Source organism: Lissotriton helveticus, chromosome 4_2, assembly GCF_964261635.1.
Source record: "Lissotriton helveticus chromosome 4_2, aLisHel1.1, whole genome shotgun sequence".
Lineage (NCBI taxonomy): Eukaryota > Metazoa > Chordata > Amphibia > Caudata > Salamandridae > Lissotriton > Lissotriton helveticus.
Genome location: NC_136064.1, coordinates 31,970,216 through 32,114,394, shown reverse-complemented (window position 1 = coordinate 32,114,394; position 144,179 = coordinate 31,970,216).

Sequence of the window (144,179 nt, the reverse complement as noted above, 5' to 3'; positions counted from 1 at the left end):
TGCACCGGTGCAGCCTGGAGCTCGCATTAGGACCCTGCTTTTTGTTCCCCCGAAGGCCTGGCCTTCAGAATGGGGCTATTGATGGTAACCAGAGAACTATACTAAGTGTGCTATTTGGTGATATACACCCCACCCCAATTGCCTCAGCTAAAGAAGCCCCAGTTAATGATGATGTCACTTCCGAAGCGGGACAACTGTCTCTTTTTGGTTTGATGTAAGGTATCCCGGAATACTACTGCCAAACTACAGGCAAGAATATAATTTTAGCAATACAGTCCCCAGCACACACTGAAATTACAGTCCACATATATGTAAATGCCGAAGTAGACAAACAATTTATCCTGTTTTATTTTTATTTTCTTTATTTCTTTATTTTGTCGTATTGATTTCTTAGCCAACAGGTTTTTTGTCCCATGGTGGGCACACTATCCCATGACTTCTTCAAGGCTCGATCTTCCATTCTGAACACTTCTCTGTGATAATTTCGTCCTGAGCGATAATTAAAGTGTAAAATTCTTCCATGTGTTGTCAGTGCATCATCAGAGTGGTTATCATTTTAGATGATAGACTATTGCTGTCCAACGTCTTTCAAAATTCAGCAAGCAAATGATGTAGTCTGTGTTTCGTCTCTAATGTTTTGAGTCAAAACTGCTGCCAAACTGTACTGACTCACATTCACAGTCAATTATGCAGGCAGGTGCAGCTCCTCCACTAAGGCGGAGAAGTGTCACCCCACTACTTAAAAGCAGTGCAAAGGAAAAATAAAATGATAATAACTTAATATTATTATCATTTTATTTTGTGTGCCGCAGTGCACTGCAGCCAGGTTGTTAGGGCAGGGCGGGGCGGGACCGAGCTCCTATGACGTCAAGAGAGGAGGAGTGGTGGTTGCACCTTAAGTGCACATGATGGTTTGGCCTGTTGTCTCCGGCCTGCCAAACCATCATGTGCACTTTGCATGTCCTCCACAGGTTTTATTGTAGAGGCGGGTTGGACAACATGCACACCTTCCAATTCCATCTCCGAGCACCGAACCACTCCGCTCAGACCAATCACAACGTGGGAAAGGAGTGCGAAAGGAAACAGATCAAACCCCTGGAAAAACAAGAAGTCCCAAGACGAGATTGCACCACACATTGCCCTTGCTATGCCACCAAACAACACAACTACTAACTATCACACACCTTTAGGTGTGACAGCTCGGACTATTTCAGGCCTCCAAAACCTATAACAATGGCTTGGGCGGCATGTAATAGTAGTTTTAATGTATATTGAATTGATATTTAACTGTTGTTGTGGGCATCTTTAAATTGGCCAGACAGCGTGAATAAGTGCTGGTTTCGAACACTGGAAACCACTGCCTCAAATTAAGCACTGATTCCTGTTCATTGCCACTGAAGTGAACAGAAATATATTTTCAGCCGAATGAGATATAAAAAGCTGCAGTCTTTTGCGTGGTCTGCTTTCTTTCTTCTTTTAGTATTAAGGTTTTCCATTTTATTTTCCGTTTTTACTGTTCTCCTCTGAGGTAAATGGCATTGTTATATAATGGGGTATTTGTAAAGCGCACAGCTACTACAGGGAGTGTCCCGGCGCTGTCTTGACCCCTTGACAGAGCAGTAAAAACATAACAGCAAGCACCTCCTCTACTGTTGGAAGAACCAGGTTTTTAAGATTCGCCCAAAACTAAGGAGATCCTGTAGCTGTCTCAGGGACGGTGGAAGACGGTTCCATAGATTGGCCGTTGCCACCTGAAAGGAGCGTCCCCGCTTACGTGACCAAGAGAACTTAGGCACCATCGTCAGGTGCTGGGTCAAAGACCGCAGGGTTCTGGATGGTGTATAGGGCTGAATTTTATTCCTGATGTAAGGGGCCTCAATGTTGTGAAAGGCCTTGAAGGCCAACACCAGGGCTTTAAAATGTACCCTTTGTTTCACCAAGAGCCAGTGCCGGGACTTCAAGTAAGGGGTCATGTGTGCCCTGGGTCCAACCATAAGTATGGGCCTGCCACCATGTTTTGAACCACCTGTAGGCGACCTAGTAAGTAGTGAGGGAGGCCCAAGTACAGCACGTTGACATAGTCTAGCCGTGAGGTAATCAGGGCTTTAGACCACTGTTTTCCTATGTGAGATAGGAAGCAAGGGGAGGAAGTTCCTCATCATTTTTAATAGCCCAAAACAAGTGCTGGCTATAGATTGAACCTGGGATTTCATAGACATATACGCGTCCAGTTTAACCCCAAGGTTTTTTACGGTGATGACTGGGCTTGCTGGCGGGGACAAATTCTGGGGCCACCATTGGCGCCATTCGTCCCCTGGGGTCTGTCCATAGAAAATGATTTCAGACTTATCTGAGATACAAAGCAATTGATATTACCTGAGGCAAACACCTTAACCAAGCAAGTGTTATTTTTGTTTCCTCTTAGCGCCTTTTCCTTCTCGCAGGTAAACAACAACTGAGTGTTGTCGGCGTAAGATATAACTGGTGCCCCATTTTGTTCTGCTAGGGGTAAAAGAGGAGCCATAAATATGTTGAACATCGTTGGGCTTAGAACAGAGCCCAGTGGCACTCCTACATTCAGCAGAGGAATGAGTGCAGAATAGGGGGGGCCCAAACTGTTTGCTGGAGACTTTCCAAGAAGCATGAGAACAACTTAAGAACCGCGCCCCAATGCCGCAGTCCTGAAGTCTGCGCAGAAGTAGATCGTGTGGCACTTTATCGAAAGCCGCCGAAGGGTCCAACAGTATCAGCTTTGCTTTTCCTCCTCTATCAAGCATAGTCTTAATCGTCTCTGAGACTTCCAGTAAGCCCGTCTGCGTACTAAATTTGGCCCTGAACCCTGACTGGCTCGAATGTAAAAGATAGGTTGGCTCAACAAAGTCAGTGAAGGCAACATTCACATACTACTCCAAAGCTTTTTCAGAAGTAAGGCAGCAACAATATTGGTCTGTAATTGCTGGCTAACGATGGATCAGCTGAGGGTCTTTTTCGGAGCGGGAGGATTTTTCCTTGCTTCCAACTGTCCGGCATCAATCCCTCAGACAGGGACAAGTTCAAAACCTAGTTGATGGCTGGGTTCAATACTTCGGCGATGGATGCCAGAGTTTTAGCAGGACAAGGGTCCGAGGGCGAGCCGGATTTCAAAACCTTCATAATTTTGAGTGATGTGGCCATAGGAATAGGGGGAAATTCCAGAAGGTTTTCATTCAAAATTGGACAGGCAGGTGAGGACAGGCCAGTATTGCCCTTGCTATCTAGGGGCAGATCCCCAAACAATTCCTGGATAAATTTTATTTTATTATAAAAGTATTGCCCAATATGATTCGCCACTTCATAGGTAGGGGTGAAGGAACTTTTTATTGCATTGGGGAAGAATAGTCCTTTACAATCTTGAACAATTTCCTACTGCTGTTCCCAGCTTGTTTAATTTTTGAGGCCACGGACTTTGCCATAGTGGGCTTTCAGTGCCAATTTATAGGTGATTGATGGGTGAAGAATGAATGAGTGGTGAAGATGTAAATGCATGGTTGGATGGATAAATGGATGCAATGGTTTCAGTTTTGAGCACATACATTTTACTCAGCATGTACATCTAATTTTCTGTACAGCCAAAATAGTATATCGGGATACTTCACATCAAACCAAAAAGTGACAGCTGCCCTGTCCCAGAAGTGACATTGTCATTGACCGGGACTTTCTCCCCTCCCATTGGGTCCCCCATCCCCTCCCCCTGAGCCGATGTCAGTGTAGGTGTGTCTTGTGGCTGTGTTGGGTCATGTGTGGTGTGACAACATCTGGGTCACTTGCTTGGGTCCTTGCCCCTGTGTCATGTGAAATTGTAACACTAGCGATGTGCACAGTGTGTGAGTCTAACAAAGTAAGCCTGGGTATGGTCAGACAGTCACAGTCCTGAAGGCTTGACTCTGACAGATTTCGGACTCCTCAGCGAGAGAAGCAGGGAAATACATAGCCAGTCCCTAGCCCTCTTGATGCCTAACCCAAAGAGACTGGTCAAATGTGGCTTTTAAAAAAAATGGATGCCTTTCATTAGAACCAACTAGTCAATTTTGAAATGAAACCCAAACAAAGATGTTTGCTCTAAACTTCCCACGACAGGGCTTAGACATGATTGGCAGATGTGAAAGTACAAAGTGAACTCATAGTGGTCTACACATGGTCTACACATACAATGGGTGAAACACGACAGCTCTACATTGAAACCCCCAAAACACAAACACATATTATAGAGCCTACACCTCCCCAAAGTAAGGTCTTTGCATAATTAGCATGCTGTTACAAGTATAAAAACCCATCTCAGGGATCATACACACAACCACATTCACAAGCAGCTTTGATTTACTTATTTCAAGTTTTGTGGAAAACAGGGCTACCCCCGCACACCAAGGAGAAAAGCATGGCTCACAATGGCAAGGCGCAAAGTGCTGGTCCAAACTATCTTCTACTTCAGGTAAATAACTTGGTTTGCTTTATATATAAATTCTATTTTTTAAGGTTTTTAGCAATAGGTATGGCTTTGTATTTATTGGACCTAACCCATGCAGCATATCGTGGGATGTTATGGTGTTACTGTGAGCCTTTTTTGATAACTAGGCGCAGATCCAGCTGTGAATGCCTACAAGACTGTTACTGAAGTGCATTTTCCATCAAACCTGAGCTGTGACACTTGTGGAACACTAAGTCGAATGCCATGCCAACAATAAGGGGCTCATGGTAGTTCAGGAAAGGGTATGGTGTGCTTGGAAGATACAGGTTCAGACATGGTGTTTTATCATTCTGCTTTAGATAAAATATCTAGCTTTGAGCTCAGTAAATATAAATACATGAGTTCAATTTGTGGAGTTTGCAGTGTAAATAGATGTTATTGTTATTAGTAGTAAATGCAGCAGTCGTAGCATTAGTGCTATCCTTTACTTTTTATGAAATGATTCCGAAAAAAAAGTGTCACTCGAGCTTACATTGAGATCAGAATTAAAAAGTTCCATCTCCCGGCCAATACTGCCACTTAGTGGCGTTCCGTTCTGCGTCAATCTTAACCGAGGTAGATACAGCTTAAGAAATGTACTTGATATTTTGAAACTGAGACACAGGAAACTGGTCCAAATCTTTTGTCATAAAAACTGAAATTGGGTTTGATTAATGTAATCACTTGACACTTTTTGATGACACAGATTTATTATTTTCCACTGGTATTGGAAAGGAGTTACCAGCGGGGGTGTTAAGTGTGTGTTTTTTGAAGGAGCGTAACACTGGACCCTGCACTGCAGGGCTGTAGGGACTATTCTCCACTCTTCCAGCCAGGATTCATTACCATGGCTGTCTGGTTACAGACACAGACCTTAGCAGTGCATTAAATATGAGTGGTGTCATGAAGTATGCTAGTGCATTTCCCACCGATTAACTTAACTTGGATTTAATTTTACATATACGATGGGTATTGCTTTATATGTACTTGGCTGGAGATGAAAGATGGAAAAAAGAAGTTACAGAGTAGTTTTTAGCCATGCCTATGACACCGACTCCATGCCTACTTGCCCCACCTCTATTGTGCACAGCATCACAGTTCCCTTACTTTAGTTTTTAGGTCTCGTGTTTGGCAGCACATGTTTCAGCGAGACATAAAGTAATTTGTATGTTGGGTGAAATTTCATCTTATTTATTTGCCTGTTTGCTATTGGCTTAGTAGTCTTAACCTTCTTTTTGGTTGGCTGTTGGTGATTTTCTTACTTCCGTGTATTCCTTATACAGCGGTCCCTAACTACAGTCTTCTTTCACTTTGCTTGCACTTTTTTTGCTGTCTCGTTAGCAGGCTGTCTTTGTAATTGGAGATAATCTGGAAACAATAATCCCAGTCCTCTTGACCTCAATGTGCATGTGTTAAAAATCTATTGCACCCCCTCCCACTCCCATTGCCTAATCTCTCCGTGCTGCCAGCCCCCCAAAAGCACCTCCCCTTGCTTTTTCTGTGACATACAGTCACCACCAAAGAATGCTGCTGCAGTAGTCAATGTCTCGGAACCTGCGCTTTAGCTTAAGATGTTCAAAGTCTAAGGATATATGCGCTCGTTCAGGAGCCTGAATGCATTTCATCAAGCACTCGTTCAGTGCAATCTAACATCCGACAACTATTATATGCAGCAAAGAGGGCAATCAGCCATCGGTTGCATGCAAGTACATTAATCAGGTACCACAAAGTCCACAAAGTCCAGCGTATACCGAGAGGCCTGCGCATTCCACTTAAATCCACCCTGCGCAAAAATAAACCTCGATTCACTGAAAAATGGTACGGTATTTTAAATAAGTGCTCACTTGACTTGATCCTTCTCATAGTTGAAGAACTTTCAAAACTACTCGAAGAATTTGATGGAGAAGTTACTCAACCTAAACAAGAATTAAGTAGCAAACTTACAACGGATGAATTGGCCAAGACATTAGAGGACATTAATAACCAACTAGATAAATATACAAAGGAAATCAATGAAAGAAAATTGCGAAAATTTAAGAGAGACACTGTGGATTACAAGCTCGGTGAGGTCTATAATTTGGCCGAAATCTATGCAGCCAGCAGACATCAAAGTCCTTACGGAAATTGATCAACAGTGGTGAGACCTCTTCATCAGATGATTCATCACGAAGACCTGGCCCTAGAGGTCGGCAACAACAACCACAGGCACAGCAGGATCAAACTGCCTCTACCTCTCAACAACCAATTACTGCCCCAACTATGTCATCGGCTCCTTTTTTAGTATCAGACCCAGACGCAATCGGCGACCCAGGAGGTCCCACCACACAAAATATTCCTCAACCAGTGGCAAAAGGCACCAGGAGCCATCGATCCTAGTCACAAACATCTCAAACACCGAGATTACAACTGTTCAAAGCCAAGCCTTGGTAAAAGGAATTTCATTCGTCCCCACTTACCACTCAAATGAATTAGATACTCTTGTTTGCTTTTACAGATTCATGAGAACCTTACATCTCAAACACTTCTTTCAAAATGTTTGCGAAAACACCTCCATCAGAGAACATCAGCACATTGTTGGACCTCCATCCCAAGAGTAAGTTTCAAGCTCCCGTGAGCCATTAGATATTAGACACTTTTGAACTGTTAGTACAACAGGACCTCCATTCTATTTACCAAGGTTCTATTAAACACCAGTCTAATTTATCACGCCATGAACGTCTCGCCATTACTCAACTGGCGAATAACCCAAATATCACCATCTGCAAGGCGGATAAGGGCGGAGCCCTAGTTATCCTGGATACCAGTTTTACCTTGAGAACGTCACTCAACAGCTCAGTGACATCAACATATACACGGAGATTCAATTTGATCCCACCCCAGAATTCCACCGGGTGCTGGTAAACATTATTATTAACGCCGTGTCGACAGGAACAATTACAGAAAGAGACACACGTTTTTTTGATGAAGGATCATCCCCAAGTGCCATACCTATACATGGTTCCCAAGGTACATAAACACGCTACAAGACCCGCGTTCCGGCCCATAGTCAGCACACGCAACTCGATACTCAAACCCATTGGAGTGTACATAGACAGACATTTACAATCAAGTGTACGAAAGATGCCTGGCTATATTCAAGATACAACCGACTTTCTCAACAAACTTCACATTGTCCTTGACCCTGATGAACCCATCCTTTTATGCACCATTGATGTGTGTTCTCTTTACACTTCCATTCCACACAATCTCGGATAACAAGCTATGGAAGCAGCTTTACTTGCCACAGACAAGCCTTTAGATCTCCAAATGTTTCTGATGGAACGTTTACAGTTTACTTTACATCATAGCTACTTCACTTGTCTTGAGAAATATTACATGCAACTAACCGGTGTAGCTATGGGCAACTCTGCCGCACCTTCATATGCTAATTTGTTTATGCACCAATTCGAATCAGACCACATCACTCACAACCAAGACTGGACTAATCATCTCACTTGCTATTATCGTTATATTGACGATATCTTTCTGATGTGGAAAGGTTCTGAATCCCAATTGACAACACCTATCAATCAACTCAACCAAAGATATCCCCACATCCAGTTCACCTACACCATCAATTGCAGACAAATTTCATTCTTGGATGTCAAAATTCAGATTGAGAATAACCAGTTGCTCACATCCATTTACACCAAGCCTACAGATCGTAACAATTATTTACATTTTACCAGTTTTCACCAGATGAGCTTAAAAAGACACTTACCCTACTTGCAACTCCTCAGAGCCAAGCGCATTGCATCCACCACGGACGCATTCCAATCTGACAGTTCGAACATAGTCAACAAGTTCTACCAAAGAGGATACCCAGAAGACATCATTAAAACAGCTGAATCACGTGCATCTAAGAAAACCAGAACAGAACTTTTGACCATGAAACAACATACAGAAAACAAAGAGAGTTGGCCATGCTTTGTGTCCAAGTTCTCCACCACAAGTAACCAAATCAAGGCGTCCATCATAAAACATTGGCAGTTACTCCAACTAGAGCCCGATTTAAAAAATATCTTCCGATCACAACCCATCTTTGCGTATCAATGCAGTAAAAATCTTCATCAGTTGCTGAAAGTGAAGAATCAGATCTCAGTCATTGACTACAAAGGTACTACCCCTTGCCATAACTGTGGAAATTGTACCAGCATAATAAAAGGTTCGGTTTTACATCATCCCACCCAGGGCACTCCCATACATCTCAAAGTAAATGCCACATGTGATACCACCAACGTGGTATATCTACTTAAATGCCTGTGTGGCTTACCCTACGTAGGGAAAACCGAAAGGAAAATCAAGACCAGACTCACTGAACACTGGAGTAACATTCGGACTAAGAATATTAAGTCTTGCGTATCAGCACACTTCATCAATCATTCTCATAACGTCAGCCAGTTACGTTTCCTGATTTTGGAGGTCGTGAACAAAGTTGCAGGCACAGACAACAAGAAACTTCTTTTACAAAGAGAACTTTTTTGGATGCATAAACTCAACTCTATACACCCGAAGGGCCTCAATGAAAGACTGGAATACAGTTGTTATCTATGATATGTTTTTCTGTACTTGCAGAGACCTCTGTGCGTTGACCCTCTGTCAACCATAGCTCAATTCTTGCATGCTTTTCTCACCTGTTTATCATATTTCATTTATTCATTCTTTCTTGAGTCATGTTTTCTTCTACCTACCATTTATTGCTACGTTATCACCTCTGGCTTTCCATTTTTTCCATGCACCGGTGTATTTCCCCCTGGTTTATCTACTTCACCTCCCATTCTCTCTGATCCATTCAAGACTACTTTTGGTACACATTTTTCCAGATCCTTCCACCTTTCTAGACTCTTCCATGTTTTCTCCCTGCGACAGTCTTTACTATTCTCTGCTATTTAATTGTGTCTTACACACTTTTTACACAGGTTATTTATTTCTTTTTTTATCTCACGCATTCAATTTCATTGCATCACAGCGTTAGTTCTTTCGTTTTTCATATTTTTATTATTCTCACTTACATTGCCTTGCTCTTTTTACTACACATTTGCAGCTTAACTTCCATTTCAATTTGTCGTGTTCTTTTTTTCATTTATACTACACTTTTAAACCTTGTTCTTTATTACAGCTCCGATACGCACAGTCCGCTTTCTATGCATATAGCCCTCAACTCTCATTTCACTTCCTGGTTTGCACACGCGTTTACAGAGTACGGCACACTCTGCTGTCTTACACCGCAACTATTTTATTTTGTTTGTCTATCCAAATGCTCGCTTCACTGTTTTAGCATATTCGGGTGAAATGCAACTCGTTTCTCTGCATGTCTGAGGCACCCACGTCCTTTTTGCTCACCACATTATTAGTTTTTTCTTCACAGTTACCTTTATTAGTTTGTTCTTCACAGTTACCATTCAGCAGGAGATTCACCCCCACTCTTTTTTGGTTCGTGTTATCAGCACACAGCAACATGCATCGTATACTAACAAGAATTGGCATTTTCAGCTCCATACTTGTGCTTCATCCCTCCGCATTATTTTTACTTTTCCCACAGATATTCCCCCTTACGAAGAGCTTCAGCTCGAAATGCATAGGGGATGAATTTACGAATGATATGTACATATTGAATTGTTCAATATAATGCTATGAAGCAGCTACTTTACTTTTGAAATTTTCAACGTTAATTCAAGCTGTCTTTCAAGCCTTGAAGAGAAAATTGAAAATAAACCATTGACTTTGGAGAAACATAACAAATCACTTCTTTTGAACAGCTTTTTTTTAATAATATTTTAACACGCCACTGCGTGTTGGGAGGATTCGAGATTCATCTCACACTGTGTGAGGTTTTTTGAGTTTATATTCCCTGCGCCTTTGTGTCAGGGGGCAAACATCTCGTAATACCCATAACTGTTCACTTTGACTACTCTGAGTACATTGAGATTACTAGGAGTGCTGTGGTCCCTCCTTTGATTCAAAGTCTAAGGGGGTCATTAGGATAGCGTGCGGAAAACCACCCCGACTGCCATGGAGGCGGAAACCAACCACCCGCCTGCACCGTGGATACACCGGCGGCCACATTAGGATCAACCACCAGTAAAGACCGACCGCGGCGGTAGCGGGCCAAGCAAAGCTGTCCGACGCGGGCGGTGATGTCCAAAAACCGACCGCGGCAGTCGGAAAAGCTGCGGAAAAGCAACAACCCGCCGCAAGGACAGCAGACACACCGCACGGGAAATTAAGATAACCCCGAGGGTGTCGCGGTCGGGACCGCTGTTACCGACGGCCGCGATCGCACACTGGAGTGAATGGGAAAAATAGCGGAAGAGCTGCAGCATAGACACCGCAGCGGACGGGACATTAAAAACATGGCGGACGATGCCAAAACACTGCAGTGATGCCAAACAGTGCACAAATAAAATGAGCCATGTCCCCCAAATACATAACACACATACAAATATAACAAATAAAGATAAAATAAAAAAATACCCAGGACAACTCCCACAACACACCTGACACCCAAAATCCACTTGGACACACCCACACAGCTGAGTATAAAGCCACCCCTTCACTAACCACAATCCTTTGCAACACTCCAGATTAGAAGGCCATACCCCACATCAAACAGGAGAGGCAAAAGAGCACAGCACACACACACATCCACCACCACCATCACCACCACCTTTACACCAGCACAAATAATCACCCAGCACACAACACATCTCACACCTCAACAACATACCCCTGCACCCACACCCCTGCACCCACAAACACCTCAACCACCACACACCATGACAACACAAAAAATGCCCAAATTCACTGAGAGTTGACAGTCATGGTCAATGAGACTGTGAGAGTAGAGCCACAAGTGTTTGGTAGCCTGGTCCAACAGACACCATTAGCCACGAGGACACAGATGTGGGAAAGGAAAGTCCAAAGGGTGAATGCAGTAGGGACCACCCAAAGATCCAAGAAGGAGATCATGAAGCGGTGGCATGATCTCAAGAGGATTGTCAAGGAGAAGAGGAGTAAGAACTGGATGCTGACAAACGTGACTGGCAGTGGCCCTCCCGTCCCACAGAAAACATTCACACCAATGGCGGAGAAGGTGCTTGCCATACTGCATACTCACAGGAGTAGCCGGGAGAGCGGAGGCTGGTAAGTACAAACAAATGCCAAACAACACACTGAGAAGTACTTCCTTACAATACCTAAACACCATTACACTGTCCACCCTCACCTAACAGGTAGGTAGCCATCTTGCATTGGAGCACTGTTTGGGGGTGGGAGGCCTGTATCACTACTCCCAGCATGCCCCCTGGCCCACACTCCAGCAGCATGGATGCCTCCCCACCCCGGTGCATGTGTCAGCCATTGTACTGTTCAACAAACCGAGTTACAGGTAGGTAGCCATCTTGTATTGGAGCACTGTTTGGGGGTGGGAGGCCTGTATCACTACTCCCAGCATGCCCCTGGCCCACACTCCAGCAGCATGGATGCCTCCCCACCCAGGAGCATGTGTCAGCCACTGCATTGTTCAACAAACCGAGTTACAGGTAGGTAGCCATCTTGTATTGGAGCACTGTTTGGGGGTGGGAGGCCTGTATTACTACTCCCAGCATGCCCCCTGGCCCACACTCCAGCAGCATGGATGCCTCCCCACCCAGGAGCATGTGTCAGCCATTGCACTGTCCACCCTCACCTAACAGGTAGTTAGCCATCTTGTATTGGAGCACTGTTTGTGGTTGGGAGGCCTGTATCACTACTCCCAGCATGCCCTCTGGCCCACACTCCAGCAGCATGAATGCCTCCCCACCCAGGAGCATGTGTCAGCCATTGCACTGTTCAACAAACCGAGTTACAGGTAGGTAGCCATCTTGTATTGGAGCACTGTTTGGGGGTGGGAGGCCTGTATCACTACTCCTAGCATGCCCCCTGGCCCACACTCCAGCAGCATGGATGCCTCCCCACCCAGGAACATGTGTCAGCCATTGCACTGTCCACCCTCACCTAACAGGTAGTTAGCCATCTTGTATTGGAGCACTGTTTGTGGTTGGGAGGCCTATATCACTACTCCCAGCATGCCCCCTGGCCCACACTCCAGCAGCATGGATGCCTCCCCACCCAGGAGCATGTGTCAGCCATTGCACTGTTCAACAAACTGAGTTACAGGTAGGTAGCCATATTTTATTGGAGCACTGTTTGGGGGTGGGAGGCCTGTATCACTACTCCCAGCATGCCCCCTGGCCCACACTCCAGCAGCATGGATGCCTCCCCACCCAGGAGCATGAGTCAGCCATTGCACTGCTCAACAAACCGAGTTACAGGTAGGTAGCCATCTTGTATTGGAGCACTGTTTAGGGGTGGGAGGCCTGTATCACTCCTCCCAGCATGCCCCCTGGCCGACACTCCAGCAACATGGATGCCTCCCCACCCAGGAGCATGTGTCATCCGTTGCACTGTCCACCCTCACCTAACAGGTAGGTAGCTATCTTAACTCTTCCTGATGTGTGTGTGGGAGACCTGCATTCCAACATGCAGCAACAATTGCATCCAATTCATTGACATCCAACTTGTATGAGTGAATGATGTTCCTCTGCACTATGGAATTACACACAGTGTTGCCATGAATTGTACTACTGCTGACTTCATATTTGTGTAGTGTACAGACAGTCCATTACACGCAGCTGAGACAATACTTGCACAGTGCCCAACACTGACCATTCCCCCTCTACTCCACAGGTGCTGAAGAACTCACTGCTGAGGATCACACCAACGACCAGCAGAGCCAGTCTCCACCCCCGGCACATGTACTCTCAGATGTGGACTCCCAGGACAGTTTGGATGATGAGCTCCAGCTCGTCCCATCTGGTGTGCCACAGACCCAGAGGTCTCAGGCCCCCATCCTTCCCACCACCGCGTCTGCTGCAACAACAGCGCAACAGACCCCTACTGTCACGGCCTCTGCCTCCACCGCAGCCACCACCGTCACCACCGCCACTGCCACTACCACTAGTTCCACCAGTACCACCTACAGCACCCTCCCTGTCCCAGGGTATGACCAGCCCACAGCAACGACTGTGGAGGGCAGGGAGAGAGTGCGTGGACCCACATTGGCGAGGCAAGAGGTCCGTGGCAGCAGAGCAGGTGAGAGGGCCAGTGTCACCACCGGATCTCGGGAGGAGTGGACACCATCCCTGGACCACTTCACCAGAGTAGTGGAGGCATACCAAGAGGTTCAGGGACAAAGTGGCTGGTTGGATGAACTTTTAAGGGAGCTTATCCTGCTGATGAGGTCAATCGACAACCGCCTTGGACAGATGGTGGACCTCATGGGCCAGCAAGTGGCATTGCAGAGGTACAGGCCTGTGTCCCAACCACCACTTCCATCCCCTCCTGTTGTGCCGCAGGATGACAGTACACCATCCTCCCCTGCGCCAACAAAGAGGGATGAGTCCCCTCACGCCGCTGGCCATTCAGCAGGACCCCCACCACCAAAGTCCACATTTGTAAAGTAAAGTCCACATTTGTAAAGCGCACAATCACCCGTAAGGGTCTCTAGGCGCTGGGGGCCGTTGGGAAGATTAAGCGAGCTATTGCCCAGAGTCACATGGTGCTGGGCTAACCTGCCGCCGGAGCCGGGGATCGAACCGTGGTCCCCAGATTCCAGCGTCAAAAAGATCTAGGGGGCGTCCAATCAAGAGCCTGGGAGTCTCCGGAGGCACGGCACCTGCCACACTTCAGTCACGGAGACAGCCGTGATGACAACCCTCTTCCCTACTGCATTGACTGTTAGGACTGTCTTTACCCACATTTCCTTGGCAATGGCACCTGTCTGTTGGACTGGGTCACCACATCCATGTGGACTCTACTCTTCCATCTCATTGAACAGGACTTTCAACTCACTGCTCATTCCCCACTGTCATGTAAATATTCCCGCACAAATCACATGTCCACTGTCAAAATAAAATACCTGATGCACCACTTTTTGTGCTGTATCGTTTTTAGTGCAATATTTACAATGTTTACATTGTCCATGATGTGTCCAAATGATGTACAGTATGTAGTGCAGGATTCGTCTGTAGCACCTAGGGAGACACAACAGAACAACAGTCACTGGTCCCATTGTGGCATCACAGGCAGAACACTACACAAAACATACACAAGACACTACAGGCATACTTGACAATGGGCTTCAGGTTTGAACAAATAGGGTCCAGCATACGTTCACATATGGAACGTCAATGTCACTTTTACCACACACAGGTGACTGAACGTGTGCCTGTCTGTTACATCCGAGCATAGCCCTTCACAACAACAGCAACCACACCAGACAATGCACACGTTGTACCTCGTCACCCACCTTCAAGTGAAGTAGCGGTCGATGAGCTGCTGGCGCAGGTCTACTCCTTCATCCTCTCCACTGTCCTCATCACTGGACTCCGGTCCTTGAGCAGGTGGTGGCCTTGGTTCCTCACCATCATCCAGGAGCATGGGTACCTCCTTGTGGATGGCCAGGTTGTGCAGCATACAGCATGCCACAACGATCTTGCACACCTTCCCAGGTGAGTATGTCAGTGCAGCTCCGGTCCTGTCAAGGCATTGAATCTTGACTTCAGCAGGCCAAAAGTCTGTTTCATTACCCGTCGGGTCCTGCCATGGGCGTCATTGTAAAAAACACAAAAAACACAGTTGATGGACAGAATGTAGAACAATGTCATACATTCACCCCAGTACAAGGATCTGGGCCTAAATCCATCGTTTTTTTGCACTCCACACCACCCTGGGTTAGACACTGGCTATATGCAAATCAGCTCTGACCCTGTGCCTCATGGGAACAGTCCAGTCCGAACTACCAAGCCATGTCTTTCCCAGACCGGAATCAAGCATCCAAGGACCGGTTTCTGGCTATCAGCCTTCATCAGCCTGGATAGCTTGACTCCAGTGGTGTGGAGAGCCTGGGACTCACGTCTGAGCATCCCCAGCACACTCGGGGTGAAATTGCAAAAAACACAGTTGATGGACAGAATGTAGAACAATGTCATACATTCACCCCAGTACAAGGATCTGGGCCTAAATCCATCGTTTTTTTGCACTCCACACCACCCTGGGTTAGACACTGGCTATATGCAAATCAGCTCTGACCCTATGCCTCATGGGAACAGTCCAGTCCGAACTACCAAGCCATGTCTTTCCCAGACCGGGCGTCATTGTAGCAGATGTCAGCCGGGGTCCTGGGATTCCTGAGGGGGCTCAACAGCCATGGCCTACTGGGATATGCTGAGTCACCTGTGAATGACTAACACCCATTGCAATGTTGCACAGCCAGAGTGCAGCAGGTAACACACAGCACGCCATATCAGTAGGCATACTCACCCACAATCCAAGCACGGTCTGGATGCAGATTTTCCATCATCCGGGGCACCATGCTGTTCCTCATGATGTACGAATCATGCGCCGAGCCAGGATACTTCGCACACACATGAGAAATGGTCATGCCCGCAAGGCACTCCACCTGCACATTGATGGAATGATAATGTTTGCGGTTCCTATATATGTGCTCCGTCGCCTGTGGTGCCACCAGACCTACATGGGTGCAATCGATGGCACCAACAACATGTGGGATGCGCTCAAGGGGATAGAAGTCACCCTTCACGGCAGCCAATTCTCCTCCCCTAGGGAAATGGATGTAGCGATTACGATACTGCATTACGGCTGCAAGAACATCCCTCAGGACCATGCTGAACATGGGCTGTGATATCCCTCCAGCGTTAGCCACCGTCTCCTGGAAGGAACCTGATGCAAAAAAGTGGAGTGCTGCCATCACCTTGTATGTGGGTGTGAATGCCGTTGGATAGTGATGGCGAGGCTGCAGGTGGGGCTCCAATAGATCACACAGGATCTTCAGTGTTGGTCTATCCAGGCGGAATTTCCATATTATTGCCTCATTCTCCATATTCTCCAGCACTGTCAGGTGACGTAGGAGATTTGGCCTCCTCCTAGTTGATAAGTATACTTGAAAATGTCAGTGACAGCCATCATGAGATGGCCACAGTACATACCATCAATGATGTAATGGAAAAAAATCGACTGCCTGAGAGATGCAGGGCACACCAGGTGACATGGCTGGCCTTTTGATACACACAGAGGGCACACCTCTCCACTGTCAATACACAAGTGCCACAAACACATCGGAGAATGTGAATGCGCACATACTGGAGAACACAATTCACATGTGCAGGCAAGGTGCAGCAACATCCGCCAATGTTTTGGAAATTACCATGTCTGTATCATACCCATCTGCTGTCCCTGTCATACCTCAATGCATCATGTAAACTATGGACACATCCATCAACACAATGATCACATTAAAAGGAAAACATTCAGTTGTGTGCATGAGCTGCTGTGAATGCACCAGTCTGATACGATACAATGCAGTGACACAAGCCTTGTGAAGCTCATCACTGACCCACAACAAATGGATTTGTACCACATCATGAACACAAGCTCAAGAGTGTCAAGCATCATCAGCCTTGAAATGCTAAAGTTACATGGCAGGGAGCACAGACCAAAGTGTGTCACACTGAACGTGCGTCCACCTGTGGATGACATGGAAGTATGGCATTGTGTGTACAATGATGTGCCCTTCACCATGTTGCTGCTGTGTACTGATACAGTGTTCAGGATTGATATATCCATTAATGGTCATGAAAATAGCAGGACCAACCGCCTGTCCCCGGCGGAGTGACACCAGCACCACCCCCTTCACAAGTGCGGAAAACATTGGCATATGGACAGGTGTACATGGTGGTGGGCATGCTCTGCCGCATGATTCGCGGTACCTACTGCCTGTCCCCAGCGGATGACACCAGCACCACCCCCTTCACAAGGGCAGAAGCCATTGGCATATGGACAGGTGTACATGACGGTGGGCATTCTCTGCCGCATGAATCGTGGTACCTACTGCCTGTCCCTGGTGGAGTGACACCAGCACCACCCCCTTCACAAGTGCAGAAGCCATGGCATATGGACAGGTGTACATGGCGGTGGGCATGCTCCGCCGCATGAATGGCGGTACCTACCGCCTGTCCCCGGCGGAGTGACATCAGCACCACCCCCTTTACTAGTGTGGTAGCCATTGGCATATGGACAGATGTACATAGCGGTGGGCATGTTCCGCCAGCGCGCAGGCGGTCATTGGGTGATTTTGAATGATGCATCATCGCGCTAGCGCACCCCGGGCACCCACGGTGCATCACCGCCATGGAGCATTGCCTACAGTCAATGGGAGCGATGATCGCGGTAGCATGATGCACATTTGAACAACGTGGAAGGTGTACTCCGCCAGCGCGTAGGCGGTCATTGGATGATTTTGAAAGAGGCAGACCTGGACAACCAATTGGTGCTGCATTGCAGCTTACAGACGACCCCAGGGGGCTATAAGTTTGTGGGAGTGAGCCTCAAATTTCCACTGCTCACAGAGCCTGCTGCCTGGGACCCTCTCCTGCTGCTGCCTCCTTCCGCCACAGGTGTTCCATGTCTACAGGGATGGCAAGGATAGAGAAGATCCGTGCCAGTCCATTCACCAGCGAGGAGCTAGAGGTCCTTGTGGATGAGGTGCTGGCACAGTACCCAAGGCTGTTTGGTGGTCCCAATGTCATGGTAAGTCACCATGAAGGGCGCTGTCTGGCAGGGGGGTGGCAGACGTGTAGTCGTGCAGCTGCAGTATATGCCTGAGGGTGTGGGGTTGTGTCAAACACTGACAGACAAGCTGTCTCCAGGGCGAGGGAGTGTGTGTGTGTGACAAGGTCACTCTTTCCCATGCCTGCACCTGTATGTGTGAGTGGGGAGTGTTACATTGTCAGCCATACAGAGCCACCGAATGTTTGCCATGTAGGTGCCAGGACAGTAATTGCTTGTTTGAGTATTTCTGTGTGCCCCTGTTGTCTGACTCAGTGTGACCCAGAGAGTTGGAGCAGTGGCTGCACACACAAACGATAAACACCACCAGACTCACATGTTCCTTGCACCAGTGTCTTCACACTGAATAATAGATATGCCACATCTGTGTCCTGTGTAATTGCAGACTTACACACTTCTGTCGATGCATAATATGTTGATGCATCTTGCATTTGTGAGATTACCCTGGACCCTCTACACCCCAATGCGTGCATGCAATCACATCTGTGTGGGCCATGCAAACTGCCCTTGTGAGGGGTCCCCTAGTATTGGAGGGAGGGAGGTTACAATAGGTCCTGAGTCTGGGTCTTGCTACTGTACTGATAGATGTTGGTACCTGACATTGTGGAACTGGTCATTAACCCTTCTTTCTCTCATACATGCAGCTCAAGGTGAACCAGGGTAAGGTTGTGTGGAGGGCCATTGCAGAAAAGGTGCGAGCCCTGGGGGTATCCAACCGCCGATACACACACTGCCACAAGAGATGGGACGACATCAGTCTGCTTGCAAAAACCGTGGCTGAGATGACATTGGAGATGCTACCACGCACAGGGCATTTGGCACGGCGCAGCATGACTCCAGTGATGGCCCGCATCTTGGCAGTGACTCATCCAGACCTGGATGCACGTCTGAAGGAACATGGCAAGCAAGGCAGGGCTGGTGAGTATCTGGGGAGCGTGACTTTTGCTTGAAGTGGATGCATGTGTACAGGGCCTGTGGCAGCGGTGAGCCATGTGATGTGCGTGTGTTGCTGTGCTGTGCTGTGTCATGTGAGTGGCTGCTGTGATGTGTGCTTGTATCAGGTATTGTGCCACCCTGGCCTTACTGAGCAGATACTCGCTGCTGTACTTTCCCATTGCCAAATGTGTTGGCCTCCACATGGTCATTCAGCATTGGGATGGTGTGGGTGATCTATTATGGGGTGAACAGCAGTGTCCACTTGCTGAGTGTGAATTCATGTATGCCGACTTTGTCTGCACCATGATCGTTGATGCCCCAACATCTGCAAATAATGTGCCCCAGATTACCACATGGTGCTTGCTATGGCCTACGTGGCATTGAGGACTGTGATGTCCTAATAGGTGTGTGTGTTGTCTCCTCCTGTTCCCTGAAGGTCAGTTAGTGGTAACAAGTGTTTTACCCTCATCATGTACCAAGGTGTGGGCAGGCCAAGTTGTGTGTGTGGTACACTTCATGTACGGGCAGGGTGTAATGCTGTGTGGCATCAACATGGCTCACTCATCGCAGATATTCAGCGTTGCAGGCACTGTTGTGGTCTATGTTGTGTGTAGCTGCACAGTGATTGCAGGGTGTGGTGGTTACCATGTACATTTGGACCATTGCTATGAATTCGTGTTACCAGATGATGACACTTACACAACCCTGTATCTCTCTCTCATGCAGATTCACAAGAGACCACAGAGGAACATGAGCCAGAAACCAGTGGTGGCAAGAGTAGCACTACAGCTGCAGTGGAGGCCAGTGATACAGAGCCCACCAGCGCATCTGAGGGGGACAGAAGTATGCAGGAGGAATCCGTGGCTGAGACACAGAGTAGCACATCATCTGATGCCAGCGGGGATGCATCTATGTTGGCAGGCACAGGGGATGGGGAGTCTGCATCATCATCTACAACCCAGCGGCATCCGTGTCACTAAGAGGGGACGAGTCAAATTCACACCAGGCACCGCTGCCCCAGCACCTGTCCCCCCTGCTGCCCTCAGTGCAGAATGTGTAGAGCTCCTGCGCCAGCTCTGTGTGGGCCAGACCGCCCTGCTCAATGCCTTCAGTGAGCATGACAAGAAATTAGGCCAGGTGGTTTCATACATGGAGGGCATACACTCTGACGTGGGTGGGCTACACCGTACAGTCCAGGCGTTGTCATCCACAGTGACATCAGCCCTTCAATAGGCACATGCTCCCATTGCACCTCAGGTGCCTTTGTCCACCTCTCAGTAAGTGGCCACATAAGGTGACAGTGACCACGGTTCGCCTGCGTCACCAAAAAGATACAGCACAAGGAGCACACAACACACACAACCCAGGCACTGCCGCCCACAGACAGCATCCCCACTGAAGAGCAGGGCCACCCCAGAATGCACAGACAAGAGCCAGTCAGGGAAGACCAAGGCCAGGCGATCAATGAGATACAAAAGGGGATGATGGACGGAGCGTTTGAACAAATCAAACACTCACCCCCAGTCAACTAATCTGGGTTTAATCCATCACTATTCTTTAGTTCACTCAGCCACCCCAGTTCAGACATGGCTATATGCAAATCAGTCTGACCCTGTGCCTTATGGGAACAGTCCAGCCCGAACTACCAAGGCTTGGCACAGGGTCAGACTGTTTTGCATATAGCCATGTCTGAACTGGGGTGGCAGAGTGGGCTAAAGAACGGTGATGGATTAAACCCAGATCTTTTGACTGGGTGTGAGTGTTTGATTGATTCAGATGCTCCGTCCATCACCACCCCTCTTTTGTACCGCTTTTGGCCGCCATAAGTGTGGCAGGGTATGCTCAGACGTGAGTCCCTTGCTCACTTTGCCACTGGATTCAAGCAAGCTGGGCTGAAGACGGCTGGAATGCCAGAAACCGGTCCTCGGAAGCTTATTTCCGGTCCAGGGAAGACATGGCTTGGCAGTTCGGGCTGGACTGTTCCCATGAGGCACAGGGTCAGACTGATTTGCATATAGCCATGTCTGAACTGGGGTGGCAGAGTGGGCTAAAGAACGGTGATGGATTAAACCCAGATCTTTTGACTGGGTGTGAGTGTTTGATTGATTCAGATGCTCCGTCCATCACCACCCCTCTTTTGTAGGAGATCAATGAGGCAGACATCAGGCACACATGCCTCAAAGGTGTCACCAGCAAAATACTCTCCTGTCACCGAAACTTCACACAGACCTACCCATGCAGTGTCTGTGTCCACTGAGGAGGTGTTACATATCAGTGGTACACCTAGGAAGAGCACAGGGACACATCCACCCACCACATCTACCCCAATTCCGAGTCCATTGAAGCAGGTGGAGAAGGGCACTGTACACACCACCCCTGGCACAAAGGCAAAGCAGGGCACTGTACACACCACCCCTGGCAAAAAGGCAAAGCAGGACACTGTAGACACCACTCCTGGCACAAAGGCAAAGCAGGACACTGTAGACACCACCCCTGGCACAAAGGCAAAGCAGGGCACTGTGGAGACCACCCCTGGCACAAAGGCAATGCAGGACACTGTAGGGGGTACACCAGGCAAAGAGGGGAAGGAGGTCCTGAGGCGTAGCCAGACCAAGAGTTCCGCCGGATCCAGCACATCACTAGAGGTAGTGCCAGTGTCTGGACCTGATGTGGGACAGTTGGTGTGTGTGCCTGTTGGGTTATCAACACTTCCCATCAACCCCAAGACAGGGAAGCCAATTCATATTCCCAAAAAGTGGAAGGGCACCCCTCAAACCTCTCCCACCCACACTGTGTCAGACGTCTGCATGACTCCACCTCCACGTGCCACTATGCCACCTGGTCCACACAGCCCTCCAGCTTGCCAAGCCACTGTTAGCCACACAGCACCTGGGGCTCTGTCACCCCAGTTAAGTTGGCCTGCTCTCACCGACACACAGCCAGGTCCAAGTCTGCATGCCTTCCAGGAGTGAGTTAACATCCCCTTCATGCGCCTGTGCCTCATACAGGTGTGCTAGTCCTGATCATTGTTCACAAGCATGGACACTGGGCCTGTTGCTCTGCTGTGTTGGCTTCTCCCCGGCCTTGGACACTGGGCCTGTTGCTCTGCTGTGTTGGCCTCTCCCCTGCCTTGGACACTGGGCCTGTTGCTCTGCTGTGTTGGCCTCTCTCCTGCCTTGGACACTGGGCCTGTTGCTCTGCTGTGTCGTGCTCTCACCTGTGCCTTGGACACTGGGCCTGTTACTCTGCTGTGTTGGCCTCTCACCTGTGCCTTGGACACTGGGCCTGTTGCTCTGCTGTGTTGGCCTCTCCCCTGGCTTGGACACTGGGCCTGTTGCTCTGCTGTGTTGGCCTCTCCCCTGCCGTGGACACTGAGCCTCATGCTCTGCTGTGTTGGCCTCTCCCCTGCCTTGGACACTTGGCCTGCCGCTCTGCTGTTTCGTGCTCTCACCTGTGCCTTGGAAACTGGGCCTGGTGCTCTGCTGTGTTGGCCTCTCCCCTGCCTTGGACACTGGCCTTCCTGTTTGTGTTTCACCTGTGCATGGTATATGGCATTTTTTCATCATTTTGAGCCTTGCTGTTGTCTACTATTGTTGTACCGCTGCATCTGTGCAATATATGAATAAATACAGTTACTTCTGGTCTGTGTTTTGTCGGTGTCCTTGCTGATTAAAGTTCTGTTTCTGTTCCCATTTGATTGGCTGTGCACCATGCTCTATATATCACTTCAACATTGCAAGGTTCTTTGCAGACATCATAATTTTGGGCAGGGGTGACAGGGTCGTAAGTCAATTCTGAGCCTGCAAATTGTGTGATCTGTGATGGCTATTTTACCTGGCATGCAGTCATATTATTAATGATTTGCAGTTGTTGCCTACACTGTTCACATGTCTGGTTGGGGGACACTGCCAGCACAGGGTGCGATGCTGTGAACATGTTTTGAAGCTGGCTGGGATATGTAATGAAGTATGTGTGTGGATTGATTTCTGTGTGCCCAGCCTTGTATGTGTATGGTCATCTTGTGTTGGGCCTTGGTCCTGGTGCCATGACCTACATGAGATGGGTGGTGTTGGGTGTAACAGAGGTGTGCAGTGTGAAGGGTGTCAGTTTGTAGTGGATGTGTGTGTGCCCCTGTATTGTGTGAGACACACATGTGTCACCCAGGAGTTGTATGCCTGTTGTTTTTTTTGTCTTGCCCTGGGTAGAGGATTGTATGCACTTGTGTGAGCTGGTTGTAGTGCACTGTGCTGTGTGTTGGTGTGTCCATGGTGTTGTGTGTGACTACTCCTTGTTGTGTTTGTCAGTTTGGGGTGTCCAAAGTGTGTGAGTTGCACATCAGTGTTGTGTTTGATTGATCCTCAATGTGTATTGGGTGTTTTTGTGTGCAGTGTGTGGCTCTGCTGCTCCACACTGGCATTGTGTTTGTGTTTCTCATGCATTGCAGGCACATGGTCGCTTTTGCACTCCTGTATGGCATGGTGTGTGTGGTTTTAGGCCATCCCCTATGTGTGCCACTTGTGCCTGGCCATTGTGGGTGGTCCGTCCCTCTCTTGGTGTGTGGTACACCCCTTACATGTCTGCTACTGACATGCAGGCTGTTTAACTTTGATGTCAGCTTTCCCCTTGGTTTCCATGTGTGTGTGCCTACCCATCACAACCCCCAAGTCTCCAGAGGAAGTTGTCACCTTGATGCTTGGCCTCCCATTAATTTGGACAATTTGAAGGAACTATTAAAATCTATTAAATTGGGTTCCCCACGTGACCCCATTCCTATCAGTATCATCGGTCAACTAGAGGACTCGGCCTTGACTTCCATAGCAGAGATACTTAACGCCTCTATAGAACAAGCCACAGTTCCTGCTTTATGGAAACATGCCATGGTCAGTCCTCTGCTCAAAAAGCCGGTCGCAGATCCTACGATATTGGCCAATTATCGACCAATATCGTTACTGCCTGCTTTTTCTAAAATCATGGAGAGGCACATCCATAAGGCTCTTTCAACCTATGTGGAAAATAATGACCTACCTCATCCGTCCCAATCTGGCTTTAGGAGTGGTTACTCCACCGAGACTGCCTTGCTCGGGGTTACAGAAAAGATCAGGGAGCTCATGGATGATGGCCAAACGGTAGCACTGGTCTTGTTGGACTTAAGTGCAGCCTTTGACACCATTTCTCACTCCAGACTACTTGTCAGGCTGGAGGAGAGTGGTGTCGAGGGCAGGGCACTGGAGTGGATTAGATCATACTTATCCCTCCGCACTTTTCAGATCTCCTCGTCTGTGGCATGCTCTGATGTATTCTACTCTCCCCATGGTGTACCACAGGGATCTATCCTGAGTCCTTTATTTTTTAATTTGTACCTACAACCGCTGGCCAACCTTGCAGAAAATTTCGGTCTTATTTTAATGACCTATGCAGACGATTCTCAAATTTTGTTTTCACTTTCTAAATCTGACTCGTCTGCTCCATCTGCACTAAAAATTGGCCTTCACGAAATATTTAATTGGATGTCGGCCAACCAACTTAAATTAAATGGGGAGAAAACCGAGATCCTCCTCTTAGGGAATAGTAAAGATCTTTGGAGTGATCCCCATTGGCCGTCGTCGTTAGGTAAGCTCCCGCCACCAGCTTCTCAGGTCAGAAACCTAGGGGTCATCATAGATGACAGCTTATCTATGACACAACAAGCCAACGAAGTGGCAGGCATATGCTTTACCATTCTTAGATGGCTACGCAAAATTGTCTGGATGTTACCATCTACTACCCAGAAGACCGTAGTCAATGCCTTAGTGACATCTCGGCTTGATTACGGTAACATCTTGTACCTGGGCTCAAACAAAGCAGTAATAAGACGCTTGCAACTCGTGCAAAACGCTGCTGCCAGACTGCTTTGCAGAATCCCCAGATACGCCAGGATCACCAAACATCTTAGGGATCTGCACTGGCTCAGGGTTTAAAACCGGATTCGTTTCAAAACCCTGAACTATCTGTTTAAAATCAAAGCTGGTACTGCCCCCAAGTACCTACAAGACCTTGCCAAGCCCTACCTCCCCAATCGCAATCTCCGTTCATGTACAGCAGCGAATTTTGCGGTGCCAAGGTACAAACGGGCTAGAATGGGCGGGAGATCCTTTGCTTATTTGGGTCCAACTCTTTGGAACACATTGCCCATTTATATACGCAAGGAAGAAAATTATATGAGATTCAGGAAAAGCGTGAAAACCTGGTTGTTCGATAAATAAGTGCCTTTTGATTGTTCTCTCTTGAGTTGTGTTTTGTGCTTGGCTAGTTCGGCGCCGGGAAACCCTTTGTGGGTAGCTGCGCGCCTTATAAGTGCTATAAAATAAATAAATAAATAAAATATGTGGGCTTGCGCTTTGTGGTGCAGATATTGGGCCATATGTGTTGTTCCACTCTGGACATTGCCCCAATGGTGTATGTGTACTGACCTTGTGCTATTGGTCATTCTGTAGTGGTCATGTGCACTTCAGCTGTGTGTGCTGGCCAGTGCTGTGGTGGAGGTGGCTTTGCTCTTGTATTCCCAGAGTGGTGCATGTGTAGTTGTTGTGTTGGATGTGTGGATGTAGGGTGTGGTATTGCTTCAGTTCCTGGGTGTGGTGTTGTATTTGTGCAGTGCTGATTTGTAGTGTGTGATGCGGTTGTGTCAATCATGCCTGTTCGGCAGACAATGCTTGTCGTGCAGGCGGTGCTGTATGTATGTGGCCTTGGCATTGCCTGATGTACATCCCCTGATGTCTTGTGGTGTGTGTTGATTGAGGTTTCATGTGCATCTGTGATGGGTTTGATGTGGCTGTGTGTGTTGGTCCAGATGCACTTCTTGTGTGTTTAGTGTTATGGTGTGTGTGTTTTGTTCCTGAGTGATGTAGTTGTGTACTACTGTTGTGTCTGTGCTCCCATTGATTTTCCCCAGTTTAGCTGACAGAGTATGTGTGTTTGTGTTGGAGTTCAGTATGTGTTCCTGTATTGTTTGTGTGTTGTTCTTGTGCAGGCATCGGTTGAGGCATCCCTGTGTGTGTGTTGTGTTTGTGGCTACACCTAGGGTGTGTGTGTGTGTGCTGGCAAGGATTGTGAGCCTTGAGTGTGTGGCAGTGGTGTTGTGTGTTCCTTGTCAGCCACTCCTGCAGTGACTGCGTCCCTGGTTGTGTGTTGTGTGGTGCAGAGAGTGTGTATTGTGCTTGTTATTACAGTGCTTGTTGGTGTGCATGGGGGTGCACAGGATAGGCACCTGGCCTGTGGGTTGCTGTGTGTTTGGGGGCTGTGTGTCCCTGTGGTGTTTGTGCCCTGCCCATGCCTTGGAGTGGCCCTGCCTTCTTCATAGTGCGCATGTGTTGACCGCAGCGGTGACGTGACCGGGACCGGGACATTGCTGCTGGTTGGCGGTCGATGTGTGTTCCGGATGCTGAGGGTGCCTTGTTGTGAGGTGGGTGATGTGTGGGTGACCGTGTGGATGTGGTGTGTCCCCCAGCAGGGTGTCTGTGTGGTGATTGGACCCTGTGTCGCCTGTGTGTTGTGTGTTGCATATGTGTATTTGCGTACCTGTGGCGACATCCGCGGCGGCCCATCTGATGATAGTGTTGTAGGAGGAACATCACCGGATACATATGGAGGGCTGGATTCATGGCGGTCAGGACCGGGTCTCGGCTATCTTGCTCCGCTGTCGAGTTTCCGCCTGCTCCGGCTGGGCGGTGTCTCCGCTGCGGTGCGTCAGCTTGTTTGGCCCATCCTAATTTGTCGAGCGGGGTGGCAGGTGCACTTTGATGGCGGTGCACGTGGCTCCGCGGCGGACGGGAAATGACCTATGTTTACCTATCCTAATGTGGCGGACGTGAGTTCCGCTGCTCGCGGGTGGAAAAAGCTGTTTTTCCGCCCCGCCACCACCGCGGTGGTGCCACCGCTCGACATCCTAATGGACCCCTAAGTGTGGGTGCCGTCATTATAAAAGAAAAGTAAAAAAAATGCATGCGTGCTTGTAAGCTGGCCCCAACCTTTTTTTATCTTTATTTATTTACTTTTCTTTTATAATGACGGCACCCGTGCTTAGACTTTGAACATCGTAAGTTAAAGTGCAGGTGCCGCAAGAACTTTAATAGTACAGAACTAAACAAATCTTTACTTTTAAAGCAATCGCGGCACCCGCGCTTTAGCTTAAGATGTTCAAAGTCTAAGCGCTGGTGCCGCTATTATAAAAGAAAAGTAAATAAATAAAGATAAAAAAAGGTTAACGCCAGCTTACATGCACGCATGCTTTTTTGTTTACTTTTCTTTTATAATGACTGCACCCAAGCTTAGACTTTGAACATCTTAAGCTAAAGCGAGGGTGCCCCGATTGCTGTAAAAGTAAAGATTTTTGTAGTTCCTTACTATTAAAGCTATTGCGGCACCCGTGCTTTAACTTAAGATGTTCAAAGTCTCACCTTGTTGCGATTCCTGCCTGTGCTCTAGCGGCATTTCTGATCGAGTCAAGGCACATTCTTTCATAGAGCAGCCATTCCTTGTCTTCATATACTCTGCATAGTTTCAGCAGTCTCTGGAAGCTGATTACCTATTTCCGTGTGTTTGAAGTTGCAGTACTTACTTTTTGGCTGCCATTCTCTATTCTCTCAGGTACTATACATAGTCATTTATTTTTTGAATAGTTTAATCACAGACCTGTTCTTATTTGCTACGAAGAACTTGTTATACGTTTTGTTAAAGGTTTAGAGAGATTGCCAATCTTGCACACAGGGTCGCCGCTGTCGGTAGCATGGGTGGTACTGATAAGGGGAGAGGGGTATGGAGGACTTAAACACAGGAACACACAGGCAGGTTATATGCATTGTACTAGCAAGGAGAAAGAGTACATAGAGGATTCAGTTTTGATGTGTCCAAGGGTAAGGGGGGTATATTTCACCCGATATTGGGGTTTATATTGGATGATCATCTTCAGCCCCATTCTACCCAGATTACTGTTTAGTAGCAGCCATCTTGGTGCACATCATGCTGCGATCCGGTATTCAGATGCCTCTCCAGTACCCGGCACAGTTGAAAGGTGGCATATAGCGGTTTTCTTAATACAGCTTTAATTCCAATTAGCTGGCGGCTGCCATCTGGTCTCGGTCACCCTCTGTGGACACATGTTAATGGCGGTCGCCGGTACTGACAGTAGTTTGGGTTCTATGAAGAAAAAGTGGATTTCGATAATATTCGCACAATTTCTTCCATCTTTATGAGGCACCAGCGTGGTATTCGTGCTATTACCGTGGATCGCCTAGGCCACCCTCAGAGTTGCACTGAGCAGGGCGTGCTTTGCTTTTCCTCGTCCTGCGCCGACCTTTGCGCTCTTGCTACACAGAATTTCACAGATCTGATGCCCAAGCCTGCGCTGGCCCTGAGTGTCTATTTGTTCTTCTAGCCAACTGTGTTACTTGCTCGTTATAGTTTGATATCTTCGTCAGGAGTGTAATTTATTGACACTGTAGAAGCTAGTCTGAAATACAAGGAATAATTAATGATAGGAAAGACAGACACAACCACAGAATTTTGTCAGCTCAGAACATGGTATATTTATTAGCCACAACAAATGACAATTTAACGTGCAACACGGAGACAGTCAGCATAGAAGCTAGAATGTCCAAAGATTTATTGAGTTGGTACACTTTATAGACTCAAACCACAAGACCACCCATATGACACGTAACAAGAAGGGTTATACGTAGTTTACAGTGCACCATGAATCCCACAGCCAATGGACAAGATCTGTAACAAGACATCTCCTTGTAAGGTGTGATATACTTGATGCACACATACTGTAGCTAACCATGTGATCAGAATGGGCAGTTTTGGGGACAGTCAATCAAAATGCGAGTTGCCATGGCCTAGTATATTTCCATGCAAATTGCGACAGAAGCAAGGCGATGAGTAATATTGCGAAATATGTTATTGTCTAATGAAATGTATTGTGCAAGCAGTGTGTCACACACCTCGTCTGGGCTTAGAAAAATGCAAGCACTGCACTTCTCAGACGGTGAAAGGGCAAAACCTCCCAAGATGGAGGTTTTTTAGATGTAGGCTAAGTTAATAGGGCCTGAAGCTTTTACATTTGGTATCAAACAAAAAGATGGCTTCAACATCTCCCAAATCTGATACCAAATCAATATACCCTCCGTGACAACCTATTCATACCCATGGCTGGCACTTCTGCTACTGCCTGCAGCTCCCGTTGCTCCGGCTCATGGCCGTGCTTATTGCCACAGCGCATAGAGCGTGAGCAGTAGGAGACAAGGGATGCACAGCAGACTGGGCAGACCTGTATCATAATGCAGAGTGTTAACAACACAGCTGCTATTATGATAACAGCCTTTATGATCCATGAGCCCCAACCTGACAGCCACTGCATTAGTTTATCCCAGAACTCACCAGTGTGTATGCCCTCTGCCTCATCCCTAATATCCTTTATGTTATGGATTGCCCTATCTATGTTTTGGCTGTTGTCAGGTATGTAGGAACAGCACTTCTGATGGATGACCCGACAAAGCCCACCCTCTTTGGCTAGGATGATGTCTAAAGCAACCCTATTTTGAATTACTACCGCCCGCATGGCGGACAGCTCTGCTGTTATGTTTCCCAGTCCTGCTGCAGTGGAGTCAGCCAGATCCTCAATCATTCTAGCTAACTCATGTATCCTCTGGGAGGTGTACACTACTCCAGCACCTGGGACCATTATTCCAACAGCTGTCATAATATGATCAGCCCATCCAGCTGACCTTCTCATCCTTGTGGGTCTCACACCTGACCTTCTAGCTTGTGCTATGTCTGAGAAGTGGACCATACGTGGTATTATTGATGCAAGGTAGCAACGGCCATACCAACCTGGAGGCAGGTAAAAGTATACCCATGGTCCGCAGACAAAAAATAGTCCCTTGTAACCCACCAGCCCAGGTGAGGACCCAGTATTTCTGTCTCTGATACGTGACAGTCTCGTGATGTGTGTGCAGTTACTTTTTCCCACAAAAATCTGGTTCACCTTCCTAGGTTCCATTATCCTCCTCATCTTGTTAATCCTGTCCTTACATGCCAACAATCCTTGTTGTCCCTGCAGTAGATCCTGCAACACACAAGGGTATGGTATGCATGACTGCTGTGTTGTGCAGTTATGTGCTATAGTTATGTCTGAAGGTAATTTAGGTGCTCTGTCCCGCTGCATCCCTTCATCATATAGGATGCAGGATGGTGCTAGGGGCAGCTCTTCTACCCTAAACCTTGGTATATTAACCTCCTTGTTTCCACTCTGGTCATTGTCACTCTCCTCAGCCCTGTTCCTGGATCTCCTGTCAAATGTGCTAAGCATCTCAGTGTCTGACCTTGTAGGGTGCATATTCCTGCATGGTGCCCATTTCTTTTTAGGCTCCCTGGCACCCTGTCTGACACCCTCTATATTGGAAACATTCAGTGTTGGGGCTGTCGCGAGGCCAGAGTTTGGTGGTGCAACTAATACTGACATATTGTGTTCAGTGGAGAGTAACTCATGCATCAGAATACAGCCCATATACTTGGAAACTGGTAGTACAATGTAGCTCATGCTGTGCTGTGTATCTGTTGGTAGGTGGGTGCAAACATAGCATCCTGAAATGTTCATGATCTGTACATATAATTTCAGCATTTCAACATATTTATTGTTATCATATTCTTCCCACAATTCTCTATCATTCCCTTCTGTAACCTCCTTCTTCCCCAACACAATGGGGTCTGGCAAAACTATGTCTCGCTCCTCATGTTGTATAACTGTATTATTCTCATCACCCACTTTGCCATGAAGAAATGGGACGTCAAACTCCTCTGCAAACATAATAAACACGGTTGTCAGAATTATCCCAGGTACTGGTGATAATACAGCTGCCAGTATATATGGCCATCTACGCTCATTTGTCCTTGGCCTAGGCATTATGAAACGTTTATGGCATTAAAATTAAACCGTTATTGTCGCCCCAATTGACATCTGTGACAATATGTAACCCACTGTTTTCTATGGCAATTATAATACTTTGTAAAACCTCAGTACGTGCTGTTGCTAGCTCCTGGGCTGATGGCAGGAAGCCAACTATTGGGAATGAAAGGTCATTCAGTATAAGTGTCTGCAGCCCGCTCAATATAGGGGGATTTGGCACTGCTACTCTCTGAACAGTTGTTACCTCTACTCCTGGTGATAACGTGGCCACTGCTGACCTTATTGTTATATATAACACCCTTTCATCCACCACCCGTATTGTAATCCACCTGTGTACAGCAGGTGATGCAACCTGCATATCTCAATTTTATTAGCAATCAGTAAAATGTCGTTACAACATCCATTATTGCCCCCCAGCCAATGTGATGTATGCCAGATATTACACTGTCCAAGATGTCAAGGCGTGTGTTTGCCAGTTCCTGTGTTGGTGCTTGGCTGCCAAATGTCGGGAAAGTAAGCTGTTGCAATATCAAGTCCGTCAACTTGCTCATCAGTGGTGGTGTTGGTACAATCAGCTGGACTTGTCCCTTCTTCTCCACTCCTGGCCACAATAATCGTATAACTATCACCAATTCCGACTCTTGTACTTCTATTGTCATTTGCATCAATCTACCACTCCTTGTTGTGATCAAAGGTGGTCCAGATGCGATGGTAGTCATGTAGCTGAATATAGTTCAATGTTCCTCTGGTGCTTCACTATTCCGTGTTTTGCTCACAGTTCTTAATGTCTAACTAGCAGGGTCTTGTATCCCTATGTTTGATACAGACACCTGCACCATTTGGAATCAAACACGTTGGCGCCTTTACTGGGTCTGACAGAGGTTACCAGTACATAACAGACGATAGGCACTTGATGGAGACAGGTGTCTCTATGATGTCATCTGGAGGATGTGTCTGCCAGGCACAGCAGATAGTTGCGTTGGTCGGTCTGTTGGAGGGTTGGCCCGCAGCCAGCAGGAGATCTCTTCTTCCTTATCCCCTGTCGTGCTGGTCAGGCTGGTCCTTCCTGGTGGATTGGAGGTTGTACCTATGGTCCGCCTCAGGTGCTGCTGGTGATGCTGCCGGAGCTTGCCGTCCGTCGTCCTGGTCCGCCGTCCGCTTGGTGTGGGAGCTGTGGATCCACGAAGTCAATCCCTCGCACTTCACGGCGGTCGCTGTCGTCAGTAAGACGGTGTAGGGACCCTTCCACCTAGGCTGAAGGCAGTGCCGTCAGGTGTGGGCCTTGATCCAAATCCGGTCCCCAGGCTGCAGGTCGTGTGGTGATGGAGTTGCTGCTTCTGGAAGAGCCTGCAGGACCTGGCGGTGAAGATAACGCAAAGTCTCTGTTAGTTTTTTACAGTAACACAAAAGCAGATCGTCTACTATTGGCAGAGGTGCAGTGGACATGTGACCCGCAATATTCATGGGTCGTTCAAACAATATCTCATGCGCGCTCAACTTAGTTATCCTGTCAGGTGTACTTCTCATTGCTAGCAGGGCTATTGGCAGTGCATCCACCCATGACAGTTCTGTGGAAGCGCAGATTTTCCCTATCTTATTCTTCAAAACCCCATTTTTTCTTTCCACTGCACCTGCTGCTGGTGGGTGATAGGCACAATGTAACTTTTGCGTCACCCCAAGTCCTTTGCATAGACCCCTTATCACCTGAGAAATGAACGCAGGCCCATTGTCTGAGGCCAGAAGGATTGGGATCCCAAATCTGGGGACCAGGTCTTTCAGGAGGCATTTAGCAACTGTTAATGCATCACAGTTCTTTGTACGGTATGCCTCTGTCCACTTACAAAACATACAGACGATGACCAAAACATGCCTGTACTTCTGGGTGGGGGGCATGTCAATGAAATCCATCTGTAGGCTTTCAAACGGTCCATGAGGTGGAGGGAAGTGACCAGGTGCAGTATGGGTACTCTTACCAGTGTTATACTGTGCACAGATAGTGCACTGTCTGCAAAGTCTCTCAGCTGCCAGACGAAATTTGCTATGATACCAGCATTGTGAAAACAGCCTAATCATTCTATCTCTCCCAACATGTGAGGGGCCATGGAAGAGACGTGCCATTGAAGGGAGCATTGATGAAGGCAGGCATATCTTCCCATTGGGCCCAGTCCATAATCCCTCCTCTGTTTTCACACACCCTCCTTTCGCCCACTCTGCCATCTCCTCAATGTCAACTTGTTTCTGAATGTGGATTGGGTCAAAATGCAATGAGTCTTGTTTGGCATCCACCTTTTTGTTGCCGCTCTCTATCTGTACCATTGCTAACTGGCAGCCTGTCAGTGCTATCCTCTTTGCTTCTCCATCAATGAATGCATTGCCCTTTGACACATAGTCTCTAGATGATGTGTGTGCAGCACACTTTATGATGGCTACCTTGGATGGGAGCAGCATCGCCTGGAGGAGGTCGCAGATCAACTGCGCATGCTGTATCTGTTGCCCTGCTGATGTGAGGAACCCCCTCATGGACCACAATTGGCCGAAGTCGTGCACCACACCGAATGCATACTGGCTGTCGGTATATATGTTTACCTTTCTACCCTCAGCCAGGATGCATGCCCTTGTCAATGCCACGAGTTCAGCCGCTTGTGCACTCCTGGCAGCTGGCAGCCTCCCTCCCTCCAGTAGTTTGTTGGCGGTGCCCACCGCATAAGATGTCTGTAAATCTCCTCTTTCATCTCTCAGGCATGACCCATCTACAAACAAGTCCCCTTGAGCATCTGACAATGGGGTGTCTAGTAGGTCTGGGCGTACCTTAGTGTGTCTGTCTACAGCCAGGGTGCAGTCATGAAAGGCATCATCTGAGCAGAAATCCTCCAAAGCATGCTCCGTTGGTAAGAGGCATGCAGGGTTCAAGGTGGTGCATCTCTTGATAGCAATGTGTGGTGCCAACAACACTAGCTCATATCTGGTGAGGCGTGCATTTGTTAAGTGCTGAGTCCTGGTGGAGGTAAGCAGAATATCCACAGCATGGGGAACGTGTAGAACAAGGGTATGGGCCAATACAATGTTTTCTGACTGTTCCACCGCTAGTGCTGCAGCGGCCACTGCTCTGAGGCACGGTGGTAACCCAGAAGCTACTGGGTCTAGTGTGGCTGAGTAGTAGGCCACGGGACGGTAGTAGGAACCATGTTTTTGGCTTAGTACCCCTAATGAGCATCCCCCTTTCTCATGGCAGAACAAATGAAATTCCTTCCTGTAATCTGGTAAGCCAAGTGCTGGAGCCCCACTCAATTCACTTTTCAGTGTTGTGAATGCTAATTCACAGTCCGGGGACCATGGCACCCTTTCAGGAACCTCTTTGTGTGTCAATGCCTGCAGTGGCTTGGCAATCAGGGAAAAGTTTGGTATCCAGTGCCTACAGTATCCCGCCACCCCCAGAAATGCCCTGACCTCTTTCTGTGTATGTGGACGGGGAAAACCAGTGATGGTGGAAATTCTATCAGGCAACAGTTTTCTCGCCCCCTCTGACAATTCATGCCCAAGATACTTCACTGCAGTGAGGCAGAACTGTAATTTCTTTGGGGACACCTTGTATCCTTTCAGTGCCAGATGACAGAGGACTGCAATAGTGTCCTCCTCGCAGGCCTCCTGTGATGGAGAGGCCAAAAGCAAATCATCGATGTATTGGATGAGAGTGGAGCCTCCCTTAAGTACCAGGGAGTCCAAGTCCCTTTTCAGTGCATTTGTGAAGATGGAGGGAGACTCTGTATACCCTTGTACTAACCTGCACCACGTGTATCTCCTGGAACGGAATACAAAACTGAACAGGTACTGGCTGTCTTGATGCAGTGGTATTGTGAAGAAGGCGGAGCTAAGATCCATCACTGTAAAGTGTGTAGCTGATACAGGGATATTAGATAATATTGTTGCAGGATTTGGAACCACTGGGAATGAGGGCTCCACTATTTTGTTCAATTCTCTCAGGTCCTGAGTAAAACGGTACACAGGGGCCCCATCTGGGCCCTTGGATGCCTTTTTCACAGGGAGTATAGGGCTGTTGCATGGACTGGACCGTATTTCCCTGATTATACCCTGCTTTACAAGATCTTGAATGACAGGTGCTATCCCTTCCTCTCCTTCTTTGGAAATCTTGTATTGTGGTACTCTTGGGAGACGGGCTCCGGGTTTTAATTTTATTCGTACGGGTGGGTAATCTAACACTTGTCCTACATCATTAGCGCTTGTGGCCCACACTTTAGGTGGCACAGTGTCACGTAACCTAGAGGGTACAGCAACATTGGGGCATGTCATGTAAGCCTGTAACATCAAACCATTTGGGCGACTCTCCAGAAAACCCCCTGTTGGTGAACAGTGTATTGTGCATTGGAGTTTGCAGAGCAGGTCCCTACCTAGTAAATTAACCGGACAGAATCTGCTGAAGATGAATTGATGGGTAACAGTTATGCTGCCCACCATTAATTTTAGTGGTTGAGTCAAATACTCATCTATTGGTTGTCCTGTCATTCCGACTGCAGTGATTAATGTCCCAGAAAGTGGTGCCATAGACATCTCAGATGCCTTAAGCATTGATCTTTGTGCTCCTGTATCAATCAAAAATGGTATAATTTGTCCCATTATTGATCCCTCTACATATGGGCCTGATTGGTCCACTGCAATTGCTGGAGCTATTAGGCAGTCTTCCACTTTCAGGCACCCCTAGTATGAACTCCTTGGTCGTGGCGGTGGTGGGAAATCAGCGTCTCTCTGCACCCACCCATCTGCCCCTGTCCAGTCCTGGTTACCTTCGGGATCTGATTGCACTCGTCTGTACTGGTCATTGTCCCTCATCTGTCTATACTGGTCATTGTCCCTATGCTCTTGGCGCTGGGGGATTTGCTGAAAACCTTTTTGACCCTGCCCCCTGTTCTGTGAGGCTGTGTCATCCCCGTATTTCTTCTTAAGCAGTGGGCAATCAGACCTCCAATGACTAGGGTCTTTGCAGTTGAAACACGCTGTGCCTGGTGGGGGTAGGGATTTTGAACCTTTGTTAAAGTTACGTCCACCCCCTCTCCCTCTCATTCGATCTCTTCCCCTCCCTTGTTGTCCTGAGTAAAATCTTTCCTGCGCCACCATCAATCTAACCTTCTCCTTTTTCAGTTTTTCAGCTTCTATTATCTGTGCATTTGCCTGATAATCAGAACAGTACCTAGCAGCAGACAGAATTTTTTCAAGTGGCTCTTGTTGCCAGCAAACAAATGATTGCTGTAAATGATTTTTTATTGGTGGGCTCAACCCCTGAACAAATGTTGTTACAAACGCTGGCATTGCATCTCCCATTGGGTTCTTTAACCCACTATTCTGCTGATATACCTGTAACAGACGGTCAAAGAATGTATTTACACTCTCATCCTTCTCTTGTTTGGTATTGGTAATTTTATTCCAATCCACTTTATTCTCCGGCACTTTTTCCTTTAAGTAATTAATTACTTTATCATATTTGTCTTGCACTTCATCACCTGGGGCTCCGCCTTTTTCTCTCTGTGGCTCTGCTTTTGGCCAGTCCACCTTTCCCTTGCACTCCTCCCACAAATATTTCGGTATTATGATGTTAAATAGGGTATCAAAGTCACGCCACAAAAGACCCCCTAATTTAGACATCTTATCTATTTCTGTGTACCACCTCCTTGGCTCCTCCCTTAGCTTCGGGAATTCACGTGTGAAAATCATGAGATCTTGCCTGGACCATGGCACAAATACATATCCATTATCCCTGCTACCTGGAAGTGGGGGTATCTCCCTTAAAGGCATAATTAATGTTGGCGGTGCCTGTGGGTGTAATGTTTTAACCACTTCCAATACCGCAAATGTGTGCACTAGCTGCTTCCACTGTCGCAGTTTATCAATTGCATACTGTAGCCTGTCCTTCAGTTCTGCTTCCGGCCACGTTTGCAGGTCTGTATCTACAAAACTAAACTTAGTGACGTCCCATTCGTATTGTGGTGGCAGAGCTGTGGGCGCTTCTGTGGCACCCGACCCACCTGTTTTCGCCTGTTGTATGAATGTGCTATGTGCTTCTGCACCGTCTTCTAAGAGCTTTGCTCGTGCTATGGATAATGTTTTTTCTAGGTACGCTCTCCCCTTTCCTGTCGCAAATCTGTCTATCGTTAATTTCTCATCTATCATTTGGCGCAGCCCTTCCTCACATTTATCGGTATCAGTTCTAAGCAGCATTGTTTTTTTCGCGGCTGGGGAACTCTGCCGAGACCCAGCAGAGTCAGGGCGGGGCTGAGTGGAGTCTAGAGGCAAGCTCGTCCGCCTCTGAACATTTATCGGCTTGTCAGCCTCACTAACTGTTTTTGCCAGAATAGCAATATCGTGGTTAGTGTTTAATACATATGTGCATATTGTCCATATCAAGTTGTGCCATTTAGAAGCGCTGAGGGTGTCATCGATGGACCTATCAAAAAAACATTGCATCCAGGGACAATTGAGGAGGTTCGGAGGTAAAATATGATGTTGGGAGCAACAGGCTAATAGTAGGTCCTTCCTCTTAGATTGTTTATCAGCGATTGCAGCTGCTTCCTGTCTTACTTGTTGAAGTACTGCCAGGTCTTGGACCTCTTCCAAATCTACACGCTTAGAGGTTTCATTAAGAAGGCGACGCGTTAAAAAAACAGCCTCTTTCTTCTGCTCTTCGCTAAATAGCGCAGTGGGTTGAGCTGTGGCAGCGGAGACACCTAATCTACCCATCAAAATGTCTTCTAAAAGTTGGTCTTCCAATCCCGCATTTTGCTCTAACTCTACTGCAAGGCTTGGGTACACTCCCACTACCTCTAATTGAGTCTGCCTCCAATCCTCATTAATCTGTTTGGTTGCAATATCATGCAACACCTTATTTCTAACCTGTATCAGTTCTCTATGCACCTTGGATTTTACATCATTAGTAGTACGTAAATCTCTTACAAACTCCTGCCAAATATAATACGTCTCCCATTCAGCAGGTCGAATTTTCTTACCCTTTAACCTCAATATCCGCTTCAAATAAGCCAGTTTATTCATGTCATATGTGCCTCGACATGGAAACTGTAAGTCTGGCTTATCAGCAGTCAAGTCATGCCATTTTTTAATAAACAAAATGGAACTCAGTCCTAAGCGTAAAGCCACCACATGTGCAGGTGAATCTTTCGGTGGGGCTGGCTGGCAACTATCCAAACTATATTTAGTTAAAGGGTTTCCCATGATAAATAATGAGCAGGAAGTGTGTATGGAGTGCTTGGTATGTATTGTGGACGCAGCGCGAGGTCTGGCCCGTGAACAATTTTATAACCACAATGAAAACAATGCAATCATACCAGACAGATGATGGGGAAAGGTTACGCGCTGTACAATTGACACACACAAAATGTCCACAAACAGTTGCACGTTATTTCAGCCAGTTTAGTCAGCTATACAATTCTTCACAGAGGAAGCCAAAGGAAGCCATTCGCCATGTACACAGACAAGTCAGCCAATGCCAGTCCACCACAACCTTCACTGGGTATTGAAAAAAGCATAACAAGTCTTGGGTGCTATGATATCTGGCGTCCCATTGACTGAAGAGGAGAAGAGACAGAAAGGATGATGAAAAAAGAATAGCTACTCTCTACCCCCTTGCAATCCTCCTGGAGCCCAATGAACTGGGAGGAGGGGGCGGCTAGACAGAGAGTATTTGAGAGCACTCAGAACATATGCGAATTTTCATGCATATGTCAACCAATCAAAGAAGATAGAGTTGGTGGACCCCCTTCCGTTGTACTAATATTCACAAGGAACAGATAAACAAATGAACAGGAAAACAGATAAACGACCTAGGAACCTCCCTCACCGCAGCGCAGCAAAATGTGCATGTGTGTTGAGTGGGTGGAACACCATTAGAGCCCTGAAGGTGGGTGGGTACCGGATAGTTAATTTTTATGCCACCTGATAATATCTGAGCAGGCAAGCGGTTAATACATTGCCATGCAATTTATTTTTACACTGAGGCAGCCAGCCAGCACATGTGGTTAAGTCTGAGTGTCAGAAACTAGCCACAGTCATGTCAGTCACTAAGCATAGTGCATCAGAACCCTAAATAAGGCACATATCAATACATACGAAAAAACGCAATGAGTCCCAAAGGCATAGAGCAATGATAATCAAGGATATCACTATAATCAAACCTCGACAAACAAGGATATCCCCCGTATGTGCCGAAGGGACAACCCCAAGGCACAGACACAACTCCAGTGCACCCGGTCCCAGCCCACAAGGCCGTGGAACAACGCCAGGCCACACCACAAACACCGGGGAGCAAACGGCTACAACCCACCAAGGGAGAAATCACAGGAAACCCACGAGAAGAAGGGCCAACCCCAGCTCAACCAATATCAGAGGACAAAAAACCTCAAAGAAACACTCACCTCCAACACATGAAGTCCGTCAAACCCACTGACCTCTGCTCCAAGCAATCAACGGCAGCTGTCCACCCCCAAACTCGACTCTCACTGGTAAGACAGGAATCTGCAGTAGTTCGCCTTCCCTCGGACCGCGACGAGCCAACACGTGCGGGATGACCAGGGAGTCACTGCGTGCAAGGAACTCTGTGAGGTACACTGTCGCACTGGGGGTGGAGAGCGACCGGAGCCAAATACTAGGATGCAAGGGAAAAAAAAAACAAATCACAAAGGAGCCCAGAGACACGAAGGAACCCCAGGTCCAGAACCGGCTGAGAGGGGAATCAGAGAAAGAGCCACAACCTAAACCAGAGCATCAGGGACACAGTCATCAACAGAATGGTGACAACACAGAAAATAAACAATAAGAGCCACCAGAAACAGGCAGAGAAAGCCACAAACCAACATCGTCCCAATCCAAGACATAACACAGGAACGAGCCAGACAAAGAGGGCAGACGCAAGAGAAAACACCACAGAAACTGAGCTGAGAAAAAAAGAATCAGAGGACCAGAGCAGGAACCAGAAATCTTGAGAAACAAGGCAGCTCACGAGCAGGCCGGCCACCGGCATCCAATGGAGCGAAGCAGGGAGACGGACAGAAAAAAATCAAAGTCATCGAACCTCAAAACTCCAGGCTCCAAAGGAAACCCGCGGCCCAGCCGCCGAGACCAGCGATGTCACCACGAAGTCCGGGGCTGCATTCTCCACCAAAATGTAGAAGCTAGTCTGAAATACAAGGAATAATTAATAATAGGAAAGACAGACACAACCACAGAATTTTGTCAGCTCAGAACATGGTATATTTATTAGCCACAACAAATGACAATTTAACGTGCAACACGGAGACAGTCAGCATAGAAGCTAGAATGTCCAAAGATTTATTGAGTTGGTACACTTTATAGACTCAAACCACAAGACCACCCATATGACACGTAACAAGAACGGTTATACGTAGTTTACAGTGCACCATGAATCCCACAGCCAATGGACAAGATCTGTAACAAGACATCTCCTTGTAAGGTGTGATATATTTGATGCACACATACTGTAGCTAACCATGTGATCAGAATGGGCAGTTTTGGGGACAGTCAATCAAAATGCGAGTTGCCATGGCCTAGTATATTTCCATGCAAATTGCGACAGAAGCAAGGCGATGAGTAATATTGCGAAATATGTTATTGTCTAATGAAATGTATTGTGCAAGCAGTGTGTCACACACCTCGTCTGGGCTTAGAAAAATGCAAGCACTGCACTTCTCAGACGGTGAAAGGGCAAAACCTCCCAAGATGGAGGTTTTTTAGATGTAGGCTAAGTTAATAGGGCCTGAAGCTTTTACATTTGGTATCAAACAAAAAGATGGCTTCAACAACACTAACCAGCATCTGCAATAATTTTGTCATTTTTTCACAGGAAATATTCCTAATAAACATTTCTGTACGGCCACACCCTGGGCATCTGTTATGTTATGTTATGTTATTATTATTTGTTCAGCGCAACAGCTGCCCCAGCAAAGGGGCGTCCTGGCGCTATGAGAAGGCAAACACAACACAACATCAGTCTGGTGCAGAGAAGAACCTAAATTTAGACAAGCAATAAGGTTTTGATAGCGCGTCTAAACTGGAGAAGGTCATCAATTGCCCGAGTCTCAGAAGGGAGGAGGTTCCACCACTTCGCTGCCAGTACTCGTAAGGAGCGGCTGCCAGTTCTACTCAGCCTGAAGCGTGGAACCAGTGCCAAGTTCTGGCCCAAAGATCTCAGAGTCCGCAAAGGGACATAAGGAATTAGAAGATTCGCCAGAATTTGGGGAGACATACCTTTGAGGATTTTAAATGCCAGGCAGAGAACCTTGAATTTAATCCTCTGAGTTACAGGGAGCCAATGAAGCGAGTGCATCGTTTTGGAGACCGAGCACCGTCTAGGCAAACCTACCACTATTCTGGCAGCAGCGTTTTGCACTCGCTGCAGCCGAATGAGTTCAGCCTGATTTATCCCGGCCAAGAGCGAGCTGGCGTAGTCCAGTCGAGACAGTACTGATGCCTGAACCACCAGCTCTCTGGTGGGGGCATCAAAGAATCTCATTATAGGCCTTAGTCCTCTAATAACGCCATAGCAAGAGGCCGCCACCCTCTTGGTGTGGCAGATAAAACTAAGTGTTGGATCAAGCCAAACCCCAAGATTTTTTATCTCCGATACCGGAGAGGGGGGTCACACCCAGTTCAGAAGGCCACCAGTCATCGCCCCACAACCGCACTTGCTTGCCTACCACCAAGACCTCTGTCTTCTTGGTGTTCAACTGGAGACAGTTAGAGTTCATCCAATTGGCCACTGCCCGTAAGCCGTCCCGGAACCTGAGGGCCTCCACATCAGAGTCCCCACTCAACGTGACCGCCAGCTGCGTGTCATCAGCATATGAGACCATCGTCAGGCCCCATTGCCTGACGACCGCAGCCAGCGGTCTCACGTAAAGATTAAAAAGAGTGGGGCTCAACGAAGACCCCAGTGGGACCCCCAGAGACAGCGGGTACGGTTTAGACTTGCCAGGTGGAATCGCAACCTGGAACGACCTGTCCGTAAGAAAGGATCGAAACCAGCATAGGGCAGAGCCCTTGACTCCTACTTCCTCCAATCGCTGAAGTAAGATCCTGTGCGATACAGTGTCAAACGCGGCACTCAGATCTAATATTAATAGTGCCGCTGTCCGACCCGCATCAAGCACAGATCGCAGATGTTCGACCATGGAAAGTAGGGCCGTCTCCGTGCTGTGGCCCGCACGGAACCCATTCTGAGTTGGGTCTAAGATGTTAGCTCTGGTAAGATGGTCTGCCAGGATACCGTTCACATGGGCCTCAGCAACTTTTGTGGCCCAGGGAAGCAAGGAGATCGGGCGGTAGTTCTCAGATTTGAGAGGATCGAGGGTAGCCTTCTTCAATATGGGTGTGACTATGGCCTGCTTCCACCTAGTAGGCACTACACCTGAGGATAATGACAGGTTGATTAAAGACAACACCGGAGTGCTGCATAGCGGCAGCATAGTCCTAAGCAGAGCCGGTTTAAGCGGATCTGCAGGAGAGCCCGACTTAATTTTTAAACTCAAGTGGTCAAAAGCATCACTTGTTATGGAAGGCAGGGTGTCGAGACACTCACTATCTCTCACGATACACCTGTCTCGCACTAAATTGGACGAGACCATAGGGAAGGTTCGATATATGGCTTGCACCTTCTCGAGAAAAAAAGAGGCCAGACCCTCACAATGGGAATCTGAACATATTTCTACAGCCGTTGTCCTCTTAGCCACTAAGTCCTTTAAAACCTTGAATATAAGTTTCAAGGGGTTAGGGCTATTCAGAAACTCCTGAGCGTAATAAGCTGCACGGGCTCTGCATACCGCTCTGTGGTAGATCTTAGTTTTAGCAAAGTAGCGGGCCTTAAGCTCAAGGTCAAACGATTTTCTCCAAAGCCGTTCAGCCTGCCTACAGGCTCTTTTAAGGGACGCTAAGGTATCGTCATACCAAGGGCTATGCTCTTTAGAGCCCTGTTTAGACCATACCAAAGGGATCAAAAAGTCCAGAGCGCGAGAAATCCACACACAGAAAGCGTCGTACCCATCATCGACATTAATGACCGGGCCCAGGGGCGCTTTCTCCAAAAAACGATAAAAGTCTTCCAGTTTTAATTTATTCCAACGGCGTTTAAGGATTTTTTTATCCTTAGATATAAAAGGAGGATCGAACATAGGGACAACCATCTTCACCAGCATATTATCGGTCCAAATCATCTGAATGGGGCAAGTACTCTAATACCCTCTAAGTTGGTAAAAAATGGGTCAAGTATGTGGCCATCTCGATGAGTAGGAGAGGTCACCAGCTGGGAAAACTGCAAGGCCTCTAGATCGGCAGAAAAACTCCGAATAGCGGGCGAAGATAAACAGTCCACATGGAGATTGAGCACACCAAGGACATTAAAATTCGCACATCCTAGTGCCTCCGTACTAATTAGATCCGGGAGAGCAGCCCTAAAGGCAGCATCGCAGCCCGGAGGGTGGTAAATTAAAAGGCCCGAAAAGGTGAAGTGATGATTAAACGAAATTTTAAACAGAGCACATTCACATCCGGGAAGTTTAAGGGCTTTCCATTCACATGGGTAAGACAACTTAACAGCCATCGCAATTACCCCTCCTCTCGTACCCCGATTAAGCGTAAAGATAGCATAGTCAGGGGGAAAAGCGAGGTTCAGTATGGAGGAGTCCGAGTCCTGCAGCCACGTTTCGGTCATAAAAAGCGCGTCAGGTGCCTCTGTTTTAAGGAGATCATATATCTCCTGATAATGTTTTACCAGTGACCTGACATTCAAATTCCAGATGTCAAGATCCCGCTTCCGTGGCATGTGTTTCTGCCCAGATGGTAAATTCAAGGAACAAATGCGCAACGGAGTGTCCAATGCCCAAACGCCACAGGTGCAACGATAGGGGCCACAAGTCGGGGCCACTGGGGGGAGATCACAGACAGTGCACAATCCCCAAATGGCCAACAGCTCTTCCCTTTGATACCTAATTATAGGTGATGGCATAATGGTAGGAAGGGGCATAGAGTCCTGCCACGACCCGCGATGCCTTAGCGCTGACGGGCGCAGACGGGCAGGACTCTGGCGCGACTCAGTCGTAGCGAAGGCGCGCCCGCTGCGCGATACCGCTGCGCGTTGAAGGGAGCTTTAAATAGGCGTCCCTCCACTCAGCTGGAGCGCTAGAACGCTCATCAGTGACAGCCCCGGAGAGTGAACACCACTCCAAGATGGCGCCCAAAGAGTGAACACCACTCCAAGATGGCGCCCAAAGAGTGCACACCACTCCAAGATGGCGCCCAAAGAGTGAACACCACTCCAAGATGGCGCCCAAAGAGTGAACATCACTCCAAGATGGCGCCCAAAGAGTGAACACCATTCCAAGATGGCGCCCAAAGAGAATCCCACCCCAGGAACCGGACCCGCCTAAACAGCGGTGAGGAGCCGATTAAAGTGCAGGTAAGGGGGGGTAGAATGAGTCCCGTTAAAACCAGGGGAAAATGCAACAAAAATGAACTCAAATAGATACCAGGTTAATTAAAATAGTAGCGAGGCACAGTGAGGCGCAAAGCGCAATGCAGCATCTGTGATAAGCTGCTTCTCCACTTAAAAATGTAACCTTCAAAACTCCTTCACCTGCAAGCAGTTTTACGTCCTAGAGAAAAAGTTTGCCTGATCATGCCGATTCAAACGCATGCGGCTAATTTATCTGGGTAAATTCACACCAGCTTCTAGGGAACCTCCACCCCTAATTTCAAAAGTTAGTTCGTAATGTTATGTTCTGGCGGGCTTCTGGGAACATACTCCAGATACTTCTGACTTTATGTGCAACTTTTGGTATATTGTACAAATTGTCCTACTCTTACCCAGAATAATGTTTGGGCTTGCATAAATGCATTCCCTACTATGAAGCACTCTACCTACCGCCTGCCATCTCAAGAAGGAAATATCTTTCCTCAGTTTTTGGAACAGATGAATGGCCCAGAACGTTACTTTGCAAACTGATCTCTTACACAATTGAATACAAGCCTGTCCCACCCTCACCATCTGCTGGGTAAATATGGAATGTTTGCTTGGCACTATCTATCTCCAAGGTAAATGTCAGACTTGGTGTGTAGTTTATACATGTTACAGACAGCAGGAGCTTCCTTCATCAACCTACCTGAACTGTGTGCTGCAGCTGAGATGTTGCATAATATAACAAGCATTTGCAATGCAATAGGTCTCACATGTACACAAATTTAAGCTTTTGTGATTGTAAATGATGATGCCTTTTATTTATTTTTTAAAAACGAAAACAAAAATAAAAGGCAGTGTTATTTGCAATGTCAATAGCTCAAACTTGTGTAAATACGAGACCTATGGCAATGCAAATGCTTGTTCTTTTAATACACTTCCACCACAAGGTGTCTTCAAGATGTAGCTGGTGAGCTACCAGTAGCTCTCCATATACCTGCAAGTAGCTGTACAGGGTGCAGCCCGGCCTCCTGATCTACAAGTTTTTCCATTGTGAACATTATATGTATACCAGCATTAAAAAGTTTTTATTCATGATGAAAACGTGTGCATTTTCAGAGCTTATGTGCTGATGGTTGGAGAAACAATGGCTGAATACAAAAAAATACATTCAATGCAGTTTCTTTTGGAGAGATGTATTACTCATATTACCTTGATGCCAGGGTGATTGCAACAATGTCTCTTAAGTATTACACTTGTACAATCATTTACATACTGTTTAAGTGTTTGCAGACATTGTGCTATGTGAAACGTATTATCATTTTCTGAGGGAAATATAGCAATGGGCCTTGTGTTGTTTGTTAGAGTTAATTATAAAGCAAAGAGGTCTGCTCTGTCTACCCCCGCCCCCAGAATTTCCCAGAAATAACATGGACCCACGAGGAAATCGTAGCCTTTCAGCAAGGTACAGATATTTAGAGGTCTAGAGTTCTGAGACCCATGCTAACCTTCCTGTGTGAAAAACGACACCTTATTTGTTAATTTTTTATTTTCTAAAAAGGTTTTCTAAGACGTGTGATTCTTTTATACAGGTTATGATGCTGAAGTACAGCTGGCAGTCGACGCGCTACAGCAAATCCTAGAGACTCAAGATGCAGCGGCCAGCATACAGCACAATTCAGCTCTTGCAAGTAAATAAAATGGGTCCTGGTGTAAACGCTGTGTAAGTATCAACGCTGACAGTCCAAAACCCCATTGAGGTCCTACAGAAGCGGTCCTTAGAGAGTGGGTCAAGTCCTTGTAATATACTGTGAAATGTGACTGATATTTCCTTTTTTTATTTACAGTCCCCTAGAGGTTATGATGCTGAAGTACAGCTGGCAGTCAACGCGCTACCGCAAATCCTAGAGACTCAAGATGCAGCGGCCAGCATACAGCACAATTCGGCTCTTGCAAGTAAATAAAATGGGTCCTGGTGTAAACGCTATGTAAGAATGAACGCTGACAGTCCAAGACCCCATAGTGGTCCTACAGAAACAGTCATCAGAGAGTGGGTCAAGTCCTTGTAATATACTGTGAAATTTGTCTGCTTTTTCCTTTTTTTATGTACAGTTCCCCTAGAGGCGTACAAGGACAGCACACCACCACAACAGTTAGAACCAAGAGCAAAAGAGGTATCCAAAAAATGGTGGAAGTCTACAATGTCTTAGGACAGTCCTTCTACAAAGAAAAGGGCACCGCAAAGGAACATGTTAGGTGTGTTTTTGCAAAATGCAGCGTGAAAAGAAAACAAATGTCTATTTCAGAGGTGGCTCCAGCAATAAGGCGGAGAAGTGTCACCCCACTTCTTTAAAGCAGTGCAAACGAAAAATCAAATGATAATTGAACGTTTTTTTGTTTTGACTACTGCAGTTGTATGGCGGCCAGGTTGTTTGTTAGATATGGCCAGGCTCCCCATATGTCGAGGGAGGAGGAGCAGTGGTTGCACATTAAGTGCGCATCTCATGCCAGAAAACCATCATGTGCACTTTGCATGTTCTCCACAGGCTGTATTGTACAACCTCAGTAGAGAACATGTAAAGCCTCCCAGTGCCTCTCTGAGCGCCGAACCACGCCGCTCAGACAAATCACAAGGTTGCGATAAGGTAGCGTTGTGATTAACAGGGGATTCAGAGAGGCTATGTTCATCCTGGTTCCTGCTGGAGGAGAGACAGTGACTGGCGACGGCGACCACTGGGTAATTTTCTTTTTTTTCTTCTAATCCCCCCACCTTATAATGCCCCCACTCCCACCACCATTCCCTACCAGCCGACACTGGTCTTTTTCTCTCAAACAGCTTGTTCCTCCAGCATATAGTAGGGGTTATAAAAATTGATGTAGAAGTTAGGCAGAAGGGGGGCAAGCTCGGGACTGTGAACAGTTGCAGAGGTTCTTTTTTTCCCTAATATATATTTGTTATCTTTACATTGTACAGCCATCACATAAGACCTCTTGAGAAGTCCCCCGTAAGGCTAAGTGGATATCAATGCCTCAAAAAAACATCACCCTGACCTGTCAAAACACCCAGTCATCCACAACTGGTGAGAGCTGCACTGTGAATCAAGACAAACCAGGCTTTGGCTCTGCAAATAACTTTTATAGATCGGGTTCCCTTAACTAATTTGTCACTGTACAAGTAAAACCCACAACCATTAAATTGAACACTTCTACAGGAATTCCATTGCTACCTAGGGCTGGAGACCACGAATGGTGCCCACTATCAGTCACAGACATACAACAGCGGGGTTTGTGTAAAACCATTGAAGGGGATCTCAAGCTATGCAAAAAAACAAAAGCGAATTGCCTTTTCTCAAGGAACCTTTAAAAGAAGCAGGCGGCGCCAGAGCTACAAACAGTTCCTTTAGAGCTATTCTTAAAAAATATTGTTACACCTCAGGCAGGTCCTCAAAATCCACACGTCTCTAAATGTTAACATTTGAGGTGTCTTTGGTAGATGTGCTCCCCAGAGGACCATACCCTAAACCGGCTATAATTAATGACCAGAGGCCTTGTGGCGCCAATCTAGAAAGAGATCAGGATGCTCAGGACCCTTATTCTTCCTGTTTAGTACTTGTCAGTGGGTTAATCAGGGTGGTGGGAGTTCTGAAACAACTGCAGCATCCACGCACAGTGTACCTTCTAGTGTAGACACTGACCGGCAGCAATCACCAGTATCCAGTCCCTGCACATCATACACCTTTGCAAACCTGAGCTATTACAACCAGCATTTAAGTTCTGCATATCTGAGTTACACCTCCAGGACTGTATGATCCACCAGCCCCCCATCAAGTGTAAATATACCATCACCCACCCCAACAGTAGTATAGATTGGGGAGGATAACAAAATCAGAGCTTTGCAGCAGAGTTTAGCGAGGAACAATGCACCGGTGCACCCTGGCGCTCGCATTGGGACCCTGCTTTTTGTTCCCCCAAAGGCCTGGCCTTCAGAATGGGGCTATTGATGGTAACCAGAGAACTATACTAAGTGTGCTATTTGGTGATATACACCCCACCCCAATGTCCTCTGCTAAAGAAGCCCCAATTAATGATGATGTCACTTCCGAAGCGGGACAACTGTCTCTTTTTGGTTTGATGTAAGGTATCCCGGTATACTACTGCCAAACTACAGGCAAGAATATAATTTTAGCAATACAGTCCCCAGCACACGCTAAAATTACAGTCCACATATACGTGAATGCCAAAGTAGATAAACAATTTATCCTCTTTTATTTTTATTTTCTTTATTTCTTTATTTTGTTGTATTGATTTCTTAGCCAACACGTTTTTTGTGCCCTGGTGGGCACACTGTCCCGTGACTTCTTCAAGGCTCGATCTTCCATTCTGAACACTTCTCTCTCAGAGATAATTTCGTCCTGAGCGATAATTAAAGTGTAAAATTCTTCCATGTGTTGTCAGTGCATCATCAGAGTGGTTATCATTTTAGATGATAGACTATTGCTGTCCCACTTCTTTCAAAACTCAGCAAGCAAATGATGTAGTCTGTGTTTCGTCTCTAATGTTTTGAGTCAAAATTGCTGCCAAACCGTACGGACTCACATTCATAGTCAATTATGCAGGCAGGTGCAGCTCCTCCACTACAGCGGAGAAGTGTCACCCCACTACTTAAAAGCAGTGCAAAGGAAAAATAAAATGATAATAACTTAATATTATTATCATTTTATTTTGTGTGCCGCAGTGCACTGCAGCCAGGTTGTTAGGGCAGGGCGGGCGAGACTGAGCTCCAATGATGTCAAGGGAGGAGGAGTGGTGGTTGCACCTTAAGTGCACATGACGGTTTGGCCTGTTGCCGCCGGCCTGCCAAACCATCATGTGCACTTTGCATGTTCTCAACAGGTTGTATTGTACAGGCTGGTTGGACAACATGCACACCTTCCAACTCCATCTCTGAGCACCGAACCACTCCGCTCAGACCAATCACAACCTGGGAAAGGACTGCGAAAGGAAACAGAGCAAACCCCTGGAAAAACAAGAAGTCCCAAGACGAGATTGCACCACACATTGCCCCTGCTATGCCACCAAACAACACAACTACTATCACACACCCTCAAGTGTAACAGCTCGGACTATTTCAGGCCTTCAAAACCTATAACAATGGCTTGGGCGGCATGTAATAGTAGTTTTAATGTATATTGAATTGATATTTAACTGTTGTTGTGGGCATCTTTAAATTGGCCAGACAGCTTGATTAAGTGCTGGTCTTGAACACTGGAAACCACTGCCTTAAATTAAGCACTGATTCCTGTTCATTGCCACTGAAGTGAACAGAAATATATTTTCAGCCGAATGAGATATAAAAAGCTGCATTCTTTTGCGTGGTCTGCTTTCTTACTTCTTTTAGTATTAAGGTTTTCCATTTTATTTTCCTTTTTTACTGTTCTCCTCTGAGGTAAATGGCATTGTTATATAATGGGGTATTTGTAAAGTGCACAGCTACTACAGGGAGTGTCCTGGCGCTGTCTTGACCCCTTGACAGAGCAGTAAAAACATAACAGCAAGCACCTCCTCTACTGTTGGAAGAACCAGGTTTTTAAGATTCGCCCAAAACTAAGGAGATTCTGTACCTGTCTCAGGGAAGGTGGCAGGCTGTTCCATAGATTGGCCGCTGCCACCTGAAAGGAGCGTCCCCCCTTACGTGACCAAGAGAACTTAGGCACCATCGTCAGGTGCTGGGTCAAAGAAGGCAGGGTTCTGGATGGTGTATAGGGCTGAATTTTATTCCTGATGTAAGGGGCCCCAATGTTGTGAAAGGCCTTGAAGGCCAACACCAGGGCTTTAAAATGTACCCTTTTTTTCACTAAGAGCCAGTGCCGGGACTTCATTTAAGGGGTCATGTGTGTCCTGGGTCCGACCATAAGTATGGCCCTTGCCGCCATGTTTTAAACCACCTGGAGGCGACCTAGTAAGTAGTGAGGGAGGCCCAAGTACAGCACGTTGACATAGTCTAGCCATGAGGTAATCAGGGCTTAGACCACTGTTTTCCTTTGTGAGATAGGAAGCAAGGGGAGGAAGTTCCTCATCATTTTTAATAGCCCAAAACAAGTGCTGGCTATAGATTGAACCTGGGATTTCATGGACATATCCGCGTCCAATTTCACCCCAAGGTTTTTTACGGTGGTGACTGGGCTTGCTGGGGGTGACAAATTCTGGGACCTCCATTGGCGCCAATCGTCGCCTGGTGTCTGTCCATAGAAAATTATTTCAGACTTATCTGAGTTACATAGCAGTTGAAATTGCCTGAGGCAAACACCTTAGCCAAGCAAGTTTTAATTTCATTTCCTCTTAGCGCCTCATCCTTCTCGCAGGTAAACAACAACTGAGTGTTGTCGGTGTAAGATATAACTGGTGCCCCATTTTGTTCTGCTAAGGGTAAAAGGGGAGCCATAAATATGTTGAACAGGGTTGGGCTTAGAACAGAGCCCAGAGGCACTTCTACATTCAGCGGAGGAATGAGGGCAGAATAGAGGGGCCCAAACTATTTGCTGGAGACTTTCCAAGAAGGAGGAGAACAACCTAATAACCGTGCCCCAATGCCGCAGTCCTGAAGTCTGCGCAGAAGTAGATCGTGGGGCACTGTATCGAAAGCCGCCGAAGGGTCCAACAGTATCAGCTTTGCTTTTCCTCCTCTATCAAGCATAGTCTTAATCATCTCTGAGACTTCCAGTAAGCCCGTCTGCGTACTAATGTTGTCCCTGAACCCTGACTGGCTCGAATGTAAAAGATGGGTTGCCTCAACAAAGTCAGTGATGGCAACATTCACATACTTCTCCAAAGCTTTGGAGAAGTAAGGCAGCAACAATATCAGTCTGTAATTGCTGACTACCGATGGATCAGCTGAGGGTTTTTTTTAGGAGCGGGAGAATTTTTCCTTGCTTCCAACTGTCTGGCATCAATCCCTCAGACAGGGACAAGTTCAAAACCTGGTTGATGGCTGGGTTCAATACTTCGGCGATGGATGCCAGAGTTTTAGCAGGACAAGGGTCCGAGGGCGAGCCGGATTTCAAAGCCTTCATAATTTTGAGTGATGTGACCATAGGAATAGGGGGAAACTCCAGAAGTGTTTCATTCAAAATTGGACAGGCAGGTGAGGACAGGCCAGTATTGCCCTTGCTATCTAGGGGCAGATCCCCAAACAATTCCTAGATAGATTTTATTTTATTATAAAAGTATTGCCCAATATGATTCGTCACTTCATAGGTAGGGGTGAAGGAACTTTTTATTGCATTGGGGAAGAATAGTCCTTTACAATCTTGAACAATTCCCTACTGCTGTTCCCAGCTTTCTTTAATTTTTGAGGCCACGGACTTTGTCATAGTGGGCTTTCAGTGCCAATTTATAGGTGATTGATGGATGAAGAATGAATGAGTGGTGAAGATGTAAATGCAAGGTTGGATGGATAAATGGATGCAATGGTTTCAGTTTCGAGCAAATACATTTTACTCAGCATGTACATCTAATTTTCTGTACAGCCAAAATAGTATATCGGGATACTTCACATCAAACCAAAAAGTGACAGCTGCCCTGTCCCAAAAGTGACATCGTCATTGACCGGGACTATCTCCCATCCCCTTGCGTCCGCCATCCCCTCCCCCTGAGCCGACGTCAGTGTAGTTGTGTCTTATGGCTGTGCGGGGTCATGTGTGGTGTGACAACATCTGGGCCACGTGCTTGGGTCCTTGCCCCTGTGTCTAGGGTTTTGGTACATGTGAAATAGTAACACTAGCCATGTGCACAGTGTGTGAGTCTAACAAAGTAAGCCTGGGCATGTTCAGACAGTCACAGTCCTGAAGGCTTGACTCTGACAGATTTCGATCTCCTCAGCGAGAGAAGCAGGGAAATACATAGCCAGTCCCCAGCCCTTTGAATGCCTAACCCAAAGAGGCTGGTCAAATGTGGCTTTTAAAAAAAATAAATGCCTTTCATTAGATCCAAATAGCCAATTTTGAAATGAAACCCAAACAAAGATGTTTGATCCAAACTTCCCACGACAAGGCTTAGACATTATTGGCAGATGTGAAAGTACAAAGTGACCTCATAGTGGTCTACACATGGTCTACACATACAATGGTTGAAACACGACAGCTGTACATTGAAACCCCCAAAACACAAACACATATTATAGAGCCTACACCTCCACAAAGTGAGGTCTTTGCATAATTAGCATGCTGTAACAAGTATATAAACCAACCTCAGGGATCATACACACAACCACATTCACAAGCAGCTTTCATCCACTTATTTGAAGATTTGTGGAGAGCAGGGCTACCCCCGGACACCAAGGAGAAAAGCATGGCTCACAATGGCAGGGCGCAAAGTGCTGGTGCAAACTATCTTCTACTTCAGGTAAATAACTTGGGTTGCTTTATATATAAATTCTATTTTTTAGGTTTTTAAAAATAAGTTTCGTTTTGGTTTATTGGACCTAACCCATGCAGCATATTGTGGGATGTTATGGTGTTACTGTGAGCCTTTTTTGATAACCAGGCGCAGATCCAGCTGTGAATGCCTACAACACTATTACTGAAGTGCATTTTCCATCCAACCTGAGCTTTGACACTCGTTGAGAAACAATAAATCTAATGCCATGCCAACAATAAGGGGCGAATGTAAGTTCAGGAAAGGAATGGCGTGCTTGGAAAATATAGGTTCAGGCATGGTGTTTTATCATTCTGCTTTAGATAAAATATCTAGCTTTGAGCTCAGTAAAGACAAATACATGAGTTCAATTTGTGGAGTTTGCAGTATTAATAGATGTTATTATTATTAGTAGTAAATGCAGCAGTCGTAGCATTAGTGCTATCCTTTACTTTTAATGAAATGATTCCCAAAAAAAAGTGTCACTCGAGCTTACATTGAGATCAGAATTAAAAAGTTCCATCTCCCGGCCAATACTGCCACTTAGTGGTTTTCCGTTCTGCGTCAATCTTAACCAAGGTAGATTCAGCTTAAGAAAGTAACTTGATATTTTGAAACTGGGACACAGGAAACTGGTCAAAATCTTTTGTCATAAAAACTGAAATTGGGTTTGATTAATGTAATCACTTGACACTTTTTGATGACACAGATTTATTATTTTTCACTGGTATTGGAAATGAGTTACCAGCGGGGGTGTTAAGTGTGTGTTTTTTGAAAGAGCGTAACACTGGACCCTGCACTGCAGGGGCTGTAGGGACTATTCTCCACTCTTCCAGCCAGGATTCAATACCATGGCTGTCTAGTTACATACAAAGACCTCAGCAGTGCATTCAATATTAGAGGTGTCATGAAGTATGCTAGTGCATTTCCTACTGATTACCTGCTTTGGCTGGAGATGAAAGATGGAAAAAGGAAGTTACAGAGTAGTTTTTAGCCATGCCTATGACACCGACTCCATGCCTACTTGCCCCACCTCTATTGTGCACAGCATCACATTTCCCTTACCTTAGTTTTTAGGTCTCGTGTTTGGCAGTGCATGCGCTGATTGCGCTGTTTCAGCGAGACATAAAGTAATTTGTATGTTGGGTGAAATTTCATCTTATTTGTTTGCCTGTTTGCTATTGGCTTAGCAGTTGTAATCTTCTTTTTGGTTGGCTGTTGGTGATTTTCTTACTTCCGTGTAGTCCTGATACAGCGGTCCCTAACTACAGTCTTCTTTCACGTTGCTTGCACTTTTTTTGCTGTCTGGTTAGGAGGCTGTAGGCTGCCTTTGTAATTGGAGATCATCTGGAAACAATCATCCCCGTCCTTTTGACCTCAAATGTGCATGTGTTAAAAATCTATTGCACCCCCTCCCACTCCCATTGCCTAATCTCTCCGTGCTGCCAGCCCCCCACAAGCACCTCCCCTTGCTTTTTCTGTGACATACAGTCACCACCAAAGAATGCTGCTGCAGTATTCAATGTCGCGGCACCTGCGCTTTAACTTAAGATGTTCAAAGTCTAAGTGTGGTTGCCGTCGTTATAAAAGAAAAGTAAACAAAAATGCATGCATGCTTGTAAGCTGGCGCCAACCTTTTTTATCTTTATTTTTTTACTTTTGTTTTATAATGATGGCACCCGCGCTTAGACTTTGAACATCGTAATTTAAAGTGCGGGTGCCGCAAGAACTTTAATAGTAAAGAACTAAAAAAATCTTTACTTTTAAAGCAATAACGGCACCCGCGCTTTAGCTTAAGATGTTCAAAGTCTAAGCGCTGCGCCGCTATTATAAAAGAAAAGTAAATAAATTAAGATAAAAAAAGGTTGACGCCAGTTTACATGCATGCATGCTTTTTTGTTTACTTTTCTTTTATAATGTCGGCACCCAAGCTTAGACTTTGAACATCTTAAGCTAAAGCGGGGGGTGCCCCGATTGCTGTAAAAGTAAAGATTTTTTTAGTTCCTTACTATTAAAGCTATTGCGGCACCCGCGCTTTAACTTAAGATGTTCAAAGTCTAAGCGCGGGTACCGTCATAATAAAAGATGGTGCATGTGTAGGGAACAAGTCTTTTGGTGCCTCCATCTCTTCTGGTGTCACAGGGAACCGCCAGCCGCAACCATCACAACACATTGTTCCTGGCACTTGGCAATCATGGGAGCGGAAAATAAATTAAAAACAGAGACTTTTTTTATTCCATGCTGAGATGCTAAATTAGCTCCATGTAGTATGAGAAATCGCCTGTACCCCGTAAATACCTTTCTGTTGCTGTCACCTTGTTGCGATTCCTGCCCGTGCTCTAGCTGATCGAGTCAAGGCACATTCTTTCATAGAGCAGCCATTCCTTGTCTTCATATACTCTGCATAGGTTCATCAGTCTCTGGAAGCTGATTACCTATTTCCGTGTGTTTAAAGTTGCAGTACTTGCTCTTTGGCTGCCATTCTCTATTCTCTCAGGTACTATACGTAGTCATTTATTTTTTTGAATAGTTTAATCACAGACCTGTTCTTATTTGCTACGAAGAACTTGTTATACGTTTTGTTAAAGGTTTAGAGAGATTGAAAATCTTGCACACAGGGTCGCCGCTCTTGGTAGCATGGGTGGTACTGATAAGGGGAGAGGGGTAAATGGAGGACTTAAACACAGGGACACACAGGCAGGTTATATGCATTGTACTGGCAAGGAGAAAGAGTACAGGGAGGGATTCAGTTTTGATGTGTCCAAGGGTAAGGGGGGTATATTTCACCCGATATTGGGGTTAGACACTTGAGATATTTGTTTATATTTGATGATCATTTCTGCCCCATTCTATTCAGATTACTGTTTAGTAGCAGCCCTCTTGGTGCACATCATGCTGCGATCCGGTATTCAGATGCCTCTCCTGTACCCGACACAGTTGAAAGGCGGCATATAGCGTTTTTTTTAATACAGCTTTAATTCCAATTAGCTGGCGGCTGCCATCAGGCCTCGGGCACCCTCTGTGGACCCATTTAATGCCTGTCGTCGGTACTCACAGTAGTTTGGGTTCTATGAAGAAAAAGTGGATTTCGATAATATTCGCACGATTTCTTCCATCTTTATGAGGCACCAGCGTGGTATTTGTGCTATTACCGTGGATCGCCTAGGCCACCCTCAGAGTTGCACTAAGCAGGGCGTACTTTGCTTTTCCTCATCCTGCGCCGACCTTTGCGCTCTTGCTACACAGAATTTCAATTTCCCAGATCCGATGCCCAAGCCTGAGTGGCCCTGAGTGTCTATTTGTTCTTCTAGCCAACTGTGTTACTTACTCGTTATAGTTTGATCTCTTCGTCAGGAGTGTAATTTATTGACACTAGCCGGGCACGCAAGCAGCAGTAGCGACGGCGACATATTGCCATTGTTTTTGCTGAGAAACAGTTGTCCCACAAATGTGATTTCTGGATGCTTTGTGTGAAACGTGCTGATTTATATATTCAATGGCTCACTTGTATGTTTCTTTTTAACAGTTTACTCTTTTTTTTTAAGTTTAAAATTTTATTAAAACAAATATGCCAAGTAAAACATCAGTACAGATTCACAATTCATAAGAAAAAATTGGAGAAATGAAAAAAAATACAATATAAGTGTGAATAGTTAAAAGCAAAATATCCCAAAAAGGGAAATCATACTAGATATACTGAGAGAAAAAGCCTTTTTTTATATTTTGGAAGAGAGAAAGTGAGAAAGGAGAAGAGGAAAGAAAGAAAGAAAAGAGAAGAGAGAGAGTAAGAAAGGAAAACAGAAAATAGAAGAAAGAAGAAAGAAGAAAAAAAAGAAAAAGGAAAATAAAAGGAGACAGTTAAGGCATACTAAGGTACACGTCTGGAAAGAAAATCAGTTAGAGGTAACCATAACAAATCTCTTTTAATCAAAAGAGAGGTAGTCGTAGCATAGGCGCGATCAAGTCTATGATGATGGCATAACAAATTCTACCATGCAATATAAGAGATCTTTGAGGTATCTTTCCAATTCGTAGTGATAATCTGCAAAGAAATAGCTATAAACCGATCTATAAATTTACGAACAATATGTGAAACATTCCAAATAGGAGAAGAACCACCTAAAAAAATATGAACAATATCAAAAGTGTGATTGGAACTTAAGATGTCATTCAGCTAGCTCCAAATTTGTTGCCAGAGGGAATAAACCAATGGACATTGAAAAAACATATGGAACAAATTACTATCAGGATGAGGGAAAGACCAACATTGGCTAGAATCCAAGGTTTTAAACTTGAATAGGTCGAACGGGGTAAGGAAAAGTCGATTGTAAAAAAAAATAAAGAGTCTGAGTGATGCTAGCTGATCGAGACACAGTGTGAATTTTAGACCAGATGGATTTCCAAATAGGAAAGGAAAAATCTTGTGTAAAATCCTTTTCCCATGCAAGTTCAGGTTTGGACTTAGGGCGATCAAGGGTATGTCGGGAAAGGATTTTGTAAATAGTAGCAGCTTTGTGTGGGGTGGTGAAATCTAATGGAGTAGAATCTAATGGAACAATATCAGATAAGGAATTGTGGTGCGAGATGTGAAGAGATACGGCAATCGTAAAATCAGGAAACTGGGAAGAATATGTATTAGATAGCTGAAAGGATGAACGAATAACTGAAAAATCCAATAAGGAACCATTAACAAAGATCTTATCTACATACAAAATACCCTTGTCAATCCATTTCTTCCAAAAAAAAAGCTTTGTTTTTAATCTTCAGGGATTGATTATACCATAACGGGGTAAGAGAGTAAAGATGAGCTGGAGAAAAAGAGGAACGAAACAAAGAGAGTGAGAGCGCTCTAGAAAGTTTGAAAGTGGGTGAAAGAAATTGCTTAGGGGGTTGAGATAAATGAGTAGCAGCAAGGAAAGGGAAAGGTGAAATCTGAGCTAGCTCTAGAGCACTCCATGCAGTGATAGGGGGAGGGAGGGAATCCGCAAGGAAGGGCCAGATTTGTTTTAAGGTGAAGGAAGAATGAAAACGAACTAGGTTAAGAAAGTTTACACCTCCCATATATTTACGTTGTTGAAGGTGAAACAGGGATATTCTGGGCTTACGGTTGTTCCAGAGAAAACGAACAAGGAGGCCATTTATAAGTGAAAAAAGTAAGCAGGGAGGGAGATGGGCAGCATAGAGAGATAGAAATTAATAATGGGAAGAAGCATCATTTTAATAGTTGCCAATCTTCCCCACCAGGATAAGAAGAGGGGGGACCAACGCTCTATAAGAGCAGAGAGTTGGGAGAGAATATCTTTGTGATTGATTTTGATGATTTCTCTGATAGAGTTAGCATAGAGGACACCCAAACATTTGATACTCTTAGGATTCCATTCAAAACCGGAACCATGAAACATATGTGAAAGACAATGTTTATTAAGAGGTAATACCTCAGACTTATCTATATTCAACTTATAACCAGAAACCAAGGAATATTCATTAAGTAAGGAAAAAAGAGCAGGTAAAGAAGTAAGAGGTTTAGAGATATATAGTAAGATATTGTCAGCATAAGCTGTGAATTTGAAATCTAGCTTTTTGTAAACAAAACCAGAGTAGGATGTAGAACACCACATTTTTTCAAGGAAGGGTTCTAAGGCTAAATAAAAAGAAGGGGGGACAAAGGACAACCTTGTCTAGTACCCCAATGCAGCGGAAAGTAAGCTGATTGGGCACCATTAACCCAAATAGAGGTAGAAGGGGCAGAATATAGTAATTTGATAAGTTTAATAATGTGGGGGCTAAAACCATGCCAGCGAAGAGCCCCGAACATAAAATCCCAATTGACCCTGTCAAATGCTTTCTCAGCATCAAGGGTAATGGCAGCAAGAGGGGAATTCAGTTTGGATGCGAGATGAATAATGTTAAGGAGGGTTCTAACATTATCCTTCATGGATCTCCCTTTTACAAAGCCAGACTGATAGATGTTGATGAGGTCCGGGACAACAGTATTTAATCGGGTAGCTAAAATTTTTGCATATATTTTGCAATCCGTGTTGATTAAAGAAATGGGCCGATAATTTTTGCATAGGGAGGGATCTTTATCTTTTTTGGGGAGCAAACACAGCATGGCTTCAGTAAAAGAACCTTTGGATTCACCCATGGAGAGAAAGGAAGCTAACAATGAGGATAAATGTGGTATTAGATAATTCTTATAATGAAAGTAAAAGAGGACAGTAAAGCCATCTGGGCCGGGAGACTTATCTTTAGGTAAAAGGGTGATAGCTTGCAAAATCTCCTTTTCAGATATGGGGGCATCAAGAGATGGGAAGTCATTATCAACGGATGAGGTTTTAGGTATATTTAGAAAGAAAGAGTCAATTTGAGAAGGGGATGGAATCGATTTTGGTGTGTATAAAGAGGTGTAATACTGGACAAAACAATCAAGAATTTTAGCATTCGTGCTGTGGCGGTTCCCATGAGCATCCGTAATAACAGCTATGTTGGATTTTTGTTTCTTAATTTTGAGGTAGTTTGCAAGAGATCTACCAGCTTTATTGCGCCCTCCATACATTTTAGAATTACATTTTAAAAGGTGATTACAAGCAGCATCATAAGAATATTTATTAAATTGAATTTTAGCTTTAATAAGTGAAGAAAGAGCATCAGGCGAATTTGATGTATAAAAAATATGCTCTAGGTCCTTGATCTGTTGAAGGTTACGGGAGGATGGGGAAAGGGCATGCTTCTTTTTGCGAGAAACGAAGTCAATGATAAAGCCCCTAGCTGAAGCTTTAAAAGCATCCCAAACAAAATGGAATTGGGAGGTTGAGTTGATAAAAAGAGTACATTGGTCAACAAATTGGGTGTCCAGAAGGAGAGAATTATTGAAACGCCAGTGACGGGAACTAGGAGTAGGTGATGGAATATCAATGTCTAAAATAACAGGGGCATGGTCTGAAATGAGAATAGAACCAATTTCAATATTAGTCATATATTGAAAAATGTGTTGAGTGAGAAAAATATAATCAATTCGGGAATGTGAGTCATGGACAGGAGAAAAAAAGAAAAAATTCTAGGGTATCTGGGTGGTACAACCTCCAGGAGTCAATTAAACCTCTAGAGTAGATTGCTTTATAAAAGGTCTTTTGCATGTTATTAGGAATATATCTGGTCTGAGATTTACAATCCAAAAAAAGGGTCCATTAACTGATTACATTCACATCCCACAATTAAATCAGCACTGGTATGAGAGGAGAGAAACTTGGAGAAGTCATTCCAAAAAGAAAGATCAATACCATTGGGCCCATAAACATCACAAAAAGATAAATTTGAGTTATTGACAGTAACATCTAAATACAACCATCTTCCATTTGAATCAGAAATCTCATTTTTTAACTGGAAAGATAAGGATGTGTGAAATAAAATAATAACACCATTCTTATTATTAACTGAGGGTGAACAGAAAACCTCGCCCACCCATTGTTTACTTAGAGAGGAAAGGTATTTATGGGAGAGGTGGGTTTCTTGTAACAAAGCAACTTGGCATTTCAATCTTGCTAAATAAGATAAAACCCGTTGTTTTTTAACCGGATTACGAAGACCTTTAACATTCCAGGATATAACACGAAGACCATTCATTTAAGAGACAAATGGGAAGATATGCTTAAGAGTAGAAAAAATGAAGAGAGCTGAAATAGAATTAAGTAACAAATATACAGTTCAGAAAAGGAAGGAGAAACTGCTGAAGGAAAAGACAAACCGGAAAGTGGAATACAGCATTACCACAATAAGGAGAAAAGAGATAAGTGAATAATAAAAAGAGTTGAAAGGATTAAAGAGACTCTGGAAAGGAATACCAAAAGGGAGTAGAAAAAGGAGAGCAGATTTAAATATGGACTACCATGAGGGAAAAAGCAGAGTGATAGAAGAAATAAAAAGGAAAAGAAAGAAAAGGGAGACTAAAACTCCCCAGAAATAAAGTGAAGAAAGAATGATGGCAAAAAAATGAAAGGCTTCAGCCATGTAGGGCAAACGTATGAAAAACAGTGACGTGAGAGCGGGAGCAATGAAGACAAATGACCGCACATCAAAAGGAAATGTCAAATGCATGGTCTTAAAAACATTGAATGTATAAAGGAAAGAAAAAAAGAAACAATCAATTCGGAAGACCAAGCATGACAATGAAAAACAAATTAAGGAGACTTACCAAACGATTATGAAAGGAAGGCAGCGTACTGGGATGTATATAACATACAACGGAATAGCACACAGAGGGAGAAGTAGAACCAGAACAATTGGTGAAGAAACCTAAAAATAAGGGAGAAGAACAAAGACATATTACAATCAGGCCCAACATGACAGAAAGTTATAATTCAGCAAACAAAAACACTGAAACATTAAGAACTGCAGTGTTCCATGGAGTCTTCTTTATTGGTGTTGATAAATTTCCGAAGATCACCTGGGTCATCGAAGCTGAAAGTTCGTTCTTTATAAGTAACCTTGAAAAAGCAGGGGTGAATGAGGCCGTATCTGGCATTCATGGAACGAAGTGTAGGTCGTAAGATCAAAAACTCCTTGCGGCGTGCAGCAGTCTGCTTTGAAACAACCTGAGTAAAAAAGAGTTTGTGTCCAGACCATAGTAACTGCTTATGCTGTTTGGCAGAGTGAAGAATAGTCATAAGATCAGAGTAGAGAAGAAAATAAGCGATGATACCTCTAGGTTTAGAAGAAGTGGAGGAGTTTTTGGGACCAAGACGATGTGCCCTTTGAATGTTAACATCCAGGTGCTTGGGCAATATGCAAGACTTGTGTCTTAAAAAATTGAATGAGGTCCGACCCCTCCGAATTCTCCGGAATACCATAAACGCGCAGATTATTGCGCCTATTACGATTTTCCAAATCCTCAGAGGTTTTCTTGAGAATTGCAACTTTCTTAGTGAGGCTAGCAACCTTGGCAACAACATCTTGAGCATCACTGATTTATTGTTCAACATCTGAAACTCTTTTGTCCAGGTTGGACCATTTTTAGTCCAATCTCTGTAAAGTAGTGGTGGTATCCGCCATGAAGGGGTGAATAAGGCGTAACTCCTCCATGATATCTTCAAGAGCGACAGGAAGTGGAGATTTGGATGGAGAAGGGGGGTCTTTTTTGAGGCGCTTGCCGGAGGAGGCAGAGTCCTTGCGCATAGCAGAGGCAGTGTTAGATGCTTTTGAATTGTGTGCGTGTTCCATGGCAGCGGAAACTGGGCTCTTGGATGTATAAACGCTGAGATGACCCAAAAAGCCAAAAGAAAGAAGCAAAAAGCACACAAAATAGGAATTATGCACACCAAGATCAGCAAACAGCGAAAGATGGGTGGCGTAGAAATATGAAGCAAGGAATATACCTCATATACCAATGACACACATTCAAGGGGCGATGCTGAGGTAAAAAAATGTCCAGGAAATATCCAAAAGTGAAGCAAATAGAGAAGTGCTTTGAGGTTGCAGCAATAGTTAAAAAACAAAGGAAGTTAATAACCAAAGTCATGTAAAGGAGGAAAAATGAGTTGTTTTAGAAAAAAAACGAGTGAAAACAAAAACAAAATGGCGGCCGTTTTCGAAGAAAATGCATTTTCGCAATTTTCTACATAAAAAAATCCACGTTATGTGAGGCAAAGCATACCCAGAAGAAGAGGGGCATTTCCGACGCACTAATCCGCCGTTTGTGAAGCAGAATGCTGGCAGAAAACGAGTCCCTTGTAGTAAAAGCGCCGCCTGAATCGTGGAGCTCAGGAAGGAGCGGCCATCTTGTCCGCCGCGTCGCACGCTCTCCAACAGTTTACTCTTTAGTAAAAACTATTTCAATTGCTGCCCTGTCCCGAGTTCCCTGTGGAGGTGAAAAAGCATTCTGTGGTTAGTGATAGGCTGGTAAATCGCTTGTGGTTCTTTTTTTTGTCTGTTTGAGGAAGCATTGGCCTGGAGATCCTAAATTGGTAGACAACACAAGGGTCAAGCTCATTTTTTCATTAAACACACCCAAATTCTTTTAGGGCTTGCTATTATGCATTTCACGTAACTTTTGTTTTAATGCGTTTTAATGTCAGCGGAGGCTAGGCCTTTGTGTGCTGCTAAGAACAACACTTTTTCTTATTTGAATGTGCCTGGACACATGCTTCTGCTGCTACCTTAATGCAACACATATTCTTCTGGTATCTGTCCACCAACCCGTCTTTAGAAAGGAGTTACATAATCCATTTAATCAACACAGACCCTGCAGTTTCTATCTCACTGTGACGAAAAAAATCGATTCATATGTGCTTTACAGTCTAGATAAATCCTACTCCTTCGTGCCTCAGTTGCATTGTTAACTTTCTTCGTTGTGCTTCTTCTATATATTTCCTTAACATTCCATGTGTTTGGGAAGAAGGTCTAGACAGATGAATTTTTTTTAGCCAAAGGGCGTACATATGCTTTCTGACCCTTGTATTTTTTTTGTGCAAGATTTTTCTATCATCTGGCGATCCCCATTTGCACAGGAGATGCAAAATAGATTGCTATACATCTTTATGACAAAATTGTCCCTAAAGCCAGCATCGGCAATAATTTTATCATTTTATCACAGGAAACATTCCTAATAAACATTTCTGTACGCCCACACTCTGAGCATCTGTGATAAGCTGCTTCTCAACTTAAAAACGTAACCTCCAAAACTCCTTTACCTGCAAGCAGTTTTACGTCCTAGAGAAAAAGTTTGCCTGATCATGCCGATTCGAACGCATGCTGCTAATTTATCTGGGTAAATCCATACCAGCTTCTAGGGAACCTCCTCCCCTAATTTCAAAAGTTAGTTGGTAATGTTATGTTCTGGCGGGCTTCTGGGAACATACTCCAGATACTTCTGACTTTATGTGCAACTTTTGGTATATTGTAAAAAATTGTCCTACTCTTACCCTGAATAATGTTTGGGCTGCATAAATGGATTCCTGAATGAAGCACTCTACCTACCGCCTGCCATCTCAAGAAGGAAATATCTTTCCTCAGTTTTTGGAACGGATGAATGGCCCAGAACGTTACTTTGCAAACTGATCCCTTTCACAATCGAATACAAACCTGTACCACCCTCACCATCTGCTGGGCAAATATGGAATGTTTGCTTGGCACTATCTAGCTCCAAGGTAAATGTCAGACTTGGTGTGTAGTTACATGTTACAGATAGCAGGAGCTTCCTTCATCGACCTACCTGAACTGTGTGCTTCAGCTGAGATGTTGCATAATATAACAAGCATTTGCAATGCAATAGGTCTCGCATGTACACAAGTTTAAGCTTTTGTCATTGTAAATGATGATGCCTTTTATTTATTTTTTAAAAACGAAAACAAAAATAAAAGGCATTGTTATGTGCAATGTCAATAGCTCATGTGTAAATACGGACCTATTGCATTGCAAATGCTTGTTCTTTTAATACACTTCCACCACAAGGTGTCTCCAAGGTGTAGCTGGTGATCTACCAGTAGCTCTCCAGATACCTGCAAGTAGCTCTACAGGGTGCAGCCCGGCCTCCTGATATACATGTTTTTCCATTGTGAACATTATATGTATACCAGCATTAAAAAGTATTTATTCATGATGAAACCATGTGCATTTTTAGAGCTCATGTGCTGATGGTTGGAGAAACAATGGCTGGATACAAAAAAATGCATGCAAAGCAGTTTCTTTTGGAGAGATGTATTACTCATATTACCTTGATGCCAGGGTGATTGCAACAATGTCTCTTAAGTATTATACTTGTACAATCATTTGCACACTGTTTAAGTGTTTGCAGACATTGTGCTATGTGAAACGTATTATCGTTTTCTGAGGGAAAAATAGCAATGGGCCTTGTGTTGTTTGTTAGAGTTAATTATAAAGCAAAGAGGTCTGCTCTGTCTACCCCCGCCCCCAGAATTTCCCAGAAATAACATGGACCCACGAGGAAATCGTAGCCTTTCAGCAAGGTACAGATATTTAGAGGTCTAGAGTTCTGAGACCCATGCTAACCTTCCTGTGGGAAAAACGACACCTTATTTGTTATTTTTTATTTTCTAAAAAGGTTTTCTAAGACGTGTGATTCTTTTATACAGGTTATGATGCTGAAGTACAGCTGGCAGTCGACGCGCTACAGCAAATCCTAGAGACTCAAGATGCAGCGGCCAGCATACAGCATAAATTCAGCTCTTGCAAGTAAATAAAATGGGTCCTGGTGTAAACGCTATGTAAGCATCAACGCTGACAGTCCAAAACCCCATAGAGGTCCTACAGAAGCAGTCCTCAGAGAGTGGGTCAAGTCCATGTATTATACTGTGAAAAGTGACTGATATTTCCCTTTATTATTTACAGTTCCCCTAGAGGTTATGATGCTGAAGAACAGCTGGCAGTCAACGCGCTACCGCAAATCCTAGAGATTCAAGACGCAGCGGCCAACATTCAGCATATTTCGGCTCTTGCAAGTAAATAAAATGGGTCCTGGTGAAAACGCTATGTAAGAATAAATGCTGACAGTCCAAAACCCCATAGTGGTCCTTCAGAAACAGTCACCAGAGAGTGGATCAAGTCCTTGTAATATACTGTGAAATTTGTCTGCTTTTTCCTTTTTGTATGTACAGTTCCCCTAGAGGCGTACAAGGACAGCACACCACCACAACAGTTAAAACCGAGAGCAAAAGAGGGATCCAAAAATTGGTGGAAGTCTACAACGTCTTAGGACAGTCCTTTTACAAAGAAAAGGGCACCGCAAAGGAACATGTTAGGTGTGTTTTTGCAAAATGCAGCGTCAAAAGAAAACGAATGTCTATTTCAGAGGTGGCTCCACCAATAAGGCGGATAAGTGTCACCCCACTTCTTTAAAGCAGTGCAAAGGAAAAATCAAATGATAATTGAACTGTAGTGTAGTTCCTATATTCCCAATAGGCTCTGCGCATTGGAATAATATAAACAGCAGTGTAGTCGTACGACTGAGGTTGACTAGGTCTCTACTGACTATATAAGACTTAATTAGTTTTGCCAGCTAGCTCAGAGGTCACTAGAAACTTTCTCGAATAAACAAGGAGGAGTTTAACTACCCTGAATAGACAAGAAGGGATTAGCTTCTGACAACCATAAAACATGACAACTTTGCTCCCTCAGAATAAGAGTGTATCTCTAGAGTCGTATGAAAACAATAGACAATTATTTTACTCAGTCAATCGTGCATACTTAGTTTCACCAGAGTGCAGAGAATAGAGAGACAGGCGTTTTCAATAAAAGGTGTTATTTATTGAGCAGTCTTCTTTCTCATGCAAGAGAAATGAATTGCCACAATTGCAATACTTAGTATAAAGTAAAGTGCGTACAGTAAAAGGAGTATTATGAAATTATACTGTAAAAGCATTGATATGGTTTCTTAGCCATATGATACTTTAAAATAGACCAAATATATACATACATAAATACATTGACTAACGTACTCAACTGGTGCTTCTAAATACGCCTACTCCGGTGTACCTGACCTAAGCCTAATACGTGGTAAGGAGTAAGTAAGTAGCAGTTTAAGTTAAGTTGGTTTTGCCAAGAATCTGAATCGAGAATTGTCTTTAAGGGTTTAGTCAGCTCCGTACCTGGGTAATAGAAACCAGGAGGTCTGGTATCTCTCTCTCAGGACTCGATATCCCAGCAACCTGCAAGGGCGGCTGAAAACACCGGAGCTGGATTTTCTCGGCTGGAGAAAAAGACAGCGTCTTTCTCAGTGCGTCAAAAGGGAGGGGCGGCGTCCGTGGGCTCTCGCATCAGCTGGGTTCTCGGGCAAGTAGATAGCCGCTCTGCTCCAAACCACCGTGTGTTTGCTTAAGGCAACGTTGGTATATTTATACCTGAAAGGTGCCGGGTTTGACATAAGGTTGGACATAAGCTGTCAATAAAAATGTCACTAAGAACTGGCCGTTCTTTCATTGCTCACAGGAGTTATTGGACAAATCAAAACAAAAGCAAGGGGAATTCCCAGGTTGCTGGAGGTTTGGTTTGTTTAAAGAACGTGTACTTTCTAGGAGTCTAGGGGAGTAGCCTTGCCGTCTTTGGATTGCATGGGCTATTACTAAATATGGATATGATTCTTATGCCTTTACAAGGATATTATTTATTATAGCCATATAAGGGCATAAATCAGGAATATTGAATTAGGGTCCTAGATAGAAATACAACACCCACTCCACGATCTAATGTCCCTCATTACTAAAACTAAGCAAAGTAAACATATAATGGTGCATGTGTTTTCCAACCCACCCCAAAATACATAATTTGCATTTGAAATGGTATATGGGATACCCTTCTGCACCTTTGCCTGCTGAACTGTTCCTGTATCAAGCGCTGGAGGTCTGGTATAGCGCTCTGTGTTCCTGTCGAAGCGCATCTGTAAGCGCTACTTTTCGCCGGACCCGCTCCGCGGGTCCCGCTTCACCGGAGCAGCTCATTGCTGTAACTGACATCTCTGGACTAAGGGCTTGAGGCACTCAGGGCTGCGAGCGAGCAGACTGCTGGACTCCAACTCCCAAGAGTCCCAGCAGCTGCCTCACCGATCACACCTGGTGACGCTCTCCCTCAAGGCCACGCCCCCTTCTTCCCTGCAAAAGGCGCCGGATTTCCACCAACAGAGGATACCCTTCTGCACCGTTGCCTGCTGAACTGTTCCTGTATCAAGCGCTGGAGGTCTGGTATAGCGCTCTGTGTTCCTGTCGAAGCGCATCTGTAAGCGCTACTTTTCGCCGGACCCGCTCCGCGGGTCCCGCTTCACCGGAGCAGCTCATTGCTGTAACTGACATCTTTGGACTAAGGGCTTGAGGCACTCAGGGCTGCGAGCGAGCAGACTGCTGGACTCCAACTCCCAAGAGTCCCAGCAGCTGCCTCACCGATCACACCTGGTGACGCTCTCCCTCAAGGCCACGCCCCCTTCTTCCCTGCAAAAGGCGCCGGATTTCCACCAACAGCGGATACCCTTCTGCACCTTTGCCTGCTGAACTGTTCCTGTATCAAGCGCTGGAGGTCTGGTATAGCGCTCTGTGTTCCTGTCGAAGCGCATCTGTAAGCGCTACTTTTCGCCGGACCCGCTCCGCGGGTCCCGCTTCACCGGAGCAGCTCATTGCTGTAACTGACATCTCTGGACTAAGGGCTTGAGGCACTCAGGGCTGCGAGCGAGCAGACTGCTGGACTCCAACTCCCAAGAGTCCCAGCAGCTGCCTCACCGATCACACCTGGTGACGCTCTCCCTCAAGGCCACGCCCCCTTCTTCCCTGCAAAAGGCGCCGGATTTCCACCAACAGCGGATACCCTTCTGCACCTTTGCCTGCTGAACTGTTCCTGTATCAAGCGCTGGAGGTCTGGTATAGCGCTCTGTGTTCCTGTCGAAGCGCATCTGTAAGCGCTACTTTTCGCCGGACCCGCTCCGCGGGTCCCGCTTCACCAGAGCAGCTCATTGCTGTAACTGACATCTCTGGACTAAGGGCTTGAGGCACTCAGGGCTGCGAGCGAGCAGACTGCTGGACTCCAACTCCCAAGAGTCCCAGCAGCTGCCTCACCGATCACACCTGGTGACGCTCTCCCTCAAGGCCACGCCCCCTTCTTCCCTGCAAAAGGCGCCGGATTTCCACCAACAGCGGATACCCTTCTGCACCTTTGCCTGCTGAACTGTTCCTGTATCAAGCGCTGGAGGTCTGGTATAGCGCTCTGTGTTCCTGTCGAAGCGCATCTGTAAGCGCTACTTTTCGCCGGACCCGCTCCGCGGGTCCCGCTTCACCGGAGCAGCTCATTGCTGTAACTGACATCTTTGGACTAAGGGCTTGAGGCACTCAGGGCTGTGAGCGAGCAGACTGCTGGACTCCAACTCCCAAGAGTCCCAGCAGCTGCCTCACCGATCACACCTGGTGACGCTCTCCCTCAAGGCCACGCCCCCTTCTTCCCTGCAAAAGGCGCCGGATTTCCACCAACAGCGGATACCCTTCTGCACCTTTGCCTGCTGAACTGTTCCTGTATCAAGCGCTGGAGGTCTGGTATAGCGCTCTGTGTTCCTGTCGAAGCGCATCTGTAAGCGCTACTTTTCGCCGGACCCGCTCCGCGGGTCCCGCTTCACTGGAGCAGCTCATTGCTGTAACTGACATCTCTGGACTAAGGGCTTGAGGCACTCAGGGCTGCGAGCGAGCAGACTGCTGGACTCCAACTCCCAAGAGTCCCAGCAGCTGCCTCACCGATCACACCTGGTGACGCTCTCCCTCAAGGCCACGCCCCCTCCTAAGGTCAGTCAATAAACAGAGACTCCGTGCACCGCTGCGCGGGAGCGTGCGGGTAGCGCCCGGGAGAAGCCCGGGACAAGGGCGGGCCCTCTGAGGCCCTCAGAGGCACGAGAAGGCTAGGCTAGGCCCATCCCCTTAGGCCCGGTAAGTCATACCTTATTGTAAACTACCTGTGAGACTGCACCTAAAGCTAATCTGCAGCCGGGTAGGTATTTAAGCTCCTTTCCATTAGAAACACTTACTTGCAGTGTAATCACAGAATTCCCGATCGACATAAAACTCGCTCCTTTACAGCGCACTCACGATAGTGTTCCCCAGCCAAGATGACAAAGAAACTAAGATCTGGTAAAATAATAGTAGGAAGATCCAGCTCCAAAACAAAATCAAATCCCCTTCGAAACAAACATAGCCAATCTACCAACATGAAAAGTACCTGCCAGCTTTTTAACTTTTGGGAAAAGGGTAAAAACAAAGCCTTAGGGTGGGCTAATAAAGCAATGGACCCAAAAGATCCCGGAGCTATCCATTTAGACTTTACCATAAATGATGTTTCAGAAAATCTTGAAATCAAAAAAGCTAAGGCGGACTCAAGTCCAGCTAGGACGCTACAATCCCCCCCCAAGAGTGAGTTCTCACCCCCCCTGTTTTCTACTCTGAAAAATAATATTGACCTAGTACCAGAGGTAATCATAAAAACAAAAAAAGATATAGAGCAAGACAATTTAAACATCATGGTAATTCCCCTCGATGAAGCTTCTCAGCCTGCAAACAGTTCTTTAACCAAAACTTCATTTCACAATGGTTTGTCTCCAATGATCCTAGATGAAGTCCTATGTCAACGGTATTTAGAATCCGATCCCACAGCAGTTAAGTTACCCCAGAATACTCCGCTAATGTCAAACCATGCCGGCCTACAACTTTACAGCAGTACCCCTTCCAAAACCTCACACTCTCACTTTTCCTCTAGCCCAACTTTAAATTTGTTCGGAATAAATTCCTCCCAATGCAAGGGGTCCGACAAACCGCTTTCTGACTCCCTCTGCATCTTAGAACATTTATTGGCCTCTATCTTACACTTATTGGAAAAATTTGTGGGGGGATCCGATTGTGTGCTTGACACAGTGACCCAAATTCTAAAAGTCCTGCTGAGGTCCCAAAAAGAGAATGAAGCGGGCGGGAAGGGGCCCTCCTCCCCTCCCACGGCCCCAGATCAGATTGGCATAAATGAGCAACCCCTAGTAGCTACAACTACTTCAAAAATAGTGCAAGAGAAAACAGGTGCTTCCTATCCATTTTCCAATTTAAATGGCTCAGTAAATCACGATTTTGTAATAAAACCCCATGGGGAAACCCCGCTAAAAACTGGAAATAATTTATTCCCAATCTTTAAGAAACAGAAGGGGGACGGGGAAACAGAGGAGGAAGCTATTCAGGGGGAAACTGATAATAGAGAGAAAATAGGGCCTTTAAAAAAGAACGGAAAGCACAAAAGGAAACTGTTAAGACGGATAGATAAAAATAGGCGGAGGAAAATTTTATTCAGGAAATACTTAAACTTTCCTCCACTGGAAGTGTCACCTCAAGCACAGATGGCAGCGGGAAATAACAAAAACCCCGTCAATATGTCAGCCAAAGAAAACACTTCCTTAACATCCAAGGCAAAATCACCCTTCTTACCTACCCATACATCCCCCTTGTCAGCAATTACTAACATATTTACCTTTGGCCAACAAAGCAATAATACTAGGGTTATAAAAGTGGCACATAAATCGACATCCCCATGTCAGGTTTTAAAGCCACTTACCCAAGCAACCATGGCACTTAATCCCTTCGCATCCGTCTTCCAGGGTGTAACAGCTCAGGGTGCTCCTCCCCAAGGCTCATCGAACCAAGAAGTAGATAAACCAACTCCATTAGGGCAAGAGCATAATCACCCCGCCGAAAAAATGCCTTCTTTCAATCCCTTTGTAATTACACCCACGGAAGCTCCTGCAAAGGTTACCTCGGGCAAAGAATACATAGAAAATAATATAGATACTTTATGGGTAGACTTCTTTCCCCTTTTTGAACCTGACTGTATTCTGAACAGATCTCTCCTGTTGAAATATTTCCAAGAATCCGCCAATCTGAAACTTATTCAATCAGCCGACCTAGATATAGTTCTGCAACAAGAGTCTGAAGTGGGGAAGGTTATGAGGGTGAAGTTTTACTCTAAACTGGTAGCTAACCTCATCTTGCAACGGGCTGAAGACCTCCAGAGTAGGGGAATAGATGTAATTCCTGTTTTAATGCCCTCCTGTCGGAATAAGGCTGTTAAAACGCTAAACCAACGGAATCCCCCGTCTTCCCTGCTGCTTGCCGCAGCAGGCAATATAAATAACTTGGGTGAAATCAAAGAATTAAAAATAAGCAAGTCTAGTGATTCTCGAGTGGTATCATATGCTCAAACCTCCTTTTCAACTTATCATACTACCCCCAGAGAGGAAAAGGATCTCTGGAATTGGCTGCCCAAAGTATTAGCCGACAAATCTTCGGGAAAACCATTGTCTAATCAGTTCCTTTAGCACGGATTTATCTATAATATCGTGGAATTCAGCAGGTCTAAAAAATAATATGGAGAAAATACAATTTCTCCTATCCCTGGAAGCAAACATCATATGCCTCCAGGAGACATGGTGTAATGAAAATCTCCAAATAGGGAAGGACTATATTGTTCTAGAAGGCAGCGCCACTGCGAATAAAAAAGGCCACGCCAGCGGGGGCATAGCCTGCCTATTATCCAACCGTATAAACTGGGACTACAACCACTTCCTGGACCCGAGTAAACTTTTCCAGGTGGTTACCTTGTTTGGGTCAGGCAACCTTTTAGCTGGAATCCGCCTGGCCTTGATAAATGCCTACATCCCTCCTGAAACGGGTTTTAACACAATTTTAAATAAAATCTTCCTCCATATACAGAGCATTAAGGAGAAAGATCCTGGAACGGTTATTATCCTAACCGGGGACTTGAATTGTAAAATCTCCAACTTTAGCTTAAATCTATTTTCTGACAAAATAAGAGAAGATACACTCCATATTCCTCGGGCAACGTTCCCTGAAAATATATTAACAAATAAACGGGGTAAATTATTACTAAACGAGTTGGCAGAAATCGATGGGATAATCGCAAACGGGCGTCTCCCCTCGGACTCTCCAGCAAACTTTACCCACAGATCGTATCAAGGGGAATCGATTCTTGATTATGTTATAACAGGGACTCATTCATTTGAGTTATTAAAGGATATCGCTGTAATCGATACCATCTTCAGCGATCATAAAATCATTTCAATCTTAATGAACGTACATCCCCCTAAATGTGACCAATGGTCCTTGAACAGTAACCAAATAAATTTTGGTAACAGTTCGGGAAGATGTTATTGGAATGCAAGGGCTCATCGTTACCTGGAGGATATGCTAGATACAGCAATCTCCGAGCTCCCCTCTTGGTATGGCCGTGAAAACGAGCTTTTTTCCTTATTTCTGAATTCAATAATAACAGGGGTTGAAAAGCAGAATAAGAAAAAATTCACCAAAATAACCTACTGTCCTCTGAAATTGCTCAATGTAGACCTGAATAAACTTATAAGGGCCCAATACTTAAATAGAACTGAGGATAAATCCCGACAAATAACAACACTAAAAAGGAGAAGGAGGCGACTCTTATGTGCTCTTCAAAAAGAAAAAGAGGATACCATCTGGGTAAAAATAAGGGAAGCTGCAACTAATGGAGAATTGAGACAATTTTGGTCCCTTATAGGCGAAGGGTGCGGAACGAGAACCATTCCGCTCCCTATCCCTATCGAGGAACACATATGGAGGGATTTTGTCTCTAATCTCTATGCCAGTAATCATTCAGTTTCCCCTCAAGTACGGGTTTTAGATATTAGCCCATCGACAGAGTCTTTTTCAGAAAAAGACATAGAACTCGCCATTGGGGAAATGAGACGCTCAGGGGCTATGGGCCCCGATGAAGTCCCAATTAATGTGTTAAAGCAGAACAGGGTCAAATGGAGCAAGCTCTTATGCCCTATCTTTAATTCCTGCATATTTAGCGGAAAGGTCCTACCTTCCTGGAAGGGAAGCATCCTGGTCCCATTGTACAAAAAGGGTGATCGTCTTCTCCCCCAGAACTATCGCCAGATTGCATTGTTGGATGCAATCGGCAAAGTTTTTACCAGATGCCTGCTCAAACGGATAAATGCTTGGGTTGAATCTGCAAATATCCTTCCACTTGAACAGACAGGCTTTAGAAAAAACCACGGGACCATGGATAATCTAACTGCCCTCCAGGTAATAGTTGATAAGTACATAAGAGCGAGGAAGGGAAGAGTCTATGTGGCTTTCATAGATTTCTCCACGGCCTTTGATAAGGTCGACCGTCAGGTATTGTGGAGAAAGCTACACATCTTAGGAATGCCACATAGCCTCTTACGCTTGGTCCAGGATCTGCATGACGATACATGGTGCAAGGTTCTGTTGGGAGGAGAAAGAGGTCTCTCCGGGCTCATTCCATCTGCAAATGGCCTCAAACAGGGCTGCCTACTAGCTCCCCTCCTATTTTCCCTTTATGTTAGTGACCTTCCCCTTACTTTATCAACATGTGTAGGAACTGCTCCACGTTTAGGCGAAAGACACATCCCCTGCCTAATGTATGCAGACGATATTTTAATATTAGACCTCTCCCCCAAGGGTCTTAATAACCGTCTGCATGCACTACACATCTTCTCTGAAGAGCACTTTTTGAAAATAAATATTTCTAAAAGTAAGATAATGTGCTTGGAGGGACGAAACAAACTAAAACTGGACCACATTAGTTGGGAATTGGGAGGTCAGAAATTAGAAAGAGTAAAATCGTACGTCTTTCTAGGTATGGTAGTCACTAGTAATTTAAGTAATAAATTACACATTGAAAGCAGTTCTCGAAAAGCAAAGTCACAGGGTAAAGGCCTAAGAACTCTGTATAAATCAACAGGTCAGAGACACTTCGTTCATCTGTTGGAGGCCTTTCGGGCAAAAGTTCCCCCGACTCTGCTCTACGGGGTAGAATTAATTGACCTAGCGGAATGGGGCTTCTTAGACACAGTGGAGGGCTCCCTACTGAGAAATTTAACCTCTGTTAATAATAGTTGTAGCTCTGCAACCCTGCGTCTAGAACTCGGCCTTAGGAGTAGCTGGGCTCAGGGACTTGCAGGAGTGATTCGCTGGGTCATTAGTCTGATTAAAGGAAAGCCATCCACTCTCAGATCTCTTATTACAAAAGAGTTGATGGGCCCCCTAAATGCATACTCGATCCTAATAAAGAACTATAGGAAAGCTATCACTCTCTTGGAGTTGGAGGAAGCTTCCATCTTAGAGCTTTCCATGAATCAATTGAAATTACAATTAAAACAAGCTACATGGAAGCTAAGCTATGAGAGGGATCGGAATTTAACAACACAAAAAAAGGGGGCCACTCAAGTTGTTGATTCCTATTCAATCAGACAGATACAACCCTATCTGTCATGGAACATCCCGCATGGCTTACGCCGCTTTTGGCTACTTCTCAGGCAGGATTTGCTCCCCCTGAACAAGTTGTTGGCCAAATGGTACGGAATATCCAATGTATGTAATTTCTGCAACCTAGCAATTCAAGACTCCAAACATGCCCTGTTAGCTTGTCCTGCATTATTGACTTACCGGCGCCTCTGGATAAAACCGGCTTGTATTCAGTTTGGTATTTCTTCTGCAACAGCTCTGTTGGATGCTATTATTAGCCCCCCGAATGGAATTTTTTGTAACAAAATTTTTAATTTTTTTAAATGTTTCTTGGAACTTTATTAATAGAATGGTAAATTACTTTTGTATAATTACTGTCTGTATGAGTTGTTTTATACGGTCAAAATTTTTCATTGTCTTTTGTAATTGTATAATATGTGGATCTCCACGGAGTTCCAAAACATACTTAATAAAATTGAATTGAATTGAATTGATATATGGTAAATACACGAAAATGAGTATTGGTACTGTACGCTTCTCAAGCAGTGTCTTCATTCAGTTAAGTGCATATGTATATCAGCTGAATGAATTGCGAAATTTACACATGAAATGGCTCTGAATACAGAAAAGAAGGTCGAGACCATTCCATCACATATTAATACAAATGCTGTACATGTGCTAGAGGCTGAGGTAAAATATTGTCTCTAGAGTTCCTAAAATAGAAGCTCTGTTCCCTTAGAACAGTTCTACTTTAAGCAGAGTACTCTGTGCCAAAAAAAAAGGTAAATATTTTGGAAGTGAGAAAAATAATTTCACTTTCAGGGGAAAAAACAGTTCCACATGTTTTCAGTAGCTTTTGTTTATCAAAGCTGAAGGCCGAATTCAGAGTTCAGGGAACGTTGTGTGCTTGTTGCTTAAAAAGTTATTCTTTCTGTTCAGGGGAGAACATCATTTCAGACAGATTCGCAAAAAATTGGTCTACGACATCAGGTGAAAGTTCGACCAAGTTTGAAAATGCCGAGACAGTGCATGTGTGAGAATGATTGCTATCATTGATGTCAGGATCAGCAATGCTCACAGAAGGTTGTACCTGTGTGATGTTGCTCTCATATCGTACTCCACTGCCACATACTCGTAGTGGTGAAGTCTCAACAAATGCGGTCATCAGAATAGGTAGCCGCTGGGGACAACACGATGCACGAGCCATTACAGGACCTAGCAAAGTATCTGTATCCATTGGTACTGCCGATAGTAGTGTAAGACAGATGTCCAACACGCATTCTTCTCCGCATAGCATACATCGAAGCACAGGTAAGATGCAATTTTGCCAGATTGGTCTGAATGAAAGAAACCATGTCATATTCAGATCTCTTAGCCGGGCTAATCCAAGGACTTTAGTTATGCGGTCCCGGTAGCGCATTGCTAGGATTGTTTCATCCATCGTTGCTGGAGTCTTGTCTGCGACTTGGCTTGCCATATCGGAGCAGTAGGATCAAAAATAAAATTCCTGGTACGAGTCCCAAAAGTAGAGGTAGGCCGCCAAAGACAGAATGGACAAAATTGGGAAATATACCCAGAACTGTTACGAAGGGTGTTAACAGTCCTGAAAAAATTGCCTTAAATACATGTGCGATGCCACTGGTATCTGACATGTTTAGGATTTTGGCTTAGCATTTCTACGAAATGCGTGGGGCAATTTGTTGATAATAAGGAATGTATCTCTGCTGTTGTCCTTGCGACTTGCAGATCATACGTTTCTTTGGACGAGGTCAAAGGCACAGTTGTCTGTAAAAGAATAGACTTCATTCTGCTTAAAGTATCAATTCGAATAGAAGAGATATTCAAATAAGGCCAAATTGCCGCCTCCATGTCTGGAGTGCTGTTTGGATACAATACTTGCATTCAGCAAGTGACCATGGAACTAACGCTTACAAGATAGGCTTTCCCTGGCACCATGCCACAACAGCTGTGGTCATTTATTAGAATATAGCTCCCGTTAGAAAGCTGTCTAAAGAATGGCTCTATCTGTGTTGCAGGAGTGCCGTGCAGGTGACATGAAAGGTTATTTGAAGACCCTTCGCAGGCTCCATGCAGGTTAATCCTTGACACAGGAGTGTACCGCTTAGTAATCTTTTACAATTTTTACCACTAAGAAATACGTCCTTTTTCTTCACTGTAACATTTGTGTGTATAAGGTAATTTCCATGTTGACTTGATGTACCCTTTACCCAACCTTTCATACTGGCCCTCTGGTATATACTCTTGGCAATATTTAAATTGGAAAGTTGTTATCAGAATTGTGATAATTCAGTGTATTATCCATTCAATGACAGGTCTTTCTGACATTGTCAACGGTAATCTCTCAAGTTTTTCAATGCTCAGAATTGTATAGTCTGCTCCTTTTTGTGCCAAAATGATTTGTTTATCAGTAAGGTTAAAGATAGAGAATAATGACATTGTGTTGATTAAACGCCATGGTACGTAGCCTGAACTCAGATTTTGCAACGTCCAGCCAAGCTGTACAATAGAACGTAATTGGGACTGACCATGTTGTAACATTAGTAAGTCCTGCTCTATTATATCAATAACAGATGATACGATACTGTCCAGTGAATATATTCTGGAGGACAGAGTCATTAACCCATTGTCCACAACAGAAAGTGATTTTTCCAAATTAATACGATCAATTTCTCGTATTTTTTCTGCTGTTTCAATTTGCATTACTTTCCAAGCTTCGTTGTATGCAGCGTATATTCCGGCCGCTATGAAACGTTTTTGATGCTGTTTGCGTGGTACCAGAATGAAATCACGCAAGTCAGCACCGTCTTTAAGTAAAGTCAAGTGTTGCTTCATTTCTGCCAGTGTGGATTTTTGTAGCCATTTGAGGCATAGTTTCCCTACACTGTATGTTGTAACTATCCCTGGATGTTGTCTCTGGGAGTATCTTGGGTCTGGCCTGGTCATTTTTAACCCCTGTATTTTGTTCAGGAATCTATCTTGACAGTTATTTGTGTCTGTGGGCCAGATCAACCGTTTTTTCCAATCAGGATGTGTTCTGTTTTGGTATAAAATGTGGGATTTGTCTATCTCCATATCAGTAGTGCTAATACTATCAGGTATGGGGTTTGGAATAGACGGTTTGTTTAAGTCTTTAATCTTGGCTAGGCCAAGACAGGTTGTCTGTTGAATGGCGTCATTCAAGAATATTATTTTTTTCTGGGATCATGCAGGCTCTAAATAATGCTTCTAAACCTTGGACCTGCCATTCTTTTGTACCCCAGATGGTTTTTGTTTCAATGTTGTTTTTTCCAGAATTCAAAACCAAATGTAATCATTTTTTCATAAAATGTTTCAGAATAGATCAATTTAGTATTTGTCAGCATTGTTTTCATTCCTGTCTTATTTAACATTTTGAAATAAAACGTTTCTGCATCACTTGTGTTAAACCCTGAGAAGTATGGGAATTTCTCATAAAATGTTTTTGAGCTGCTTTTAGGCGGTTTTGCACAATGTTCCCACTGATTATAATTAAAAACATTTCTAGGTTGTGCAGATTTATGCAAATAGTGATGACAAAAATGATTATAGCAATACATTTCTTCATAATTTGATGAACCCTGTAAATAATCATGTTCTGTGAATTTGGCTGACATTACTAAATCTGACATCATATTATTAATATTTTCAAAGTCCCAATCATCAGAAAAAGTACTTGGTTTTACAAAGTTACTTAATGAAACCTTGAACTGATGTGGATATTTCAAGAGCAGCAAGGGGCGGTAGTACAACTGATCTTGTTCTGCTGAAAGCTAAGACAGGTACTGCTTTTCTGTAAGAAGGCCCAAATTCCTTCTTCACCGCGATCTTCTCTCTGACCAGATCGCTAATCTTTGGAATCCAGACAGGTCTTGCTGGGACAGGTGGTTTTTCTTCAGTGGCTATTGGCTGTTGCTTTAACTTTATGTTGCTCAGGTTTCATCTTGTTTCATTTAAGTCCTGTAAAACAGCCAAACGGTCTTTGATATCAAAGCATTTTTCTTCTACCACTGAAGTTTGACTATCAAGGTCCTGGATATGCATTTTAGTACCCAACAATAGTTCGTACGGACTGAGACCTTTTAGAGAATTTCTTGGCAGATTATTAAGACTACGTTGGACACATGTTAAATGTTGGATCCATCCATCACCCGAACCTAATACCCTCGCCGTTATAGATTGCTTTATGTCCTGTTTTTTTCTTTCCACTACCGCATTTCCCTCAGGATAGAATGGACAAGAGTACCGCAATGCAATGCCCATGCTGGTCATGGCCTCTTTGTAAGCCCTAGAGCTAAACGCAGGACCCTGGTCAGAATGTAGCATGCCGATTGCGTATGTGCCGATAAAGACTCGCAAATCTTTTATAACAGTTCTGGCGTCAGCCGAGCGCTGGTGTCTGCATTTTTAGTGAATCTAGTCTTAAATGTTTATGGGGACTCATTTCTTCTGTTGGATTTCTGCGTATAGATAGCTTTATGCTTTCTAACAAAGGGGTCCTAGCGATACTCCGGTCGGTTCATGACTGCGATCTCGGTTGCAGTCTGGACTATCCTTTGCAAATTTGTAATGTTGCAAGTTCATCCCCGGCCACCAGTATTCTGATTGTAATTCTTTTAGAGATTTCGCGATCTCCTGGTGTCTTAGACCCCATCCCATATGTGCGTCTGCTATTAAAAAGACTCTCCTGTTCGTGTTTGAAATTACTCTATCCCCCACTCCAGGGATTTGAGCAAAAGGAACGGAGTTTGCATCAATTATGTATGTATAAGTGAGTGGATAATTCAGAGGTAATGCTGCATAGTGGCCTTTTAAAGATGCTTTTACCGCCAGCATTGTTTCTCCGTCTATGTAATTTTTAGAACGCTTTTTTGTGGCTACGGAAGCCGGCTGAGCTGCTTCCGCTGTGGCTCTGTGAGCCAATGAATTCCCTGCAACGTGAACGCCATCACGTTGATGACTCAGTGTATGTATCACGTGAGTCTTTTGTAGTTCTTTCTGCAATAGAACTAATTGTTCCCAGAGCTTTTTATGCTTTATTGTGGCATCTGTGTCATCGTTGTAATCGTTTTGAACCCAGTTCTGCAAGTCATTATTGTAAGACCTGACGCAGTAATGTGAATCGCACACTATTAGTGTGGGGAATTCGCGATCAGCATTTTCAAGCGCCATCTTTAAAGACCTTATTTCAGCTCGCTGAGCTGAACAGTTTCTCAGTCATTCAGTTTTGGTGACTATCGGTCTAAATTTACCAAAGCGCCAGCGACCTTTAACAATCGCGCACGCTGCGTTGTAGGATTTTTTCTCTACATCGTAGTGTTGTTCAAATCTATCCATGTAGATTACACATGTGTATTGTTCAAGAGGCAGAATTTCGATTGGCAGAGGATCTTCTTCTTCATATTCTAGATCTTTTCGTTTTTTCAGTTTCGGGTCAAAATGGTATTTCACGTCTTCGGCAGCAAGAGAATTTTCCCATTGTATCCATTTTGGATCTAATGCCACGGTAGTCAAATTGCGTGGACTCGTTAATGCCTCAAGGGCTGATTCTGCTGTTAAAACAGTTATCCGTCTGCCTTGGGCTTGGGCTCTTTCTTTTGCTACAGCAGTTTGAACCGCTATTAGAATTTTTTCAGTAGAACTGAATTTCATTTCCGCTTGTGTGTACAAGTGTGATTTGTAAGCTATTGGTACCGTTTCTCCCTCATTAGAGGTCAGGTACGTGAATCCGCATCTTCCTGGATGACTCGGATTACAAGGTTGCGTACGTTTTCGCGTGTTTGCAATTTTGTTTTAGCTAACATGTCTGTTTGTAATGTTCTTAAAATTTCTGTGTGTTTCTGAGTCCAATTTATTGGTTTGAAATCAGGTTTTATTAATTCATAGAGAGGTTTAACTATCTCTGCATAATTTAGAATGTATGTTCTTCCAAAATTCAGGAAACCTAGTATTGATTGTAAGTTCTTCAGCGTTTTTGGTGCTTGGAGTACAGCGCACTTCTCTAAGAAGTTGTCTGCTAGGCTTTTGCCTTCACTTGATAATTCATATCCTAAAAATGGGACAGTTAGATGGGCAATTCGTGACTTTTTAAAGTTGAATTTGTAACCCTCAGCTGCGAACCCAAGTATTATGGTGTTCACTCTTTTCAAGTGAGTATCCAGGTCATCATCTGTTAGATAGATGTCGTCGACATAGGATAATGCCTCATCATCATATATTTGTAGTAACTCTGTTACTCTTGCTGAGAATAATCCTGGGCTATTCTTGAATCCCTGTGGGAGTCGACAGAAGTGTTTTTGCGACCCCATTATTGAGAACGCGGTCAAATACCTGCTCTCAGGTGCAATGTTTTGACAAAAGAATCCATTAGAGATGTCTAATGTTCTGTGTTTTTTGCGCACAATGTTATTCATTAGTGCTGCACTGTGTGAGTTTTGTACTGCAAATGTTTTTCAACACGAGTTAAGGTGCCTGTAGTCCAAAACTAGTCGATATGAATCGTCTGGCTTGGAGACAGGAAACAAAGGATTGTTCATTTGTGAGGTGCATGTTTCAATCACCCTCTGATATTCAAGTTGATCTAAGATCTCCCTGACTTGCTTTTTAGCTTCCTGTTTAACTGGGTACTGCCTTTGTGCAGTGGGTTGACATTTTAACTGGATTTTGTGAGGAGGAGAGTCCTCATCACATCCTAAATGATTTTTGTATAATGCCGGGGCTTGGGCCACTGCCCATTTACTTACAAGTGTATATTTTTTATGAATTGGAATATGATTTGAGAAGGTAGGCATAATCATTTCTTCGCCATGAGGGCACTCCCTGAAAAACTCTGGTGGCCAGTCTTTCTCAGCTAACAGGATGTCATAGCCTTTTGAAAGGTTATCCCAAAAGAGACCCTTTACTTTCCTAGTCTTGTCCCCCTCTATACGTAATGTTATTTTGTATATTTTATGAGGTTTGCTAACTCTGGTATCTGCAGTTTCGACCTGAATGTATTCATTCGTGTCCACTGTCTCCAGAAGATTCATCAAGATCTTGCGAGCTATGGTCACTTCTGCTGCGCTGTCGAGCATTGTCTGGGCCCACTCTCCGTTTTTCAGTTGTGTCCTCAGTATCCTCGGCATGTTTAATTATTTTAATACTGGCTACCTTCTTTCTTGGAAATTGTAATTTTTTACTTTGATGAGCAGGTTCTTTGTCTTTGGATTTGACGTGCTCTTCTTTGTGTTCTGACCGCCCTCTTCTTTCCTATTTCTGTGAGGAAGTCTGAAAATATCGAGAGGGAAGTGTATCAATATCTTGATATCTGTCAGGTTTTCTCAATTTATTCCTATCTCTAAGGTTGTATCTTTTCTCAGAGGGCTCCCTCTGGGGAGACTTGTCACCTCGTTCTGGAGATCTATCTCTTCGCTGAGGAGACCTTCCTCTGGACTGGAATTGTTTTTCTCTGGGAGTGGATTGTTTATTTCCATCCCATCTCTTTTTTGGAGTATTTAGATTATTTTTAATAAGTGTTTTTTCAGGATTTTCAAGTAGTTCGGGTTTTACTGGTTTCCCACCCAAACTATCTCTACCTAGTTCTTCATAGGATTTTTCTATGATTCTGGCAAGTTCAAATGGTTGTTCTGCTATATCTGTTTCTGTCAATTTCTGGAGGTATGTTATATCCTCCATTGCCAATTGAACCAATTCTCTATATGCCTTTGTTAATTCTTTTATTTTATCTAAAAGTACTTTACTTGACATTTTTTCAATGTCGGTATGTGGTATGTAGCTGGCTAGCACCGGCCATGTTGCTCCTGATCTACCTAGTGGACCGAGCATGGTGTTGTGATTTTGATGTTTTAGGGCGCCTTTAAACCAGAGCAGGTGCTCTTAGTAATTTAGTGGGATTTCAATATCCTCGAAAGAAGTGTATTCATCCGGAGGTTCCTCTATTTTGTAATAGTGGAATTTGTGTGTTACAGCGTTTGCTGCAGGAAAGTTTATCCATGAGTAGAATACCTCTGTCTGCCGATATTCATGGGCGTCTACCACGAATATGACTGTACCACCTCTTGGTGTCAGTCCATTTTCTATAAGTTTAATATTTATAGTTTTTCTTACATTTACCGGAATGATTATAGCATACTGGTCACTTTCTTGGAGACTTGTGTCATCCTTTAGGAGTTGAGCTACTATTCTAGCTGTCTCCCTTTCGTCTTACCTTTCCGTCATTTTTACTAACAGAAAGCTTTTTGTTGCAGATCAAGTTTCAAGGAAAACAAAGATTAGGTGCACAATATTTTGGAACACTGTATCCTTCAACTTTGATTAAACCAAAAACTATACATAGGATTCTCATCCTACAAAGTTCCGGCGGATTTTAAACTTTTACCCACTCCAGACGTCTTTTGGAGTATTTACGGGAAAAAGGGTCTGTGTGAAAAAGCACGACTGAGTTACTCTAATGTCTTGCGTTAGATTATCGTCTTACCAAACGTTGGGCGCCATGTAGTGTAGTTCCTATATTCCCAATAGGCTCTGCGCATTGGAATAATATAAACAACAGAGTAGACGTAGGACTGAGGTCGACCAAGGTCTCTACTGACTATATTAGACTTAATTAGTTTTGCCAGCTAGCTCAGAGGACACTAGAAACTTTCTCGAATAAACAAGGAGGAGTTTAACTTCCCTGGATAGACAAGAAGGGATTAGCTTCTGACAACCATAAAACATGACAGCTTTGCTCCCTCAGAATAAGAGTGTATCTCTAGAGTCTTGTGAAATATTGACAAATATTTTACGTAGTCAATCGTGCATACTTAGTTTCACCAGAGTGCAGAGAATAGGGAGACGGGCGTTTTCAATAAAAGGTGTTATTTATTGAGCACTCTTCTTTCTCATGCAAGAGAAATGAATTGCCACAATTGCAATACTTATTATAAAGTAAAGTGCGTACAGTAAAAGGAGTATTATGAAATAATACTGTAAAAGCATTGATATGGTTTCTTAGCCATATGATACTTTAAAATAGATAAAATATATACATACATAAATACATTGAGTAACGTACTCAACTGGTGCTTCTAAATACGCCTACCCCGGTGTACCTGACCTAAGCCTAATACGTGGGAAGGAGTAAGTAAGTAGCAGTTTAAGTTAAGTTGGTTTTGCCAAGAATCTGAATCAAGAATTCTCTTTAAGGGTTTAGTCAGCTCCGTACCTGGGTAATAGAAAGCAGGAGGTCTGGTAGCTCTCTCTCATTACTCGGTATCCCAGCAACCCGCAAGGGCGGCTGAAAACACCGGAGCTGGATTTTCTCGGCAGGAGAAAAAGACAGCGTCTTTCTCAGTGCGTCAAAAGAGAGGGGCGGCGTCCGCGGGCTCACGCATTAGCTGGGCTCTCGGGCAAGTAGATAGCCGCTCTCTTCCAAACCACTGTGTGTTTGCTTAAGGCAACGTTGGTATATTTATACCTGAAAGGTGCCGGGTTTGACGTAAGGTTGGACATAAGACGTCAATAAAGATGTCACTAAGAACTGGCCGTTCTTTCATTGCTCACAGGAGTTCTTGGACAAATCAAAACAAAAGCAAGGGGAATTCCCAGGCTGCTGGAGGTTTGGTTTGTTTAAAGAACGCGTTGTACTTTCTAGGAGTCTAGGGGAGCAGCCTTGCCGTATTTGGATTGCATGGGCTATTACTAAATATGGATATGATTCTTTTGTTTTTACAAGGATATTATTTATTATAGCCATATAAGGGCATAAATCATCAATATTGAATTAGGGTCCTAGATAGAAATACAACAGAAGGTTGTTTTGTTTTGAGTGGTGCAGTTGTATGGCGGCCAGGTTGTTAGATTGGGCCAGGCTCCCCTAATGTCGAGGGAGGCGGAGCAGTGGCTGCACATTAAGTACGCATCTCATGCCAGCCAAACCATTATGTGCACTTTGCATGTTCTCCACAGGCTGTATTGTACGACCTGAGTAGAGAACATGCAAAGCCTCCCAGTACCTCTCTGAGCGCCGAACCACGCCGCTCAGACAAATCACAAGTTTGCGATAAGGTAGCGTTGTGATTATCAGGGGATTCAGAGAGGCTGTGTTCATCCTGGTTTCTGCTGGAGGAGAGACAGTGACTGGCGACGGCGACCACCGGGTAATTTTCTTTTTTTTCTTCTAATCCCCCCACCTTATACTGCCCCCACTCCCGCCACCATTTCCTTCCAGCCGACACTAGTCTTTTTCTCTCAAACAGCTTGTTCCTCCAGCATATAGTAGGGGTTATAAAATTTGATGTAGAAGTTAGGCTGAAGGGGGGCAAGCTTCGGACTGTGAACAGTTGCACAGGTTCTTTTTTTTCCCTAATATATATTTTTTATCTTTACATTGTATAGCCATCACAAAAGACCTCTGGAGAAGTCCCCCGTAAGGCTAAGTGGATATCAATGCCTCAAAAGAACATCACCCTGACCTGTCAAAACACCCATTCATCCACAACTGGTGAGAGCTGCACTGTGAATCAAGACAAACCAGGCTTTGGCTCTGCAAATAACTTTTATAGATCGGGTTACCTTAACTCATTTGTCACTGTACAAGTAAAACCCACAACCATTAAATTGAACACTTCTACAGGAATTCCATTGCTACCTAGGGCTGGAGACCACGAATGGTGCCCACTATCAGTCACAGACATACAACAGCAGGGGTTGTGTAAAACCATTGAAGGAGATCTCAAGCTAAGCAAAAAACCAAAAGCAAATTGCCTTTCCTGAAGGAACCTTTAAAAGAAGCAGGCGGCGCCAGAGCTACAAACAGTTCTTTTAGAGCTATTCTTAAAAAATATTGTTACACCTCAGGCAGGTCCTCATAATCCACAGGTCTCTAAATGTTCAACATTTGAGGTTTCTTTTGTAGATGTGCTCCCCAGAGGACCATACCCAAAACCGGCTATAATTAATGACCAGAGGCCTTGTGGCACCAATCTAGAAAGAGATCAGGATGCGCAGGACCCTTATTCTTCATGTATAGTACTTCTCAGTGGGTTAATCCGGGTGCCGTAGAGTTCTGAAACAACTGCAGCATCCACGCACAGTGTACCTTCTAGTGTAGACCCTGACCGGCCGCAATCACCAGTATACAGTCCTTGCACATCATACATCTTTGCAAACCTGAGCTAATACAATCAGCATTTAAGTTCTGCATATCTGAGTTACACCTCCAGCACTGTATGATCCACCAGCCCCCCATCAAGTGTAAATCTACCATCACCCACCTCAACATACCCCAACAGTAGTATTGCTTGGGGAGGATAACAAAATCAGAGCTTTGCAGCAGAGTTTAGCGAGGAACAATCCACCGGTGCACCCTGGCGCACGCATTGGGACCCTGCTTTTTGTTCCCCCAAAGGCCTGGCCTTCAGAATGGGGCTATTGATGGTAACCAGAGAACTATACTAAGTGTGCTATTTGGTGATATACACCCCACCCCAATTGCCTCAGCTAAAGAAGCCCCAGATAATGATGATGTCACTTCCGATGCGGGACAACTGTCACTTTTTGGTTTGATGCAAGGTATCCCGGTGTTAGAAACGGGACCTCTGGCTGGCCAAGGCTTGCGCCAAGGTCAGTCAGAGACCACCATTTCCAAGGTCAGGGCAAGGGAGTCACACACCAAGATAACCCCCGCTCACCCTCTAGGTAACGTGGCGCGAGCAGCAAGGCTAATCTCGGAGGCGATGTGTAAAGCGTTTGCGCGCGCACCCCAGTGACAACAACCAAAGGCCCACCACAAAGGAAACTCCACACAAGGTTATATAAAAATAGCCTTTGTATTATAGTAAAAACACATTAGATAACACACACACTTTACAATGTGCCAACAGGCACGGGCAAGATTTACAAGGGATTATGTACAGGACAGGGCCACCTGGACCACTGTCAGGGGTATGCACTTGTTAGAAATAATACTTGTAGGTATAACACTTTAGCACATCAACATACAATGACTGTAACACAGAAATAGTGAATATAGCATACAACCAGTAACTACTGGTAAAGGGAAAATACCTCCTACGCCACCCTAAACACTGTAGGGAAATCACGCAGGGAACTAGGACCTTATCATCAGGACCTATGGAAGGAAAACCTATCACCTAAGCAAGTCACATTTAGCAAAGGGAAGGAAACCTAAAATAATCACCTAGGCAAGTAACATTTAGCAAAGGCAATAACACATCAACATTCCTCTAAGCAGGTCACTTTTAGCAAAGGGGAATAAAAGTACAAGGCATTACCTAAGCAGGTCACTTTTAGCAAAGGTAATGACACCAACAATCCTCTAAGCAGGTCACTTTTAGCAAAGGGGAATAAAAACATAAAGAATCACCTAAGCAGGTCACTTTTAGCAAAGGTAATAACAAACAATTGCACATGAAACATTAAAACACATTCAGAGGTGCAGGTAGAACATTTGCGCAGAAATCACATAGTAGTAAATCATAAATTGCGCAGGGTGCACGTAGCACAATACTAGCAATGTCCCTCAGGCCAACTGGCCTCGAAAGGGCTGGAATGCCCTGAGTCTCAATGTCAGGGGAGGCTGCGCAGGCAGCACAGAACACAAAGCCTAAACGTAGCAACTGTCCACTAAGTGCTGGACAGTTGTAAATATGCACTGGGCAAACGTTGGAGCCAGGAGGGCTCAAGGACCAAATGGGCAAGGAGCCTCTCAGGGGCTCACCAAGCAAAATGTGCCAATAGAGCTCAGCGCTCTAAATAATGAATATGCCCCCAGAGCCTCTCTCAGGGCTCTAAACGATGTGGGCAATGAAGAGCCTTTCTGGGGCTCATAAACAAATAGGGCACGAGAGCCTCTCAGGGCTCAAGGAACAAAGGATGGCCCCTCTAGTTGGAGTCCCTCACGGGGGACTCAGGAATCAGTAATGCCCCCAGGAGCCTCGGGGCTCCAAACAGTTACAAGCGCTAGGTCGCGCTATGGGGGAGGGGCGGACACCGGCAATGTGTCCCGCGGCCCCTCTCCCTCCTTTCAGGCACTCACCGGGTGTCTCGCTGCTGGAGCAGCGCGGGGCTCCTCACCTCACTCGGGAGCCTCGCAGACACGGGAGCAGACGTCCTCGGTCTCCCGCCTGGCCTCGTCTCCTTTCCCTCCGCCTGACTTCCGCCGGGGCCGCCAATGGCAGCGCGGCCCTGGGGGTCAGGAGGCGGGACTTCCGGGTCGCTCTAGGCAGCGGCCCGGCAACAGCTTTCAGGGCTCCCGGGCTGCGGCGGTGAACACGGGACAATGCCGGGTGGGCACCGGCTCGTAAACAAATAAATACCACGGGGCAATGCCGGGTGGCACCGGCCTTCAATTAATAAGATAAAGCGAGGTGGCACTCGCTACGCCAATAAATCGGCGAAATCGGCAATTCAGCTGCAATGCCGGGTGGGCACCGGCAAGGTCAATAAAGCGCTCCCAAGCGCTCAGGGGCACAGGAGAGGCGCGCTCAGCGCTTAGGAAGACAAGCAAAGCGCTATTGAGCGCTGGGGCATAAGGAAAGCGCTCCTAGCGCTACAAATCAAAATCAGGGTGCCTCCAGGCACAGGAAAGCTCCAGCAGGGTCTGGAAGCAGGCAGAGGGGCAAGGCAGGGCCAGAGCCAGCACACTGGGTCTCCAGGCAGGGAGACAAGCCAAGTGGCGGTCCTCTTGGCCCCTGCAGCAGCAACAGCCCCCTCTGGCAAGGATCCACAAGTAGAACCAAGAACAACTTCTGTGGGGACACAGCCCCATATTTATACAGGGAATTCCTTTGTTAGGAGGTGCAGGGTGGGGGGAAACCAGTTGCAGCTGGCTTGGGAGTACCCTTGATGGCCCAACCACCCCTTTCATTCACTGGGGAGGCTAGGGTCATTAGACAAACCACAGGGGGGCGGAGCCAGCATTGTGTGGGGAAAACCCAGCCCATCCAGGACACAGATCTACTCCTCCCACACATCACTCATGCTGATCTCACACTCACCACCGGGCAGACCCATCCAGACTTCCTGGAGCCTGGCATGCCAGCCAGCTCCAGCCAATCACGCTCCACTATCCTCACTGCACACATACATCAATGTCCAGAAGTAGCACTTCCCTTCTAGACACATACAAGCCGCACATACCATTGCGCAGCATTCATTCTCACGAGTTCATACATACTAAACTCGAGCCTGCACTCCCCACACATCAGGAACTACCAGGGCACACACATTCCCCATGCATTCCTATGGGAGGGCAGGCCAGCCATACTACACGCACGCACTTTCACTCTGGGACACAGGGAAAAAGTGCGCCAAGACCCAAAAATCACTACACAGGGTCATAAATAAAGGCAAAAAGATTAGGGGTGAACCTGCCCTAAGGCCCAAGTCTAACACGACCCCCTTCCAGCCAAAACGCAGGGCAGACCGATCACCACCGTGATGGGCTTCCCTGCTTGGGGCGATAAAACAAGGACGCGGGCCCACAACTGCAGGGACACCCTCCTGTTTTACGCCACGGTGAACCCCTAGGGTTCCTTCTAAAACTACTGTAGGGACTAACTGGGGTACCCCATTGATACTCTCCAGCTGCCCTCGGCCAGGACCAGGCCCTAGGCCATCCAGGTACCACTGGATCCTGTATACTCACAAAGTGGGGGGTAGTAACCCCTGGCACATAATAGCCATGCTCCACTCTTCCTGTCTGTAAGACAGGGCTAGACTGCCACTGGTTCTCCAGCCTAGGGTCTACAACCTCAGGCGGACCAGGAGTCTCAGGGAAGGCTCTCCTCCCCTTACCTCTTCTCCTAGGGTTCCTCCTCCTCCTGCGAGAGGTACCCTCTAAACAACATTCTCCCAACCTAGGGTTTAACCCCTCAGGTGGTACTGGGGTCAGAGGTGGGCTCTCCCACCCTCTGCACCCCCTTCCAGAGTCCTGCTCCCTCCCAACCGGGGCGGTACCTCTGGAGAAAGAACTGGTTAGGACACTGATTACAGTAGTCCCACCCTTCAGGTCAGGCTGATCCTGAACCTGGCCTTCCAACCTCCGGTCTACAACCTTTGGTGGAACCAATGCCTGGCACTCCAGGACTTCTGGGGACTCACATCCTATCCCCAAATCACTCCTTTCACTGGACTTCTGTACTCTCCCTCCTGGAGCGGTACTGCCAGACTCTAGAACCATGGAAGCTCCGCTTACAGATGCTCCAGGTTCTCTACACACTAGGAGATCTCCCTCAAGTGAACTAACAGGCAAGTCTAGGTTCCTTTCCTGGTGTTCCCTAAAGAAACCATCCAGGCTCTGTGACAGGGCTTCGGGCATCTGGGGACTCTCGGTCACACACTCACTCCCGCTCCACTGAGACAGGCAGTCAGCCCCTACACCCTTCTCACTAACCAAGGACCTAGCTGGGCTACTCTCACCCTCCTCCACCACACTGGGCTGGAAGACACCTGACCCACTATTGTTGGAATCACTCACTAGTGACTCAAAAGAACCTCTCGCACTGTCCCAGCGTTCTGCTTCCTCTGCGAGGTCCCAAGGACAAAAACACTTCAACTTTAGCAGGTGCTGGCGCAACTCTGGACAAACAACACTGAGCAACTGCTCTTTGAGGAACATATTCACCACACCGTCCACCTCATTGTCCGAGTTAGCCGTCAGCCAACCCCACATTGCATCCGAACAGTCATCCACAAAATACCCCCACTTCTGGTGAGATGGTTTCTTAAGGTTCCTAAACCTCAACCTATTCTCCTCCTCTGGGGAAACAGGTAACATACTGGGGGAACTGGGAGTGGGACTGTCTACACTTATATTTAAAAAGCTGCCACCACTGGACTCCACCCTCTCTGGGGAATCCAGACAATTACAACTGTGCGCAGGGAAGAGTCTATCCTCTAGGGCTGCTCTCTCACGGATGATGGCCCTTCTCTCCACCTCTATCCTCTCCTGCGCTAAGAGTCTTTCGATCTCTAGCTGCGCCATAGCCTGGGCATGCTCTAACATGAGCTGTTCCATCGCTAACTGGTGCTCCCTTTCTTTCTCCCTATCTTCCCACTCTTCTGGGGACAGGACAAGGGATGGGGCACTGGTACTGACACTGGGCCTAGCAAGGGACTCCCTATCTATGGGGTCCTCACTATTTGCTGGGGCCCAACCACTGTCATCATCCAACTCACATTCTTCATCAGAATCTTCAGGGCTCCCCACAGACTCACCACCCTCATGGCGTGTGGCCTGGGCCCTTTCCTCGCTGCGCTCAAGATCCCTTTGATCCTTATACCATTGGACCAGGTGGTTCCTAAGTTGGTTCTCAGTATCTGACTCATCCACCCCTATGTCTCTCTCTCTACAGAACCTTTCCAACTCCTGCATACTGTACCAAACTAGATCACTGAGATCAAAAACAGGCTCCATTTTTGGCAGACGTTCTAGAGACGAGATCACACAGGGAACCTGGGGGTCTGAGCTAAACAGGAGTATACAATCAACAAAATTCAGCAAGATTCCTATCTCAGAACTTGCACTCCACTGTCCAGCGTAACACACACTCATTCACACACAACCCTCCCCTCGGACTGGTAAGGCAGTTTCTACCACCCCTGATTATCTCAACCTGACCACTAGCGACACAGGTACCAAACTCTGGGAGCAGGGCGGGGAACAAGGTACTGGACAAAATACAAATGACACCTTTCAGGAGAAGCAAAACTGAACTTCCCTAAAAAACAATAATCCCCAAAAATGTGGTTATCTAAAATTGCAGAGTTTTGTGGCGTGGCCTGTCGCCACTGTGGTACAACGCAAACGCAAGTCCAATCCGCACCGCTAGCCACCAATGTTAGAAACGGGACCTCTGGCTGGCCAAGGCTTGCGCCAAGGTCAGTCAGAGACCACCATTTCCAAGGTCAGGGCAAGGGAGTCACACACCAAGATAACCCCCGCTCACCCTCTAGGTAACGTGGCGCGAGCAGCAAGGCTAATCTCGGAGGCGATGTGTAAAGCGTTTGCGCGCGCACCCCAGCGACAACAACCAAAGGCCCACCACAAAGGAAACTCCACACAAGGTTATATAAAAATAGCCTTTGTATTATAGTAAAAACACATTAGATAACACACACACTTTACAATGTGCCAACAGGCACGGGCAAGATTTACAAGGGATTATGTACAGGACAGGGCCACCTGGACCACTGTCAGGGGTATGCACTTGTTAGAAATAATACTTGTAGGTATAACACTTTAGCACATCAACATACAATGACTGTAACACAGAAATAGTGAATATAGCATACAACCAGTAACTACTGGTAAAGGGAAAATACCTCCTACGCCACCCTAAACACTGTAGGGAAATCACGCAGGGAACTAGGACCTTATCATCAGGACCTATGGAAGGAAAACCTATCACCTAAGCAAGTCACATTTAGCAAAGGGAAGGAAACCTAAAATAATCACCTAGGCAAGTAACATTTAGCAAAGGCAATAACACATCAACATTCCTCTAAGCAGGTCACTTTTAGCAAAGGGGAATAAAAGTACAAGGCATTACCTAAGCAGGTCACTTTTAGCAAAGGTAATGACACCAACAATCCTCTAAGCAGGTCACTTTTAGCAAAGGGGAATAAAAACATAAAGAATCACCTAAGCAGGTCACTTTTAGCAAAGGTAATAACAAACAATTGCACATGAAACATTAAAACACATTCAGAGGTGCAGGTAGAACATTTGCGCAGAAATCACATAGTAGTAAATCATAAATTGCGCAGGGTGCACGTAGCACAATACTAGCAATGTCCCTCAGGCCAACTGGCCTCGAAAGGGCTGGAATGCCCTGAGTCTCAATGTCAGGGGAGGCTGCGCAGGCAGCACAGAACACAAAGCCTAAACGTAGCAACTGTCCACTAAGTGCTGGACAGTTGTAAATATGCACTGGGCAAACGTTGGAGCCAGGAGGGCTCAAGGACCAAATGGGCAAGGAGCCTCTCAGGGGCTCACCAAGCAAAATGTGCCAATAGAGCTCAGCGCTCTAAATAATGAATATGCCCCCAGAGCCTCTCTCAGGGCTCTAAACGATGTGGGCAATGAAGAGCCTTTCTGGGGCTCATAAACAAATAGGGCACGAGAGCCTCTCAGGGCTCAAGGAACAAAGGATGGCCCCTCTAGTTGGAGTCCCTCACGGGGGACTCAGGAATCAGTAATGCCCCCAGGAGCCTCGGGGCTCCAAACAGTTACAAGCGCTAGGTCGCGCTATGGGGGAGGGGCGGACACTGGCAATGTGTCCCGCGGCCCCTCTCCCTCCTTTCAGGCACTCACCGGGTGTCTCGCTGCTGGAGCAGCGCGGGGCTCCTCACCTCACTCGGGAGCCTCGCAGACACGGGAGCAGACGTCCTCGGTCTCCCGCCTGGCCTCGTCTCCTTTCCCTCCGCCTGACTTCCGCCGGGGCCGCCAATGGCAGCGCGGCCCTGGGGGTCAGGAGGCGGGACTTCCGGGTCGCTCTAGGCAGCGGCCCGGCAACAGCTTTCAGGGCTCCCGGGCTGCGGCGGTGAACACGGGACAATGCCGGGTGGGCACCGGCTCGTAAACAAATAAATACCACGGGGCAATGCCGGGTGGCACCGGCCTTCAATTAATAAGATAAAGCGAGGTGGCACTCGCTACGCCAATAAATCGGCGAAATCGGCAATTCAGCTGCAATGCCGGGTGGGCACCGGCAAGGTCAATAAAGCGCTCCCAAGCGCTCAGGGGCACAGGAGAGGCGCGCTCAGCGCTTAGGAAGACAAGCAAAGCGCTATTGAGAGCTGGGGCATAAGGAAAGCGCTCCTAGCGCTACAAATCAAAATCAGGGTGCCTCCAGGCACAGGAAAGCTCCAGCAGGGTCTGGAAGCAGGCAGAGGGGCAAGGCAGGGCCAGAGCCAGCACACTGGGTCTCCAGGCAGGGAGACAAGCCAAGTGGCGGTCCTCTTGGCCCCTGCAGCAGCAACAGCCCCCTCTGGCAAGGATCCACAAGTAGAACCAAGAACAACTTCTGTGGGGACACAGCCCCATATTTATACAGGGAATTCCTTTGTTAGGAGGTGCAGGGTGGGGGGAAACCAGTTGCAGCTGGCTTGGGAGTACCCTTGATGGCCCAACCACCCCTTTCATTCACTGGGGAGGCTAGGGTCATTAGACAAACCACAGGGGGGCGGAGCCAGCATTGTGTGGGGAAAACCCAGCCCATCCAGGACACAGATCTACTCCTCCCACACATCACTCATGCTGATCTCACACTCACCACCGGGCAGACCCATCCAGACTTCCTGGAGCCTGGCATGCCAGCCAGCTCCAGCCAATCACGCTCCACTATCCTCACTGCACACATACATCAATGTCCAGAAGTAGCACTTCCCTTCTAGACACATACAAGCCGCACATACCATTGCGCAGCATTCATTCTCACGAGTTCATACATACTAAACTCGAGCCTGCACTCCCCACACATCAGGAACTACCAGGGCACACACATTCCCCATGCATTCCTATGGGAGGGCAGGCCAGCCATACTACACGCACGCACTTTCACTCTGGGACACAGGGAAAAAGTGCGCCAAGACCCAAAAATCACTACACAGGGTCATAAATAAAGGCAAAAAGATTAGGGGTGAACCTGCCCTAAGGCCCAAGTCTAACACCCGGTATACTACTGCCAAACTACAGGCAAGAATATAATTCTAGCAATACAGTCCCCAGCACACGCTAAAATTACAGTCCACATATACGTAAATGCCAAAGTAGCCAAACAATTTATCCTCTTTTATTTTTATTTTCTTTATTTCTTTATTTTGTCGTATTGATTTCTTAGCCAACACGTTTTTGTCCCCTGGCGGGCACGCCGTCCTGTGACTTCTTCAAGGCTCGATCTTCCATTCTGAAAACTCCTCTCTCAGTGATAATTTCGTCCTGAGCGATAATTAAAGTATACAATTCTTCCATGTGTTGTCAGTGCATCATCAGATTGGTTATCATTTTAGATGATAGACTATTGCTGTCCCACGTCTTTCAAAACTCAGTCAGCAAATGATGTAGTCTGTGTTTCGTCTCTAATGTTTTGAGTTAAAACTGCTGCCAAACTGTACTGACTCACATTCACAGTCAATTATGCAGGCAGGTGCAGCTCCTCCAAAAAGGCGGAGAAGTGTCACCCCACTACTTAAAAGCAGTGCAAAGGAAAAATAAAATGATAATAACTTAATATTATTATCATTTTATTTTGTGTGCTGCAGTGCACTGCAGCCAGGTTGTTAGGGCAGGGCAGGGCGAGACTGAGCTCCTATGACGTCAGTGGAGGAGGAGTGGTGGTTGCACCTTAAGTGCACATGATGGTTTGGCCTGTTGTCTCCGGCCTGCCAAACCATCATGTGCACTTTGCATGTTCTCAACATGTTGTAGTGTACAGGCTGGTTGGACAACATGCACACCTTCCAATTCCATCTCTGAGCACTGAACTACTCCGCTCAGACCAATCACAACCTGGGAAAGGACTGCGAAAAGAAACAGAGCAAACCCCTGGAAAAACAAGAAGTCCCAAGATGAGATTGCACCACACATTGCCCCTGCTATGCCAACAAACAACACAACTACTAACTATCACACACCTTCAAGTGAGACAGCTCGGACTATTTCAGGCCTCCAAAACCTATAACAATGGCTTGGGAGGCATGTAATAGTAGTTTTAATGTATATTGAATTGATATTTAACTGTTGTTGTGGGCATCTTTAAATTGGACAGACAGTGTGATTCAGTGCTAGTGTAGAACACTGGAAACCACTGCCTTAAATTAAGCACTGATTCCTTTTCATTGCCACTGAAGTGAACAGAAATATATTTTCAGCCGAATGAGATTTGAAAAACTGCAGTCTTTTGCGTGGTCTGCATTCTTTCTTCTTTTAGTATTATGATTTTCCATTTTATTTTCCTTTTTTACTGTTCTCCTCTTATGTAAATGGTATTGTTTTGTAAAGCGAGCAGATACTACAGGGAGTGTCCCGGCGCTGTCTTGACCCCTTGACAGAGCAGTGAAAACATAACAGCCAGCACCTCCTCTACTGTTGGAAGAACCAGGTTTTTAAGATTTGCCCAAAACTAAGGAGATCCTGTACCTGTCTCAGGGTAGGTGGCAGACTGTTCCATAGATTGGCCGCTGCCACCTGAAAGGAGCATCCCACCTTACGTGACCAAGAGAACTTAGGCACCATCGTTAGGTGCTGGGTCAAAGACTGCAGGATTCTGGATGGTGTATAGGGCTGAATTTTATTCTTGATGTAAGGGGCCCCAATGTTGTGAAAGGCCTTGAAGGCCAACAACAGGGCCTTAAAATGTACCCTTTTTTTCACTAAGAGCCAGTGCCGTGACTTCAAGTAAGGTGTCATGTGTGTCCTGGGACCGACAATAAGTATGGCCCTTGCCGCCATGTTTTGAACCACCTGTAGGCGACCTAGTAAGTAGTGAGGGAGGCCCAAGTACAGCACGTTGACATAGTCTAGCCGTGAGGTAATCAGGGCTTAGACCACTGTTTTCCTTTGTGAGATAGAAAGCAAGGGGAGGAAGTTCCTCATCATTTTTAATAGCCCAAAACAAGTGCTGGCTATAGATTGAACCTGGGATTTCAGGGACATATCCGCGTCCAGTCTCAGCCCGAGGTTTTTTTACGGTGGTGACTGGGCTTGCTGGGGAGGATAAATTCTGGGGCCACCATTGGCGCCATTCGTCGCCTGGTGTCTGTCCATAGAAAATGATTTCAGACTTATCTGAGTTACATAGCAGTTGATATTGCCTGAGGCAAACACCTTAGCCAAGCAAGTGTTAATTGTGTTTCCTCTGAGCGCCTCATCCTTCTCGCAGGTAAACAACAACTGAGTGTTGTCGGCGTAAGATATAACTGTTGCCCCATTTTGTTCTGCTAGGGGTAAAAGGGGAGCCATAAATATATTGAACAGGGTTGGGCTTAGAACAGAGCCCAGTGGCACTCCTACATTCAGCGGAGGAATGAGGGCAGAATAGGGGGGGCCCAAACTGTTTGCTGGAGACTTTCCAAGAAGGAGGAGAACAACATAAGAACCGCGCCCCAATGCCGCAGTCCTGAAGTCTGCGCAGAAGTAGATCGTTGGGCACTGTATCGAAAGCCGCCGAACGGTCCCACAGTATAAGCTTTCCTTTTCCTCCTCTATCAAGCATAGTCTTAAACGTCTCTGAGACTTCCAGTAAGCCCGTCTGCGTACAACAGTTGGCCCTGAACCCTGACTGGCTCGAATGTAAAAGATAGGTTGCCTCAACAAAGTCAGTGATGGCAACATTCACATACTTCTCCAAAGCTTTGGAGAAGTAAGGCTGTTGTCTGTAATTGCTGACTACCGATGGATCAGCTGAGGGTTTTTTTTAGGAGCGGGAGGATTTTTCCTTGCTTCCAACTGTCTGGCATCAATCCCTCAGACAGGGACAAGTTCAAAACCTGGTTGATGGCTGGGTTCAATACTTCGGCGATGGATGCCAGAGTTTTAGCAGGACAAGGGTCCGAGGGCGAGCCGGATTTCAAAGCCTTCATAATTTTGAGTGATGTGACCATAGTAATAGGGGGAAACTCCAGAAGGGTTTCATTCAAAATTGGACAGGCAGGTGAGGACAGGCCAGTATTGCCCTTGCTATCTAGGGGCAGATCCCCAAACAATTCCTGGATAGATTTTATTTTATTATAAAAGTATTGCCCAATATGATTCACCACTTCATGAAGGAACCTTTTATTGCATTGGGGAAGAATAGTCCTTTACAATCTTGAACAATTCCCTACTGCTGTTCCCAGCTTGTTTAATTTTTGGGGCCACGGACTTTGGCATAGTGGGCTTTCAGTGCCAATTTATAGGTGATTGATGGATGAAGAATGAATGAGTGGTGAAGATGTAAATGCAAGGTTGGATGGATAAATGGATGCAATGGTTTCAGTTTTGAGCACATACATTTTACTCAGCATGTACATCTAATTTTCTGTACAGCCAAAATAGTATATTGGGAAACTTCACATCAAACCAAAAAGTGACAGCTGCCCTGTCCCAAAAGTGACATCGTCATTGACCGGGACTTTCTCCCCTTCCCTTGTGTCCCCCCTCCCCTCCCCCTGAGCCGACGTCAGTGTAGTTGTGTCTTGTGGCTGTGTGGGGTCATGTGTGGTGTGACAACATCTGGGTCACATGCTTGTGTCGTTGCCCCTGTGTCTAGGGTTTTGGTACATGTGAAAATGTAACACTAGCGATGTGCACAGTGTGTGAGTCTAACAAAGTAAGCCTCGGTATGTTCAGACAGTCACAGTCCTGAAGGCTTGACTCTGACAGATTTCGGACTCCTCAGCGAGAGAAGCAGGGAAATACATAGACAGTCCCCAGCCCTTTGGATGCCTAACCCAAAGAGGCTGGTCAAATGTGGCTTTTAAAAAAAATAAATGCCTTTCTTTAAACCAACTAGTCAATTTTGAAATGAAACCCAAACAAAGATGTTTGCTCCAAACTTCCCACGACAGGGCATAGACATGATTGGCAGATGTGAAAGTACAAAGTGACCTCATAGTGGTCTACACATGGTCTACACATACAATGGTTGATACAAGACAGCTGTACATTGAAACCCCCAAAACACAAACACATATTATAGAGCCTACACCTCCCCAAAGTAAAGTCTCTGCATAATTAGCATGCTGTTACAAGTATATAAACCAACCTCAGGGATCATACACACAACCACATTCACAAGCAGCTTTGATTTACTTATTTCAAGTTTTGTGGAGAGCAGGGCTACCCCCGCACACCAAGGAGAAAAGCATGGCTCACAATGGCAAGGCGCAAAGTGCTGGTCCAAACTATCTTCTACTTCAGGTAAATAACTTGGGTTGCTTTATATATAAATTCTATTTTTTAGGTTTTTAACAATAGGTTTGGTTTTGTATTTATTGGACCTAACCCATGCAGCATATTGTGGGATGTTATGGTGTTCCTGTGAGCCTTTTTGATAACCAGGCGCAGATCCAGCTGTGATTTCCTACAAGACTGTTACTGAAGTGCATGTTCCATCAAACCTGAGCTGTGATATTTGTGAAACACTAATTCGAATGCCATGCCAACAATCAGGGGCTTATGTAAGTTCAGGAAAGGGTATGGCGTGCTTGGAAGATATTGGTTCAGACATGGTGTTTTATCATTCTGCTTTAGATAAAATATCTATCTTTGAGCTCAGTAAAGATAAATACATGAGTTCAATTTGTGGAGTTTGCAGTATAAATAGATGTTATTATTATTAGTAGTAAATGCAGCAGTCGTAGCATTAGTGCTATCCTTTACTTTTAATGAAATGATTCCCAAAAAAAAGTGTCACTCGAGCTTACATTGAGATCAGAATTAAAAAGTTCCATCTCCCGGCCAATACTGCCACTTAGTGGCGTTCCGTTCTGCGTCAATCTTAACCAAGGTAGATTCAGCTTAAGAAAGTAACTTGATATTTTGAAACTGGGACACAGGAAACTGGTCCAAATCTTTTGTCATAAAAACTGAAATTGGGTTTGATTAATGTAATCACTTGACACTTTTTGATGACACAGATTTATTATTTTCCACTGGTATTGGAAAGGAGTTACCAGCGGGGGTGTTAAGTGTGTGTTTTTTGAAGGAGCGTAACACTGGACCCTGCACTGCAGGGGCTGTAGGGACTATTCTCCACACTTCCAGCCAGGATTCATTACCATGGCTGTCTAGTTACATACAAAGACCTCAGCAGTGCATTCAATATTAGAGGTGTCATGAAGTATGCTAGTGCATTTCCCACTGATTAACTTAACTTGAATTTCATTTTACATGTAAGATGGGTATTGCTTTATATGTACATGGCTGGAGATGAAAAATGGAAAAAAGAAGTTACAGAGTAGTTTTTAGCCATGCCTATGACACCGACTCCATGCCTACTTGCCCCACCTCTATTGTGCACAGCATCACTGTTCCCTTATTTTAGTTTTTAGGTCTCGTGTTTGGCAGCGCATGCGCTGAATGCGCTGTTTCAGCGTGACATAAAGTAATTTGTATGTTGGGTGAAATTTCATCTTATTTGTTTGCCTGTTTGCTATTGGCTTAGTAGTTGTAATCTTCTTTTTGGTTGGCTGTTGGTGATTTTCTTACTTCCGTGTAGTCCTGATACAGCGGTCCCTAACTACAGTCTTCTTTCACTTTGCTTGCACTTTATTTGCTATCTGGTTAGCAGGCTGTAGGCTGCCTTTGTAATTGGAGATCATCTGGAAACAATCATCCCCATCCTCTTGACCTCAATGTGCATGTGTTAAAAATCTATTGCACCGCCTCCCACTCCCATTGCCTAATCTCTCCGTGCTGCCAACCCCCCACAAGCACCTCCCCTTGCTTTTTCTGTGACATACAGTCACCACGAAAGAATGCTGCTGCAGTAGTCAATGTCACGGCACCCGCGCTTTAGCTTAAGATGTTCAAAGTCTGCATGTGGTTGCTGTCATTATAAAAGAAAGTAAACAAAAATGCATGCATGCTTGTAAGCTGGCACCAACCTTTTTTTATCTTTATTTATTTACTTTTCTTTTATAATGACGGCACCCGCGCTTTGACTTTGAACATCGTAAGTTAAAGTGCGGGTTCCGCAAGAACTTTAATAGTAAAGAACTAAAAAAATCTTTACTTTTAAAGCAATCGCGGCACCCGCGCTTTAGCTTAAGATGTTCAAAGTCTAAGCGCTGGTGCCGCTATTATAAAAGAAAAGTAAATAAATAAAGATTAAAAAAGTTTGACGCCAGCTTACCTTCACACATGCTTTTTTGTTTACTTCTCTTTTATAATGACGGCACCCAAGCTTAGACTTTGAACATCTTAAGCTAAAGCAGGGGTGCCCCGATTGCTGTAAAAGTAAAGATTTTTTTAGTTCCTTACTATTAAAGCTATTGCAGCACCGTCGCTTTAACTTAAGATGTTTAAAGTCTAAGCGCGGGTACCGTCATTATAAAAGATGGTGCATGTGCAAGGAACGAGTCTTTTGGTGCCTCTATCTCTCCTGGTCGTCACACGGAACGGTCAGCCGCGACCATCACAACACAATGCTCCTGGCACTTGGCAATCATGGGAGCGGAAAATAAATTAAAGACAGAGACTTTTTTTATTGCATGCTGAGATGCTAAATTAGCTCCATGCAGTATGAGAAATCGTCTGTACCCCGTACATACCTTTCCGTTGCTGTCACCTTGTTGCGATTCCTGCCCGTGCTCTAGCGGCATTTCTGATCGAGTCAAGGCACATTCTTTCATAGAGAAGCCATTGCTTGTCTTCATATACTCTGCATAGGATCAACAGTCTCTGGAAGCTGATGACCTTTTTCCGTGTGTTTGAAGTTGCAGTACTTGCTTTTTGGCTGCCATTCTCTATTCTCTCAGGTACTATACGTAGTCATTTATTTTTTTGAATAGTTTAATCACAGACCTGTTCTTATTTGCTACGAAGAACTTGTTATACGTTTTGTTAAAGGTTTAGAGAGATTGCCAATCTTGCACACAGGGTCGCCGCTGTCTGTAGCATGGGTGGTACTGATAAGGGGAGAGGGGTAAATGGAGGACTTAAACACTGGGACACACAGGCAGGTTATATGAATTGTACTGGCAAGGAGAAAGAGTACATGGAGGGATTCAGTTTTGATGTGTCCAAGGATAAGGGGGGGATATTTTATCCCAATATTGGGGTTAGACATGTGAGATATTTGTTTATATTTGATGATCATCTCTGCCCCATTCTATCCAGATTACTGTTTAGTAGCAGCCCTCTTGGTGCACATCATGCTGCGATCCGGTATTCAGATGCCTCTCCTGTACCCAGCACAGTTGAAATGCGGCATATAGCGTTTTTCTTAATACAGCTTTAATTCCAATTAGCTGGCGGCTGCCATCTGTTCTCGGGCACCCTTTGTGGACCCATGTTAATGGCGGTCGCAGGTACTGACAGTAGTTTGGGTTCTATGAAGAAAAAGTGGATTTCGATAATATTCACACAATTTCTTCCATCTTTATGAGGCACCAGCGTGGTATTTGTGCTATTACCGTGGATCGCCTAGGCCACCCTCAGAGTTGCACTGAGCAGGGCGTGCTTTGCTTTTCCTCGTTCTGCGCCGACCTTTGCGCTCTTGCTACACAGAATTTCACAGATCCGATGTCCAAGCCTGCATTGGCCCTGAGTGTCTATTTGTTCATCTAGCCAACTGCAGGGGCGTAACACAGCCCCCCGCAGCCCACACGGTGCAGGGGCCCCTAGTTCCAAGGGGCCACCTCGGCACAAAACTCTGGCCTGGAGAGCTCCTGATTGAGCCCGGAGGGGCCCCCCCTAAGTACCGTGCAGGGAGGCCCCCACCCTTTTCGTTACGCCAGTGGCCAACTGTGTTGCTTGCTCGTTATATTTTGATCTCTTCATCAGGAGTGTAATTTATTGACACTAGCCGGGCACGCCAGCAGCAGTAACGACGGAGACATCTTGCCATGGTTTTTGCTGAGAAACACTTGTCCCACAAATGTGATTCCTGGACGCTTTGTGTGAAACGTGCTAATTTATATATTCAATGGCTCACTTGTAAGGTTTTTTTAACAGTTTACTCTTTAGTAAAAACTATTTCAATTGCTGCCCTGTCTCGAGTTCCCTGTGGAGGTGAAAAAGCATTCTATGGTTAGTGATAGGCTCGTAAATCGTTTGTGGTTCTTTTTTTGTTTGTTTGAGGAAGCATTGGCCTGGAGATCCTAAATTGGTAGGCAACACAAGGGTCAAGCTCATTTTTTCATTAAACACACCCAAATTCTTTCAGGGCTTGCTATTATGCATTTCACGTAACTTTTGTTTTAATGCGTTTTAATGTCAGCGCAGGCTAGGCCTTTGTGTGCTGCTAAGAACAACACTTTTTCTTATCTGAATGTGCCTGGACACATGCTTCTGCTGCTACCTTAGTGCAACACATATTCTTCTGGTATCTGTCCACCAACCCGTCTTTAGAAAGGAGTTACATAATCCATTTAATCAACACAGACCCTGCAGTTTCTATTTCACTGTGACGACAAAAATCGATTCATATGTGCTTTACAGTCTAGATTAATCCTACTCCTTCGTGCCTCAGTTGCATTGTTTACTTTCTTCGTTGTGTTTCTTCCATATATTTCCTTAACATGCCATGTGTTTTGCAAGGAGGTCTAGACAGATGAATTTTTCTATCATCTGGCGATCCCCATTTGCACAGGAGATGCAAAATAGATTGCTATACATCTTTATGACAAAATTGTCCCCAAAGCCAGCATCTGCAATAATTTTGTCATTTTTTCACAGGAAATATTCCTAATAAACATTACTGGTCGGCCACACCCTGGGCATCTGTGATAAGCTGCTTCTCCACTTAAAAACGTAACCTCCAAAACTCCTTCACCTGCAAGCAGTTTTACGTCCTAGATAAAAAGTTTGCCTGATCATGCCGATTCGAACGCATGCTGCTAATTTATCTGGGTAAATCCATACCAGCTTCTAGGGAACCTCCGTCCCCTAATTTCAAAAGTTAGTTGGTAATGTTATGTTCTGGCGGGCTTCTGGGAACATACTCCAGATACTTCTGGCTTTATGTGCAACATTTGGTATTTTGTAAAAAAGTGTCCTACTCTTACCCGGAATAATGTTTGGATTCCCTACTATGAAGCACTCTACCTACCGCCTGCCATCTCAAGAAGGAAATATCAGCCTGATTCATCAAGCGAAATGTGCTCGCAAAAGGGCCAGATTCTGAGAATCTGGCCCTTTGCGAGTGCAATTTTTGCATTTGGGATTCATCATCCCAAATGCAAAAATCGCTAATAAAGAATTCGCTAAATTGCGAGGATTAGCATTTAAAGAATCTCTATTAGAGATTCCTTAAATGCTATTCATGAAACATTTAAAAATTGCGAAATCGGAATTTATGGTCGCTATTTACTCTGAAGTCAAACCTCGTTGTAAATAGCAAAAACTTAGAAAAATGCATTTAAATGCATTTTTCTAAGTTGCATGTTACACACACACATGTCCTTTGGACATGTGTGTGCGCAACACCAATGTAGATTACATTTCAAGGGTGCTACAGGGTGTCCTTTGGACACCCCTGGCACCCTTGAAATCGCTTCCTTATTTGCGATTAGCAAATTGCTAATCGCAAATAAGGAATAACTCCCCATTCATTCCTATGGGGAGTTATTCCTTATTTGCGATTAGCAATTTGCTAATCACAAATAAGGAATGTGTAGGAATCGCTATTTATTTAGCAATTCCTACATGAATCCCGTTTTGCAAGTCCTTAATAGCGATTTCCTTACTTCTTTGCCTGCTGTCCTGACGCTGGGTTTGCTGCGGTTTGAACCTTGCTTGCTTCTTCTGTTCACCGCTCGCGGAACCCGCTGCGCGGGTCCTGCTTCGCCTGAGGCCACCCTCCGTGCAGCGCTACCTCAGGAACATGTCTTTGGCTGTTGGAACCTACAGGGCTGCGAGCGTGTTGTGGGCGCAGGACTACGAGTCCCAGGAGCGCCCACAACTCCCAATCGTGACCAGCTGGGACGCTCTCCCTGCAGGCTCCTCCCTGGTTTCCAACTGCGGTGATAAGCCGCCTCCTCACCTGCATCGGCGGATTTCCTTACTTCTTTGCCTGCTGTCCTGACGCTGGGTTTGCTGCGGTTTGAACCTTGCTTGCTTCTTCAGTTCACCGCTCGCGGAACCCGCTGCGCGGGTCCCGCTTCGCCTGAGGCCACCCTCCGTGCAGCGCTACCTCAGGAACTTGTCTTTGGCTGTTGGGACCTGCAGGGCTGCGAGCGTGTTGTGGGCGCAGGACTACGAGTCCCAGGAGCGCCCACAACTCCCAATCGTGACCAGCTGGGACGCTCTCCCTGCAGGCTCCTCCCCTTCCTCCCCAGATAGTACTTTACTAACTGAAGAGTCCCGCGGCGCGGGAGCGCGCGGGAGGGCGCCGGGAGAAGCCCGGGACAAGGGCGGGACCGTCTTTGGCCGTCAGGGGCCAAAGGAGGGCGGGCTGGGCCACCCCTCTGATAAGACGGATATATACTGACTTGGTATTTTATTTCTGCCATTTGTGGGAGTGCTGTTGATATAACCTGTTGTTAACTCATCTAGGTGCAAAAGTCTGCGTGTATGGCTTGCTCTACTAGCACCTCTACCTTCCCGCTCTCTCTGAATGAGCTGCTGTTATGGGCCCCTTAGATACCTATTTTAAAAGTTTGCCGCAGGATATCGATAGGGAAATTGCCCTGTCAGAAAGACGTGCGGGACGTAGGTTGTCCATTGAGCTTCTAAAAATTCCTGCCGACAAACGTATAAGCCCAAGTTTTCCAGCATTGGTCACTCCTTTGTCGTCCATTATGTTGCCTGTTGCACAGGAAATTTTGCACCTTTCTCCCCCAACAACTGAGTCATTGCCTGCTTCTCCTTTGGAATTAGTAACCTCTACTTTGTGTACAATCTCCCCTAGTGTTCTTGCCAATCCACCCACTCAACAACAGTCTACACCACAATCTATTGCTTTAAAACATTCTGCAAAGGCCAAACCTTGCACCAAAAGGAAAAGGAGTGTAGTTACAAAGAAAAGTAATGTTACAAAACCTCCTAAAAAATACAGGAAAACAGGGGCAATAACACGACCATGTGATATCGCACGAAATAATCCCATGGGACCAGTAATGAGCGAGGGTGAAGCTGTTCCACCAGGCTTAGATCCTATTATAATAGTGTCCCCCGGGAAACCATCACCACCAGGCTCAGATCCCCTAGTTGGAGATCCTATACTTATAGCATCTCCTGGGACACCACCGTCTAAGTCGCAACTATTCTTGGAGTTGGAAAAATTAATACGATCCCTTTTGAATCCCCTTGAAGACAGACTAAAAAAACTAGCCAACCAGCTGGACCATCTAGAACAGGCTAGTCTAGATAATTTCTTTTCGACCAAATCTTTAATTAAGTCTTGTCTTAAAACGGGTGAACATAGAAATCAACAACAAATAGCCGAGCGAGATGTAGTTGCCCCCTCGGATGAATTAAACCCTCCCGTCACTAGTATTGCAACTGATAACCGGGAGAAGGGACAAAGTAGTAAGACTAACACCGCTTTGCCAACTAACTCAAACATAAGTAACTCTGAGAAAGCGAAGAAAAATACTATGGTTGCCAAAGGTAGTAAGGAATGCTCAAAAAATGTCATTCCTGTAAGCAAGGCTATCCAACCCCCACCAAGTACTCTGATATCTCCCTTGGTTCCTCTGGTTGGCAATGACGGAAATTTTTGTAGTAATAGTGTTAGAACAAACAAGTCCCATGTTCCACAAGTTACAAATAGGGATGGCCCTGTAGGTGGCGGTACTAATATTTTTGGGGGAAATAAGGCCTCCCTGATATCAAAGGATGCTCCCCTATTACGCCTTGTTGTCCCAGAACAAAATCGACCAATACCCTGTGTGACAAAACCTCCAACTAGGCTACCACCAATAAATCTTACTCCGGACTCCTATCCTTATGTGGCTATTCTTACCAATGTTCCCCCATTATTGGCAGGGCAAAGAGAAACTTACCAGATGTTAAAAAATAAGGTCATGTACTGGTTAAGGCTCAATAGACCATTGTCCGGGGAAGCGGATGGCCTGATTATTGGGGTAAGAAGGGTCAATTGGATAGGTTGTATCCCAAAAAACCTAGGGGGTGAATGTATTATCGTTAACTTCCAGGATCCAAGGGTGGTAGGAATGATTACGAGGCCAGGCTGGAGTACCAGCAGTGGTGGGATTGGCATTGTGGATCTCACTTTTTTCTATCCAAGACAAGTTGACAGCTATTTTGGTGGGAATAATGACCTAGGGAAATTGAGCTTCCCCCCTCAGGTAGAGACCATCCCCTTCAATGTCCCTTTTCCACAACCAAATGCCTGTTATGGCCAAGTTTACAACTCTCATGATGGGCAGGGAAATTTGTGGCGGGGATGGTGACGGAAATTGGCTGCTTTCAATGAATCTATGGACAAGATGGGTAGGGAAGATATTATCGAGCAACCAGTGACATCAACTATGGATGTAATAGCAAATCCAATAAAAGTGATTATTAACGGGGAAAAGGTGAATTGTAGGGTGGATGGTGGGGTGAGTAGGGAAACATTGGGGGGCGACATAAGACCCATACAAAATATTGATGTTAACCAGAGAACTGGTGCCAACTGTGTGGATATTGTTATAGCTGAGGCATGTAATTGTGAGGGTCTGATTAATTTTCTGCCTATGCCAGTCACTGATGTGGGGATTTGCAATGGCACTGGCCCAGGGAGAATGTTCTCGTGGAATATTGCGGGGCTAGGAACTAAATTACTGTCACAAAATTGGATAGATTTTGTCAACGGGTTCGAAATGTGTCTATTTCAGGGGACATGGGCTTGTGACTAACCCTGGGCGAAGCACTACGCTACGCTCGCGGAGTTTGCGAAGTTTTCGCAACTTCGCACTACGCGAGCTGCACGTAGCACAGTGCGAACATGCGTAGTGCAGCGTAGCGTAGTGCAGTGGTCATTTTTTGCTTGTTCGCGGTCCTGAACATCATGTTCGCGACCGCGAGCAAGCAAAATGACATACCAGCGAGATTCTCAAAGCGAGGAGGTCAGGTTTCTCATTGTGAGTGGTTGCGCATGCTTGCGACCGCTCTCAATGAGAAACTACCTGTTCGCATTGAGAAAGCTGCCGTTCGAGTAATAATCTACTCGAGCAGCAGAAAACTACAGCTCGCACTGTGCAAGATGCCGTTTTCAATGCTTGCACAGTGCCGGATGCTTGTCCGCACTGTGCAATCATTGAAAACGCATCTTGCACAGTGCGAACATGCTACTACGCAGCTCGCGTAGTGCTACGTGAAGTTCGCGTAGTGCAAAGTGCACTTCGCGTAGCTTCGCGTAGCGCTACTTCGCGAACTACGCCCAGGGTTACTTGTGACCCGATCTTCCTCCCAGGCTATTTAAACTTTTGTATCCCAGCAAGTAGAGGCCCTAGGGGTAGACCAATGGGAGGCTTAACAGCTTGGATCAAGCAAGACCTACAAGTCAAAATAAAAATGCTTGATCTGGGTTGTAAGGATATACAATTGTTAAGAATATCATCTGACAAGGGGGGTGTGATTGACATATATAATATCTATGCTAGGGGTACCAATGCTGGGAATTCCCCTACCAGAGAGGCCTTATCCACCTTCCTTGAGTCACATTCCCTGGGAAATAGAGTGGTCGTGGCTGGTGACCTCAATAGGACCTTCGAACCACTGGAAAACACGGAAAACCCGATTGGACAAGAGGAGGATGTCCAATGGGGCGTTCCGTTTTTAGATCTTACACCAGTTAAACGGTGGACAAAAGACATACTGCTATTAAATGCGCTATGTTTTGAACATGGGTTAAGGGCCCTTAATGGAAGGACAAAGAGCGACCAGGGAGGTAATTGTACATTTGACAATGGCTATTGTCAGAGTAGAATAGACTATGTCATCTGTAGTTTTAATCTATGGTATGGGATAAACGATATGGAAATAAAGGGTAGATTAGAAAGTGACCATAATCCCCTTTGCGTCACCCACACTTGGTGGTCGGCTACGTCGGTTAACCAAGAGCCAAGCAGTGAAGCAGTACTTGTTATGGGAAATGACATGCGCAGAGTTAAATGGCCAAATGTACTGGCAAATGTGGCGACCATGGACTATATAAGTTTGGAGGTGGACAATGCAATTGCAGCCATGGAATTAGCAAATCCTGTAATACCAGGGTCTGCTTCAATGACAGCCATACATGATAAGTTCTTCTCCCTTTTAAAACCTCATTTTATGAGATTGAATAATGTAAATAGGAAAACCCCACTTAAAATGGCTAGGTGGTTTAATAAGCAGTGTAGGTTAGCTAGGTTGCAGCTGGGTAGGGCAATTAGAAGTAGGGACAAGGTTTCGATCAGCTTAGCCAGGAAATACTATAATGATAGCATCCGCCAGGCCAAGAAGAAGTGGGATGAAGAATATTGGGACGAGTTGCTGGAAGCCTCTGGAGCAAGGGATTCCAGACTTTTCTGGAAAACCGTTAAGTGGGGTCGAGGTGGCACCCCTAACAACCCAGATAACAATGTCAATGAGGCATTATGGGTCGAGTATTTCAAACCACAATACGCAGATAATAGGGGGATGGTGGGCATAGAACCAATTCCAGTTGTATTTTGCAAAGAAAACCTGTTTTCAAATAAGGAAGTGGAATTGGTAATCTCATCTTTGCAAGGGGGAAAGGCACCAGGTTTGGACGGGATACCCTCTGATATATTCAAGAATGACAAGGTACGGCGGGCTAGGTATGTGACCCTGCTGGGAAATGCATTAGCCAAAGGGGCAGTAATCCCAGAAATATGGAAGGGGGCAATAATCATACCGATTTATAAGAAGGGTGATCGGTCGTGCCCGGCAAATTATAGGCCGATAAGCTTAATTGCCACTGTCCAAAAAGTGGTGGGGAAGATGGTGACCAACAAACTTATGGACTGGGTAGAAGAGAATAATGCCCTTTCCCCCTACCAGGCAGGCTTTAGGAGGGCTACCAGCACGGTAGATCAAATATTCCGATTTACTATGTTGAGGTGGGGGACGGTACTACTTGGCGAAGGCAGCCTATATGTCGCATTTGTAGACCTGAGGGCTGCCTTCGACCTGGCCCCAAGGAGCAAGCTTTGGGCAGTTCTGAAAGGGATAGGGGTTCCACCCGAATTGCTCACCTTAATTATGCGACTCCATGAGTGCAATTTTGCCAAAGTACAATGGGGGAGGAATGGGGAATCTACTGCTAACTTTCCCGTTGAGCGGGGAGTACGGCAGGGATGTGCAATGGCACCCCTGCTTTTCTCCCTATTTATTAATGGTATTGTGGATAGGATGTTGGTTGCAGGTGTGGATGCACCTTCGTTAGCGGGCATCAGGGTCCCAATCTTGATGTTCGCTGACGACACTCTAATTGTGTCCAAAACCCCAGCGGGACTGCAGCGTGCCTTAAATATTTTTTGACATCCTTTGCAGGGAGCACGGCCTTGAAGTTAATGCTGGCAAAACAAAACTGATGGTTTTCTCACAAAGGCGTCGACCACAACCAAGGATATCTCTGAATAATATCGAGCTCGAGGTAGTAAATGTTTTTACCTATCTCGGGGTAGAGATATCGAGTAAGCCAGGTTGGTCACGCCATATAGAAAAGGCTGTACTTAGACATCAGCAGATTGCAGGGGCACTTCGGGTAGAGCAAGCTAAATCAAAAACTAGGCCTATAAAACCGGTCATTATGGTTTATGATGCCAAAGTTTTAGGGGCAGCCCTGTATGGGGCAGAAGTATGGGGTTTTGACAGGCTTCCTACTCTACAATTATCCGAGAATAGGTTCCTGAGGGGAATTACGGGTCTCCCACAGAGTGCGCCACTAATCCCGCTTGCCCTAGATCTAGGGAGGAGATCGGTCAGTGACCGTGCTCGGCTGAGGCCTATCCTTTATTGGAGACGGCTTTGGACGACCCCGGAGATTCGACATTATGCTGATGGATTTTTAGCCATAATAAAATCAGACACATTCCACAAAATACCATGGCTGAAAACACTCAGGGTCGTTCTTGGGGAGCTTGGTCTTACCCCCCTTTGGGAAAATCCCTCTGGGGAAGTTTTCCCAAGTAAAGGTACCATCAAGCAGATCTATTGGGATTATGTAGAAGAAAGGCTTTGGAGGCGTACAAAATCAGAAACAATGGGGGGTAGATTCCTGGAAATTAAAACGAGACCTGTCCTAGAAAAGTATTGGGACACTATTAGTGTCCGGATAGACAGGAAGCTATTTTTCCAGTTAAGGTCAGGTTCTCTCCCCCTGAGGTCACTGACGGGTAGGTGGAGGAGCACTAACACCCTATGTTGCCCGGCGTGTGGTGCTCCGAATGAAAGCGTAGCCCACTTTTTATTTCTGTGTGGCATATGTAAATCCAAGGAGAGTATGGTTGGCTCCAATCTGTAGAAATCTTGGGGTATCCAGTGGTGTCGAAGGGCTGAGAATTATTTGTACCTCCACTGACATGCCCATTGTGCTGGGAACAGCAAAGTACTTGGGGTGGGCATGGTCCATTAGGCGGAAAGTTTTATCTCTCAATATGAACTAAAATTTATAGGAATTTTAAATTCGTTGTTAAAGCTTGCACACTTGACTAATATTTATTTTTTATATATGCATATGAATTTATTTGTAATGTGTTTTAAATGTATGAATTTTAAAATGTATGTTGTGCTTTTATGAGTTTGTAACTCGAATAAAGCTTTTTCAATCGATTCCTTATGAATCGCTATTAGGGGCACGCAAAACGGGAGATTGATGAATCAGGCTGCATCTTTCCTCAGTTTTTGGAACGGATGAATGGCCCAGAACGTTACTTTGCAAACTGATCACTTTCACAATCAAATACAAGCCTGTACCACCCTCACCATCTGCTGGGAAAATATGTAATGTTTGCTTGGCACTAACTAGCTCCAAGGTAAATGTCAGACTTGGTGTGTAGTTTATACATGTTACAGCCAGCAGGAGATTCCTTCATCGACCTACCTGAACTGTGTGCTACAGCTGAGATGTTGCATACTATAACAAGCATTTGCAATGCAATAGGTCTCGCATGTACACAAGTTTAAGCTTTTGTCATTGTAAATGATGATGCCTTTTATTTATTTTTTAAAAACAAAAACAAAAATAAAAGGCATTGTTATTTGCAATGTCAATAGCTCAAATATGTGTAAATGCGAGACCTATTGCATTGCAAATGCTTGTTCTTTTAATACACTTCCAGAACAAGGTGTCTCCAAGGTGTAGCTGGTGAGCTACCAGTAGCTCTCCAGATACCTGCAAGTAGCTCTATAGGGTGCAGCCCGGCTGCCTGATCTACAAGTTTTTCCATTGTGAACATTATATGTATACCAGCATTAAAAAGTATTTATTCATGATGAAAACATGTGCATTTTCAGAGCTTATGTGCTGATGGTTGGAGAAACAATGGCTGAATACAAAAAATACATTCAAAACAGTTTCTTTTGGAGAGATGTATTACTCATATTACCTTGATGCCAGGGTGATTGCAACAATGTCTCTTAAGTATTACACTTGTACAATCATTTGCATACTGTTTAAGTGTTTGCAGACATTGTGCTATGTGAAATGTATTATCATTTTCTGAGGGAAATATAGCAATGGGCATTGTGTTGTTTGTTAGAGTTAATTATAAAGCAAAGTGGTCTGCTCTGTCTACCCCCCTGCCCCCAGAATTTCCCAGAAATAACATGGACCCACGAGGAAATCGTAACCTTTCAGCAAGGTACAGATATTTAGAGGTCTAGAGTTCTGAGACCCATGCTAACCTTCCTGTGTGAAAAACGACACCTTATTTGTTAATTTTTTATTTTCTAAAAAGGTTTTCTAATAAGTGTGATTTTTTTATACAGGTTATGATGCTAAAGTACAGCTGGCAATCGACGCGCTACAGCAAATCCTAGAGACTCAAGATGCAGCGCCCAGCATACAGCATAATTCAGCTATGGCAAGTAAATAAAATGGGTCCTGGTGTAAACGCTATGTAAGCATCAACGCTGACAGTCCAAAACCCCATAGAGGTCCTACAGAAGCGGTCCTCAGAGAGTGGGTCAAGTCCTTGTATTATACTGTGAAATGTGACTGATATTTCCTTTTTCTATATACAGTTCCCCTAGAGGTTATGATGCTGAAGTACAGCTGGCAGTCAATGCACTACCGCAAATCCTAGAGACTGAAGACGCAGCGGCCAACACACAGCATAATTCAGCTCTAGCAAGTAAATAAAATTTGACTACTTTTTCCTCTTTTCATGTACAGTTCCCCTAGAGGCGTACAAGGACAGCACACCACCACATCAGTTCAATCAATCAATCAATCAATCACAGCATTTATATAGAGCACTACTCACCCGGCGGGTCTCAAGGTGCTGGGGGGGGGGTCTGCTACTGCCAGGTCTTGAGCTGCTTCCTGAAGGCGAGGTGGTCCTGGGTCAGGCGGAGGTGGGTCGGAAGGGAGTTCCACGTCTTGGCGGCTAGGTGGGAGAAGGACCTTCCTCCTGTGGTGGCTCTTCGGATGCGGGGGACGGCGGCGAGGGCGTGGTTGGTCGATCGAAGCTGGCGTTTGGGAACGTAGAAGTTGAGGCGGCTGTTGAGGTATCCTGGGCCTTGGTTGTGTAGGGCTTTGTGTGCGTGGGTGAGGAGCCGGAAGGTGATTCTCTTGTTGACCGGGAGCCAGTGCAGGTCTCTCAGGTGCCCGGAGATGTGGCTGCGGCGGGGGATGTCCAGGATGAGTCGCGCTGAGGGGTTCTGGATCCGCTGGTGTCTCTTCTGGAGTTTGGCGGTGGTTCCGGCGTAGAGGGAGTTGCCGTAGTCCAGACGGCTGGTGACGAGGGCCTGGGTGACCGTCTTCCTGGTCTCGGTGGGGATCCAACGGAAGATCTTACGTAGCATGCGCAGGATGTTGAAGCACGACGAGGAGACGGCGTTGACTTGTCTGGTCATGGAGAGGGAGGAGTCCAGGATGAATCCCAGGTTGCGTGCATGGTCTGTAGGTTTGGGTGCGCTGCCCAGGGCGGGGGGCCACCAGGAGTCGTCCCAGGCGGAGGGTGAAGAGCCCAGGATGAGGACTTCCGTCTTGTCCGGGTTCAGTTTCAGGCGGCTGTTCATCATCCACTTGGCAACGTCTGTCATCCCTTCGTGTAGGTTGGCTTTGGCGGTGGCGGGTCGTTGGTGAGGGAGAGGATCAGCTGGGTGTCGTCGGCATAGGAGATGATGTTGAGGTTGTGCTGGCGTGCGATGGCTGCGAGGGGGCTCATGTAGACGTTGAAGCGTGTTGGGCTGAGCGAGGAGCCTTGAGGAACGCCGCAGATGACTTCGGTGGCCTCCGATCTGAACGGGGGGAGGCGGACTCTCTGTGTCCTTCCGGCGAGGAAGGAGATGATCCACTCTAGTGCCTTCTCCTGGATTCCGACGTTGCTGAGGCGCTGTACTAGGGTACGGTGGCAGACAGTGTCGAATGCCGGGGAGAGGTCCAGGAGGATGAGGGCCGCTGTTTCTCCGTTGTCGAGCAGGGCTCGGATGTCATCGGTAGCTGCGATCAGGGCGGTCTCGGTGCTGTGGTTGGCCCGGAAGCCAGACTGCGAGAGGTCGAGGGAGCCGTTCGTCTCGAGGAAGGCGACCAGTTGCTTGTTGACGGTCTTCTCGATGACTTTTGCCGGAAATGGGAGCAGCGAGATGGGGCGGTAGTTCTTGAGGTCGGTGGGGTCGGCTGATGGCTTCTTAAGTAGGGCGCTGAGTTCGGCGTGCTTCCAGCTCTCCGGGAAGGTCGCGGTGTCGAAGGAGGTGTTGATGATGTCCCGCAGGTGGGGTGCGATGACAGCGTTGGCCTTGTTGAAGACGTGGTGAGGGCAGGGGTCTGTCAGAGATCCGGAGTGGATGGAGTTCATCGTGTGGACGGTGTCTTCGGTGCTGATCGGGGTCCAGGCGCGGAGGGTGGTTGTGAGGGGCGGTGGTTCGGTCGTGGCGTGCGTCGGTTGAGTGCTGAAGCTGTTGTGTATGTCCGCGATCTTGTTGTGGAAGTAGGAGGCAAGGGAGTTGCAGAGGCCTTGCGAAGGGGTGATGTCGTTGTTTCCAGCGTTGGGGTTGGAGAGCTCATTCACGATGTTGAAGAGTTCCTTGCTGTTGTGTGCGTTGTTGTCCAGTCGTTCCTTGAATGCGGTTTTCTTGGTGGTGTGGATCAGTTGGTGGTGTTTTCGTGTGGCGAGCTTGAGGGCAGTCATGTTGTCTGGTGTTGGGTCTCTGCGCCAGGTTTTCTCGAGTGCTCTGCAGTTCTTCTTGGAGCTCTTGAGTTCGTTGTTAAACCATGGTGCTTTCTTGCTGCCGGGTCGGCTCGGCGGGGTCTTCAGAGGGCAAGGTCGTCTGCGCAGTCGTTGATCCATTTCGTGAGGTTGGTGGCCGCTTGGCTGGGGTTCGTTGTGCTGGTGGGGGGGGTTCATGCTCAAGGAAGTAGCGAGCTGGTCTGCAGTGATCTTGTTCCAGCTTCTGCGGGGAACCTGTTGCTGGTGATGGTGGAACGTGGTCCTTCTGAAGCTGAAGTGGACGCAGCTGTGATCCGTCCAGTGGAGTCCGGTGGCGTGGCTGAAGGCGATGTCCTTGCTGGAGGAGAAGACGGGGTCGAGCGTGTGTCCGGCGTAGTGGGTGGGGGTGGTCACCAGTTGCTTGAGTCCGAGGTTGGCAAGGTTGTCCAGCAGGGTGGTGGTGTTGCGGTCGTTGTTGTTCTCCAGGTGGAAGTTGAGGTCCCCGAGGAGGATGTAGTCAGCGGAGGGGAGGGCGTGCGGGCTGATGAAGTCGGCGATGTCTTCGCTGAATTGTGCGCATGGTCCCGGGGGTCTGTAGATGAGGGTGCCTATGAGGGTGGTATTGGGGTTGGTGTGAATCTGGAAGTGCAGGTGTTCGGCGGGTGCGAGGGTATCGTTGGTGTCGGTCGTGATGCGGATGGTGTTCCTGTGGATGATGGCGATGCCTCCTCCTGTCTGGTTGACGCGGTCCCTCCGGATGATCTTGTACCCGTCCGGGATGGCGATGGCGATGTCGGGCGCTGAGGAGGCGTTCATCCAGGTTTCCGTGAGGAAGGCGACATCTGGGGCTGTGTTGTCGAGCAGGTTCCAGAGCTCGACGGCGTGTCTGTGGACGGAGCGGGTGTTGAGCAGGATGCACTTCAGGTGGGTGCTGTTGGAGTTCGGCTTGGTGGGTGCTGGTGTGGCGTGGGTCCGGTTGCAGGTGAGCTTGCAGGTGTGGCAGCTGAAGGGTCCGTGGGTGCATCTCGGTGTGGCTTGGAAGCAGCCCGGGGTTCGGCCGGTGTTGATTGCATTGAGTTTGGTGGTGTTGTAGGTCCGTCGGGTCGGCTTCCGTCGGTGGGGGCCAGGGGTCCTGGCACTGGGCGCGGTCCAGGCGCGGACGGGCGCAGACGGGCTTACCTTTGGCGCACCTTCGGTGCTCAATCGGTGCTCCCGCTGCGCGCGTCCGCTGCGCGGTCGCTCTGGGGGCGTCATAAGTGAGGATCCGGGAGGGCGGGTCAGCTGGGTGGCGGGAGCGGGGCGGCCAATGGGCAGGAGGGGGGCGGAGACGCCGATGGACAGTGGCGGGAAGGGCCGCGGGCGGCTCAGCGGCGGCTGGGTCGTCCGGCGGCTCGGGGAAGCGCACAGGTGGGGGGTGCCAGCAGGAGGGTTACAGAGGAAAAGGGTAGACCAGTGGGGAGAAACGAGTGGAGACAAGAGTAGACGGGGGAGAGCAGGGGCAAAACAAGTGGAGACAAGAACCAAACGGGTTAGAACCGAGAGCAAAAGAGGGATCCAAAAAATGGTGGAAGTCTACAACGTCTTAGGACAGTCCTTCTACAAAGAAAAGGGCACCGCAAACTGACATATTTGGTGTGTTTTTGCAAAATGCAGCGTCAAAAGAAAACAAATATCTATTTCAGAGGTGGCGCAACAAATAAGGCGGAGAAGTGTCACCCCACTTCTTTAAAGCAGTGCAAAGGAAAAATCAAATGATAATTGAACGTTATTTTGTTTTGAGTACTGCAGTTGTATGGCGGCCAGGTTGTTAGATAGGGCCAAGCTCCCCTAATGTCGAGGGAGGAGGAGCAGTGGCTGCACATTAAGTGCGCATCTCATGCCAGCCAAACCATCATGTGCACTTTGCATGTTCTCCACAGGCTGTATTGTACAACCTGAGCAGAGAACATGCAAAGCCTCCCAGTACATCTCTGAGCGCCGAACCACGCCGCTCAGACAAATCACATGGTTGCGATAAGGTAGCATTGTGATTATCAGGGGATTTAGAGAGGCTCAGTTCATCCTGGTTCCTGCTGGAGGAGAGACAGCGACTGGCGACGGCAACCACCGGGTAATTTTCTTTTTTTTCTTCTAATCCCCCACCTTATACTGCCCCCACTCCCGCCACCATTTCCTACCAGCCGACACTGGTCTTTTTCTCTCAAACAGCTTGTTCCTCCAGCATATAGTAGGGGTTATAAAATTTGATGTAGAAGTTAGGCAGAAGGGGGGCAAGCTTCGGACTGTGAACAGTTGCACAGGTTCTTTTTTTTCCCTAATATAAATTTTTTATCTTTACATTGTACAGCCATCACAAAAGACCTCTAGAGTAGTCCCCTATAAGGCTAAGTGGATATCAATGCCTCAAAAGAACATCACACTGACCTGTCAAAACAACCAGTCATCCACAACTGGTGAGAGCTGCACTGTGAATCAAGACAAACCAGGCTTTGGCTCTGCAAATAACTTTTAAAGATCGGGTTACCTTAACTCATTTGTCACTGTACAAGTAAAACCGACAACCATTAAATTGAACACTTCTACAGTAATTCCATTGCTACCTAGGGCTGGAGACCACGAATGGTGCCCACTATCAGTCACAGACATACAACAGCAGGGGTTGTGTAAAACCATTGAAGGGGATCTCAAGCTATGCAAAAAAACAAAAGTGACTTGCCTTTTCTCAAGGAACCTTTCAAGAAGCAGGCGGCGCCAGAGCTACAAACAGTTCCATTAGAGCTATTCTTAAAAAATATTGTTACACCTCCAGGATTGTATGATCCACCAGCCCCACCATCAAGTGTAAATCTACCATCACCCACCTCAACATACCCCAACAGTAGTATAGATTGGGGAGGATAACAAAATCAGACCTTTGCAGCAGAGTTTAGCGAGGAACAATGCACCGGTGCACCCTGGTGCTCGCATTAGGACCCTGCTTTTTGTTCCCCCAAAGGCCTGGCCTTCAGAATGGGGCTATTGATGGTAACCAGAGAACTATACTAAGTGTGCTATTTGGTGATATACACCCCACCCCAATTGCCTCAGCTAAAGAAGCCCCAGTTAATGATGATGTAACTTCCGAAGCGAGACAACTGTCTCTTTTTGGTTTGATGCAAGGTATCCCGGTATACTACTGCCAAACTACAGGCAAGAATATAATTTTAGCAATACAGTCCCCAGCACACGCTAAAATTACAGTCCACATATACGTAAATGCCAAAGTAGCCAAAAATGTATCCTCTTTTATTTTTATTTTCTTTATTTCTTTATTTTGTCGTATTGATTTCTTAGCCAACACGTTTTTTGTCCCCTGGTGGGCACACTGTCCCGTGACTTTTTCAAGGCTCGATCTTCCATTCTGAACACTTCTCTCTCAGTGATAATTTCGTCCTGAGCGATAATTAAATTGTAAAATTCTTCCATGTGTTGTCAGTGCATCATCAGAGTGGTTATCATTTTAGATGAGAGACTATTGCTGTTCCACGTCTTTCAAAACTCAGCAAGCAAATGATGTAGTCTGTGTTTCGTCTCTAATGTTTTGAGTCAAAACTGCTGCCAACTGTACTGACTTTCATTCACAGTCAATTATGCAGGCAGGTGCAGCTCCTCCGAAAAGGCGGAGAAGTGTCACCCCACTACTTAAAAGCAGTGCAAAGGAAAAATAAAATGATAATAAGTTAGTATTATTATCATTTTATTTTGTGTGCCGCAGTGCACTGCAGCCAGGTTGTTAGGGCACGGCGGGGCGAGACTGAGCTCCTATGACGTCAAGGGAGGAGGAGTGGTGGTGGCGGCACCTTAAGTGCGCATGATGGTTTGTCTCAGGCCTGCCAAACCATCATGTGCACTTTGCATGTTCTCAACAGGTTGTATCGTACAGGCTGGTTGGACAACATGCACACCTTCCAACTCCATCTCTGAGAACCAAACCACTCCGCTCAGACCAACAGAGCAAACCCCTGGAAAAACAAGCAGTCTCAAGACGAGATTGCACCACACATTGCCCCTGCTATGCCACCAAACAACACAACTACTAACTATCACACACCTTCAAGTGTGACAGTTTGGACTATTTCAGGCCTCCAAAACCTATAACAATGGCTTGGGCGGCATGTAATAGTAGTTTTAATGTATATTATATTGAATTGATATTTAACTGTTGTTGTGGGCATCTTTAAATTGGCCAGACAGTGTGATTAAGTGCTGGTGTCGAACACTGGAAACCACAGCCTTAAATTAAGCACTGATTCCTGTTCATTGCCACTGAAGTGAACAGAACTATATTTTCAGCCGAATGAGATTTGAAAAGCTGCAGTCTTTTGAGTGGTCTGCTTTCTTTCTTCTTTTAGTATTATGGTTTTCCATTATATTTTCACTTTTTACTGTTCTGCTCTTATGTAAATGGTATTGTTATGTAATTTGTATTTGTAAAGCGCACAGCTACTACAGGGAGTGTCCCGGCGCTGTCTTGACCCCTTGACAGAGCAGGGAAAACATAGCAGCAAGCACCTCCTCTACTGATGGAAGAAGCAGGTTTTTAAGATTCGCCCAAAACTAAGGAGATCCTGTACCTGTCTCATGGAAGGTGGCAGGCTGTTCCATATATTTGGCCACTGCCACCTAAAAGGAGCGTCCCCCCTTACTTGACCAAGAGAACTTAGGCACCATCATCAGGTGCTGGGTCAAAGACTGCAGGGTTCTGGATGGTGTATAGGGCTGAATTTTATTCTTGGATGTAAGGGGCCCCAATGTTGTGAAAGGCCTTGAAGGCCAACGCCAGGGCTTTAAAATGTACCCTTTTATAGGGCTCGCCCCTTTCCTATTCCGCAGGAATAGGAAAAGAGCCCTAATGCAGTCAAACCAAACTTCAGGCCAAGGGCTCTCCTCCAGAGGATTTTGGACAGTTCACGTGAATCACAATCACGTGACCTGCTCTTATGCACGAGCCTTCCCCCTGGCAGCAGCATTTCTTCACGGCCGTCAGGCCACTTCAAAGGGTTCCGCTGCCCCGCCCCCTGCTTCACGGCCATCTGTTCCCCAGCACCTCCCCTCTCTCTCCCCTAATTATTCACTGCATGGCCCTCCCACCTTCAGCCTCTTCCTCTGCAGTGCACTCTCTCTCCCTCCCTCCTCCTCACCCCAACATTTGTCTCTCACACCACAGGCTGCATTCCGGCAATGAAAACATCTAGCTCGGTAGCCATCTGATAATACAAAGTTAAACTGGGAAAGAACAACGCATGTCTCGTGCCACGAGATAAGCCCCTTATGCACAACAATATTATATGCCTTCCAGCTCCACCAGAGGACAATTCTGGACAATATCCCGTTACCTTCCTAGACTCTGGCCGCTGGTGATTAACGCTTCCGTTTCCTGTCGCGGTATCCTTCAAACCTGGACAGATGAGTGTAGCAGGCGCTAAGTAAACTATCTGGACAAGTTTACCGCTTTTTGAAACGCCGGATTGCGTTTCTTGGCAAACATTATTTAAAAAAATATTTTGCCGATGTTAGGTACCAGTTAATGTGCACCATCACCCCTCCCCCCATGGACTGTCTCCGCGTGCACTCTGGTGGCATCTTCTGCTGCCAAGTGGTGTCAACTGTTTGTTTGTGCTCCCTTTATTTCCCAAAAAAATGCTGGGAGCTGCTACTTTGAAATGGCCCTGGTTGGTGCTTGTCTCTTCTTACCATGCTCAAGGGTCACTCACCTAGCCCTGTGGCCCCCCTTTCGAGTTGCATGAGCCTTCTTGAGCTCTTGGCTAAGTTCTAATGGTTCACAACGTGCTGGGTTGTAAATGTTCCAAAATCCTTTCACTTTTATTCGCTGCTTGTCGAAGACAAGGCTGGTACCAAGGGGTCCCTGTTCCCCACTGTATCTGCCTGCCACCCTCTTTGCACGTATTTCTTGATACTTGAGGAGCGTCAGTTACCAGCGCAGTGCACATTCACTGATTCTGGCTCTGACGCTTATTGCTCAATATCTGCAGCATTAAACAAACTGGAGGGCTTCTCGCCTCTTTCGCTAGTGTGCCTGCCATTTTAACCCTTGCTTTTCCTTCCCCGGGGCCTGGCCTTTGCTCCGTCTCCTTGTGCTCCAAGGCCGGAGCTCAGCGACTCTCGCAATTCAACAAAACAGAAGGGCTTGTCATCTCCTCTGCAGGCCCTCTCTGCCTGTGACGCTCCATCTTTGCATTTGTCCCCCAGGACCTGGCCTCAGCTCCATCTCCACATGCTCTAAGTGTGAGTCTCAGTGACACTTTGAGCCACCGCTCATGCTTGCTCCACACTGGTCTTCTCTCATTGTAGCTGGAGCTGTTGGGCTGGTTCGTCTCCCGATCCCGGTGTCTAGGTGGTGCGGTGATCTCTGTTCACGCTGCTGTGGTGGTGATCCTGCTTTCAGTGGTGGTGCTTTTTCTGGGGTTTGCGGCATCACCCAGATTATCTCAGGTCCTGGTGCTATGGTGGAGACTTTTCCAAAAGCGTCACCCTTTTCCTTAATAAATGACGGTAGAATCGAATCGCAGCTGCTATATCAATCGTGTCAACTCCTTAAGCCTACAGTGGCACAGACCTTGTTTGAAGGTACTCGGGAAACACAAGACATTAATAACAATGAAGGAACACACACCCTGTGAGCAAAATAACTACTAGTAATCCATTGCAGCGTTGCTGGGCTATGTGCAAAGTATGTTGTTTTGTTTTTGTTTTTTTGTCTAAAATTATATTGTGTAAACTGAAATATTAATAACTTGTTGTCGGCATACAGCACTTGCTCCTGTAGATTTTCTTATTACTAGTTCTACAAAAAAGAATGATATATTTATTCCAAGGTCCTTATCTAATACATTCAGGAATCACTTTAGAAGGATGAAAGGGTGAGTCAGTCCTACGGTGTTCCAGTTTGTGAGTCGCAAACTGTACGTACAAAGCAGGCGCTAAATAAACTATCTGGACAAGTTTACCGCTTTCTGAAATGCCGGATTGCGTTTCTTGGCAAACATTAGTTTGAAAAATATTGTGCCGATGTTCGGTTCCAGTTAATGTGCACTGTCTCGCTACCTGCGAAGTCAAGGCGCTCGCATCCACCGGCTTCTCTGTCTAATTATATAAGAAGTGGGAGCCGTCGGATTTTCCTGGCCATTAAACATTTTTTTATAGAATCTCTTATTTCCTACCCCAGCTAAGGCGCTACCTGACACTTCACCCCGTGCCTCTGTAAAACCCTGCACGAGGAATTCTGTGCAAAACGTTCTTGCGCGCAGTAGTGTTTCCGCCACATGCCTGTGAAAGTGGTTGTGAAAAACAGATACTGAATCAGACGGAAAGTCTGAGGGAAAAAAAAATCCCCAAACATTGCATGACAGTCTCTAAGCAGTTCCATCTGTCAAGCAGAAATTTGAGGCTAATAGCCTGTGGCCATCTCTCTCTGCAGTCCACTACCTGCCTTTGTCCTATTAAATCTCTTCGTTCCTCTACCAAAAAAAGCCATCAGTGCACAATTTCGCCAGGCACACAACACCAACCGTCAGTGCACGCTTTCACCAGGCATATACCCCACCAGCCATCAGTGCACGATTCCAACAGGCACACACACATCACCAGCCATCAGCGCACGTTTCCACCAGGCACACACACATCACCAGCCATCAGTGCACGTTTCCACCAGGCACACACACCACTAGCCATTAGTGCATGCTTCCTCTAGACACACACACCACCAGCCATCATCACCAGTCAGTGCATGCTTCCATCATGCACACACACTACTAGCTGTCTGTGCACGCTTCCATCAGACACACACCACCAGCCGTCAGTGTACACTTTCTTCAGGCAGACACACACCGCCAGCTGACAGTGCACGTTTTAACAGTCATACACAACACCAGCTATATTTACATGCTTCCACCAGGCACACACACCACTGTTTGTCATTGCATCCACAAACATCAGGCATCAGACATCCACAAACGTCAAGCATCCACAAGCATCAGACATCCACAAGCATCAGACATCCACAAGCGTCAGACATCCACAAGCGTCAGACATCCACAAGCGTCAGGTATGCACAAGCGTCAGGCATGCACAAGCGTCAGGCATTCACAAGCTTCAAGCATTCACAAGCATCAGACATCCACAAGCATCAGACATCCACAAGCGTCAGACATCCACAAGCGTCAGACATCCACAAGCGTCATACATCCACAAGCGTCAGACATCCACAAGCTTCAGACATCCACAAGCGTCAGTCATCAGACATCCACAAACGTCAGGCATCCATAAGCATCAAACATCCAAAGGCATCAGGCATCCTCAAGCGTCAGGCATCCACAAGCGTCAGGCATGCACAAGCGTCAGACATCCACAAGCGTCAGACATCCACAAGCGTCAGACATCCACAAGCGTCAAGCATTCACAAGCGTCAGACATCCACAAGCGTCAGACATCCACAAGCATCAGACATCCACAAGCGTCAGACATCCACAAGCAACAGACATCCACAAGCAACAGACATCCACAAGCAACAGACATCCACAAGCAACAGACATCCACAACCATCAGGCATCCAAAAGCATCAAGCATCCACAAGCATCAGAGATCCAGAAGCATCAGACATCCACAAGCATCAGACATCCACAAGCATCAGACATCCACAACCATCAGACATCCACAAGCGTCAAGCATCCACAAGCGTCAGGCATCCAAAAGCATCAGACATCCACAAGCATCAGACATCCACAAGCATCAGACATCCACAAGCGTCAGGCATCCAAAAGCATCAAGCATCCAGAAGCATCAGACACCCAGAAGTATCAGACATCCAGAAGCATCAGACATCCAGAAGCATCAGGCATCCACAAGCATCAGGCATCCACAAACATCAGGCATCCACAAGCATCAGACATCCACAAGCATCAGGCATCCACAAGCATCACGCATCAGACATCTCAAGCATCAGGCATCCACAAGCATCAGGCATCCACAAGCGCGGGGCATCCAAAAAGCGTCTTGCATGCACAAGCATCAGGCATTCACAAGCATCAGGCATTCACAAGCTTCAGGCATTCACAAGCTTCAGGCATCCAAAAGCATCAAGCATCCACAAGCATCAAACATCCACAAGCAACAGACATCCACAAGCAACAGACATCCACAAGCAACAGACATCCACAAGCAACAGACATCCACAAGCATCAGACATCCACAAGCATCAGACATCCACAAGCATCAGGCATCCACAAGCATCAGGCATCCACAAGCATCAGGCATCCACAAGCGTCAGCCATCCACACGCGTCATCCATCCACAAGCGTCAGCCATCCACAAGCGTCAGCCATCCACAGGCGTCAGACATCCACAAGCGTCAGACATCGACAAACATCAGGCATCAGACATCCACACCGTCAGCCATCCACAAGCATCAGACATAACCGCACTTCTGTCGGGCCTTCCTTCCCTGTCCATTCTCGTCTCTGAGCCCACAGCAGAAGGCGTGCAGTGTGTTTTATTTATTTTACTGTCCATTTCAAACTGACTTTGTTGGTCAAAAAAGAATAAACGTCTAACTCGCCCTGACTGGAATCAGACCCCAGATACTTCTTGTTGCACGCAGAAATATGTGGTGTAGTTAACTTGCTGAGGTGCCTTAACTTCATGGCTGGATAGAAAAAAAACTTTGCCTATGTGCAGGAACTAAGATCTGAACTCAGGTTTTGTGCCTTTGGAGCCAGAGGCCACATGTCCGCCTCCTTTTGTTTGGTTACAGTGATTAACATCTGCAAATTCATTTATATTAGTAGCATAACACAGGTGCTCGAGGGGACGCATTGAAATGTTGAATCAAAATTAAAATTGCACACAGTAAATTCCTCGAAAACGGGATGTTTACTGTCTCTATCTATCTATCTATCTATCTATCTATCTATCTATCTATCTATCTATCTATCTATCTATCTATCTATCTATCTATCTATCTATCTATCTATCTATCTATCTATCTATCTATCTATCTATCTATCTCCCTCACTCTATCTTTCTATCTCCCTCACTCTATCTATCCATCTATCGCACTCACTCTATCGCCCTCACTCTCTCTATCTATCGCCCTCACTCTCTCTATCTATCGCCCTCACTCTATCTTTCGCCCTCACTCTATCGCCCTCACTCTATCTATCTATCGACCTCACTCTATCTATCGCCCTCACTCTATCTATCTGTCTATCTATCGCCCTCACTCTATCTGTCTCTTGCACTCACTCTAGCTATCTATCTATCGCCCTCACTCTATCCATCTGTCTATCTATCGATCGACCTCACTCTATCTGTCTACCTATCGCCCTCACTCTATCTATCTATCTGTCTATCTATCTATCTACCGCCCTCACTCTATCTATCTATCGCCCTCACTACCCCCGGCGCTGTGCTCTGCCCTCCCCCCGCTGCCATTTTGTTTATATTGTTGTTGTCCTCGTCCTCGTGAGCCCGCCCCGCCTCCCAGCTGAGCCGCCCTCGCCCCTCCCCCTTCCCAGCATCCATATATGACAGATGAGCTTCCGCGCAGCGCCCACGCGCAGCGTTCGCGCCCCAGTCGCGCCAAAGGTGCGCCAAAGGTAAGCCCGTCTACGCCCGTCCGCGCCTGGACCGCGCCCAGCGCCAGAGCCCCTGGTCCTCGCAATGCCCAGCCTTCCCGCATTACTTACGACGCCTCCACCCTCCTAGCCCTTAACCCCGGCCGACTCCCCAACTGCGTCCAAGCTGCTCCCGGACACCTCCATGGACCCTTCTCCTGCTACTCCTGCAAGTTCGACGGCACCAAGAACAACTCCTCACCTACGAACACAGAACAGATATCCGACCCCAATCACCTACAATGCATCCTGCTCAACACCCGCTCGGTCCACAGGCACGCCATCGACCTCTGGAATCTACTAGACACCATCTCTCCGGACGTCGCCTTCCTAACAGAAACATGGATGAACACCACATCAGCCCCAGACATCACCATTGCCATCCCGGTAGGCTATAAGATCATTCACAAGGACCGTACCGGCCAAACAGGAGGAGGCATCGCTATCGTCCATAAGAAATCCATCCGCATCTCAACCAGCTCAGACGTCAATCTCACCAACACTGAACACCTTCACTTCCAGATCCACATCGACCCCAAGACCACACTCAGAGGCACCCTCCTCTACAGGCCACCAGGACCCCGCGCACAATTTAGTGAAGACATCACGGACTTCATCACCCCACACGCGCTCCCCTCCGAGGAATACTTCCTTCTGGGAGACCTCAACTTTCACCTTAAAAGGGAACAACAACCGCAACACCACCACCCTTTTGGACAACCTCGCCAACCTCGGACTTAAACAACTTGTCACTACCCCCACCCACATCGCAGGTCACACACTCAACCCTATCTTCACCTCCAGCAAACATGTCTCCTTCAGCCACACCACAACTCTCCATTGGACGGACCACAGCTGCGTTCACTTTACCTACAACAAGACCCCTACCAACAACCATCCTCAACCCACTCTGCGTAGAAACTGGTACAAAATCACCATCGACCAGATCTCCTCATCGCTTCTTCAAAACCCCCCTACCCACTCCTCAAACCCCGACAAAGCAGCCACTAACCTCACCCAATGGTTATCCAACAGCGCCGACATCCTAGCACCACTGAAAAAACGACATATCAAACTAGGCAGCAAGAAGGCCTCCTGGTTCAACGATGATCTTAAGAAATCCAAGAAACTCTGTCGCTCCCTTGAGAAAGCCTGGAAAAAAGACCCAAACACCAGCACCAAGGACGCCTTCAAAAACGCCACCCGCATACACCACCAACTTATCCGGTCTGCCAAGAAAGCCGCATTCAAAGACCGACTAGATAACAACGCCCACAACAGCAAGGAATTATTCAACATCGTCAAAGAGTTTACCAACCCCTCAGCCAACTCCAACGACATCACCCCCTCTCAAGCCCTCTGCGACTCACTAGCCTCATTCTTCCACAACAAAATTGCAGACATCCACAACAGCTTCGACAACCGACCCAAAGACCAACCCACCCAACCCTCTGCAGGACCCCCACCCCCCTTGAACATCCTCAATGACTGGAACCCAATCTCCACTGAGGACACCATCCGTCTGATGAACTCTATCCACTCAGGATCCCCCACAGACCCATGCCCTCACCACATCTTTAACAAAGCAGACTCCATTATAGCACCGCACCTCCGAGACGTCATCAACTGCTCCCTCAACTCCGCAACCTTCCCGGAAAGTTGGAAACATGCCGAACTCAGCGCCCTCCTGAAGAAACCCACAGCTGACCCCACCGAACTCAAAAATTACCGCCCTATCTCGCTCCTTCCATTCCCGGCCAAAGTCATCGAGAAAGCGGTCAACAGTCAGCTCGCCGCCTTCCTCGAAACCAACAAATCCCTCGACTCCTCACAGTCCGGCTTCCGAGCCAAACACAGCACTGAAACCGCCCTCATCGCAGCAACAGACGACATTCGAACTCTACTGGACAATGGAGACACAGTCGCCCTCATCCTCCTCGACCTCTCCGCAGCCTTCGACACAGTCTGTCATAGCACCCTTTTACAGCGCCTCAGAAACGTCAGAATCCAAGGAAAAGCACTGGAATGGATCACCTCGTTCCTCACCGGAAGAACCCAGAGAGTCCGCCTTCCACCATTCAAGTCAGAGGCCACTGAAGTCATCTGCGGCGTACCACAAGGATCTTCACTCAGCCCCACCCTCTTCAACGTATCCATGAGCCCCCTCGCGGTCATCGCACGCCAACACAACCTCAACATCATCTCCTACGCCGATGACACTCAACTGATCCTATCACTCACCAGAGACCCTAACACTGCCAAAACCAACCTGCATGAAGGAATGAAAGAAGTAGCCGAATGGATGAAGCACAGCCGTCTGAAACTGAACTCAGAAGTCCTCATCCTAGGCACCTCCCCCTCCGCCTGGAATGACTCTTGGTGGCCAGAGGCCCTTGGAAAAGCACCCATCCCGACGGACCACGCACGGAACCTGGGCGTCATCCTGGACTCCTCTCTCTCCATGAACAGACAAGTCAACGCCGTTTCTTCATCTTGCTTCAACATTCTTCGTATGCTCAAAAAAACATTTCGCTGGATCCCCACCGAAACTAGAAAAACGGTCACCCACGCACTGGTCACGAGCCGCCTGGACTACGGAAACACCCTATACGCCGGTACCACCGCAAAACTCCAGAAAAAACTCCAACGCATCCAGAACGCTTCAGCCAGGCTCATATTAGACATCCCACGTAAAGAACACATCTCTGGTCACCTGAAAAACCTCCCCTGGCTCCCCGTCAATAAGAGGATCACTTTCCGCCTCCTAACCCACGCACACAAAGCACTTTACGAAATTGGACCCGAATGCCTCAACACACGACTGTCCTTCTACACCACCTCCCGCCAGCTACGATCCTCCAACCAAGCCCTTGCCACTGTACCTCGCATCAACAAAACCACCATGGGAGGTAGATCCTTCTCCTACCTGGCAGCTAAAACCTGGAACTCACTTCCCACTCACCTTCGTCTTACTCAGAACCACCTAGCATTCAGAAAGCAACTTAAAACGTGGATATTCGAGAAGTAATTCCCCACCCTTCTTCAAGCGCCTTGAGACCCTCTGGGTATGTAGCGCGCTATATAAATCTCTTGACTTGACTTGACTTGACTCTATCGTCCTCACTCTATCTATCGCACTCATTCTATCTATCTATCGCCCTCCCTCTATCTAGCTATCGCACTCACTCTGTCAATCTCACGCATCACCACAGCATTACTCAGCCCCACCACAGCATCACCACTCAGGGGCACCACAACATCACTATGCGCTACCACAGCATCACTGAACGCCACAGTATCACTCGCCGCCATCACATCACTCAGCGCCACCACAGCATCAACCTGTGCAACCATTCAACAACAACTGGTTCAAATATGTCCTCTCAATGTTTCAAGCTTTATTACAAATGTCACAAAAAGATGTTAATATTTCACTTCTGTTCTTGGATTTTCGTCACAATAAAATACACTGAACATAATCTTTACAAAAGTTATTTACAAAAGTTTAAGCTATTGCCATTATAAATTACAATAACTTATTAAGTATTAATTATTTAAAAAAATGTAAAGCCATTGTTATTTGTAATATCAATACATCTAAGTCACGTAAATATAACACATATTGTCACATTTGCAAAAGTTAAAACTATTGGCATTGTAAATGACAAAGCTATTAATTTCGCTATTTTCAAAACCAACACATAAATAAAAAATGTGAAATTTACAATACCAATAGCTCAAACTTTCCTAATGCGAGACCTATTGCATTGCAAATGCTTGTTTCACCAAGAGCCAGAGCCGGGACTTCAAGTAAGGAGTCATGTGTGTCCTGGGTCCGGCCATAAGTATGGCCCTTGCCTCCATGTTTTGAACCACCTGTAGGCGACCTAGTAAGTAGTGAGGGAGGCCCAAGTACAGCATGTTGACATAGTCTAGCCGTGAGGTAATCAGAGTTTAGACCACTGTTTTCCTATGTGAGATAGGAAGCAAGGGGAGGAAGTTTCTCATAATTTTTAATAGCACAAAACAAGTGCTGGCTATAGATGAAACCTGGGATTCAGGGACATATCCGCGTCCAGTTTCACCCCGAGGTTTTTTATGGTGGTGACTGGGCTTGCTGGGGGTGACAAATTCTGGGACCACCATTGGCGCCATTCGTTGCCTGGGGTCTGTCCATAGAAAATGATTTCAGACTTATCTGAGTTACATAGCAGTTGATATTGCCTGAGGCAAACACCTTAGCCAAGCAAGTGTTAATTTTGTTTCCTCTTAGCGCCTCATCCTTCTCGCAGGTAAACAACAACTGAGTGTTGTCGGCGTAAGATATAACTGTTGCCCCATTTTGTTCTGCTAGGGGTAAAAGGGGAGCCATAAATATATTGAACAGAGTTGGGCTTAGAACAGAGCCCAGTGGCACTCCTACATTCAGCGGAGGAATGAGTGCAGATTGGGGGGGGGCCCAAACTGCTTGCTGGAGACTTTCCAAGAAGGAGGAGAACAACATAAGAACCGCGCCCCAATGCCGCAGTCCTGAAGTCTGCGCAGAAGTAGATCGTAGGGCACTGTATCGAAAGCCGCCGAAGGGTCCAACAGTATCAGCTTTGCTTTTCCTCCTCTATCAAGCATAGTCTTAATCGTCTCTGAGACTTCCAGTAAGCCCGTCTGCGTACTAAAGTTGTCCCTGAACCCTGACTGGCTCCAATGTAAAAGATGGGTTGCCTCAACAAAGTCAGTGATGGCAACATTCACATACTTCTCCAAAGCTTTGGAGACGTAAGGCAGCAACAATATCAGTCTGTAATTGCTGGCTACCGATGGATCAGCTGAGGGTTTTTTAGGAGCGGTAGGATTTTTCCTTGCTTCCAACTGTCCGGCATCAATCCCTCAGACAGGGACAAGTTTAAAACGTGGTTGATGGCTGGATTCAATACTTCGGCGATGGATGCCAGAGTTTTAGCAGGACAAGGGTCCGAGGGTGAGCCGGATTTCAAAGCCTTCATAATTTTGAGTGATGTGACCATAGGAATAGGGGGAAATTCCAGAAGGGTTTCATTCAAAATTGGACAGGCAGGTGAGGACAGGCCAGTATTGCCCTTGCTATCTAGGGGCAGATCCCCAAACAATTCCTGGATAGATTTTATTTTATTATAAAAGTATTGCCTAATATGATTCGCCACTTCATGGGTAGGGGTGAAGAAACTTTTTATTGCATTGGGGAAGAGAAGTCCTTTACAATCTCGAACAACTCCCTACTGCTGTTCCCAGCTTGTTTAATTTTTGAGGCCACGGACTTTGGCATAGTGGGCTTTCAGTGCCAATTTATAGGTGATTGATGGATGAAGAATGAATGAGTGGTGAAGATGTAAATGCATGGTTGGATGGATAAATGGATGCAATGGTTTCAGTTTTGAGCACATACATTTTACTCAGCATGTACATCAAATTTTCTTTACAGCCAAAATAGTATATTGGGATACTTCACACCAAACCAAAAAGTGACAGCTGCCCTTTCCCAGAAGTGACATCGTCATTGACCGGGACTTTCTCCCCTCCCCTTGCGTCCGCCCTCCCCTCCCCCTGAGCCGACATCAGTGTAGGTGTGTCTTGTGGCTGTATGGGGTCATGTGTGGCGTGACAACATCTGGTCACGTGCTTGTGTCCTTGCCCCTGTGTCTAGGGTTTTGGTACATGTGAAATTGTAACACTAGCGATGTGCACAGTGTGTGAGTCTAACAAAGTAAGCCTGGGTATGTTCAGACAGTCACAGTCCTGAAGGCTTGACTACGACAGATTTCGGACTCCTCAGCGAGAGAAGCAGGGAAATACATAGACAGTCTCCAGCCCTTTTGATGCCTATCCCAAAGAGGCTGGTCAAATGAGGCTTTAAAAGGGGGCGTGGCCAACAGCATGGCCGGATAGGACATGCTTCTGTGTAGCTCCCGGTGACCTGCACTAAATCCGCCGTAATACACAACTAAAACTTCCAAAGCACCGAAAATCAACTACCGGACCAGACGCTGCACCTGTGGAGCTGAGGGTTTCGAGGACTCCTGTCGACTACGGGCTGAAATCGGCCACAGAAAGTTCGCTGGCGCGAAACCCCTTCCCTAAGATGGCGGACGGGTGCGTCCCTGCAGCCCGATACTAGCTCCACCCAGGCTTCGGAGCCTGCCACCGTTGGTGTCTTCACTTATCCGAAGATCACAGGAGGGGCCCTGCCGGCAGCGGAGAAACCCCCGCCCCCCCCTGTGGAGTGCTGTCGGAGGGGATGGGGCTGACTGGGGCCGCGGAACTTGGGTGAGCCTCCGGCGGTGATCTGACACCTGGCCCGGGCCCTGCTCCGGGCTGTACGGGGTCGCGGGAGAGCTGCCCCGGCGGAGGGATCCGGGACATGCGGCCTGGGAGAGGCGGGGAGGTGGGGACGCCCAGGAGATCTGTCGGTGGGCCTCCCTCGCCTAGCGACCGGACATCGCCTGCGCTGCTGAGACCCGCTCCAGCGAGACGCACCGCGGATCGGAAGGGGCACCTTCAGGAGCGGCGACCCCCCTCAGAGGGGGCCACGACATCGTGATTCCGTTGGACTGAGGGACACCTGCAGTGGCCGGTGAGTGGCCGGCGGCCCTCCCTCCACCTGCACCGACGTGGCCCTGGTTCTGTCCCCTATGTGCAGCCGCTGAGGCTCCTGTCCTGGGGTAATACCGGCTGAGTGCGATTGCCGGGCAGGGGATACGTTGGAAAGGGAGTCCCCTCCACGCCCAGACCTTGACCTACACCACTTCGGGGTCTAGCCTGCAGCAGTACTTGCGGACCCGGAGTCTCGACCCCGGCTGCCCTGAGCCCCTCCAGGAGAGGCCTGCTGTCCGAGACACGCCTGAGAGTGACGGAAGGCCCCCACTGAGCCTGCTAGCTGCCACTGCTGACAAGGGGTGTACCCCATTGGAATCGTGCGAGCTGGACTATCGGAAGGCCTTCCATTGCCACTGACACCTGGGGTGGTAGCTCGCTGCCGGCTGAGAGATCGGGAACTTGGTGCGGCCTCGCCGCCTATCAACGAGAGAAATCCGAATGCAGATTCGGTCCCTCGTCCTCTCCACCCACCCTGCTTCCCTGCCCGAGGTGGCCCGCTGGCCTGGACGTGACTCGGGCGAGCTCCCCTCCCTCCCCGCTAAGGCACTCTTGAACAGGGTGGGAAGTCGAGATGGGGAAGAGAGACCCAGTGGCGAGACCGGCGAGGCAGGAAACCATTGATAACTATGCCACGACCAGGGCACAGAAGGATATGATCCCAGCGGCGTCTGGCACACGCAATGACACCGCCATGCTTTTAGAGGCGATCCAGGCCTCTGGGACTGATATACAAGACTCTAGAGCGGCGTTGGAACTTAAAATAGGCGAGGTGGGCTCTGAAGTCCTCTTGTTGCGCCAAGACTTCCGGAATTTGAATGAGAGGGTGACTACAGCGGAGACCCGAATCGGCGAAGCAGAGGACTCCCTCACCACCCTCCGTAAAGATATGGCAGAACTACAAGCATCACACAGGCAGCTGCTGTGGAGGGTGGACGATGCCGAAAATAGGGCGAGACGCAACAACCTGCGCTTTGTGGGCTTTAGAGAGGGCATCGAGGGGACAAATGTGGCCGCCTTCATACATTTCTGGCTAACGTCAACATTTCCACAGGCCCAATTTGTGAACTGTTTTGTCATCGAAAGGGCGCACAGGGCCCTGCTGGTGAAACCGCCGGAGGGAGCGCGACCGATCATTGCACGCTTTCTCAATTTTGGGGACAGGGACCTTATCCTGAGAGAAGCCAGAAAAAAGGGAGAACTTCGATTGGAAAACACGAATATCATGATCTTCCCAGATTACATCCAGGATGTACACAAACAGCGACGCTCCTACGACTCAGTGAAAGCAAAGTTGCGAGATCTGCACATTTCGTACATGCTGCTTTTCCCGGTGAAACTGAAAGTACTTTTCAAAGGCAAATCTCACTTTTTCAATCGACCGGAGGAGGCCTGGCAGTGATTGGAGGAGCGCCCCCTGCTACGAGAGGCCGAAGAGGAAGGATGCAGAATACGATCCAAACTGGCGGCCGCCAGTTTCCGGAGGAGCCCGGCCAAGGCTCAAAGGTCTCAGAATCCACGAGTGAGAAGACATTTGCATTTGACTCCATATCCGGATCACACCGCGACTGGCCATGGGAGACAAAACCCTACCACACCAGCAGACGAGGATTTGGTACTGGGATCCAGGTTCAGCTGTCTGGCACATCATACAGCTGCGGAGGCAGAGGGCGAGGGAAGTGGCCATAAGTCAGACGTGAAAGAACCGACTGAACAATCCCTGCATCCTCTAGTCACAGCAATCCGAGAGCTGGAACAAGGTGCGACTAGCACGTCGGACAATCAGGACATTGAAACACAAGACTCCCAATCCTGAGGAAGAATAGAACTGATATCCGAAACAGCAGCTCATCTTTCTGGGGGCACGCAAGTTACAAGCACTTTCCTTTCTGTGTTGACACATCCCACTGTTTGTTGCTTTAATGGCTCTTCTATCGCCCCACACGGCACAGGGACTTCTGTCATACTGTTGGTTTGGTAATCAAGACACGAAGGACTCTGTGGGCACTCCAGATAGAGCCTTAGAGATAGTTTAGTTGGGGTTCCTATTGGGAGGGTGACAGACCTTTACCACCTGAAAGTCCTATAAGTTAACTGTTACACGGATGGGATGGACGGGAGGAAAAGGTGGGGAGGGGGAGGATGGGGATGGGGTTTTCATACAGTTCTGTTGGGGGGAAGCTGGTTGAGGGGGAGGGGGGAACAATTGGTTGAATACAGTCATGTGATTTGGTGCTCCGCACTACACTCCTACACCAGATATTGTCCACACTGTTCTAGTAGTACCGGGGAATGGCGAGTGCAGTAGCCACACAACCTACAGACCATAGGACAGTTAGTGTCCTAACCTGGAATGTGAACGGGCTTGGTAATAAGATTAAATGGGGTTTGGTGAACTCCTACCTTAAGAGACTAGACCCAGATATAACTTTCCCACAGGAAACCCATCTCAAGGGAAATAACTGTTCCTTCATAGCCAGGGGGCGCCACAAAGTTCTGGCACACGCGGGCTACACGACTGATTCGAGAGGGGTAGCAGTCATTATAAAGAACACCACCCCGTTCTGTATTACACATACCTGGGTGGACCCTAGGGGGTCTTATTGTGGGGGTCCAGAGAACATGGCACAGACACACATATATACGCGTATATCAGTATACGCGCCGCCTAAATTGCAGACGAACACGCTCAAGACACTGGCCAACATACTCCTAGACACGGCTGACACCATTCAAATAGTAGGTGGCAACTTTACTGATGTAATGGAAATAGAGAAGGACCGGTCAGGGACGCCGTCTAAGGGGGGGAACCGGACCCCCCTAGCCCAGCTGATCGCTACCATAGGACTCACGGATGTCTGGAGATGGTTACACCCGAGCAAGACTGTTTATTCATTTTATTCGGAAGCACATAAGGTATTCTTGAGACTGGATTACATATTCATGTCCAGACAACACTTGACTGTGGAAGCCACTGCGGAATATAAGGCGAGGGGAATCTCCGACCATTCACCACTGTTAGTGAGATTGGGACGGACTCGAGGTCATGGGGGGCCTCCTGGTGCCTTGCTGCTTGAGATCTCCAAAATGCAAATGTGCTGCGAGGTGTGAGAGCAGATGTGCAGGTCTATTTCGCTGAAAATGAAGGGTCCGGTGATTCAGGGGTGACCCTCTGGGAAGCCTTGAAGCCAGTAATGTGGGAAAGGATACAGAATAGACTGGGGGAGGAAAGGAGAAAACTCCACGGTGAAGTAGCTGCAGTGGAACGGTCTATCCTGGGCTTAAACGGAGAATACTTAAGTTCGGAAAATGTTGAGACTCTTCGGAGACTGGTTGATAAACAGAAACACTATAGAGAACTAGTGACAGATGAGGCTAAGACTCAAGCCCTGGCCACCCTCCACCGCCTCTATGACGTGGGGGATAAATCAGGCAAACTTCTGGCGTGGCTTAGTAGAAAGGAACGGGCAGCTAGATGGGTAGACCACATTAGAGATGCAGAAGGGATGCTTGTTAGTACGGATGCACACATTGCTGAGACTTTTGCTACGCACTATGAATGCTTCTACACCGCCAGAGACTTAGGGACTTGCGAGGAGGCTTTACAATATATGGAGCAAACTGACCTTCCCTCATTAGATCCTGAGGCCCTTAAGACACTAGAGGCTGATATCACAGTGAAAGACATCTCTGGGGCCATTGCTCGACTGAGACCTGGTAAAACACCGGGTCCAAATCGTTTTCCGGCGGAATTTTTCAAGTGTTCTGTGGACCTTCTGGATTCCCACTTGAGGAGCGTCTTCATGGGGGCCTATCAGGAGGGGAGGCTCCCTCCAGACCTCTCCATGGTGACAATCATTCCAATACATAAGGAAGGCAAACCGCGAGAGGACTGTGCATCCTACCGCCCCATTTCCCTCCTGAACACGGAGGTGAAACTCCTGGCGACTACCTTGGCACTCCGATTGAGGTTGGTGATCCCGGATCTCATACACTGGGATCAGACTGGTTTTCTGCCAGACAGGACCACCAAGCTGAATCTTAGACGTACCCACAATTGGTTGCAGGAAGTGAGGGAAAGAGAGCTACCACACTGGCTTCTCTCCCTCGACGCTGAGAAAGCCTTTGACGCGGTCAACTGGCCATTCTTGGAGGGTGCCTTACATAAATTTGGCTTCGGCCCTAAGTTTCAGACTTGGATCCGGCTCCTCTATACCGTGCCACGAGCTAGGGTGAGAGTGAATGGGAGACTGTCTTGTGAATTACAGATCCAGAGAGGGACCCGACAGGGATGCCCTCTGTCTGTCAGGCGCTAGCCCTTGCGCCTACTGCATCGTACAGTCAGACACTACAACTCCCAGCAGCCCTAGCTGTGGGAGGAGCATTCATTATATTACCCAGAACTCTGCCATCAGGAAGTGTGCGTAATCCTGTTTGTAGCGCTGTTCCCGTGTTGGTTGTTGGAGTTTCCTGTGCTGGAGTACTTGCCTCTGGATTGTTGGGTTTGGACTCGTGTTACTTTTTATGCGAGGAAGCACGCGCATTTCCTCCCGTTATCGCGCTGGAGTCAAGCGCGGATACCAGACTTGCTGTTGGGTTTGATTTGCCTTGGGGAGTGCCGTTAAAGAAGGAGACGCGCTGGAGAGAGCGCAGAGCGTCTTGCAGCAGAGTGTGTCAGCGGCTTTCAGAGACTGTAGGGAGATCATTCAGCCGTGCCTTAACGAGTGGGAGGTCTCCTGCTTTGAACTCGTACTTTTGGATTTCGGTTATGCACTGAAGGTAAGCGCTGGCCACCGGTTGTGGAAAGACTGATTCCATATGAAAGCGCTATGACTTTATGGACACTGTGTTTATTATTTTTTGGGGAATTGAAAAAGACAGGTCCTTTGGAACAACTTTATGGACACTGTGTTTATTATTTTTTGGGGAACTGTAAAAGACCGGTCCTTTGGAAGAAGCGAGCTCTGGATTATTTCAAGAGTTTTTTTCATTTTCTATTTTTGCCTTTGTGAGAAGAAGCCCAGTTTGCCTTTGCTATTATTTCCGGTATGTCTGGTTTTTGTGATGTCTAGATATTACAAGTTATTAACGGTATGAATGGTGGTATAACTTTCCTGATTTCTTGTTGTAGGCATGCATCTTGCTTGAGAGACAAGTATCTCTAAGAATTGGTGTGTGAAATCACGGCTCTTCCCTTGGACCGTTTTCAGGTACTAGTTAGACCTAGTGAGATCATTTGAGAGTACCCTAAGTGTATGTCTGGTGTTAACCCTGTCTTCTTTTGTTACATGTATCCCGCTCCCCGCTGGCCCTCCCTAATACCTTTTTTTCCCTCGCCTGACTGCCTTAGGACTCTGAGTTGTGATTATCCAGAGCTGGGGACGTCTGGAGGTGGACCCCTTTTGAGCATCACTTGGAACCTAAGGAGTGGACGCGAAGCTGACAGAATTACGCGCCCAAGAAATACATTCCCCACGAATCATTCTAGAGTGGCTTTTGCTATCTCATACATGACTGGAGATGCGGCCAATTGGGCAGTTCCTTTGGTCAAATATGACGATTCTCTCCTATCTGATTGGGATTCCTTTCGTCGAGAATTCGAAAGGGTTTTTGATAGACGGGCTACAACCTTTTCAGCCGACAGAGAGCTATTAGAATTAAGACAAGGAAAGAACGATTTGGTAACCTATTTAACTAAGTTCAACAGGCTGGTCGCAGAAGCAGCGTGGCCAGACGACAAAAAAAGTCATTGTATTACAAGCGTTTGAGGGATGACATGAAAGATGTTCTTGCTCAGATTGACCCTCAGCCCACAACGTATACAGATTTAATGAATCTTACGTTGCGCTTAGATCATCGGTTAGCCGAAAGAAGGGGAGAAAGAGTGTATGGTCAGGTGGACAAAGCAGAGAAGACAAATAGAACTTCCTCGTCCTTGTCAGACCCCCCTTCTGAACCCATGGAAGTAGGAGCAATAAGAGCCCCGTTGACTAGAGCAGAACGCGAAAACCGCAGAATGTTTGGTTTATGTATGTATTGTGGGAGAAAGGGACATTTTGTACGGGACTGCACAGTAAAACCTAAAACATCAGGCAGGTTCTATCCCAATAAGAAGGTGGCGGTCACTTCTGTGAGCCCTTCCCGTCCATCGGAGTCAGTTGACGAAAAGAAAACAGAAGCCAAAACATCCCAAGCATTACAGTTGCCCTCATTAGCTGGCTCTGAGTTAGTTACCTCTGTTTCTCATATCACTCTGTTCATGACCCTGGCGGATAGTGTAAGGACGCATCAGATAGAGGTGATGGTGGATTCAGGGGCTACGGGGAACTTCATTGACAGCGGGCTGGTTCAGAGGTTGGAGTTACGGCGTGTACCCCGAGACATTCCCGAGAAAGTTATGGCCGTGGACGGGAAGCCTCTGAAATCTGGTCCCATCACTGAGGTCACTGAGGAACTTGAACTGGTCAGTTAGGGGGAAGATATTTTTCACATAGAGAGGATAACGTTCAACATCATTGAAGCCCCTCAGTATGAGGTAATTCTTGGTATGCCTTGGTTATGGTTGCATAATCCCTCGATTGATTGGTCAAAGAAGACAGTACTGTTTGAATCAGAACAATGCAGACTTAACTGTGTACATCCTTCACAAGCGCATGTAGGAGCCTTGACACAGGGTTATCAAATAGCTACAGCCGCTGAGCAAGAAACAGTCCTTCCAGCGGAATACGTCAAATTCTGTGATGTGTTCAGTGAAACCAAAGCTGAACTGCTGCCTCCACACAGGTCTTACGATTGTCAAATTGACTTAACACCAGGAGCCACGTTGCCCTCATGCCGAGTCTATGCCTTATCTGAACCCGATACTCGGCATTTGAAAGAGTATTTAGATCACTATGTGGAAATAGGTTTTATAAGACCCTCCCGTTCCCCAGCAGCTTCGCCGTTGTTTTTTATCAAAAACGCGAATGGCGAACTGAGAACATGTATCGACTTCAGGGTGTTGAATAAGAACACTGTTCGGAACCGGTACCCTCTTCCACTCGTCTCCATTTTGTTGGACTAGGTGAGAGAGGCAGTCATATACACTCGACTGGATCTGCGCGGGGCTTATCACCTGGTTTGCATACGGGAGGGAGACGAGTGGAAGACGGCTTTTAAGACTCGATACGGCTTGTTCGAGTATCTTGTGATGCCGTTCGGGCTTTGTAACGCTCCTGCGGCATTTCAATTCTTTCTTAACGACACCCTGAAGGACTATGTAGACGATTTTGTAGTTGTCTACATAGACGACATTTTGATATACTCACCGAATCAAGACATCCATGTTAGTCATGTGTCATTAGTGTTGCATAGACTGTCGGAAAATAGCTTGTTTTGCAAACTAAGTAAATGTGTGTTTCACATGCGTGAGGTAGAATTTCTAGGGGTGATACTGAGTCCATCTGGGTTAAGCATGGCTGAAAGGAAGGTGTTGGCTGTGCAGGAATGGCCCATTCCAAAGAATGTCAGGGATGTGCAATGCTTCCTGGGCTTCTCGAATTATTACAGGAGGTTTATCTCCCACTTCTCACAGTTGGTGTCACCCCTGACACGGCTTCTGAGGAAGGGGATTCAATTCTGTTGGAATGAGGAGGCCATGGGCGCGTTCAACTTCCTGAAGAACGCATTCACGTCGGCGCCTATCTTGCAGCACCCTCAGATTGAGGAGCCTTTCGTGGTGGAAGCAGACGCCTCTGACATTGCTGTTGGGACTGTCCTGTCTCAACGCAATCGTCATACGGGGCACTTACATCCGGTTGCATTCTTGTCCAAGAAACTAAGTCCAGCAGAACTCAATTACACCATCGCCAAAAAGGAGTTGTTGGCAATCAAGAAGGCGTTCCAAGAGTGGAGGCACTATTTTTCGGGGGCCAACCATCCAGTTACAGTGTACACGGATCATAGAAACCTGCAATACATAAAGACCGCCAGGCATCTCACGCAAAGACAAATGCGATGGATGTTGTTCTTTGCGGAATATGATTTTGTTGTTACATTTCGGCCAGGGTCCGATAACAAAAAAGCTGACTCCTTTTCTAGACAAGGAGACTTGTTGGAAATACTGCCTGTAGTTCCGGAGGCCATCATTGCACCAGACAAAGTACTATGTTCTCTTACATTGGAGAACTTTCTAGAAGAAGTGAAGACCCAACGAACCAAGGAGTGGTGGGCAACATGGGCTGGTCAAAGTCCGCAAAGAACTCTGAAACATGGACTACCCTTCTATAAGAACAGTCTATACTTACCCTCCTTGGCCCTCAGACTAAAAGCATTCAATTGGTGTCACGATTCAGTGGTGGCTGGTCATTCAGGATGTACCAAGACGATTCATCTGATGCAGAGACAGTTTTGGTGGGAGAGTATGAAAACTGATATCTGTCTTTGGATCAAGCAGTGCGACGTTTGTGCTCGGGCTAAAGGCGAAACCTGCGAATCCAAAGGCAAGTTGGTTCCAATGCCTACACCCTCTCAACCATGGCACACTATAAGTCTGGATTTTGTCCTAGGGTTACCTTTGGATCAGGGTTGTGATGCCATCATGGTGGTGGTGGACAGTCTAACCAAGATGGGACATTTCGTTCCTTGCAGGAATTTACCCACTGCAGGTCAAACTGCTCAACTGTTATTGACTCATGTGGTGAAGATACATGATCTCCCCAGAGTGATAGTCTCCGATAGGGGCCCGCAGTTCATCGCGAGCTTCTGGAAAATGTGGTGAAAGGTCCTGAGAATAGAAGCATCCACGTCAACGTGTTTCCATCCTCAGACGGATGGACAAACGGAGAGGTTGCATCAAACTCTCAAAACTTACCTCCGGTGTTATGCCAAAGAAGCCAGTGATTCTTGGGTTTCTATGCTATGGTTGGCGGAACTGTCATATAACAACTCCTGGCACAGTTCCATCAAGGAAACTCCGTTCAAGGCCAACCATGGGTTTCATGCTCAAGTTCTTCCTCTGTCAGTACCCTGTGATGTTAAGGATCAACCTGCAGTGGAGTCTCAAGTGAAGAATTTGTTGGTGTTACATGGCAAGATACGCCGCACTTTGGATCATGCAAAGAGACTGTACAAGACATGGGCAGATCGACGGCATCAGGAGGGTCCTGTGTACAAAGTGGGGGACCGGGTGTGGTTGTCCACTAAGAACATTCGCTTCAAGTACCGCAGCATCTTCCATCCGAGGTTCATCGGTCCTTATACTGTGGTGAGGCCGGTTGGGTCTGTGGCATACAAGTTGAAACTCCCGGCCTCCTTACGTATCCATCCGGTGTTCCACTGCAGTCTACTGAAGCCTGCGGTGCGTGCTGGGCGTCAGGCGGTTCCGCCCGTGGTCAAGGATGGGCAATTGGAGTACGAAGTGCAGAAGGTTTTGGATACCAAGTATCGCGGGGGACGTTTGTGGTACCTCATTGCGTGGAAAGGTTATGGTGCGGAAGACGACTCCTGGGAACCTTCCTCGAACGTCCATGCACCCAGGGCCGTGCGGGCGTTCCATCAGCGTTGTCCGGATAAACCAGGTTCTAGGAGGCGCTTGGGAGGAGGGAATGCTGTCAGGCGCTAGCCCTTGCGCCTACTGCATCGTACAGTCAGACACTACAACTCCCAGCAGCCCTAGCTGTGGGAGGAGCATTCATTATATTACCCAGAACTCTGCCATCAGGAAGTACGAGTAATCCTGTTTGTAGCGCTGTTCCCGTGTTGGTAGTTGGAGTTTCCTGTGCTGGAGTACTTGCCTCTGGATTGTTGGGTTTGGACTCGTGTTACTTTTTATGCGAGGAAGCAAGCGCATTTCCTCCCGGTATTGCGCTGGAGTCAAGCGCGGATACCAGACTTGCTGTTGGGTTTGATTTGCCTTGGGGAGTGCCGTTAAAGAAGGAGACGCGCTGGAGAGAGCGCAGAGCGTCTTGCAGCAGAGCGTGTCAGCAGCTTTCAGAGACTGGTAGGGAGATCTTTCAGCCGTGCCTTAACGAGTGGGAGGTCTCCTGCTTTGAACTCGTACTTTTGGATTTCGGTTATGCGCTGAAGGTAAGTGCTGGCCACCGGTTGTGGAAGGACTGATTCCATAGGAAAGCGCTACGACTTTATGGACACTGTGTTTATTATTTTTTGGGGAATTGAAAAAAAAGGTCCTTTGGAACAACTTTATGGACACTGTGTTTATTATTTTTTGGGGAACTGTAAAAGACCGGTCCTTTGGAAGAAGTGAGCTCTGGATTATTTCAAGAGTTTATTTCATTTTCTATTTTTGCCTTTGTGAGAAGAAACCCAGTTTGCATTTGCTATTATTTCCGGTATGTCTGGTTTTTGTGATGTCTAGATATTACAAGTTGTTAACGGTATGAATGGTGGTATAACTTTCCTGATTTCTTGTTGTAGGCATGCATCTTGCTTGAGAGACAAGTATCTCTAAGAATTGGTGTGTGAAATCACGGCTCTTCCCTTGGACCGTTTTCAGGTACTAGTTAGACCTAGTGAGATCATTGGAGAGTAGCCTAAATGTATGTCTGGTGTTAACCCTGTCTTCTTTTGTTACAGGTATCCCACTCCCCGCTGGCCCTCCCTAATACCTTTTTTTTCCCTCGCCTGACTGCCTTAGTACTCTGAGTTGTTATTATCCAGAGCTGGGGACGTCTGGAGGTGGACCCCTTTTGAGCATCACTTGGAACCTAAGGAGTGGACGCGAAGCTGTCACTGTCCCCCCTCCTCTTCACACGTACCATTGAGATACTAGCGGCTAGGGTCCGACAAAATCCAGGAATCACTGGCTTTATAAGAGCTGATACAGACCCCGCACAAGAGAAAATATCCCTCTATGCAGATGATGTACTCTTTTATATTACCAACCCGGACACCATTATCCGGGAGCTATTCGTGGAACTGGAGTGCTATGGTAGACACTCCGGATACAAAATAAACTGGCATAAATCGATACTGTACGACCCAGGGGGTCGTGAACGCTGGGCGACATTACCAGGGCAACTAATTACAGCAACGGAGGGCTTTCAATATCTCGGGATTTACATCACCCTTGACAGGAAACTATCGCTCCAGAAAAACCTGGAGAGGATCATACAGAACTCCTCAGCAGATATGGACCGCTGGAGACAGCTTCCACTTACACTCTTAGGGCGAGCGGCTATGTACAAGATGATTATTCTCCCCAAATATTTGTACGCCCTACAGAACGAATACTATCCGCTCCCAGCAATGATATTGCCTAGAATCCACTCAGATCTGAGGGCTTTTCTCTGGTTAGGTAAGCAACCTAGAATATCATTGACTACTCTCCAGAGACGCCAATACAGTGGAGGAATCTCGCTCCCTAATTTGGAAGCCTACTACTGGGCGGAACACATGACCCCGATTAATGATTGGCTGCATACTCAGGCAGACGACCCCACTTATGCCCTAGAACGACACAAACTGTCCTCACATAATTTACTGTACTATCTGTATGGGGGTTCTGGACGGGAGCCGCTCCTCCCTGCGACTGTTATTACATTACTTATATGGAACAAGGCCACAAAACGCACGGGTTGGGAGAAGAAACCCACCCGGCAGACACCGCAATGGCACTGCAAGTGGTTGACTGAACTTCACAAACTTAGGGGATTTAAACGATGGGATGACATTGGAATCTCCACCATAGGAGATGAGATTGCCAAGGGGGAATTGAAATCCTTTCTGGCCCTAAAGTCAGAGTTTGGGCTTCAACACTCACAGCTCTTCAAATACACGCAGCTGCGACACGCTTGGCGGGCACAAATTATACACTTACCTGGGCTCCCGGAATATGCACCACTGGCGGGTCGGCTCCTACAGGAACGGATCCAGGGAAGGCGGTCTCACTCACCTATAAAACCTTAACCAACAATATGCTAGGAGACCTGGCAAGACTCAGAAAGATATGGGAAGAGGAGGTGGGAGAATTAGATGACTTAGACTGGGACATAATGTTGATGCATTCCCAGGAGGTGGTGATTAAGTCTAGGTTGCGCCTTATCCAATATAATGTACTTCACAGGACTTATTATGACAGGGTGAGACTGCATAGAATGGGGAAAATAGAAGACAC